The sequence below is a fragment of the Canis lupus genome, chromosome 17 (assembly GCF_011100685.1).
Source record: "Canis lupus familiaris isolate Mischka breed German Shepherd chromosome 17, alternate assembly UU_Cfam_GSD_1.0, whole genome shotgun sequence".
Classification (NCBI taxonomy): Eukaryota; Metazoa; Chordata; class Mammalia; order Carnivora; family Canidae; genus Canis; species Canis lupus.
This window is the reverse complement of record NC_049238.1, coordinates 7,022,801-7,162,471: the sequence shown is the minus strand read 5'-3', so window position 1 is coordinate 7,162,471 and position 139,671 is coordinate 7,022,801. Positions and strand designations below refer to the sequence as shown.

The window sequence follows — 139,671 nt, the reverse complement described above, 5'->3', positions numbered from 1 at the left end:
GCAAGTTCCCAGGAGCTGAGATGCTGCTGCTCCAGGAACCCCACTTTGAGAACCACTGAAGGAGTATTGAGTCAAATGGTCAAAGTCAGAGCCAGAGAGCAGAGGGCCACCCTTCCCTTCCTCCAACCCCGAGTGCCACTGCAGAGCCAGGACAGCAATGACGTAGGACGGGGGGCTGACATTTGTCAAGCCCATGACGTGGCTGGCCCGTGCATCAGCCCACCAAGTCTTCAGGACAAGCCGAGGGCGTGGGCATTACCATCCCCATCTTACAGACAGATCCCAGCTCAGAGAGGTGAAGTGACTTGCGTGGGGTCCCACAGATATGCCCGGGCCACAGCTCCTGCCCTTCCCATTCTCCTGGCGACCCTCCCTCATCGTGACCTGGAACACACACATGGGACAGCCCTGGGCCTCAGAGCATCCATGTCTCCAAGATGCCACTGACCAAAACAAGACAGCAGACAGACCCAGATGCAGGAAAGCCCTTTTCTCCGACCACCTGAGGGTTTCAAACGGCCAGGATTAGAGGAATCTACGGCTGTGTTGTACGGTCCCCTCCCCGAGAACTGTCAAGGCATAGGTAGGAAGGAAAGTGTGTGTCCCCTGCTGCAGCTGTCAGGTCGGGAAACTGGGTCCCACAGACAGAGCCGTGCGCCACAGGTTTCTATGACAACCCGGGCTGCAGTTGTCCATAATTATAATTAACTTCAGAGTTGATCATTCTCCTGGACCCTTCTGGTGGCAAAGGCGGAGGCAGTGCTTGGCAGCAGTGGAAGCAAGGGGAATGATGATCTGAGCCTCTGGGTCACTCCTGGTCCGGGGCCCTTCAGGGAATGGGGCTCAGGGGCACCAAGGGGCTGGGGAAAGATCCCCCCACAGTCTGGCTGCCCGGGGACCTTGGCAGGGGCCCTGCCACCCAGCACGCATTGACCTCCTCAGAGCTCCGCCTCTGAGCAGGAGAGGGGCTGGGGCACAGTCATGGGCACCAGAGTGCTGGGGTCCTTGTCCTGGCCCTGCCTGACTTGGTGGTTCGAAGTGCAACCTCCCTGGGGCCTGAGAACACACAGCATGGGAGGCTGGTGTCCCTGCGCCCCTGTGGAGGGTGGGGGCTGGCCCACGTAAGGAGAGGAGCAGTGGCCAAGGCCCAGCCAGACCCCTGACCCCATCCTGTCTCATAGGGCACAGGAAGTCAGAGTGAGGGCCCATATTCACTAAGCTCAGACAGTGTGCCAGGCCCAGGCCAAGCCCCACAGAGCACCTGATCCCAGGAAAGCTCTCAACTATCACACCCACTTGGCAGATGAGCAACTGAGACACAGAGGGGAAGGGGTAGGGTCTAGGCTGCCTGATTGCAGCCCTGTGCCTGTGAACCCTGCTCTCACTTTGGACTGTTGGAGTTCACTGAGGCTCTGCTTGGGGGGAAGAAAGGACTCTGCTTCCAAAACCAGCTTGGAAACCACGGTTATGGTCCCATGTCCCCACTTTACAGAAGAGGAAACTGATGCTCTGGGGCAGGTGGTGAAATGACCCGTCCTGGATCACACAGCTCTGAGCCAATACATCAAAGGCAATTCAGTCAACACAGTCATTGATCCTAATGACCCACAGCCCTATCGTGACTCACCACAGGTGGAACTTTCTAAAGATTTCGAAGATGTCTGCAGAGCGTAGGCTAACTCTTCTGTAACAACACCCCAGGTACGTTGAACTTGCTCTGGCCAGCTCCCCACTGCTCCAGCTGGAGGAAGCTCTGAGCGAGGGGGGTCGGAGGGGGAAGGCAGCTCAGCACTGCCTGCCCCCAGAAGGTGAGACCCACGGCCAGGGTGGGGTCTGCAGGTGAGGGGGACAGCGGAGGACCGGGACGGGGGCTGAAAAGCAGGAAAGGGGAGACTCAGGGACGTGAAAAATGTGTATTTGCAGGAATTCTTCATCCCCGGATGAAAATATATTCAAGGGTATTTTCAAGACTGTATTTAATATACGTGAGAATCCAGTCCTCTTTACAGACGACCTGAACGGCCTTAACAACCCACGTTTGGGAGAGGAGAGGAGAGGAGGCACGGGGGCAGAGATGAGACAGGACTGGTTATGCATTGATCACTGTGGAAAAGCATGTGGTGCGTTGGGCTCATTATGTTCTATTTGTGTATGTTTTAAATTTCCCATCACACACACAAAAAAGCTTTTTAAAAGCATGTAGTCAATACATTCCAGAATTTTGTACTTAAGAGTTTTTTGAATACGGTTTTCTTTGTAAGAATAGTAGATGAATGAATGAACGCCCTCAGCCTTCCGCACCCCTGTCTCACTCCCTTGGCTCCTCTCTCTCTCTCTCTCTCTGTCTGTCTCTCACGTCTGGACGTCAGCACCAGCCAAGGTTTGCAGCTGCATATTGATTCTCCTCTGTCTCTCCTCCAAAACATTTGTTAAAATACCGGTACAAAGGAAAAATAATTATTAGTCAAATAAAACATCACAGAAACCCTCTAAATCCACCCCCTCCTGCACAATTTGCTATCCATGTTAAAAGTTTGACAATTTGGCCATTTGTCCAGGAGGCCTTCTAGCCCACTCTGGGCACGCTGGCCACTTCCACGCTGGTTCTCATGGTAGAGACAGGGCTAACACGCGGCTCCCCTCCGGAGACCGTGCTTGCCAGATACCCACAAAGGCTACAGGAGCAAAGCTGAGTTGCCATTATTATTATTTGGTAAAGTCTCCTTTCCTGGCTCAGTTTTCCCATCTGTAAAAGAAGTGGGAGGATGAGATGGCGACCAAGCCTCTCTCAGCCCCAGGATGTGAGGCTGCTCAGTGCCAAGCTTCTTGTAGGGATGATGGCGAGACAGGGCTGGGGTCTGTTCTGGGAGACAGACAGGGATTGGGTGTCCTCGTGTAGCCCCCCAGCTCACTGCAGGAGGCCAGAGAGAGAGAGATGGGAGTTGGGGAGGGGGCTGCCTGGAGGCCTCAGCCCCCGAGCCAGGCTGGTGCCACAGGATTAAGCCTTTCAATCTGGTCCTCCTGTCTGGGTCCCTGCATCCCCCCATCTGCTGCCAAGCACAGGAACAGCCGAACATCCCCAGATGGGGGCCTCCCAGATGAGATGAGCAGCTGTCCCAGTGTGCCCAGTCAGCAGTTCCCACAACACTGGACTTTCAGCGCTAAAGCCAGGGTGGTGCCCGGCAACCAGAGCAGGCTGGTCATCTACTCCCAGGCATAAATTCTTAGCAAAGAGGAATATTGGAAGGGAAGCAAGTTTAAGTGTTGTTGTGATTACCCAGTTTGGGGACATGAGGGGAGTAGAGGCTGTTTAGGAACTGCAAGCCCCGTTATTAAAACACCAAAACACCAGGCCTGTGCAGATCAGTGCACAGACCCAACCGCAAGAGCATCTGCAATCCTGGTATCGCCAGGCTTTGCCTCTCTTGACTCAGAAAGGGCAGCAGAGCCAACACGAAGAATCCGGCTTCTGTGAGTCCATCAGCCAGTGAGACAGAGTCATGCTCTGCAGGTGGAACAAGCAAAGTGACTTAACCAGGGAGGGACAGGGGTCGGCCTCGGTGGATGCTGCCTCCACCCCACTAGCCTTCCAGAGGCCATGATCTGAGGCCACATCTGTCCCGCCAGCACCTGCCAGGACCTGCCAGCCTCAGGGTCCGGCCATTGCGGCGTGATAAGGTGGTGGGAACCTCCTAGGTTTGAAAAGAGCCTGTGTTTGATTTCAGGTTGTACTACAAAGCTGTGATCATCAAGACAGTGTGGTACTGGCACAAAAACAGACACAGAGATCAATGGAACAGAATAGAGAATCCAGAAGTGGGCCCTCAACTCTGTGGTCAACTAATATTAGGCAAAGCAGGAAAGACTATCCACTGGAAAAAAGACAGTCTCTTCAATAAATGGTGCTGGGAAAATTGGACATCCACATGCAGAAGAATGAAACTAGACCACTCTCTTACACCATACACAAAGATAAACTCAAAATGGATGAAAGATCTAAATGCGAGACAAGAATCCACCAAAATCCTAGAGGAGAACACAGGCAACACCCTTCTTGAACTTGGCCACAGCAACTTCTTGCAAGATACATCCACAAGGGAAACAAAAGCAAAAATGAACTATTGGGACTTCATCAAGATAAAAAGCTTCGGCACAGCAGAAGAAACAGTCAACGAAACTAAAAGACAGGCTATAGAATGGGAGAAGATATTTTCAAATGACATATCAGATAAAAAGCTAGTATCCAAGATCTATAAAGATCTTATTAAACTCAACACCCAAGAAACAGACAATCCAATCATGAAATGGGCAAAAGACATGAACAGAAATCTCACAGAGGAAGACATAGACATGGCCAACATGCACATGAGAAAATGCTCTGCATCACTTGCCATCAGGGAAATACAAATCAAGACCATAATGAGATACCACCTCACACCTGTGAGAATGGGGAAACTTAACAAGACAGGAAACAACAAATGTTGGAGAGGATGTGGAGAAAGGGGAACCCTCCTGCACTGTTGGTGGGAATGTGACCTGGTGCAGCAACGCTGGAAAAGTGTGTGGAGGTTCCTCAAAGAGTTAAAGATAGAGCTGCCCTACGACCCAGCAATTGCACTGCTGGGGATTTACCCCAAAGATACAGATGCAATGAAACACTGGGACACCTGCACCCCGATGTTTATAGCAGCAATGTCCACAATAGCCAAACTGTGGAAGGAGCCTCGGTGTCCATCAAAAGATGATGGATAAAGAAGATGTGGTCTATGTGTACAGTGGAATATTACTCAGCCATTAGAAATGACAAATACCCACCATTTGCTTCGAGGTGGAGGGACCTGGAGGGTATTATGCTGAGTGAAATAAGTCAATCAGAGAAGGACAAACATTATATGGTCTCATTCATTTGGGGAATATAAAAAATAGTGAAAGGGAATAAAGGGGAAAGGAGAGAAAATGAGTGAAAATATCAGGGATGAGAGACTTCTAACTCTGGGAATCGAGCAAGGGGTAGTGGTAGGGAAGTGGGCAGGGGATGGGGTGACTGGGTGACGGGCACTGAGGGGGGCACTTGATGGGATGAGCACTGGGTGACATGCTATATGTTGGCAAATTGAACTCCAATAAAAAATAATAATAATAAATAATTTCAAGGAGAAAAAAAAAAACAAAAACAAAACAAAGGAAAGAGCCTGCGTTTGAGGGGTTATGTGAAATGCAGCCTTGCCTCGTGAGGTAAGGACCAGGTCATTCAGACACTCCCCTCCACTTGTTCCTCATCACCCCTTCCTCTTCTCTGGAAAACGGGAAGGCCTGGGTGGTGGGCTGCTCGAGCTTCTCCAGTTAGCAACGCCTTATAATGGCTAAAGCATCCACCTTAGGGAGGCTGTATGCGTACCACGGCCCTCACCCCGCTGTGGTCGGGACCTCGGGGTGGCCTCTCACTTGGCCAAGCCTATAGGGGTGGGCCAGGCGCCCAGGAGCTGCCCTGCACCCAGGAGCTGCCCTGCTGGGGCTGGGGAAGACCCAAATCATGAGCCCAAGGGAGGGACAGATGTGAAATGGGTTGTTTGGTGTCCCCTCCCCCAGTCATAACAAGGCCAGCACCGTCGCCCGGCAAGTGCGAATGCAACTCCAGCTTGAGGTCACACTGGACGATAGGGAGCAGCTTGCGAGGAGTGACACCGTCCTGCAGAGCACACCGCGTGGGGTGCAAGTTTGGCGCTGCTCTCTGGGAAATCGGTGGTCTCGGTGCAGAGAGGAGGGACCGGGAGGCCACACGCCCGCGGGGACGGAGGGTGGCCTGGCCACCGAGAGACGGATGTCGTTTTCCAATCGCTGTGTCGCACATGCCTGAAGCAACACAACGTCGTGGTCCGCTCTACTCAAATACAAAAAATTACAATTAAAAAAAGCAACAGAGTCCGATCCATCTGGAGAAGTTACAAAAGAAACAGCAAGCTGCATCCGAAGAAAGGAGAAGGAAGGAGCAAAAATAGGAAGGCGAATCGATGCGCGAAGAAACAAACAGGAGCCACAGAACGGGACGTTGGTTTCTGGCGAAGACGGAGCAAACCGTGAAACTTCTGGAAAATGGGCAGAAGGAAAGTTCCAACAGCTGGGCCTCTCACCAGGGTGCGTCCTGGGGGGACTGAAGCTACCTCTCCAGTCGGCTTCTCCTTCTCAAAATCAGGAAATACAACGTCTGCCCTACGTGTGCTAAGTGTCCGGCAGGTAGTAGCTATTGTCGCGGTGGTGATGGTTGTAAACGTTCCTTCAGAGCCCCAGAGGGCTGCAGGGGCCCGGGGGAGGGAGGACTGGGGGAGGGAGGACTAGCGAAGGGAGGGCTGGGGGAGGGAGGATTAGGGGAGGGAGGACTAGGGGAGGGAGGGCTGGGGGAGGGAGGACTAGGGGAGGGAGGGCCGGGGGGAGGGAGGACTAGGGGAGGGAGGATTGGGGGAGGGAGGATTGGGGGAAGGAGGGCCGGGGGAGGGAGGACTGGGGGAGGGAGGATTGGGGGAGGGAGGACGGGGGGAGGGAGGACTGGGGGAGGGAGGACTACAGGAGGGAGGACTACAAGAGGGAGGATTTGGGGAGGGAGGGCTGGAGGAGGGGAGGTCAGGGAGAGAGTCAGGGGGAGGAAGGGCTGGGGGAGGGGAGGGCCAGGGAGGGAGGACCAATTCCCTCCTGGGAGGAATCAGGGAGGGGCGACTTCCAGGCTAAGCTGAGGAGGATAGGAACTCCCGGGAAGAGCAAGACAACCCAGGCTGGGAGGCTGGTGAGCCTGGAGCCCTGAGGCCCATCCCTTCCCCGTAAACGTGGCTTGAGGGGAGAAGGGGTGACTCCCTTCTAGGCTGGCGCCCAGCAGCGGGCTGACATTTGAGGCCCGCGTGGAGAAACACCGGGGCCTGGCCGCGGGCTCCCGCTCGGGCTCCTGCATTATGCAGCAGGGTGAATAATGGATAACGCGGAATGTTTCCTCAACCATTTGGTTAACGATCTCTGTCCGGGATGTTCAGGGCACCATGGCCTTGCCCAGCCTGCCCCTCTGTAGTTAACAGAATGATTTAATTGCCATCATCTCTCCGGGCTAGCTGAGATATTATTTTCAGCTGGAAGCCAGGGAGCAAGTTTTCAACAGGCCAGGTCAGCTTGTCCCAGAAGAAAGGAGTCCTGTGGGGCTCTGTGCACTTTCCCAAAGGCCAGTCTATCCAACAGGTGATAAACACCTATGTTTTCCCAAGTAAAGAGAACTTGTATCTGGGGCTGGAAGCCTTAGCCTGTAAACCTATGGGGTCCTGCCTCTGGGGAGAAGGGGATTTGACCCAGCATATCTTCTGCCCAAGCCTGCGGGCTCTGCTACCCCACAGGACGGTTTCAGTGGGGACACAATCAGAGAGGGGGCTGATCGGGGTGAGGCGCCTTCCTCCCCTGAGGAAATGTCTCTAGACCTGGTTAGACAGAGGGAGGTTGTAATCCTCCTCAGAGGCCATAATGAAGACTTCAAGGTCACAGAAAGAGTTTGCATTGGAATATGTTCCCTATACCATAACCTACGAACTTGGGCTTCTCTAAAAATAGTCACGAGGCAATTGCCATGGGACCCAGCAGATACTCTCTGGTGTAAATTTATGATCACACAAAAATCTGTACGCCAATGTTCACAGCAGCTGTACTTACAATGGGCAACACCTGGAAGTGACCAAACGTCCTCAAAAGGGTGCGTAGTAAGTTAAGTACGGCGGCGGTCCATGCCAAGGAACGCCTATCAGTAGCAAAGAAGCAAACCATTGATCCACCCAACAACCTGGACTCATCAAGAACTGTGCTGAGTTCAAAGAGCCAATCCCAAAAGGTTTCATACTATTTGAGTCCACTTACATAACACTTTTGCCACAACAATAAGTTTAAAGATGGAAGACAGGCTAGTGGAGCGGGGAGGGGTGTGCGGTCACAGAGAACAGCCAGCGGGACCCAGTATCTGCTGTGCTGGTGGATCACACACTTGCACAGGTGATCAGAGTGCCCAGACACACACAGATGAGTACAAATAAAACTGGGGGAATCTGAGTGAGATGGTATCGTATGGGTGTCCATGTACCGATGGTCTTATTATACTACTATTTGCCAAGATGTTAGGAGAAAACCTGGTAAAAGGTACACTGGCTCTCTCTCTGGCTTATTTCTTACACCTGCATGTGGGTCTATAATTATCTAGAAATAAAAGATACGACTTAAAAAAAAGGTTCTGATATAATGCTCAGTGCGGAAGGCAAACCACAAAACCCAACGTGTATTACGATCAGTAGGACTTTGAGACCTCAGAATGTACACCCATCTACTACAGTGAAACCATGGCCCACCCCATGGCCTCGCAATCCCGCTTCTAAATATATCCCTGGGAGAAATGTGGGCATGTGGCCATCCAGAAGATGTGTACAAGGATAACTGCAGCTTTATTCATAATAGCCAACAGTCAGACACAACCCAGGTGCTCATCGATAGCAGAACAACAGATTGTGTTATGTTCATCCCATGGAATCCTTAATGGGGCAGTTAAAAAGCACAATCTAGTGCCACACATTGATGAGTCTCACCGATAGGATGATGAGCAAAGAGGCCAGACACAATGACAGACTGCATGGTTCATTTATGCGAAGTTCAAAAACAGGGAAAACTATTCCATAGCGACGGGTCAAAATAGCAGTTACCGGAAGGAATGGAGGGATTGCCTTCGAAGGGGGCCACACGGGCCTCCAGGCACTGAATGTTCTGCATCCTGATCAGGGTGGGAATACAACAGGTGTATGTACGTGTGACAAACCACACACTTCAGACCTGCGCACTCTGCCGCGTGTCACACCTCAATATACTTTTTAAACAGAAAAAACATGCATGCCTAGATGCCTAGATAAACAAACAGAACGGGGGGGCACCTGGAGGGACCCCCCCCATCACTCCTCTCCTGGCTCTCTGTGTCTATCTGCAGCAGGACAGTGGATCCTGGGGAGGTGCTCAGAGGACCCCGGGCTGTGGGAAGGGTTGCTCCCTGGGGGGGGGGGGGGGGCTTGTTGGGGGGGGGGGCCGGTGGGGGCTTCAGAGTGGAGAGTGGCAGCCGGGCCCCTCTTGCATCACGCCAGGGCCCGGGGGGTGGGGGAGCATGGTGCCCAGCCTGCTCCCGGAAGGCCTGCAGACCCCAAGGACCCCAAGTGTGGGGTTCTCGGCAGCATTAGCCACTACCATGCGCATCAGGGATGTGGTGGAGGAGAAAAGGGACCTTAGGAAGAGGGAAAAAAGAAAAGAAGGAGTTAAAAGAAGCAGGGAAGAGAGAAGAGAAAGAGAGGCACCTGGTTGGCTCAGTGGTTGAGCATCTATCTGCCTTCGGCTCAGGGCTTTATCCTGGGGTCCTGGGATAGTCCTGCATTGGGCTCCCTGCAGGGAGCCTGCTTCTCCCTCTGCCTGTGTCTCTGCCTCTCTCTGTGTCTCTCATGAATAAATAAATAAAATATTTTTAAAAATAAAAAGAGAGAAAGAAAGAGGACCACAGCCAGGACTTCCAGGGTGTGGCCCCAGACCCACACCGCCAGGTCCCTGGGGGCGGAGGGGCTGTTGCTACCACTGTCCTCTTTTGCAAATGAGGCAACCAAGCCTCCAGACTGAACAGAGCTGCATTTAAATGCAGGCAGCCAGAGTGCTGCTGGGGAGCAGAGGAGGAGTGGGGGAGAAAGCAGAAGGGGATCTCCGGCCAACAGTTGTTTCCTGAGCACCTCCCACCCAAGGGCCCTCCTAAGATCCAGGTGGCTGAATGGGCAGCCACCCTGGCCACGCCCCAGGCCCGATGCTTGGTTCCACTGTCACCATGTGGAAATTCTTAGTGTTGGAATGAGGTCCTGCACAGCTTATTTCACGAAGTACGTCTCCATTCCTGAGTGCAGAAAAGAAGGCAACAGCCCACATCCCTCCCGCCCCACCTTTGCAGGATCATGGTCTGGAGGCTGTGCCCACAGGTCAGGAGAAAGAGGGACAAGGGACCTGAGGGAAGCGGAGGAACCGAGCGTCTGCTGGCATCGCAGGGAAGGTTGGAAAAAGGGCACCGATTGTCCTTTAAAGCTGGAGAGGCATAACTCAATTCTTTTTTACAATTTCATTACTGGGGGAAAAAATCTATCGGCCCCAGGAGCATTCTGCTCACAAAATTGAACTAAAAACAAAAGGGCACTCACTGTGTCTTCCCTGAGCTCTGAGTTGAGCTGGATGCCCATAAATCACTGACAAGTAGAGAGGGAGAGCCTCATTCCGCTCTGCTGTCGCCCACCTGCCCTGGTTCCGCCAGCAGAAGTGACAGGAAGATGGTGCTGACCCAGAGGCACGCGTGTCAGTGCAGAGCGGGCCCTCTCTAGGACAGCGTGAGGGAGGGATCAGCACCCCCATTTAGAGCTGAGATGCTGTAACTTGTCCAGGGTCTCCTGGGGACCGTGACCCCCCACCCCCAGTATATTCATGCAACAGCACACTTTAATCCCCAAAAGGAGCTGTGCTGCCTCTTATTTTTGATCGTGGCTGATGGAGGCTGCTGGACCCCAGTGTCCCCCATCAGGATCTCTTCCCAAGATATTAGACATCGCTGGAGCCGAGCCTTCTCCTAGATCCTTCCAGATTCCAGCCGGGTTAGGTTAGCGCTCTCAGCTTCCTGTGCTCTCCCTCCCCTGACCCCACAAGGCCAGGATCTCTGTTTCCTTTGCCACTAAGACCCTGTGTCCAGACAGTGCCTGACAACACAGCGACACTCAATAATTTTTAATGAGAAAAACCTACTTGAGTGATGTTGGCTCTGGGGAAGTGGCCGTGACTATTCCAGTCTCTGCGGCCTGGTGGCCCTGCAGTGAGCCCCAGGCAAAGACTGCGTGGTGCAGGGAGCTGGGACATCACCTAGAGACCTGACCCCACACCCAGGACAGCTCCTCCATGGCTCCTGAGTCATGCCTTCCCTCAGGCCCTGCCCAGTTCATAGGACACTGTAGCCTTGGGGCCGGCCAGCGCCTCACATCCTGCTTACCCCAGTGCATTTCCCCGACAGGCCGTTCTTCTGAGTAACTGCAGGAACGCCAGGGGGCAAGAGAGGCCAGGGGCTGGACTGGGAGCTGGACACAGGAGGCCTGACAGCTGCGGGGAAACACAGACAAGCTGACACAGCCCGGCTCCTCCACTCAGTCACCCATGCCAGCGGTCCTCTCTCCCTTTGGTGCCCTCTTCCCTATTATTGCATGAAGATCGATAGCGGGTCTTTATTTTTTTTTCCCTCTCTCCAAAGCTCTAGTGTGTATTGTCTCATTCAATCCCTCCAGCAGCCCTGGGGGCAGATGGGACCAGGGTCACCCTTGAGGAAGCTGGGTCAGCTCCAAGAGAGCTGCAGTGGTTGGTGGTCAGTGGCAGGTAGAGCCCTATTGCCGACTCGCTTCCTGGGGTCTGTGCTGACCCCCCGCCCAGGGTCTGTGCCAACCCCCTGCCTGGGGCCTATGCCGACCCCAGTCTGGGGTCTGTGCCAACGCCCCGCGTGGGGTCTGTGCCAATGCCCCGCCCAGGGTTTGTGCCAACCCGCCGCCTGGGGTCTGTGCAGACCTGCTGCCTGAGGTCTGTGCCGACTCCCCGCCTGGGGCCTAGGCCGACCCCAATCTGGGGTCTGTGCCGATGCCCCGCCTGGGGTCTGTGCCTACTTGCCACCTGGGGTCTGTGCAGGCCCCGTACCTGTAAAGAGAGGCTCCACAGGTGTCTGCTCGGGGCAGAGGGTGCTCTAGGTGACCTCTCTTCTGATGAGGCCTGGGCCCCACATCTCAAAGCAGCCTGCAGCCCTGAGGCGCCAGCCCCCAGCCTAACAGGGGCTCTACGGGATGCCGCCTCTCCTGGCCTCTCACTCTGTGCTAGTTTTCTAAAATGGCCTTCTGTCTGGCATCTGATTTCTAATCAAGCGTTCATCGCCTGTGTTTTCAAGGGGCTGTGGCTGGGAGGGAGGGGGGCCCAGGCCTCCTGCCCTCTCTGCTGCTACAAGGCACATGGGAGCCTCACGGCTCCTTCGAGCAGAAAGGCCGGCTTGGAGGGAAGGAGCAGGGAGGGGAGAGAGAGACCCAGGCCTTAAGTGACCCACCTCACAGCCAGAGCCTGTGTCTGCCCCCACTACAGGCCCAAATTGACTGCAGCCACCAAGGGTAGCTGAGCTAATCAGCCAGCCAGACATCATCTCCTTAGCATCATTCTGCCTCTCTCTCTCTCTCTCTTTCTCTCCCTCTGTCTGTCTGTTTCTCTCTCTCTCTCTCTCTCTCACACACACACACACACAAACACACACCTCAGACAGGAAAACAAGACTGACAACTTGGCCTATCCAGCTCCCCCACTTCAGGACCCATGACTTCTACTGAACGTCCTTCCCTGACTCTGGGCTGGGCTGGGCTGGGCTGGGGGGTTGCTGGCTCCCCCACCGCTGAGATCAAAGCCAGGGAAGGGATTATGCAGCAACCTGGCCAAGAGACCCCTTCTCAGGAGGGAAGACATCTGTTTCCATGAAAACCAAGCCAACTCCCCAAGCATGATATATTTATGTTCTATAGCTCCAGCCACCTGCTCAGCCTCAAAAACAAATCCCAGGTTCCAGCCAAGGAGGAAATGCGACAGTTAATTGGGAAAATTGCAAATGGGTCATTCTAGGAGTGGAAAACGTGACAAGGGCTTCTATCAGGTGCAGGAACTCAGGGCTGCGGAGACTGGGGGTTCCTAAGCACTTCTTCGAGCACGGAAGCCTGCAGAGAAAGGCAGTAGCACCCCTTCCTCCGGAGGGTCTGAGCCTGGGCCTCAGGGCGCTCCCTGCCGCTGGCCTTAGGGGTGGAGAAGCCAGGGTGGAGCTCCTTGTGTCCCTGAGTACAAGAGACCCAAGAACACAAGAGAACAGGGTAGGCAGCCTGAAGGGTGGGCTGGGGCTCCTCCCCTGGTCCCTCTCACCTTGGATGAGGGTCACAGAATGGGCCACCCAGTCTCTATAAACTGATGTCAGCCAAGGCCGTGGAGGCTCATGGGCAAGCCATAAATCCCTCCCTGGGGGAGGACGAAGCCGGAGAAGACCAGCTGCGGAAGCAAGCATCATCAGGACTGCCTTAGTTCCCTTTCTGTTCCCCTAAACACTCATTGGTCTTTCCTTAAAAAGAGGGGGGGAGGTTCTCTCTGTCCCGTCTCTTCCCCCTGTTATGTATGTAACCCCTGCCTCTGGGTGTGGAGCCTCTTCCGCTGTGTGCTCCCGGGCACGTGAGCACACCTAGTCTTTCCTCCTGTTATCCCATCTAGTCACAGTTATGTTCGCAGGCTCCAACCACTGGACCCGAATTCGTGGAGGAAGTGGCTTTCCTCCCAACAGTTGGATGTGTTGCCTTGAGATGCAGCTCCAAGACAGCCCTGGAGATAATTCCTCCGGGCAAGCAGACGAGGGCTTATGAAATGCCCAGAGGCAGTGGGCCGCCGTGGCCTTTCCAGGGAAGAGAAGCCAGAAGAGCCATGATCATCTTCAACTTGGAAAATAGGAAAGGGCAGGCCGCAAACACTTGCCATGAGGAGCTCGAGTCGGGAACACACGGTTGGAGCCCACTGCCTGCGGGGCACGGGGGCGCTGGCCCAGACCCCACCGCTCCCGCCTTCCCTCATCCTGGCCAGTCCCTGCCACCCCCCACGTAACTCACAGCCCGGCCTGACCCACTGAGGTCTGGGGACCTGGGAGGACCTGGCTGCAGGACATCCCCCAGGAGGACCAGCCTCACCCTATTAGGCTCCCTGGGCCTCCTACCCAGGCTCTCGGCTTCCGTTTTGTCCCTCCGCCTCATCCTGGCCCAGGACAGAGAGCAGAGGCGGGTAGAGCCAGGAGACAGGAAAGCCAGGGGATCTTCACCACTGCTGTGTCCTTTGCCAGCACCCAGCCAGCTCAGCACAGCCCGACGGTGCAGACCAGCAAGGCAGGACAATGCCTTCGTGCCCCAATGCACCAGATCCCCTAAGGAAGACCCACACAATTCCCTCTAGGGGGTTCCAGACCCTGCCCCTGCCACCAGCTCGTAGGGTGTAGTCAAGGGCACTGTGGGCATTTACAGGTGGGCCTGGGCAGGGAGGAGATGTTTATCAGGCCCCTGCAGCCCAGCCAGCGGGGCCAGAGGCGGGCAGCTATCGCACGAACATTTACTGAGCCCTCATTATGGGGCAGGTGGAGCCAGACCCAGGGAAACCGAGGCAAGCACGGTGCAGTGAGATGGTGCCGTACAGCGGCCCCTGTAACAGGGTTCACAGCAGGGAGGTGCTCCAGGGGAGGGCAGTGCAAGGCCAGAGTGCCGGGAGACGGTGCGTGACCCCGTCTTGAAACCAGCTGTGACCGACAGGTGTCTGTACCCAGGCATCAAACAGAACTCTACATCCGTGCAAAGGCCCCAGCTCCCATTCTTGCTCTTGAGGGATCTGCTGCCATGCCAGCATCAGCCCAGCCAAGTGAGGGGTGTCCCAATTCCTTCCTGGGTAAGAAGCTGTGCCTGCCCCACGCCCCAGCCCCCACAGGGGGTGAAGGCTTCCCCCGGAGGGGCTGTGAGCAAACCAGCACCCCTATAAGCAAGCCAGTTCACATTGTGAGATGCTGGGAGAACCACAGGGTTTGGCAGATGACATGCAAGAGTGGGCATGGCTCCTAGTCCCCTGGGGCTGCTGTAGGGCAGAGCACGCAGGGGTACCCCCAGTACCCCGTGCCTGGAAGCTGGCCTCAGTCTCTAAGGCTGTAAAGTGGGATCACAATCACCCACCTCCTGGGGCATCTTGGAGGATCAGACAAGACCTGGATGCCAGTCACCTCGCCCACTTGCCACAGTGAGCAGCTGCCAAGCCCCTGGCCTGCCCTAACCCCGAGGGAGGCCCTGGTGAGTATAGCCTGACATCAGGGGAGGGCCCACAGCCTGTCAGGATCCTGCCGGCTGACGCAGGTCTGCAGGGTATCCAGAGGGTGGCACAGGGACAGTTGCACCGGGGGTCGGGGTGGAGTAGGGAGAGCAGGGCCCAGGAGACAGGCCATTGCCCTCACGGCAGGGCCCTGACCAGTCCCCGCTGCCTGGCTCCTGCAGCATTTCCCCCTCCTTCCCCCCTGCTCCCCACACCCAGGGCAAGCTGTCCTGACTCTGGGTCTCACTCACCCCCCTCTGCTCTGCAAGGCCTGGTTAATTTAGAGGAGTAATTTTAATCAATTAGATGAAGTGTAAAATAACTGTTCTGCTCTGCTCAGGAAATGGGGCTTGTCATCTTTAAGGCTTTATTGAAAAGGCATTAAGATGGAATTGTGTGTCGCTGGCAGGTGGGCCGCAGAGGGGAGCTGCTGGGGCTGCAGAGAGCTCCCTGAGCAGGGCTCCATCTGCCGTGCCAGCCCCACCACTCAGTGAACCTGGGGTGGAAGGGCCCCCAGACCCCCTGACAACCCAGCGAACCCCTGGCAGCTGCAGACCTGGGCTGCTCACTGCCCTTCCACCTTCCAGCACCGCTGACTTCGGGAAGTATGTGTCTACACAGAGCCCAAGCCACACCTCTGCCACCCCCAGCAATGTGGGCATGAGACGACGTGTGCGTGTGGTATGTGGTGAGCAGTCCACACGGCCTCCAACCACACACTTATTCAAATAAGTCAGATGCAGCTTTTGCACGTCTCTTCCAGGGAAGGATTCTCCTGGTCTGGCCACCTATCCTCACAGGTCATGTTTTCAGCTCCGTCACCACCTTGATCGCCCAGGAGAGGACACCAGTCATAATAACCATGAGCCACAGGGCCACCCATTGGGAGGTCCCACATTTGGTCCCAGCCTGCTCCCAGCCAGAGACGTCATCCCACGGGGTCCCGAGAGGGCCTTGCCAGGAAACGAGCATGACTACCTCCAAAACGACCCCTCTAAAGTGTGGAGATTGAGAGAGCTAACGGGTAAAGTGGACTGTTCTCTGAGTGGGCAGGGCACAAAGCCTTTTATTTGAGGAGCAGCCGAAGGATAATGGAATAAAATGAGGATGCCTCCACTTGTGGCCGGGGCAGCCCGTGGCAACCTGTCCCCATCTGTCTGGCTGAAAGGGCTAAGGCCGGCAGAGGAGCCTCACATCCCACGTGGGCCACCAGGACCAGGGGACCTGGGTCGGCGCATGCAGAACCCGCTCATCTCTGGCCACTCCCACACCTGTCTTCTAAAGTCCCCAAATTTAGAAGCCACCCTGAGTCTCTTCTCCCTGGGAGCGGTTTCCAAAATACGTGATGGTCGACATCGTCCAAGCATAGACCTGGAGGCCCTGGCTGAACCCAAGTTCTGATGCTCTCATTCCAGCCACGTGGGAACACATTTGTCACCTGGCACATGTGGCTTTTATAGCGCGACCCCAAGTGATCCAATAATGATGATGATGATGCAAAGTTTGTCAGGCGCTTACTAAGTGCTAGTTCCTGTTCTAAGTCTATTAAGAAGTATCATCCCCCAACACATGGATGGAGGAGAGATAATCATTACTGGGACAAGGCAACGAGGGATCAGAGGGATTGTCACACAGCCTTGGCGTGCGGTGGAGCCAGGCACCGACATAGACGCAGACTCTGATAACGCTGCGCCTCTCTTTAAGGGTGAAAAAAACCCAACACAGTGGAGTATGCTCCCCGGGCTCCATTCAAAAAACGCCGAAAAAGAGCACATACTCCATTTAGAAACACTTCTGTGCAAACAGTCTCTCTCTCTGGCTAAGGGGAAAATGAACTTACGTGGACCCATGTTTTCGATGCAGAGCAATGACGACAGGCATGTATCACCTCCTGGGGGTCAGACCACACTGGGTACCATAATGTATTAGTTAGGAAACTGTGACCCAGGCTAAGGAGCATCCCTGATGTCACAGAGCTAAGAAGAGGCCGCACTAAGACTTGGACTTCCACCTGACTTGGAAGCCGGATGAAGCGCTTGCATTTGAATTAGAAATTGCCCTCTAGCCCAAGCAGAAGTCAGGGAGGACGGGGAGGCCGTGGTGGTGAGAAGTGGCCAGAGGACCAGGGTCTGCACTTGACCGCTGGGGCTCTCTCTTCAGGCCCGGTGGCACCGTCTGCCCACGGCGCCCACCTGTCGTCCCGGTGATAAACGGGCTCCATCTGCTCATTTTGCACAGCACTCGTTTTGCAGACTTGGGGAAACTGAGACCCGGACTGGGGGTTGGGGAAGGGGGCTCTAAGAGACTCGCCCAAGGTCACACAGCAGGCCCCAGCATCCCGAGGCGGGCGCTCAGGGCTCTCCCCGTCTAGGCCGGGCCTCTGCTCCCTCCCGGTGGAGGCTAAGCCAGCCCCGGGAGGCAGGCCTGGCACATGGGCCTCGTTCTGCTATTTCTTCTCCCAACTCCGTGCCCTTTGGTTCCCCCGGGAACAGGCTGACATTCACCATGATTAGCTCGCTTCCCCCTCTACCCGCAGCCAAGAGCTAATTGTCCTGATTTCCTTCCAAGAACGGTCTCTCTGAATAGCCTTCGCAGGCACAATTAGGCAGGTTCAGCCTGGCTTTCACACTCCAGCTCTGAAAAAAAATCAAATCAGCGAGGAAGCGGAGCCTCTCGGAAGTTCTCTGAGAGCTTCTTTGTGCCGGGAACAAAGCACACACATAATTACCTGCTTAGCTGATGAGCACCGGACCCCAGGGCCCTGCGTGCCGGAGAGCCCGTCCCGCTGGCCGCCCCCACCAAGACCCCACCTCTCGCCCCCGCTGGCGGCTGCTGTGGGGAGCAGCCAGCCGAGCGCACCTGTCTCCGGGGACGCGGAGTGGGGTGGCCTTCTCCGGAGGCCCGCTCCCTGGGCAGGCCTGGCCAGCTGCAACCACGGCCAGAGGCCCGGGTCGAATCAGCGAGGCGGCGGCCCCTGCAGACTAGCAAGTCCGATCCCCTCCTTCCAGAGCTGGAGCCCAGGTCACACAGCAAGTTCAGACAGGACCCCAACTTGAACCCGTCTCCCTGCGGGTGCCCTCGTCTCATGCTGGCCACTTGGCTGGTTTAAGATGCGCAGCCTTTTTTGCCAGAAAAAAAGTCGGCTTCCAGCCAAACAAAGAAAATAGGTTTTCCCTGCTGAAGTGGGGCAGGCATCGAATTGTCGGCGGGCCAAGGAAGCTGTTGCCAGGAGCTTTCCTGGGGACAGAGAGGGGTCCTTTATCTCCACCTGGAGAAATCGAAGCCCAGAAAGTACTGGTCCCACTCACACGACCGATAAATGTCAGAGCTGACACTCATCATACACCCCCCACTTCCTGGGCCAGAGCTCTCGATTGAGATCAGTGACCCCTACCCCCCAAAACACTGTATCTGCAATCCTAACAAGACGGCCTCCTAACTGACTCAGAGCCCAGGACTCGGAAAGGACAGCTCCACACCATTCCACTGAGCAACAACTTGGTAGGGCCTTGCGGCTCGTGAGACATCTCTCCAAGGGAGGGAGCCCCCACTGTAACCTGGCTCCTCTCTGAGCTCCGTGCACCCAGACAAGTCCCCACCCTCTTGGTTTCTCAGTCCCTCATCTGTAAAACAGAGACCATGTTGCCCACCTCCCAGGGCCCAGAAGGTGCAGGTCCAGGCTGCCACGTGGCATACGTGCAGGCAGGTCATGCCCACTTGTGTTTGGGAAATGCCCCCATTCTATACCAAGAAAGTGGTCCATCAAGGCTCTGAGCAGTCCTGCAGGAAGGAAGCCTATTGAATTGTTTCAACCAGTGATTCCTAAACCTCGATCCTCTGGAACTGGGTTTTTTTTTGTTTTTTTTTGGGGGGGGGGGTTTGGTTGCACTATTAAAATCCTGCCCTGGAGGCACCTGGAGGCACCTTGGTGAAGCGTCTGCCTTCAGCTCTGGTCATGATCTCAGGGTCCTGGAATCAAGCCCCGTGTCAGGCTCAGTGGGGCGTCTGCTTCTGCCTCTGCACGCCCCCAACACCCCTCACCCGCAGTGCTCCCTCTCTCTCAAAAAATAATTGAATACTTAAAAATAATAAAATAATAAAATAAAATTCTGCCTTGGAGAACATCACTAGAGCCCTGCCTGTCTAAGGGATCCTCATGGAAAGTCCTGAATCTGAGCTTCACATCTTCAGCAGAGGGAGGCTGGGGCAGTGTGTGGAACTGAGTGGGAGGAGAGGCCTAGGGGTAGGCCCCAGCTCCCGAGGGCTAGACACAGGGGCAGACACTAGGCCAACACTGCCAGCCAAGAACCGGTCCTTGGAGGAAACAAGGATTCCAGCGTGTACCCCCATACTGAAGGGCAGGAATCAATAGGTAGTGCAGTGCTGAAGTGGCCTGCCTGGACCCCTGGGCACCAGAGCATGTGGGAACCACTGGTCACAGCCCTTCAACCACTCAAGCTGAACCAAGCATGTCTCCACTCACTAGAGACCTGGTTCTTGTCCTATTCGGGGTCACAGACCCCTCTGAGAATGTCACCATCCCCAACTCACCTCTCACAATTAGACGTATATAAAAATTAGGGCCAGATTTGGCTCCCATTCAAAACCAACATCTATCCCTCGGCCGAAGAGAGTGACGTGAATGACGAATTCACAGAAGAAGCCAAGAAACCATCCTGTCCAAAGGGCTAATGTCCCCACCAGGTCCCAGGGCACAGCTCCTAATGGTTCACTGTTCTAACTACTAGCTGGTTCTTCAGGGGTGCAGGTGCTGGAAGGAGCTCTCCTGGGCCTGCCCAGGTTGGGCTGGTGTGGCTTCAGCTTGGTCACAGCCGACTGATCAGCTGACTGACCCCAGGCTCCTGGCGGAGGAGGCCACTCCTCGGAAGCACCGAGCCTTCCTCTGCCGGGAGCAGCCAGGACTGGCTCAGAGCAGAGCCTCAGTCCTAACTCCAGAGTCAGACGCTAAGCTGCTTATTATTTGAATTTAAATTAGCATAATGACTTCAAGAGGCCCTATTACTCCAGACACAGAAAATGAAATTAGTGAGCAGAGACCACTGCAATTGTATGCTAATCTCATCCTCTGGCTGAAGAAGGTCAGGGAGGGAGGGCACCAGATCCCCAAGCTGAGTCTAAGCCCATGGCTCTCATCGCAGTCTGGGGTTACTGGCAGGGAAAGGACAGAGCCGGGCTGGGGGATAAGCCCCCACACAGCCCACCCCCCAAAGAGAGGAAGATGTGCTGGGGTTGGAAAGACACAGCTGGGACCCCTTCACTCTCCCACATCCCCACCCCACCCCCCACTGCCCCACAAAGGCAGGCAGTGCAGGTGGTGGGAATTGTGCAGTGCGATGATGCAAGGTTCACAGGTTCAAATCCTGGCCTGGCCCCTTACAAGCTATGTCACCTCAAACCATAAAGATGATGGGCAAAAGTCTATGGAGCCCTTTTCTCTGACAGACTCTGCTGACTGCCTTATGTGCATCACCCACTGAATCTCTTCATAAAATCAAGATAATCATCCCCATTCTCAAAAGATTGTGGCAAGAATTAGATATGCTAATATTTATGAAAATGACTAGCTTGGTATTTGACAGAAGGTGACATGCAATAATGTTCTTTACAAAAATGCATTCATGGGGGGCCTGGGTGGCTCAGTCGGTGAAGCATCCGCCTTCAGCTCGGGTCATGATCCCAGGGTCCTGGGATCCAGCCCCGCATTAGGGTCCCTGCTCCATGAGGAGTCTGCTTCTACCTTTCCCTCCCCCCAGCTTGTGCACTCTCTCCCTCTCACTCACTCTCTCAAATGAAAAAAAAAAATTCACTCATTTATTCCTGCATTAACTTCTGTGCTCTTTTATTTAAAATCAAAAGGCCGGCTATGGCACCTGAGAACCCCACAGCAACACTGTTAGGCCATGACTTTGCAATTCCCTTGAAACAGTGTCACCCGCGTCAAGCTCAGTTCCCACAGGGCAAGGTGGTCTGCAGGGTCGGGAGCAGAGGTGAACCATCAGCCCCCTCTTCCAGAATTATTCATAATTCTCCAAATGAAAACAGCATGAATGGCAGGCCAGAGTCAAATGATTAAATTGTGGCATATTTGTACAACGGAATACTCTCTACAACAGCAGAGAGGACAGGTTGTAGCTGTACGGCAACACGGATGAGTCCCCACACAGGACGCAGAGCCCAAGGAGCCAGATTTCCCAGGATTCCATTTGTTGCCGGTACCGACCCAGGCAAGAGCACCTGGGGGACAGAGCAGGGACATAGCCAGCTCTGGGTGAGGTCTGGAGGGGCAGGAGGGGCTTCCTAGGGCTCCAACGGTTTCCTTCCTGATCTGGGAACTGAGGCCCCAAGTGCATTCACTTTGTGGACAGGCATCACGCTGTGCTCTTAAAGCATGTGCATTTTTGTTTTATGAAATCTGGTTAAAAAAAGTCTACTAGGCATCCCAGGAGGGTGGGGGAAGCATCCTGCAGACAGTGGTCCAGGACACGGTCAGGATGGACAGAGAAGAGGACCTGGCAGAGAAGACAGAGAACCAAGCAGGAACGGAGCAGGCCGGGTGATGCCGGTGGGAACCAGAAGCCACAGAAGCAGATGCTGCCGGGACCAGAGAAGAGGACTGAGGACCCGCCTTTGGGTCTGGCAACACGAAGCTCACTTGGTTAGAGCATTCTGGAGGTGAAGAAGGGACAAAAGCAGACTGTAGCCGGTTGCCAAGAAGGGAAGAGGTGAAGAAAGAGGACAGGACCTGATGAATCCAGCTTTCCAGGCTCAGCTCAATGCTGCCGCCTCCAGGAAGCCTTCCCTATGGCCCTCTTCCTTTTAAAGCCACTTCCCTTTACAGTCACTTAAAGCTGTCCTTGCCCTGTGAACCTGGGCACCTCCCTGAGAGGGGATTGTCCTCTGTTACCCCTGCACCCTGGCACCCTGTGGACACTCCAGAAATCTGAGCTCCTGTCTCATCTCTCAGATCACAGAAGAAAATTCTGAGAGCTCCCGCAAGCTTTGTTCTCCCGCGCAATGAACCATTCCTCCCCAACCAATTACTGTTTGTGTATTGCTGTGAGCAGATTATTAGTATAATGATGAGAGCTAATATTGCATTAATGTGGTTGTTAAATTATTTGTATTGTCATAGTCATTAGCTTGCTGATGACAATTTTGTTTCAATTTCAGCTAGCTCCTTGCGCATTCTGTCAAAACTCCCCAAAACAATGGAATTCAGAACCACATTTCATAGCAGAATGAATGTCAAATTTACAGAATTTATGGAACTCTGGCCTGCAGTGACCACCCTCCACCATGAGAAAAAACACGGCCAACCTCCCCAACTCCCACATGCAGAGCTAGTTCTCTGGCCCCCCACCCCCAACCCTCTCTAGATGCCCAGGGCCTCAGGGCAAGAACTGGGTGGGACTCCTTCTCTGCCCCTCGCAGGGCTCAAGACAATGCCCTGCGCACAGCATGGCTGCACTCAGAGTGGCAGAAAAGCTGCACAGATCTACAGGAAGTAATGACCCAGCCCCTGGCAGGAGTTTTTTTGGTACCCAGGAGGGACAGCTTAGCTAATGCAGAGCTCTCCCCAGCTCATACCATGACCCCCGCCCTAGCCCAGGCTGCAAGGCTAATGAAAAGCCTGGGTTAATGGCATTCATCTGGCTTTTCGTAACTGGGGCTTCGCAATCTTTGTGCTTGAACTAAACACAAACAACTACACTGCTGATGGGTGAAACTGGCTTGTTGTCTGCCAGGAGCCTCCTGAGACAGTGTTTACCCCTCCCCTGACCCAACTCAGAAACCTCACTACTGTGCCAGAACTAGAGCACAGATTGACTTACAGGGAAGACTCACATTAGCCAAGCTCACATGCCTGATGTATAAAACCAGGAGCCATGTTTTCTGGTTTTGTTTTAAAGATTTTATTTATTTATTTGAGAGAGAGAGAGAATAAGCAGGGAGAGTGGCAGAGGGAGAGGGAGAAGCAGACTCCTCGCAGAGCAGGGAGCCTGATGTGAGGCTCAATCCCAGGACCCCAGGATCATGACCTGAGCTGAAGGCAGACGTGTAACCGCCTGAGACTCACCCAGGTGCCCTAGAAGCCATGGTTTTCATGGACAATGAGCAACTGAGCTGTGACAAGGACTGGGCTATTTTCTCCCACCCCCACCCCTGCAGAGATGCAGTCTTGCCTTCCTCCACCACCCTCTCTCTGACAGGATCACAGGGCTTTGGCATCCCGAGGCACCAGGCACTGTACCCTCGCCTCTGAGGCCTCTCGGAGTGGCTCCCCTCGCCTGCTCCCTGCAGTGGTGAGACTGTCCTGGCCCCCAGCTGCTGAAGCTCAGACCCCACCTCCCATCACTGCAGTCAATCCTCTTGACTCCTACTGCAACCCCTCCCGTTGGGGCTTTGGGGAAAAATCCCAACACAGACAACAGATTGAGCTCATAAACTCCCCTCATTTCAATTTTGCTTTTTATGGAATTCTAGAATCCACAGCAGTCCCTTTCTCGTAGTGAGAGCTCCCTGAATCATTACTGGAGGAATGGATGAGTGAGCTGGCCTGGCTCCTGCACCTCCATTCTCTCTTCCTGAAGGTAAGCGCTTCCCTGGGCAGCAAACAGACCCTGGGGGCTTGAGGACTCATGTATGCCTACTCCCAGAGCAAACGCGGCTGGCTCCTGCCACCTTGGACCTTGCTGGACTACCTTTTCCTGGCTCACAGCAGTCACTCCTCTCCCGTTAGGGCTTATAGGCCTGGAAGCTGTTCTCTCTTTAAGAAGACTGTGCAGGTCTCTGTTCCATTATAAACTGACTTGAAATTTAGCTTTGAGAGTAGTTATATTTCCAAAATCTAGAGGGGCTCCTTGGGGTGCCGTCAGGGTCTACCCATAGATCCAGGCAGGCTCTGGCCACAACTGCCAAGTCCTTGGAGAGCAGTGGAGGGGCGGTGGGCTTTGGAGTCAGGTGACTGAGTGTAGGAGATCGCCTGTGTGACTTTGAACAAGTTGAACAACCTCTCTGGGCTCAGCTTCCTTATCTTTAAAGCAGAGCCTATGTTTCAAGAGCCTGGTAACATAATTATACCTCGCTGGGGGCACGATGGTGGTCACATAATCCTGGCTCGGCACCACCACTCCTGCAGCTGGGGGATTCTGGCTCTGGGAGAGCTCTTTGCAGTGTCTTTGGGGAAATCCTATATGCTAGAGAGGATGGGAAAGAAGAGGGCAAGCGTCACCCCAGCCAGGACCAATGGCTCAGGGCTCAGTGGCAGCTACTGGGCCTCACCCTCAGTTTCCAGTAAGGAAACAACAGCCTGGCAGTAAAGGCTGGAGCTGGGGACACACGGTTCAGGTTGAGTCTAGCCTGTGTCCTCTGCACTCCATGGAGTGGGCTGCCCTGCAGGGCTGACCAGCTGGATGGACAGAGGAACCGGTACCTTTTGTCTGCAGACCACAGACACGAGAAATCCTGGCACAGGAGGTCTCACAGGAGGCTGCAATTTAACACATGACACGCAGATACGCAAAATATTTAGCTTATTTATTTCTCTCTAATTTATTTTGCCATTTTCACAAGTCTCCACCCCATCAGAGACTATAAGCTTGACATTTTAAAGAAAGCCCATCGGGGCAGCCTGGGTGGCTCAGCAGTTTAGCGCCATCTTCGGCCCAGGGCGTGATCCTGGAGACCAGGGATGGAGTCCCACATCGGGCTCCCTGCATACAGCCTGCTTCTCTGCCTGTGTCTTTGCCAATCTGTGTGTGTGTGTGTGTGTGTGTGTGTGTGAGATGAATAAATAAATAAAATCTTTAAAAAAAAAAAAAAAGAAAGAAAGCCCATCGGATGGGGCCTTATAGCTTGAACACAGCACAGGAGCTGGAAACTCCCACTTCTCCTTCCTGAAGCCAATGCAAAGACAGCCACATGCAGAAGATAAACCATGACTCTTGCCTCACACTGTACACGAAAATTAACTAAAAAATGGATCATGAACCTAAATGTAAGAGCTAAAACTACAGAGCTTCTAGAAGAAAACATAGGAGAAACCCTCCTGATCTTATAGTTGGGAAGGATCTCCTAGACAGGGCACACAAAAACACGAATTATAAAAGGAAAAAAAAAAAAAAACCAGTACATTGGACTTCACTGAAATGAAAAATCTTTGTTTTTAAGATTTTCCCTGGAGAAAATGAGGAGGAAAGGCATAGACTGGAGAAAACATTTACAAATCATATTTTCAAATCTAACAAAGGACTTGTATCCAGAAAATATAAATAATCCTCACAACCTAATAAGACAAAGTATTTGTTGTGTGTGTTTTTTTTTTAATTTTATTTTTTTTAACTCCTGACCCTGAGATCATGACCTGAGCTGAAATCAAGAGTCGCATGCATGGGTGCCTAGGGGCTCAGTTGGTGAAGTGTCTGCCTTCAGCTCAGGTCATGATCTCAGGGTCCTGGGATCAAGCCCCGAGTTGGGCTCCCTGCTCAGCGGGGAGCCTGCTTCCCCCTCTCCCTCTGCCCCTTCCCCTACTCATGTTCTCTCTCTCGAATGAATACATTTTTTTTCATTAAAAAAAAAAAAAAAAGAGTTGGATACTTCCCCAGCTGAGCCTCCTAGGCGCCCCAAGACAAAGGATTTGAATAGACAGTCAACCAAAGAAGATACACATATGAAAAATAAGCACATGCAAAAAGGCTCAATGTCACCAATCAGTGAAATGTAAATTAAAACTCCAGGACTGGACACCTGCTAGGATGGTTAAAACTTAAAAGACAGGGCACATGAGGATGTGAAGCATCTAGAACTCTCCTGTTGCTCTCATGTGCTCATGAATGTGTAAAATGGACCATCACCTAGAAAATAGTTTGGGAATTTCTTAAAAAGTGAAACAAACAAACAAAAAAAAGTGAAACAGACACACACACACTCTCTCTCTCACCAGCCCCTCTGCTTGTCGGTATTAATCGGAGAGGAATGAAACCCTACGTCCCTAAAAGACTTCCATATGAATGTTCATAGCAGCTTTATTCATAAGAACCAAAAGTGGAAAAACTTGAATGTCCACTAATAGCTGGATGGATAAGTAAACACGGCACATCCACAATATGGAACACTACACAGCAATGAACAGGGACGGACCCTGGTTACACACAACAGGATGGATTTCAAAATAATTCGAAGTGAAAGAAGCCAGACAAAAGAAAAGATATGCTAGAGGACTCCATTTAGATAAAATTCTAGAAAATGCAAACTAATCTATAAGCAGAAAGCAGTTCAGGAGTGGCCTGGGAACAGGGTTAGGGAAAGGAGGAGCCCAAGGGAGAAATCACAAAGGGGTGAGAGCAAACCTGGAGTGATGTAGACGTTCATTAGCTTGATTGTTGTGATGGTTTTATGGGCACATAAAGCTTATTAAACAGCACAGGTTAAACGTGCACAGATTATTGTATGTCATTTATACCATAATAAAACTGGGAAAAAGGAAAAAGAAATCACTCTGGAGTAACAAGGAGAAAATCCCAATAAAATCCAAAAGGCAGCAACGACGTAAAACATTCTATAATTATAATCACGGTGTAATTATATGAAAAAGAAATGACAAAATCTAGGGGGGGACGTCTACCATCTTGAGGCAGAAAAAGTCTTCAACTTACGAGTCGAAGAAATGGCTCAAACCCAAACTTCTGCAGAAGGTCTAGAAATAATCACACCACATGTGAGATTCTACAGGACTCAGCTACACAAATCAGGGAAAATCCAGAGTCTTAAAAACTGACATTAAAATAAACAGAACCCAGGGATGCCTGGGTGGCTCAGCGGTTTAGCACCTGCCTTCGGCTCAGGGTGTGATCCTGGAGTCCCGGATCGAGTCCCACATCGGGCTCCCTGTGCGGAGCCTGCTTCTCCCTCTGCCTGTGTCGCTGCCTCTCTCTCTCTCTCTCTCTCTCTCTCTCCTCTCTGTGTCTCTCATGAATAAATAAATAAGATCTTTAAAAATTAATTAATTAATTAAACAGAACCCCCCAAAAGAGGAAATCACTTATGTTCCAAAGCAGGAAGTCAGAAAAAAGAAAAAAACAACCTAAGAAATGGACAGAACATGCATAAAGGTCAAAGTAAGGGATCTGAAAACCAGCCCCTGGGCATCTCCTCACTCTTCTAGTACACCCCTCCCTCCGCCCAGGCTCAGAGTGGGTGCCCTCCCCACCAGTCCTCCTCCATCCCCTTCTGGGCTCACCAGGTACCCCTCAGGGCCTGCTCCACCCTACTTCACCCCAGCTCTCCTGCCTTCCAAGCCTGGCTCACTTGGGGAGGTGGAGGCCTGGAGGAGGGTGATGAGTACACACCTGGGGGCAGGGTGGGGGGTGTGAGCACACACCTGGGGGCAGGGTGGGGGTGTGAGCACACACCTGGGGGCATGGTGGGGGTGTGAGCACACACCTGGGGGCAGGGATAGGGGGCTGAGCACACACCTAGGGGCAGGGTGCAGGGGGAGGAGCACACACCTTAGGGCAGGGCTGTGGGGATGAGCCTCACATGGAGGTGGGGCGGGGCGGGATGTGCTCAGGGCTGCCAGGTGTAGGCTGTCAGGCCTTCAGAGGAAAGTGCTTCTCATGCACTGGCTGAATGAACAGACCACCCAGAGAAGGCTGGGATGGAAGGCAGACACGAAGGCCACTCCCATCCCTTCCCAGAGCAGTGGTCCCCAGTTAGCGGGATGCTAGGATTGCCAGGGGGCCTCAAACCTGCCAAGGCCCAAGCCCCTCCCCCGGGTACCCAGATTTAATCTGGGAATCTCTCTCAACCTTGGTCAGCTAGTTGCAAGAACCAGGAGCAACGAGGCAGAGGAGCCCAGGATGCAGGAGGGAAAATGTTGTGGAAGCTGGTCTGGAGTTCAAACCCCATCTCTGCCTGTCATCAGCTCTGTGACCTCAGACCAATATCTTGATCCCCCTGAGCCTCCTCAAATATAGTAAGGGTACCTCCTGGAAGGTAAACGGGGATCAGGGATGACGTACGTGGCTCTTCAGCTCAGCACGGCTACCTAGGAGAGTGACAAACGGGCGCTGTCACCACCGCCCACCCCCAAGCCACGCTGATTCCTCCGAGCCAATAGCTCTAGAACCACCTGTCACATCTGGAGGTTCTAGTGTGAGCCAGGCGGGGAGAGGCTGGCCTTGGAGACAGGGCTGCCTGGATCCACAGTCCCAGCTTCCATGAGACTATTCTGGGTCCAATTCAGCATGCCTGGCTCCTGGCTCAATGGGCTTTGTCCCAAAGATGTGATTTCTATTTTGATTCCACGTGACATTTAATGAAATGACTTTCAGACACCACGCAGCATGTCTGAGTTATGAAGGCACAGCTTCTGGATCCCCACCTCGACACAATCACGGGCCCCCCTTGTGGCTTCAGGGGCCGCCCCAAGTCTCCTGAAGGGGGTACACGGAGCCCGCAGATCCAAGGTGCAGCGCATAGCCCTGGGGGCCCAAGGCCTGCCCCGATGGAAGCCCCCCCGCCCCACCCCACCCCCATCTGCCCCAGGCCTGGCACTCCCATCCCACCTGGACAGTGACAGCAGCCTCTGCCCGGGCTTCCTCTCTCCAATCCAGTGCTGCTTTTCCAACTTCAGATCAAAAAACATTCAGGGAGATGGGAAATCAGTGCAGAGGGTTGCAAACAGCATTTTTAGAGAAACAAATGAAACAGAACAGAACAGAAAATGCTGGAATGCACTGCACAGGGTTAGAGGGATTGCGTCCTGGCACTGTACACAGGTCTCTTGCAAAATGAAAGCCTTGACAGGACGCAGCTCTAATCCACTGCCTCTGACCTCTCGGAAATGCACATCCGATCTGTTAGTCCTCCACTAAAACTCACTGAGGGCTCAGGGACAGGGTTCAGATCCCTCAGCGTGACACTGGCAGCCCCCAAGACCTGGTCCCACCAACCCTTACCAACTCCCCCTCCCCAATAGAGAGCAGGGCCAGCCGACTGAGAGGACTGGCCAGCCCAACTGGGTGAGCATGGTGATGTCACTGGGCCGTCTCCTAGGTGATCCCACACCACCTGCTGACCTCCTCTGGGCTGGGATGATTTCCTAGATTCTATAGAAGCAAAGGTATAAATATTTCTGGAAGCCTTCTGTTCCAAAGGAAGTAGAAGCCCCACAATTTCTCAACAACTTGGCTATTAAAAATAGGAATTCCACCTACGCGCTGAACAGTTTGTCGGGGATCACTGGAGGGGCAGAGTCATGAGGTCGCTCACGTGTTTGGGGCCGAGGAAGCTGCCGGGCTCAGAAGCTAAATGCTGCAAGGACGCAGGCAGCCGCATGCAGCTGGAGCCCGAGCTCCAAGGCCCCCCAAATCTCTAGAACCGCAGGGATACCAAATGGTACTCTGCCAGCAGCTCCATAAACCTCATTTCCCGCCACATCATGCAAACATCTGGACAAGCACAGGTCCCAGAGAAACTTGCAAAAGAAATAAATCGTGCATTAGCGAGTAGATGCAAGACCTCGCCTCTGACCTGGGGAGCACCCAATGAGGTGCCTGGGGCGCCGGCTGTCAACTCTGGCTTCTCTGAGTCCTCAGAAGGGAGCACAGCCCGGCCCGAGCCAGGGACAAGTATGCTCCAAGGATTCCACCTTTGGGTCGGGCTCCGGGCCCGGAAGGCCTGAGCATCTGGAGTACGGGACTGTCTCCAGAAGGCCCTGTGAGGGGGTGGCAGCGGCAGGACAGACAGAATGGTCAGTTAGCACCGCGGCCACTCGCAGGTTAGCCAGATGGACAGGGGAGAGGATGAGGAGCTGGCGGTGAGCCCCACGTACCAACTATCCCCTCAGGGGCCAGAGGCTCCAAAGCATCATTTCGCTCTCTGGTTTTGTTTTGTTTTGTTTTTTAAGATTTTATGTATTTGAGAGAGAGAGAGAGAGAGAGAGAGAGAGAGAGAGAAAAGGAGCGCACAAGCGGGAGGAGGGGCAGAGGGAGAGGGACAAGCAGACTTCCGCTGAGCACAGAGCCTGACGTGGGGCTCGATCCCAGGACCCCCAGGATCATGACCTGAGCCAAAGGCAGATGCTCCACTGACCGGGCCACCCAGGCACCCACATTACCTCTTTCAGTCCCCACTGCTGTGACCCTCCTGCTGCCGTGGCGGGGACAGCAGCCTCCCCCAGGTCAGTTACCCACTGGCTCCCACATTCACTCATTCACTCAGTAAACATTTATTTGAGAGAATCCAGAGTGCTGTGCCCGTGTCGGAGGCTGTCTGAAGATACTGTGGGGACAGTAGACCCCGTCCCTGGCCTCGGGGGACTCACAACCTGCAGGGTGGGAGGAGGGTCAGCAAAGTGGCAGACAGGTGCATTCTACACAGCAGACTCTCAGGGCAGGTACACCGCGGGCCATGGGGGCACATCTGGGGAGGTGCCCAGGCTGAGCCCAGATGGCACAGAACTTGGACAGGTAGCCAGGTCCAGGCAGGGGGCGGGAGTCGCAGAAGCAGTGTATCTGGGGCCCCGAGGCTCAGGGAGGGTCCGGGCACGGCTGGCAAGGTGAAGCCAGCGAGGCACCTGGGCTAGTGCAGGATGAGGCCTTCACCTTGAGGAGCAGGGGCGCCCTGAGGGCTTTAGCACCCAATATGCTCTCTGCAAGATCATTCTAGGCGCTGTGTGGATAACAGACCAGGGGAAGACAGAGCGGGAGCAGGCAGCCTGACTGCCTGACTGGAGTGTGGCCGTACCCCAGGCGAGGTGGCCTTGGGGATCTCCAGTGCTCCAGTCGTTGCACTAGAGGGCAACTGGGAGTGGATCAGCAGGTGGTACTGGGCGGGGGAGGGGGGGTGCAGAAGGGAGGGTGCGAGGCTCCCCCTCCTGACCATACAGGAAATAGCACAGCCCACACCTGGATCTGCTCCCCAGCTCCTAGGGGCCAGAGTGCCATTTGCCAGACAGACGGCCAGCATATTTGGGGTGCATTTGGGGCAGTGTCGGCAGGGCGCCCAAGCGGAGATGTCGGTTGAATGTTCGGTCTGGAACTCAAAACCCACGTTGAGCTCCACAGACGGGTGAAGAGGCCCCAGGAGAAAACCCTGCAGGTGCAGAGGAGGGCGGAGTACGTACAGCAGAAGGCGAAGACTGAAAAGGGGCCATTGGAGGGGTAGGTACAGGATCATGGGGACGGGGCGGGGGGTGGGGGGGGGGGGCGGGGAGCTGCAGGGTGGCCACGGCCACAAGGGGGCGGCACGATGGACATAAAGGTTCAGAGCGACTCTGGAACCAGCCTGCCCTGCTGCCAGGCTCAAGTACCAGTTCCTCCCCTTAACTGGCTGTGTGACCCTGAGCAAGCACTCAGCCTCTCTGTGCCTTTGGTCCCTCAATCGTGAACGGACTTTGTGAGGAGTGAATGAGTCAGTATATGAAAAGGCCTTAGAAGAGCCCACGACAGTGCCTCATAGCAAAGGTCTCAGCCTCTCGGGACCAGAACGCAGGGTAGTGGTGAGACGGGGAGGAAGCAGAGCTAAAGCATGAGGGGACGTGGGTAGGTGGTAGTAGCTGCAGAGACGGAACAGGATGGGAAAGGGTGTCCGTCCCCTCCAAGGATGTATCACAGGAGGGATAGAGAAGCCCAGATGTGGGGTCCAAGCGCCCAGCACCTGTGCCCTGCACCCCTGCCTGGTTGTGGCAGTACTGGCTGACTGGTGTGAATGCCGACCCTACCCGCCCATCGCCTGCGTCCTCTCCTCCAGATAAAACCGCTTGGCCCCAAACTGAGTTCACCCTTCCAGGACCCTGGAGCCTCTGACTCCTGTTACACGCAGGCAACCCCTGATCTGATCCCTCTGGCTGTCTTTCCAACCCAGAACTCGGCCTGCCTGCCACCTCCACTACCGCCCCTCACCACCCCTGCAAGTCTCCAGCACCTCTGACCTGGACAGCTGCGACAGGCTCGGAGCAAGGCTCCTGCTTCCCCTGGGGCACGCCCACTGACACTCGACCTATGGAAACAAGAGTGTGCTTTGAAAAGGTTAAGACTGATCCCAAACCTCCCACGCTTCTCATTCCACTCAGAATGAAATCCAAACTCTTTACCGAGGCCTACAAGGCCCCACCAGACCCACTGTACACACACACACTGCCACCCCCACCCCCATCTCTGCTCTGGCCACACAAAAAACAAAAGCATCCCTGCCGCAGGGCTTTTGCACTAGCAATGCCAATGCCAAAAAACAAGCTTTCCTCTGCTAACCATGCGGTTTGTCCCCCACTTCCTCCTCCAGTTCCTCGGAGCTCTTCCTCCACTACCCACATGAAAGAGCATGACCCCTTTGCCTGTCGCCGCCTCCTCCCTACTTCCATTTCCTTCCCCCGACTTACCGCACATCAGTTAGTTGGCTGGTTTCCTAGGTCCCCGGGGCTGCACAATCTCCACAAGGGCCTGCGCTTCACCTGCTTTGTGTTTCGTTGTCTCCCTGGCATCTGAGCAGAGCAGACACATAGTAGGGCTCTCAGTCAACACAGGTGAGTTAACGGCCTCTCCACCCCATGCCTCACCCCTCCTCCCAATTGTTTTGTGTCTTGTGTGCGCTACTTTCTGGCCCTGGAACAGCAGTCCTCTCACCCACCCCTCCCCTCTTTCCTTCCCAACAAGAACAGGTCGGGACCTGCTCTCAACCCCCTCCCTCCTCCCTAGACCCAATTCCACCCTTCTCTTCACCCAATCTCTGGGACCTTGGGACATAGGACCCTTCATCGCCTGCTCTCTCGACTCCAAGACCAGGCCTCGGACACCAGGCTCCCAGACACAAGCAGCCACCACCTATGCTGAGAGCTGAGGCCTCTGTGGCGGGAACCAGGATGCAAAAGGAGGAGATGGTCCTGCCCCCGGGTTGACAGCCTCCCCGGGGCGGCCACCTCAACAGAAGGGACGTCATCCCAGCACAGCCTAACTCTCCACCGGAGGTCCTGGCTCTGCCACCCGCAGACTTCAGCCCTGGGCCCTTGAGAAAGTCTCCTGAGCAGCAGGGCGGGGACGTAGCTGGGTGCGCTGGGCTCCAGGGCCCAAGGCTTTCTGACTTGAAGGGGGGGCTTCAGAGCTGGCCCCCCGAGAACTGGCTCCGGGTTCCCTGAGCTCCAACCAGAGGCAACCGCAGAGAAGTGGGCGCACGCGTGAGTCACCAGCAGGCCCTGCGAGTGGCCATGACGTCTGCGTGATTCAGCCCGCACACTGCAGGGCACTTCCAGTGACAGCTCCGGGGCGGGCCCAGCCCTCCAGGCTCTGGGGTGGTGGTGGGGGGCGGGCACCAGCCATCTGCCTGGGGACGTACCGCCTTAGTTGCCACAACCGCTCTTCAATATTTATTACAGGAAAATTAAAACAGGAAAACAGAACAGAGAGAAAAACTGCTGTCACTCCCACCTCCCTGTTTTCCTTTCTCCATTTGCGATACCTCCTGTCTTTACCCGTATGTACCCAGATTTTTATGCCATCGTAACCACGGTACACGTATAATTTATGTGCTGCTATTTTCATCCACCCCTCTTCTGTGAGCTGCTCTCCGTGTGGCTGCATGGCCTTCATTTATTTACCGCCCATAGTGACCGGTTTCGCACTCCCCGGTAGAGATACTCCCTAACTCGTTCACCTGTTCTCCTTCTGCTCAGCATTCAGATTATTTCCAGCTCGAACTCTAACTGGAGACGAAAGCCGAGTCCCCTTTTAAAGATTTCAAAATGAATGGGAGGATGCAGCCATTCAGCGAGCATCACCGGTGGAGAGCCTTCCACCTGCAGAGGGCACAGAGAGAGCAAGTCACGGGGCCTTGCTTGCACACTCTGTGCACAGGCACAAATGCAAACCCACTGACAGCTACTAGTCTACTCCTCACCTGTCCCTCCCCGCTGCGCCCAGCTCCTAGCCTTTCAGTGGCTCCCCAAGGTCCTGCTCAAGCACCCATCACCAGTGTCTTGGATTCCCATCAGGGGACTCCTGCTCTACTGGGACCATAGGCCGCCATCCCCAGATACAGGGTGCTCTCTCTTGCCTCAGGGCTTTGCAAACCCAGGTCACCCCTCCTCCCCCTCCATGGTACCCCTTGGCATCCTCTCGTCTATGAAAACCTTCCTGCCTCCCCAAAGCCTGGATCCTCCTCTGTACTGCATGGCACCCAGGCTGACCACCTCAGCCCTTAGGGCCCCGCAGCAGTGCTGTGTAGTAAATGTTTCACCGCCAGCTCTCCAGAAAGGGATCCTGAATTGTAGCATTTACTAATTCCCATGGTGTAAACACTCACACCAAAGCCAATTCTGGGCTACCAAATGCTCAGCAATACACCGTTATACAGTTATTTCTATGGTAGAGACGCAACAGGTGCAAGACAGCCTCAGGAGCACAGATGACAGTAACAAGTGGTAAGACAGGGTTTGAGTATTTCCGCTATTTTTCCTTTAATATAATTTATCTAACTTTGAGCTTGCATAACTTACTTTCTAATGACTGTATCTAACAACTAGCTCAGTGTTACAAGCTGAATTGTGTCTCCCTAAGAGTCATGTGCTAAAGTCCCAACCCCCAATGCCTCAGTGTGACTGGTTTTGGAGATAAGGTGTTTAAAAGGGGTAATTAAATTAAAGTTAAATAAAATCATAAGGGTGGGTCCTGATCCAGTCTGACTAGTGTCCTTGTAGGATGAGATTAGTATGGAAAGATGGAGGAGCGACCGTGTGAGGACACAGAGGATACGGCCCGTCTGCGAGCCAAGGAGTGAGGCCTCAGGGAGAAACCAACCCTGCCGACAACTTGGTCTTGGATTTCCAGCCTCCAAAAGTGTAAAGAAATAAATTTCTGTTGTTCAAGCCGCCCAGTCCATATTTCCTTATGGCAGTCCCAGCAAGCTAACACACTCACAAAATTCCTAAAAATTTAGTAATTTGCCCTACTGCTCGTGCTCCCCGGTTTTATCACTGACCATCTCCCACTTTCCCTTTTCCCAACTTGACTGTGGACCCTCAAGAGCAAGGTCACGTCCCACTGAGAAGTCACCAAATGCCTTCTGGAAAGGTCCAAACAAAAAATATTTTAGCTCTACCTAAATATGGCCGGTCCACTCTGCCGTGGCAGCGTGAAAGCAGCTAGTGGACGGTACACACGTGAGTGTGCCTCTGCCCCTGGGGAGCCATCCGTGAGTGCTGAAATGTGGACTGTGTCATTTAAGAATACAAAGTATTCTTTTGACAAACCTTATAAATTCTTAGCTCAGAATCTGTACAAAAACAGGCAGTGGACCAGATTGGGCCCTGGGCCTAGTTTTGGGGGCCCCACCCTTTGGTCTGTCCCCCCCCTCCAAGTCCCTACCCCCCCACCCCCACCACAGCACAGAGCCAGGCACAGAGGGAGGAAAGACGCTATGTTAACGTTTGATGATCCAGGGATGAAGAAACGAAGCTCAACCAGCCGGCTCACAGGCTCTCCAGCTCTGCTGCCACAGACCACTTCCAGGCAATGTCATGAGTCTTTTTTTAATGCAAATTTTTTGTCTAATATGCAAGAGAAAAGAAGAGCTTTCTGAAACATTAATCAAGTCTCTCCCTGCAAAGTAGACACATCACCTCTTTGTTGGCTCTAACATTCTAAATCATCTCTCAGAAATAAAATCCAGCACCTCTTCCATTCGTAACTTGCATTTATTGAGCATTTCAGAAACATGCCAAATCAAACCTACGGAGACAGATCTTCTGGGCAGGGGTTTGCCAGGGGCTGGGAGGGGAAGGGGGAGTGGGGAGGGGCTGCCAATGGGTGCAGGGTCTCTTTCCGAAGATAGGAAAATGTTCTAAAGTCAACTGTGATGGTGGTTACACAACTCTGAATATATAAAAGCCAGTGAAATTTGCACTTTGAATGGGTGAATTGGATGGCCTGTAATTATATCTCAACAAAGCTGCTTGAAAATATTTGCTAGGGGATCCCTGGGTGGCGCAGCGGTTTAGCGCCTCCCTTTGGCCCAGGGCGTGATCCTGGAGACCCGGGATCGAATCCCACGTCAGGCTCCCGGTGCATGGAGCCTGCTTCTCCCTCTGCCTATGTCTCTGCCTCTCTCTCTCTCTCTCTCTCTATGACTCATAAATAAAAAAAAAAAAAAGAAAAGAAAATATTTGCTAGGCATTAGTCACCTGACTCTCACAATGTAATTTTTTTTTTAAGATTTTATTTTTTAAAGGAATCTACACCCAACGTGGGGCTCAAACCCACAACCCTGAGATCATGAGTCACAGGCTCTATCAACTAAGTCAGCCAGCGCCCCTCAGAGTGACAATTTCTAAAGCCAGGCTTTTTTGCTGCTGTCCTTGCACCAACAAACAGGCCCCCTGTAGCGTGAAGCTAGCTCAGCAACTGAAACTCAGATGGGCCCAAGGGAGGCCGGGGCAGCCCCAGGCAGGCACCTGTTTGCACACCTTCCACGGCAAACGTTGATGGTGCCCGTCCTTGGCCTCTGCAGGAGAGGCTGCCCCCCCAGGTGGAGGAGAGGCACATTGCAAGCCACACACAGGTAGCTAGTTCCCAAGCCTTCTGGAAACAGCTGGAACCTTCCTGTTTTCCACCTTCAAGTTCAGTTACTGAGCCGGAGGTTCCAATTAGCTGTGTGATGTGTCACCCTCCACAGGCAGCCTTCGTAGGGCATTGCAGACTCTACAGGCGCACGACCTCGTTTGGGAGTCTCGAGCAGAGGTTGGGAGTGGCTCTCTGGGTCCAAAGCCTGTGCCTGTGATGACAGGCAAAACTCCCGCCCAGATAGGCCCCCTGGACCCCGTGACACTGGTTGAGGCAGCGCAGAACAAGGGGAGCGAGGACACGGTCCTTGCTGAGTAGAAGCCACTTCCTCAGGTCCGGAGTGGAGGCCTAGGGCTGGGGGCAGGACACCCAAGTTCCAGTCCTGGTTGGCTGCCATGTTTCTACCTGTGGTCCTCAGCAAGGCCCATGACCTCCCTGAGCCTCCTGAACACGGTTGTAAAATGGGCCTTGTCATCCATGTCCCCCTCTCCACCCCACCCCCCCACACCCACGAGGGGTGGTTGTGGATCCCATGAATTCAGAGCTGTGGCTTCTGTTTGGGTAGAACTTGGCTGCATGCGGCACAAACATCCTGATTCTATCAGGACTTTATTGGCTTACTTAAGTGAAAAGTCCGGGGAGTGGAATTCAGGCATGGCTGGATTCAGAAAATGAGCAAGGTCACGAAGACCTCGTCTTCTCTGAAGATCCGCAGACCAGCTCCCCTTTCCTGAGTATGGTTTCCTCTCTCAACAGGCCTGCCTTTCTGGCTGCCAGGTGGCCACAGCAGCCCCATCCCCTCAGCACCCAAAATGCCAAAGCCAAGGGTAAAAACAGTCTCCCTCTCCTCCCCAAACTTAACGCAAGTCCTAAGCCTCTGGTGGGTAAGAACAGAGCCCTCATCACATGGAGTCTGGAACAGCAGGGGCTATGGCCAGGGAGCTCTTGATCCTGGGCAGGTCAGTCAGTGGCCTGAGGGAAAAACCAGACTTTCCAAGGCCCTACTCAGTCCGAAAGCATCTAGCCAACACCAGGAGACACAACAGCTCTCCTCCCACCACCTCCACCCGATTCAGAGTGAGGAATGAAAGGCCTTCTGGGGTGCCTGGGTGGTTCATCGGTCCAACTCTTGGTTTCAGCTCAAGTCATGATCTCAGGGTCGTGAGACTGAGCCCTGGGCTCAGCAGGGTGTGTACTTGAAGATTCTCTCCTGCCCCTCTTCTCACTCACACACTCTTGCTCTAAAATAAATCTAAAAACAACAACAACAACAACAAAGGCCTTCTTTGGGTCACATGCAACCTTGGCCCTGATCCTATAAACATTCAGGTCAGGCTACACCCCACAAGGCTCAGCCCACCCAAACTGGGAGGGCCTGATGCACCCTCTCTGCAAGCCATGCCACCCACCACTATCCAGGCCCCAACTCCTTGCCCTATGTTACTGTTGCCCAAATGGTATCGGTTGCACCGTTCATGAACAGCCAGTAGGTTACATCTGCCCAACCCACACTGGGCCCCAGAACCCCACCCCGGTGCTCCTGCCCAGACACAGGACTAGGCACCTTCTCATGTCTGGAAGGAATGCAAAGGAAGACAGTCTGTAAAGGCTGGACTCCAGGTCTGAACTTCCAACCAACTGCATCTAAACTCAGAGGACTCTCTAAAATTGGCATAAAAGCAAACACAGGGACAATGCAACTAGAGAAGTTAAAAAAAAAAGTTACTAAAGAGGATTAGATTTGGGACACCTGGGTGGCTCAGCAGCAGTTGAGTGTCTGCCTTGGGCTCAGGGCATGACCCCGGGGTCCTGGGATGGAGTCCCCGCATCAGACTTTCTCCAGTAAGCCTTTCTGCCTTAAAGTCCTTTTTTTCTTATGACACAGGGTAGCCCAGGGCTTTCCCTCATCCTTCCCACCCCTTTGCATTACGTAACGTTCAGAAACAGCTTCTAGCTAGAGTTCTTTTCATCAAATCTTGAGTTTCTGTGATTTTAACTGGTCTACTCACATGAATTGGTCTTATTGATCTACCAAGCTTTCCATTGACTTCTCTTGCCTTTTTTTTTTCTATTAGACCGATCACCTTTTCACTCTGCCACCGCTTTGAAAGTGACACGCTCTGGTGTGTTCTTGTAAGAACTGTAGACTCGGGGATCCCTGGGTGGCACAGCGGTTTGGCGCCTGCCTTTGGCCCAGGGCGCGATCCTGGAGACCCGGGATCGAATCCCACATCAGGCTCCTGGTGCATGGAGCCTGCTTCTCCCTCTGCCTATGTCTCTGCGCCCCTCTCTCTCTCTCTCTCTCTGTGACTATCATAAATAAATAAAAAAAATAAAATTCTTTAAAAAAAAAAAAAAAGAACTGTAGACTTCACGTTATCTGGTGTTGAGCCTGCTGGCCTGCTCTTTTTTTTTTTTTTTTAATTTTTTATTTATTTATGATAGTCACAGAGAGAGAGAGAGAGGCAGAGACACAGGCAGAGGGAGAAGCAGGCTCCATGCACCGGGAGCCCGACGTGGGATTCAATCCCGGGTCTCCAGGATCGTGCCCCGGGCCAAAGGCAGGCACCAAACCGCTGCGCCACCCAGGGATCCCTGGCCTGCTCTTATTTACAGCACAGGGACCTGCTATATCGTCTAGTGTTCTGGGTCCACTTGATTTTATCAGTACTTAGATTCACTACCCGCTGACCTTTCTTCACTCACTGCCATCCTTTCTTTTGGTTCAATTTTCTCTGTAAAGTGTATTCTTTAGTCATTCTTTTGAAGAAGGGGTATGAATGAACTTTGTCTGAAGTCTCTCTTACTTTCAAATAAGTTTATTTTCTCAGCACTTAAAGATTTGGTCCCATAACCTTTTGGCTTCAACTGCAGTGCTGTTGAAAATTTTGCTTAATAATTACTCCTTTATAGATCTACCATTCCTGTAAACTTTAATGACATTTGTCCATATACTCTGCAGATTCACTATAAATGGGCCTAGATATGGATATTTTTAAGACTTTATTTATTCATGAGAGACACAGAGGGGCAGAGACACAGGCAGAGGGAGAAGCAGGTTCTTTTTTTTTTGGGGGAGAAGCAGGTTCCACGCAGGGAACCCGACATGGGACTCGATGATCCTGGGTCTCCAGGATCACACCTGAAGGCAGCGCTAAACCGCTGAGCCACCCAGGCTGCCCTGGATTTATTTTCATTGGGATTCCTTGCACTTTTTGATTGAGTCACTTCTAGAAAATCATCAGTCATCATCTCTTTAAATATTAGCTATCCAGTCCCTCAGGAACACTTTGTTTAAAAATAACATGCGCCCCCCCCTTCCATCATCCACATCTCCCTCCCATCTACTTCTCAGTAATCCCTCAGGTCCCTTCCCATCAATACACCCTCAGCTGTGTCTCCTCTTACTAAGCATCTTTCTTTTTTTAAACTCCAAGACCTTTAATTCCAGTAATTTTGCTATATTCCAAAAACTGTAGCAAGTTTTTAAAAAATCATCCCATTTCTTTAGAATATTGTTCTTTGGGTTTTCATTTTTCCCCCCTGAACCCATTATATCATCATGTATCATCTTAATTTTAAGTTTCTGGATTTTTAAAAATATTTATTTTTAGAAAGAGGGTGTGGGTAGGAGGGCCAGAGGGAGAGACTCTCAAGCACTCTCCATTGAGCACAGAGCCCAACCAGGGGCTCGCTCTCAGGACCCCGGAGATCATGACCTGAGCCAAAATCAGGAGTTGGACCCTTAACCAACTGAGCCACCCAGGTGCCAGTTTCTGGATTTTCATACCTGTGGTTCCTACAATCATGTGGTTTCCTCCTGTGTTTTAAAATTGGCAAGGATGAACACCATCTGTGAGAATCACATGCACCCAGGTTGGGCTGACATATGTTTCTAGACCACAAACTTGTGAGTGGTACAGGCCTGGGGTTGTGACTTTGGAGTCCAGGAAAACGAATACGTTTATCCCCCCTACCCCTACCCCATGGGATTATCTCCTAGCCCCACTTCACTAGGGGTCCTGGCTTGATAGCAGGTTCTGGCTCTAGCTCCTCCACTAATAGAGGTCAATCTCTCCCCTCCAGATCCAATAGGTGTTTGGTCCCTCACCCCCCAATTTCTCTAAGGGAGGAAGAACTACCCTCCCAGAGCTGCAATGAGCCTGTTTTCCCAGTCCCGGTCTGTTCCCGGCATCAGAAAATTGCCCTTTCTTAGGAAATCATTACCCACTTAACTTTTATGATGACTGGCCAAGTTTTTAAAACTGGGGGTGGGTGTCCAGGTCACCTCAGTTTGCTCTCTTGCTGGAACCACCAGTACTTAGAGGCAGGCCAAGGGGTCTGTGGTCCCTGAACCTTACATCCACAGTGGGTTTAGCCACTCATCAGAAAACATCCTGATGTGAGGATCCCCTGCAGGGAACAAGGGCCATCACGGATCACACTCTCAAGTGCCCAGAGTACACCAGGGAGGTAGCCTCCTCTACAGAAGCAGAGTCGGGGGGAGAGAGATGATGGGGTGTGGGGTATGCTATCAGCCTTCTCTGGGTCCAACAGGCCAAGCCATACAATCCTACTCTCTCAAAAGCCAAAGCAGTTCCCCGGGGAGCTGCAACCATATTGCTATGCAGAATTAAACCACTATTAGGATCTCCAGGCCAATGGTGGCAGAGCTCTTCATCCTCAATGGCACACATAAACAGCCAGTCAGCAACCTAGCCAGATGGCCTTAATACCCATCCAGTTCCAGCTCCACAAGAAGCCGGTCATCAGCTCAGATCACAGGCCACGGCGAGCAGACAATTCTGACTCCGTGGCCTAACCACTTAACTGATGCAGGTCCTCTAGGTGAAGTATGAGAAGTGTGTTCTAGAGTGGGCAGCTGGCACAGGTGGCCCACAGGGAAGCTGTTTTAAGTTGATCCTGAGAGCATGGCTGCCCAGAACACCCCATTGGGCCTGCCACCACCCTGATCTTACACATCCAATGACATTAGAGTGCCCTTGGGGTATGAAGGCAACAATCTCAGGTTCGTCCAAGACACAGAACACACCTGCTCCCAAGACCTCACCCACCCCAAAATACTCAGCTCAAATTAATTTCTCATTCACCAGGGCCCAATCCTAGGAGCCTTTATGCTAAGACACAGGTAAGGACCTGAATGTGCCTTCTACAGGAGCCTTGGCAGGAAGACCAGGAAGAGAATCTGGAGGACCAGTCCCCACCTCCCTCCTCCTCCTCCACAGAGAAACAAGATCACCCCCCAACACAAGCTTCTCCTAATGCTCCCATCCACCTCAAGTTCTCGGCTATGCCTTCCCTGCCCTGGCTCATGGTCTAACCGAGTCACTCACACCTCAGCTTCCTCCTTGGGAACCTAAGCTGCAGAGGGCTGGCTAGGTTCCCTGCCACCTCTCCTATGCTTCAGAACAGTGCCTGATGGGGCAGCTGTGGTCACACACATACCTGCAGATTTCAAGTGGCAGGATAGACAAGGTCATGAGTTCAGAAAGGCTTTAGGAAGGTAGGCCAGGAAAAGCCATTCATAGACAGAGGGACTAATCCCAGCCCACCAAGAAGTCCACGCAGCTCAATTTGGTGAGGAAGAGCAAAGCGAGGAAGACCCACCCACATCATGTAACAAGATAGGAAAACTGAGGCCGAGCAGCAGCTCACCCACGGATGTTGGGAATTTAAGCCCCCTCTATCCTGACTTACAGACTCCGTGGGCAGCATAGGGAATGCTTTTGACCATCACCTCTCAGGCACCCCTTCTCCTATAGACCTTATGCCAGAACAGGGATCAGAAGTCCCCTCCTCAAAATGGATGAAAAGCAAATAAACTCAAATCTTCAGGAAAAGTATTTTTCTTCCTAAACTGAAATGCGAATTAATTTATCAAGGAACGGACATAAGAACAGCTCATTTAATCCCAGTGCAGTATTCAATTTTGAGACTTTGAAACGCTTGACTAAAACCTGCTTCCCTCTAAACGGCTTAGGAAACGGAATCGGAGTTGGCAAAAATTAATCCTCACGTTACGCACCAAAGGGAGGCAGGATCTGAAAATCTGCTTCCGACTTCCGTCTGCACCCGACACGCGAGGCAAAAACGTTTATTCACCTTTGTGTTGCACAAGGGTAAGAACCACATTATCTAGATTCACTTCAGGTAACAATAATTTAAAAGACAGCCACCGTTACAGAAATTTTTAAATTGACTATTTGACAATTTATACAATAAATGAAGAAAACTGACAAAAAAACAGGTCAGTGATCACCCAACACAAAAAGACAGGTTAACAAATGTGGCCAAAGGATCAGTGCGTATCATCCACCACCTTCTCGTAACCTCCTGGCTGGGTTTTTTGTTTTTTTTTCTTTTTTTTTTTTTTTGATGGGGAGGGAGAAAGCAGGGGTAACACAAAGACAGGTTGATTCAAACTAATCCTATTAAGTATATTATTTTATACTTCTTTCTAAAATTACTGTGTGAACAGAACCTGTATTAATATAGCTCATGCAACTCTAGTTTTCTACTGCAGGTCAGGAATCCAACAAGGTAATGCTCAGATTGAGGCAAAAGCTGGAAGTAAGTGCCCTGAAGACTATCTGCTCCAATCATGAACTGCACTAACTGAGCAATTATTTCAAAATATGAACCAGATATAAAAGAACAAAAAAACAGAAGAAATATCTAATTGAAAAAACATGTAGTAGACACAAATGGATTAGGTCAACATTACCTACTTACAAATTAGACCAAATCAGAGAAAATGCTCAACTTTCCGGGGAGCCAATTTCAGTTCTGGTTGTGCCACTTAATTGGAGCAAGATCCTAAGCGGGTCAATTCGTGCAAGGATTGATTTCAAAATCAATTTACAATATTATCTCAGACCCTACAGCTAAGGATCTAAGGATCTTCTTTCTATAAGAACTCAAGGTGGGGGAAAATGTGGTTTGAGAAATAAAAGGATGCTGATCCTCGCACACCCCCAGGCGACCAGCAGTCAGCCTACATCACACTTCAAGCTCTAATGATTTAATTGGAACCTCCTTTCCCCTCTTATCCACAATACTTGACCTGGCCTCCAAAATATAAAACACAACCTGCGTTTCTTCATGGCACCAAGTGGCTAATACCTAGGTATATGAAGGATTGACTTTAAAGTTGATTAAAGAGAACATCAATTCATTATAGAAAATAAACAGAAATAACATGCTTGATTCACACAGGTTTGATGGACTTTTTGGTTACCTAGTAAATTGCAAACTGGCTCCCATTAGTGGTCAATAGAATGCTCTGCATTTGGGCTAGAAACCAGATTAAGTTAAATCAAGCCTTTATTTCAACAGTACAAACTATGTTTATTTGTGTGTAAAGTGCCAGTTTTATATAAAAATCGGTACGTAAACTTAAAAATCTGCTTTGAAGCACAGAGGCTGACACCGCCCGAGGGCCTTAGACTAACTAATTAATCGTGCTAGATCAGACTCACTTGAGTCCCCACACTTTTGAGACCTGACTGCCACCAAGAGCCACTGTGAAGTCAGTGGACAGCCAGCCTGCCCGCAAAAGCCAAACACGGCCAATATCTTTCATTAAGAATCCGAGTAGCTTTTTGTCTATGCTTCTTTCTGGGTGAGACGACTAGCATTAACTGATCAACAGGCTTGCTTATGAGGTAGCTACACAGTTTTAACAATACTATTAATGAACGTTATGGATGATTCATGGTGTAGCTGGTTTGATACACTTCAAGTAGCTGATTTTTTTTTTTTTTGATGAGAAAGGGAAAAAAAAAAATCAGCAAAGAGCACATCTTCATTCACTTAGAAGTCAGCATCCAAGGTAAACGAATTCTCTGTTGGACTTGACATCACTCCCATCCTCTGATACTCGCCTACTCTCTTCTCAAAGAAGTTAGTCTTCCCTTCCAGTGAAATATTCTCCATAAAGTCAAATGGATTTTCTACTCTGAAAACCTGAAAAGGTTCACAGGAAAATTTAAATACAGAACAGCAGTTTCAGGAGAACCAGAAGGCTATAAACAATACTGTACCTTGCTAAAACCGAGCTCCAGCATAAGTCGGTCTGCCACGAATTCAATATACTGCTTCATTAACGTGCAATTCATCCCAATGAGCTTCACTGGCAAAGCCTCCGTGAGGAACTCCTAGGGATCGAAACGCAGCTTCTCAATAGAACAGAAGCATAAAGACCTCTTCTGGTGAGCACAAGAGACCCTCCTGTATCACCCACCTGTTCTATCCTAACGGCATTGATAATTATTTCCTTCACCCTCTGCTCTGAAGGTTTGTGGACCAGGTGTTTGAACATCAGGCAGGCAAAGTCACAGTGTAAACCCTAGAAGAAAAGGTTTAAGATCACTATAAAACCAGACGTCTATCGTTAACGTGAAACAGGAAATGGCTTTACCCTTTTCTGCATTCTCCTCATATGTCTCATGCGAACATACTAAAAGCACTTAAAACTGTCAAAGGGAAAAGGATTTCAACTGCCATCTGCTCTGTGTAGGTCACGGCAGGTTCAGCCTTATCCCAAGGCCCTCAACACTGCTACCCAGGGCAATGACAGCAGGCCAAGTCTGTTCCCTGCTGCCCCATACAGGAGCACAGGACAGGGTAGGACTTCAGCTCAAAGCATTTTTTTCTACATCCGTGAGCTCTCATTTTGCCACTATTCCCAGCAGTGACTAGGCTGCTTTGAGATTGACTTGGCTGGTTTTGAGATTTACAACCTAATGGTCAGGAAATCAGTGATGCAACTGCCAGTGAATGGAGTCTACAAGTCTTAGTGCCAAGTAACCCTGATGTTCCTAGATCAGAAGGAAGAACTTACAAAGCAAGATCAACTTATTGGTCACTGGGCTCCAAGCATGACAGGGTCTGTGGCTCTGGCTTTGCCAACTAGAATCAAATGAGAGCATCTAGACATCTTCGCCTTTCCCTCCAGCTTAATCCAAGTGCAGTCAAAGACAGGACACTGGACCAGAAGGATTCTCACTTCCTTTAGGATGCTTATCGACCAACTTTGGAGCACAGTAGGCTCATACAGGAGACTGGACGAGTATTGAGAATACAAGTACTTTCAATATATTTCATGTTCTACCAAGCCCAGATATGGCTGAATTCATGTTCAATGTGGACATGAGGCAACATTTTATCGAGTTCCCTTCAGTGAACCAAAGAGTTGTAGATGTTTGGGGTGCACATTAGCCTGAATTAGACTCACCTCATCTCTGCTAATAAGTTCATTGGAAAACGTGAGGCCAGGCATCAGGCCCCGTTTCTTGAGCCAGAATATTGACGCAAAAGAACCCGAAAAGAAGATTCCTTCCACGGCAGCAAAGGCCACAACCCGTTCTCCTGTGAAGAGTTAACACCGACATGGTTCCGGTGAGCAACCGTACATGTGCACAGGAAGGGCCAACAAACCATGATGTCACTTAGAGGATGAAACTCAGGCATCCGTGGGGCCAAGTGGCCTTACCATAGGTAGCTTCTTTGTCCCCAATCCAACGCAAGGCCCAATCTGCCTTCTTCTTTACACAAGGCATCGTCTCAATGGCGTTGAAGAGAAATTCCCTAGGAGACACCCAGAATATCAGCAATTACAGCAAAGACTTCCTACCACAAACATGTAGAGAACACTGGGACCAAGGCGAAATTGAGACTCAAAACTGAAATGTTTTCTCATTACCTTTTTTGCTTCCCACCCCCCACCAAGTGTTCTTTTTAAAATCCCAACATTCATTTGGCTCCTGTTAATACCAAAATAGGTATTCTTTACTTCACAAGGAGCCCTGAGATCTACTAACCTTAAAAGTCTTAGTCCATTACACCAAGAACATTTATCGGCTTTTATTATATCAAGTCCAGGTCATGACAAAGTTCACAGGCCCTATCTTTAAACTTGAGAAGCCATAAAATCTTAACTGCTAAGACTATTTAAGCTACGCTGACCATTATCTTCCTAGGTAGCACCATCTTCACTAATCATATCGGGCTAATTATATAGGCCCCAAATGCCATATGGATATAATAAAATAATTAAAGCCAATAAACCGAATAATCTGAGCTTGCTTCCTACTTATAAGTCTATACTTACACTGATGATCCCAGATCAGGAAAGTAAATCAACTGTCCCCCCGACTTGCCTAGTTCTTCCTTATTATCCTCTTCCGCCTTCTGTGCCCAGCTTGGGAGTCTAGATTCCCCAGCCTGTCCCTTTATCAGGTGACCTTGTCTTCTGAACCCAAGGTCATTAGAGCAACCACATTGCTCTCTTCATTCTCTTTCCATGTCGACATCCTGAGACCAGGGTCTGCCTCTCCCTAGCTTTTGAACCACCAGACCCTCCTGATCCTACTGCCCATTCTGTTTATTTATCTCAGTCAGGCCTACGTTTATCCTTCCTCATTTCGGTCTATAAACTTGTCTCCCGAAGCCTGCCAGCCCTTCCAAGCCACCACTCATTTTTCCCCTTCACATTATTCCAGATAAGCCACAAGAGCCTACTTTACAGCTCTATCACTTCTGTACCACGCAGGACTCTCATCCTGAAGTTGACCTTGGTATCTAGACCACTCACACGGCCATTTCTAACTTTCTCCTCCTCTCCAATCTGGAAAATGTAAAACTGGCCTCAAGCTACCTTGATTTCTCCTCTGTGATCCCATAATGCAAACCCATCTCCTCACACAGTCCTGTGCCTAAACTCATCTATCAGTAAACTGCTGCCTTTGCTTCACTCTAGAATCTCTCTCTTAAACTTATTTTCTGTACCACATTACAAGGTCTTTAAGAGGAAAAGTAACGTTCTATTTGGATGTGTCCTCTATTCCCCTCCACTTTGCCCCAGCTTCTCGTTTGAGGTTAACAGATTTGCACATGAGTAAAAACTGTCAGACCTAGGATTTCCTTCATCGTACAGCCTCTATGGATGTGTTTTGTTTTGGAAGAAAGACACTGGATTCAATGACCAACAGTATACTCCCATCTCTAAAAATGGAGTAACCTCATGACTTTTTTTTTTTAAGATTTTATTAAAAAAAAAAAAAAAGATTTTATTTATTTATTCATGGGAGACACAGAGAGAGATGCAGCAGAACACAGGCAGAGGGAGAAACAGGCTCCATGCAGGGAGCCCAATACAGGACCCGATCCCGGAAACCTCAGATCATGTCCTGAGCTGATGGCAGACGCTCAACAACTGACCCATCCAGGTGTCCCTCATGACTTGTTTTTAAGTGACTGGCTAATAAAGTGAGTTTAGGCCTCTTCCTCAGAGCACACAGGACGAGGGGCAGTAGAAACTGCCTTGTCTGCCTGCCTAGTCACTTGGAATCCTTCTACCCCTATGTAACCGCGAAAAGTTGAAATATTTTAACAATTAGTGAATCCTGAACACGTTGGCAGACCACCCAAATACTCACCTTTCTTTGGAATCTTTAATATAAGTGTCAATGAGGAGACTATACATCTCAGAGTGGATGTTTTCCATGGCAATTTGGAAGCCATAGAAACAGCGGGCTTCCGTAATCTGAACTTCTTGGCTAAACCGCTCCACCTAGTGGTAAAACACATCACAATTCAGCTCCAGGAACATCCACTCAGGATCCTGGATACATCACACTCCCTTTGCAGTATTATAAGGTTTGTTTCTATTTTTAGAAACAATACGTTTTCACTATTCTGGGGTAAAGCTGGACATTTTATGCCAAAATTTTACCTCAATTTACAGATCAGGAAACAGATAAGGTCTATTTTATAGGGATTATGCAAACATTCTTCATTTCTTCCTAGTCCACTGCAGGAAGGAACCACTCACAATAAGACATATATGGAATCAAATTTTTTTAAAAAAGCAAAGCCACAAAAAAGAAACAATGTCATAGTCATAAGGAGTAAACCTATTCCTACCACTTGACATTGTCTTTAAGCTTCTTGAGCCCGGAGGGGGGACAATGACTAACCCTAAAGAAGAAACAACTGCAAAGTAGATTATAAAACAGGAAACACCATGTAATAGAACTACCAGCTTACAAATACAGAACTTAAAAAGATGAGGAAAGAGGATTAGTTTTTTTCTGGAATGACTTGGCCCGTTTCTTTAATCTGGAAGCGAACGAAAGCAGATGTTTTTTTGGAAACTCACCAAGTTTTCATTTACTATGCCATCGCTCGCTGCAAAGAAAGCCAGAACATGGGATATAAAATATCTCTCCTCAGGCTTCAGGGATTCCCAGTGCTGAATGTCCTTGGAAAGATCCACCTGAGGTTTAAGAGGTTCACAAGGGACGGTAAGCATGTGGGGCCGTACACACACATACCTAACCCTTAGACCTTCTTCTGTTAAGTGTCCTGACACCACTTGATCGGGAACATCCCTCCCATGCTCAGCTCCCTTTGCCACTTAGAACGTCTCACATCCTCAGTGGGCAACCATCCCCAAGAGGGGCAAGAGGAAGAGTTAAGTATATTTCAAGCAAGTTGCATCCACTCCTGCAGGGGGCTTCCTCTGGGGGCAACGCTTACTACACTTAACCTTGTAGGGCCCCAGCTCCTGCCTCGGGTTACCTCTTCGGCTGTCCAAAAGGAAGCCTCCGCTTTCTTATACATCTGCCAAATATCATGGTACTCGATAGGGAAGATGACAAAGCGACGGGGGTTTTCTCTCAGCAGTGGTTCCTCCTCCGCGCTGGGGGCAAGTACCTTAGTTTTCTGTGGGGGTGAGAAAGTAATGAAATGTCTCTGGTAGGGCGAACCACATGAAATCGCCACTTTTTGCGGCCCAGCGCGTTCAGTTACCGGCAATCCCGTGTGGTTCGGCGTGTCAAGTGTCGGCTGTCACACACGGCATGGTACAGAGAACACAACCGGGGTGCAAGAGGGGAAAGGGGGGAGTGTGCGCAAGTGTGAGGAAGGGCAGACAGGAGCGGGAGGGAATGCCTTGGCGGGAAAGGAGCGCGGGCCGGGGAGTGGCTGGGTTAGAAACGCAGGGGAGACAATGAGGCTTTGGCGCCAACAGGCGGCGGGCGCCCCCTGCCGGCAGCGCCCCGCCCGCACAGGCCGCTTCCCCGCCGGCCGCCCCGCCACTCACCGGCTCGGCGGGCTCCTGGAAGATCCTCCGGGCGGTCTTGCTGGCCAGCACGCGGGTGCCGCTGAGGGCCGGGGGCTGCGGGGAGACGCGCGGTGAGGGGCAGCCCCAGCCCTCAGGTCCCCGCCCCCGGGCCCGCGCGCGCGCTCACCGTGTTCTCCTTGTCCGCCAGGCTGAGCCCCTTGAGGGGCGAGAGCTGGAGCTGCTGCTGCTGCTGCTGGGGGTCCGCGATGGTGGCGAGCGGGACGCGGACGGAGAGCATGGCGGCGGCAGGCGGGCTCGGCGGCGGCGGCGGCGCAGGTCCGGGGAGCCCCCGCGCCGCCGGGCCGGCCTTTAAAAGCCCACCGCCGAGGGGCGCGCGCGGTGGGCGTGGCCAGGCGCCGCCTTCCCATTGGATGCGCCGCCGGACGTCCGCGATTCGAGAGCCGCGCGGGAGCCCCCGCCGCCGGCCGCCCCGGACCCTGCGCGACCCCTCGGGGACCCCCGGGACCCCCGGGACCCCCGGGCCCGCCCACCGCGCGAGGGGCGCCGCCGCCCGGCCCCTGCGGGCCCCCGCCCGGGCGAAGGGTGCAGCCCCCGCGCGATTCGGTGGCCGTGGCGCGCGCGGGACTCGCCTACCCGGGAACCGCTCGGGATTGAATGAAGCAACGCGATTGGAGGCCGCCCGGGAGCGGGCGGGAGACCATTCCCCCACCCCTGAACCGTTTTCGCGGGTTGAGGCGAGTGGTTTTGCAAATGAGGTTGGTGCAAATGCCTGGAAACGCCCCTGGCTGCGAGAGACGAGCGCGGGGTTGCGACCGTTTAGGTACGTGTCTCTGGGTGGGGGGTTAGGGGTCCTCGAGTTCCGGCTGACCTGGCGGCCGGAGGGTCGGCGACAACCGTGCTGCCTAACGGTTAGGGTCGCTGGCCACGGAGTCCCGCAGTGCAGTTGCTGTGTCCCTCACCTGGTTGTAAAACATTCCTTGCCCTCCTTGGTAAAATGGGACTTGTCGCCCGACCTAACCTGTGGGATCATTAATAAAATGAGATCAGTGCGATAATTCTGGTAAAAATGCACAGTCCTTTGTAAAGCCGAGTTAACTAAATGCCAGAGAGGGCCTTTGGTACAGTTTGCCCCTGAACTTGTGCCTGGTGTCAGACCACCTTCCCCTGTGTCAGCATTTTTAAAAATCAGAAGCTGAGCAAAAACATCTTGAAAGCTTGAAGAACTGGGAATTCATCTACTGCTTATTGGGCATCAAGTAGTCTGAAGAGATTGAAAACCTGCATTGTCATGAGGCAGACACGAATTCATTAACAGTTTTTGTTTTACTTTGTATTTGGTTTTTCAGATTTGCCAGACATTTGCCGTGCAAGTGGCAAAATGCCAGAAGTGAAGAGAAAGAAATGTTAATAACCAAGAAATAAATGATTCCCCTGTGAAAAGTTCCAAAATCTGCAAACACTCTTAGGGCTGTCACTAAGAGAAACACTGGACTTTTTACAGGGTCTTTTCTAGATATTATAAAGAGGTCAGAGGTAGGGAAGATCCCCCTCCTCACTTGGGTCTGTTTCTTCCATTTCTTAGTACCACGTACATACTGTGTTTAATGTATTCTCAAGCCTCAGAGAAAGATCAGTGACGATCCTAGCCCTTAGACAAAGCAGTAACTAAAACTTTGGTCTAGCATCCTTAGTTTTAAAGCAACTCGCAGGCATTGTCAATGCCACCTTCCTTCAGCATCCAGCTCCAGAAAAATGGGTATTGTTAGAGATGATTTTATGGCTGATAAAGCCATTATCACATCTAATAAATGTATCAAGGATGCCCTGGTATCCTCCACTACCCAACTCACATTCCGATTTCGCATCATCCATAACCGAAGTGCTCCTTTCGGTTGCTGTCTCGGGCACCATGTGCTTTTTGCTTAGCTCCTGTTATATACTCTGTATGTACAGGAACCCATGAAAGTATCACTCTGTGAGCCAGCCAGAATTTGACTTCGTTCTTAGCTTCACTTTTTCCTGACTCCCCAAACAACACGGGTGCACTGTAGAAAACTGGGAAAGACCAGAAGTAGGTAGCACGAGGCAGAAAGAAAGGTCGCCGCCATTCTCCCCTTCAGCCCTCCCGACGGTGAGTCACGGGGGCACGTCCCGTGCTCCCTCCTCCGCGCTCCGGCTGCTCGGACTTTCCAAGAGGAAGCGGGCGCCGAAAGCTACGTGGCCCCGCTCGGAGGTGGGCTTCGGGCCCCCGGTGCCTCCTCTCTGCCCTGCGGCCCGGAGAGAGACGGGGGCGCACGGCCAGACCGGGGGACCCGGGCGCCGCGACGGGATGCGCGCCGCGGCCGCCACGCGCCAGCACCAGGCACCGCGCGTCTGCGGTTCCTTTTCGTTTCCTCTGGGCGCCCGTTTTGACATCTGCTCCACGATTGGCCGGCGGGAGGGAGAGGCTCCGCCCCCAGCCTCCAGAGGGCGGGGCCTCGGCGCCCAGCCCCGCCCCCCCCCACTTCCGGGCCCGCGCTCCCGCCGCCCCGCCCCTCGCGGTTGCGCCTTTACCCATCCTCCTCCCTCCAGCGGGCAGGGCGAGGTGGCCCCTAAGGGGTCACTTCCCCATCCACCCCCCACAGGCAGAGGCCCGGGCCGGGAGCTCAAGCGGCTTTCTCAAAGCCACTGCTCACTCCCCCAGACACCTGCCAGGGACCGCCTGTTAACCCTCCTGGCGACAGCCACCCCGCAGCCCCTGGGCACCTGAGCCAGGTGCTTCGGGCTTGTAACCCAGACAACCGTGTGGGGGGCTTTCAGGCCTTTTCAGGTGAAGAAAGGAAGGCCAAGGAGGCAAGGAGACTGCCCAAGGTCACACAGCTCCAACCGCACAGCTAGAATTTTTCTGCCCCAACTTCTTATTTCATTTTAGAGGTAGGATTGAGTGTTCATCAGTTGCACAGAACACCCAGCACTCACTCCTGCCCTCCTGAAAGCCCATCACCCCTAACCCCGTCCTCCTACTCACCTCCACCCCAGCCACTCTGTTTATTTCCTGGAGTTAAGAGTCTCTTATGGTTTACCTCCCTCTCAATTATCCTCTTACTTTTTCCTTCCCTTCCCCTATGTTCATCTGTTTTGTTTCTGAAATACCACATATGAGTGAAATCATGGTATTTGCCTTTTTCTAACTGACCAGTATTGCTTGGCATGATACCCTCTAGCTCCATCCACATCACTGTGAATGGCAACGTTTCATTCTTTTTCATGGCTGAGTAATATTCCATCGTAGGTATATACCACCACATCTTTTTCTTTTTTAAGATTTTTATTTATTCATTTGAGAGAGCAAGAGCACTAGCAGATGTGTGTGTATGGGGGAGGGGGTTAGAGGGAGAGAGAGAAGCAGACTCCCCTCCCCCACGCAGGGTGCCTGACCTGGGGCTCAATCCCAGGACCCCAGATCAGGACCTGAGCCGTAGGCAGACACTTAACTGACTGAGCCATGCAGGTGCCCCTACCACATCTTCTCTATCCATTCACATGTCAATGGACATCTGGGCTCTTTCCATAGATTGGCTATTGTGGACATTGCTCTAAACATTGGGGTGAATGTACCACTTTTAGTCACTTATCTTTTGGATGAATACCTGGTAGTGCAATTGCTGGGTCATAGGATAATTCTATTTTTAACTTTTTGAGGAACTTCCATACTGTTTTCCAGAGTGGCTGCATGAGTTTGCACTCCTACTAACAGTGTAAGAGGGCTCCCCTTCCTCCACATCTTCACCAACATCAGTTATTTCCGGAGTTGTTCATTTTAGCCATTCTCTCCCTCAACTTTTTATTAGGAATATTTCAACAGACACAAAAATGGAAAGAATTCTCCAGCGTTCACCCACCACCAGTGTAGGATTCAACAATCATTTCCCCTTTGCCATATTTGCTTTCTCCCCTTCACTGGGTATGTGAGGCTTTTGTTTTTTTCTAGATCATTTGAAAGTGAGGTGCAGATGCCATGCCATGTCACCCCCAGACTTTTCAATATATCTCGGCAGGTATCTCCTGAAACTAAAGACATTCTCTAAACATAACCACAGTAACATGTTCACACCTAAGAAAACTAACATTAATTCCTTAATACTATCTAATATCTAGCCCATAATCAAGTGTTCCCAGGTATTTCAAATATGTTTTTTCAGTTTGTCCATTTTAAGTGCACACAGTACATTTGGTTATTGTGTCTTTTTGTTCTCTTTTATTCAGAACAACTCTCCTATTTTTTTTTTCCCCGTGACATTGACTTTTTAAAGTTCAGGCCAGTTTTCTTGTAGATTGTCCCACATTCTACACTGGCCTCATTGGGTCTCCATAGTGTCATTTAACTTGTTTTGCTAACCCCTGTATTTGTGTGTGTGTGTGTGTGTATGTGTGTGTATATATATATTTTTTTAATATTTTTAATATAAAAAATAAATATATTTATATATATAATGGGAGTTCTATCTAAAGGCTTTATTAGATTTAGCTTTTTTTTATTGTAGTAAAATATACATAAGCTATGATTTACCATTTGAGCCATTTTCAAGGAGCAAATCAATGCCATGAAATTCACTACACTATTGTGCAACCTTCAATCACCACCCTGCATCTCTAGAACCTCTTCGTCCCAAACCGAAACTCTGTCCCCATTAAACACTAGCTGTCCATCCCCCCCGCCCACCAGGCTATCATAACCAGCATCCGTCTTTGCCTTCCTGAACTTGACTAAGTGCCTTAGGTAAGCGGAATCTTAAAATATTTCTCCTTTTGTGACTGGCTTATTTCACTCAGCATAACATCCTCCAGGTTCATCCATGTTGTGACCTGGGTCAGGATATCGTTCATTTTTAAGGCTGAATAAGATTCATATTTAAGAAGAATAATAAGAATAATGATAAAAATAAGATTTAATAAGAATAAGATTCATATTTAAGGCTGAATAAGATCATAAGATATGCCGAATTCTGTTTATGAAATTTCCTTCCTACAACCCACCTGTCCCTTCTGTCCGGGGAGTTCTTTTGTTTCCCAACCACGAGGCAGCAAAGTCAGCCATTCTCAAAAACTGTGAACTGCTCCCTGTGTGGCTCCAGAGCAGCCCCTTCCTCCCTCTGAACTTGACATTCGCCTTTCACATCTTCAGGATGCTCAGAATCCTGTTGAGGAAACTGCCTTGGAGGGAAGCTGGAAAACAGAATACTCCATCCCAAGTGTGACTTGCTAGCTGTGGGACTGCAAGAGTGGGGCGGTGAGCCAAGAGTAGAGTTGGGTCAGCCTTTTTCTGCCCTCCGGTCCTCCTCCGTCAACCACAGAAAACCCAACTGGGGACCTCCCCTTCCACTCATCTCTCATGAAAATGCTACCCTCCTGCTCCCTGCAGTTTGCCCCAGGGCCCTCTTTCCCTCCCTCTTTCTGGGCCTGATCACCAGGGCTTTCCCTACCAATCCTCAAACTCACTACTCTCACCTTCCTGCCAGGCCAAGCCCCTCTCCAGGCTATGTCTGAAAGAGGATTCCAAGGTTGACTTGAAAAAAGAAAGAAAAATAAAGGGCGCCTGGCTGGCTCAGTCCGTGAAGCATCTGCCTTTGGCTCAGGTCATCATGATCTCAGGTTCTGGGATAGAACCCCTGCATCTGGGCTCCCTGCTTAGCAGAAAGCCTGCTTCTCCCTCTGTCTCTGCCCCCCAACCCCCATCTCTCATGAATAAATAACTAAAATTTCAAAAAGAAAGAAAAAAATAAGGATGGAAGGGCACAATGTTGTAGGCCCAGGATAAGTTTATTTCCTCACAATCAAGATCAGCTTCCTGTTGGCTTATTACTGATAATTTTTTCTTAATCGCCTCCTTCCCTGGATAAGGGGCCACAATAGTGAGTTCTTTCTAGGTACTGTGGTCACATACATGTATGTTTGGGCGGAGAGGGGACAGCAGCTGTAAATGTCATTCTGAACTGGTAGACTTAGAGCAACCTATGCAAACGGGTTTGCAAGTAGGAACAAATCCCCATGGGGTGGGGGGGAGGGCTGGGAGGGGAGGGAAGGGAGGGTGAAGTCCTCAGAGAAGAACCCAGGAGGCCATACTCACCACTCATGCATTTGAGCTAAATGATAACTTCAGAAGGAGGAGAAGCAAAGCCCAGGCAAATCAATCCTCCAAAGCCCTGAAGACAAACTTCCTAGAAGTTCAGCTGCTTCCAGACTCAGTCAGTGTGATGGAATGACGGGGACCAGCCCTGGAATCAAGTCTGAATTCCAGGCTCGCTTCTTATTTATTAGATGACCTGGGACAAACCTCTTGATATTTCCGAGTTGGTTGCTTTACTGATAAAATGGGCATGATAATTCCTACTACATGGGGTTCTCCTGAGGATTAAAGGGAGCAGGATATTTAAAGCGCCTTAAAGGTGTTTATGAAAGTCCAGTCCTCCCCATTTAGCAAGCCTTGCTGACCTCTCCTAGTCTCCTGAAAGACAAAACTGAAGCTATTCCAATGTGTCTTTCCTACTTCATTTGCAGGTCCCCAGTGACCCACAGCCCTGGTCATTATTTCAGCCCCTCTGTCCCATCTTTCTTCTGTCTCCTCCCCCCCACCAGCACAGTAGTCTCTAGGCAGGCAAGCAAAGCAGAAGTGGGGGCTCCCACTCAAACCAGAGGTCCATGCTGCACCTCTGGCCATCACAATGGGGGGCCAGCCTTCCCCCAAGGAAATGAAGGAGTGAGTCATGAGCAAGAGGGGCCAGCCCTGCGTGTCTCCATCCACAAAGCCCCACACATCCCCCCTCTGGCCTGATTCCTACTCCCGTGAAGCATCAGGCCCCCTGACAGACACGTGAGGCTGATCTGAGGACACCCCCCGCCCCCAGGTTTGGTAACATCCATGCTCAAGTGTGTGCCTGGCCTGGGCTGCCACCTTGACTGCTTTCTCCACACCGTGTGCCAACAGTGTGCTGCAGAGCTGCCTCGTTTTCCTCCCTGGCACTGTGCACCCTGTTTGGATCGGCCCCCTAAGCAGACAGGTAGGGCACGGTGGAGGGGAGGAAAGAGGCAGCCCCGGTGAGCAGACATTGGTTGGATTACATGAATAGGGAAGACGAGGCATCGTGGAAGAGAAGTCGTGAACCTGGATGGAGAATCCCAACTTCACCAGTTAGCGGCTCCTGAGAATTTCCAACACATTGTCCTTGCCACCCTGGGTCAAACATGGCCTTGCACCAGACTGCGGCACACATAGCCTCCGCCCAGAACACGGCAGAGATGTAGAACCCTGGAGAGCAGCTTGGGGCAAAAGCCCAGACTCTCGCTTATTTAGTGAGCAGGAGAAATTTTTTCATTGCTCTAAGGGTACTAGCATTTGAGAAAAAGAGCGTCTCTTCTTAGATTCAATGTTAGCTCTTTGAACTCTGTTTTGGGGACACCTGGGTGGCTCAGTCGCTTAAGTGTCTGCCTTGGGTTCAGGTCATAATCCCAGCATCCTGGGATCAAGTCCTGTATCGGGCTCCCTGCTCAGTGGGGTGTCTGCTTCTTTCTCTGCTCCTCCCTCCTGCTCATGATCTCTCTCTCTCTCTCTCTCTCTCTCTCTCTCTCTCTCTCTCGTTCTCTCTCCCAAATAAATAAAAAATAAACAAACACACTCTGTTTTGGTATTGGGAGCTGTTACAAAGGAAAACACAGGCCCCCAAATGGATCCACTCCTATTAAGATCCCCTGGTCAGCAAACCAAGATTTAATACCTAACTGCAGTTGCAACATCCCCCCCCCCCCCAACACCGGAATGTAACCTTTAATCAGGACACCTGGAACCCTGACACTAGTAAGCACTTGGAAAGTTACAGAAGTTACAGACAGAATCTTTCAGTAAGTTACCAGTAGGAGGACACCTCACCTGAAACTTAGGATTCTTTGCTACTAATTTTCTTTTCCTCAAGTCCTTCCTTTAAAAACACTTCCTTTTCTGCAGCTCCATGATACTCCCCTCTGCTTGCTAGATGGGATGCCGCCTGATTTCATGAATCAATTAATAAGGCCAATCTGGGGCTCCGGAGTGGCGCAGTCGATTAAATGAGGGACTCTTGATTTCAGCTCTGGTTGTGATCTCAGGGTGGTGGGATCAAGCCCCGCAAGTAGCTCCATGCTTAATGAGCAGTCTGCTTGAGATTCTCTCTCTAACCTCTCCCTCTGCCTCTTACTGTCGCTTGTATGCACGCACTCTTTCCCTAAATAATTTAATTAAAAAATTTTCCAAGATTTTATTTATTTATGCATGAGAGACACATAGAGAAAGGCAGAGCCATAGGCAGAGGGAGAAGCAGGCTCCCTACAGGGAGCCCATATGGGACTCCATCCCAGGACCCCGGGATCATGACCTGAGCCCCTAATTAAATATTTAAAAATAAACAAATAAAGCTGGGGCACCTGGGTGGCCCAGTCGGTTAAGCGGTTAAGCATCTGCCTTCGACTCAGGTCATGATCCCAGCATCCTGGGATCAAGCCCCTCATTGGGCTCCCTGCTCAGCAAGGACTCTGCTTCTCCCTTTCCCTCTGCTTCTCCCAACCCTGCTTGTGCACTCTCTAGCTCCATCAAATGAATAAAATCTTTTTTAAAAACTAAAAAAAAAGTCCGATTAGATCTTTGAAATTTGCTCAGCTAAATTTTGGTCTTTAACACAAAAAAATGAACTATTACTTCACTCAGACATAAATCAGGGCCATGTGCATGGTAGCCTCTTAAGCCCAGGGAGCAGCTCCCTGCTTTGCTCCAGTCTCTTTAGGTTAAAACTTTGTAGTTAGTTTCCACGCAGCTCACTCAGTCCTGGGCAGGAAATGGTTAAGCAGGAAGCTCTCCCATTCCCTGGCCCATGCCCCCAAATGGGTGAAGCTTTTGGATGTGGGTGTTAGCCACAAAGTGACCCTATTTTTGTTTCTCCCAAAGAGGGGCAGATGCATTTTTAAGCTTGGATTCCAATCAAGAAATTGCTTTCTAGCCAGAGTGTAGACAGTTCTTGCCTCACAGCCTTAGCAGAGCTCTAAACCCAGGATGTGCACACTCAGAGCTTGGGCCTTCAAGAGGCCAGAATCAGGCAGCCAGCACAACGCAGGGCTGGGGTCGGTGTCTGCTTTTTACTTCAGTAACCCCTAAAACGGTATAGAAAAGTGATGTGCCTCTTTGCATACACTGAATTGACATTTGAATTTTTTCATCCTACATTTAAATAGTTGCAGGGGGTCAGCCCTGGTGGCTCAGCGGTTTGGCACCACCTTCAGCCCAGGGTGTGACCCTGGAGACCCGGGATCAAGTCCCATGTCGGGTTCCCTGCATGGAGCCTTGCTTCTCCCTCTGCCTGTATCTCTGCCTCTCTCTCTCTCTCTCTCTCATGAATAAATAAATAAATAAATAAATAAATAAATAATTGCAGGGGATGTAATTCCCACCACGTTGCAAATACTAGCATTTTTAAAGCTTGACTGGCATGACTTTTAGAACCTCACATCCACAGACTTTATTTATTTATTTGGAAAGGGAAATACTTTTATTTTTTTAAATAGAAAGCACCAATTTTAACAGCACTAATAGATTTACATAGTTACTTTGTAAAGTCATATGTAAAATCTAAGCTCATATTTAAAACATAATAATAATAATTAAATAATAAATTAATAAATAATTCCTTACCCAAAAAAGAAAAAAAGAAATGACAACTGGATTTATCTCAAAAGGCTTTAAGATAAAAGAAGTTCTTATGAGATTAAGTTTCTTTTTTTTTTTTAGAATTTTTAAAAATTTACTTAAATTCAATTAATTAACATATCGTGTATTATTAGTTTCAGAGCACAAGTCAGTGATTCATCATCTTATATAACACCCAGTGCTCATCACGTCACATGTCCTCCTTAATGCCAGTCACCCAATTACCCTGTCCCCCCCAAACCCTCCCCTCCAGCGACCCTCAGTTTGTTTCCCAGAGTTAAGAGTCTCTTTATGTTATGTTTATTCTAAATTCTTGGTGTGTCCCTTCTAATCTCCAGTTTTTGATGGTATTTGGAATCCAGTTTGTTGTTTTTCTTTTGAAGTAGTTTTACTTTGGCCTGTGATCTCCTGTTCCCTGGGGCGGTGTCAGCTGCTCAGGGAGAAGCCAGCCCTGAAGAGGCCTGGAGAGGGTGGCCCACCACCTACCAGGAGTCAGTACCTACTATAGCTCCAGGACATTCTTCTACCTTTACCTTCTGGGGCAGGACCTCAGCCAGAGGGAGACACTCCCATAGCAACGGGGATGGGGAGTGGAGCAAGTGCCCGCAGCTGTTAAATTCCTATCAGGTGTCTCTCTCTCCCTCTCTCCCTCTCTCCTCTCTCTCCTCTCCTCTCTCTCCTCTCTCTCCTCCTCTCTCTCCTTGCTCCTCTCTCTCTTATATGTTTGGGGTCTGTTACCTTTAAATATCCTTATAATCTCTCCAATCATAAAAGTGATACATTTTGTATTGTAAGAATTCAAATAGTATAAAAATGTATAAACAAAAGAGTAAATGTTTCCCATAATAGCTAGCCCCAAAGATAAAGTCAGAAGTTTCTTTATATAAACACACTGTTGTCTGGGATCCTGTTATACATACTGATTTTCTCACTCTAATAACACCTGCACATCCGTCCACATTAGCACTTGGAAATGTGGTATTTGGCTAAGGGTACAGTTTCTGGACCCAGGCTGCCTGGATGCGAATCCCAGCTTTCCCACTTGATAATGAATATGTTTCCCCAGTTGTGAAATGAGCCTAACAGGACCTAGAACCTATTTCATAGGATTATTATGAGGATTAATTGAGTCGACACATGTAAAGCACTTAAGAAAGTGCCTGGAACATCAAAAGCCCCAAATAAATATCCATGGCGTTTATTCTATTTTGTCTAACCAACTGCCTGTAACGAACATGTCAGTCATCTCTAATTTTCCACTATTAAAAACAGTGCTGCAGTGTAGGTCTTTGTATTTCTTGGGTGTAGAATTATTTGGTCAAATGCTGTAAACATTTAGCATTTGAGTTGGTGCCATCAAGCTGCTTGCTAGAATGTTGGCCAGTGGGCACGTGGGTGGCTCTATGGTTGAGCATCTGCCTTCTGCTCAGGTCGTGATCCTGGGGGTCCTGGGATCGAGTCCATATCAGGCTTCCCAGGGGAGCCTGCTTCTCCCTCTGCCTATGTTCCTGCCTTTCTGTGTCTCTCATGAATAAATAAATACAATCTTAAAAAAAAAAAAAAAAAGAATGTTGGCCAGTTTATGCCTACCAACAGTAAGTGGGATGCCCCTTGTCTATAGCCTGGCCAGTCTTGTATAGATGGAAACTAATATTTGCTTATTGTCTTTTTTTTTCTTTTCTTTTCTTTTCTTTTCTTTTCTTTTCTTTTCTTTTCTTTTCTTTTCTTTTTTAAAGGTTTTATTTATTTACCTGACAGAGCGCACAGGTAGGCACAAGCAGGGGGAGTGGCAGGCAGAGGGAGAGGGAGAAGCAGGCTCCCCACTGAGCAGAGAGCGGCAATGAGAGGCTTCATCCCAGGACCCTGAGATCATGATCTGAGCCAAAGCAAACACTTACCACTGAGCCACCCAGGCGCCTTTGTCTTCCCCCCCCCCCCGCCCCCGAGATTTTATTTATTTATTAGAGAGAGAGAGAGAGAGAGAGCAGGGTGAGGGGCAGAGGGAGAAGGAGACTCCCCACTGAGCAGGGAGCCCAACATGGGACTTGATCCCCGGGCCCCAGGATCATGACCTGAGTGGAAGGCAGAATGCTTAACCCACTGAGCTACCCAGGCACCCCTGATTGATTATTAATGAGATTGAATATGGACACATGGATATTTGCCTAATGTCCATTTATGTTTCTCCTCAGAATTACCTGATACCTGTCACTACATTGATTGGGTTATTCACCATTTTCTTATTGATTTATAGGATCTCTATTTATTTTGGATGGTACCTCTTTTTCCATTACATATACAGCAGTTATATTTTACTAATTTTTTGTGTATGTCTTTTTAAAAAGGATAACTTTCTAATTTCGAAATAGTTTAAGACACCTAAGAAGTTGCAAAAGCAGTACAGAGTCCTGGCATGCCCTTCACGCTGACTCCCTCAAAATCTTACATAACCGCAGTGAATTGTCAAAATCAGGAAATTGCCATTGGCGCAACTCCATTAAGCACATTTTGAAGATTTTTTTAAAAAGATTTTATTTATTTATTCATGAGAGACACACACACACACAGAGGCAGAGACACAGGCAGAGGGAGAAGCAGGCTCCATGCAGGGAACCTGATGTGGGACTTGATCCCGGGTCTCTAGGATCACGCCCTGGGCCGAAGGCAGGCACTTAACCGATTAGCCACCCAGGGATTCCCACATTTTGAAGATTATTTGGATTTCAGCAGTTTCTACATGCGTTTCTGAGAGTGTTTGTGTGTAGATGGTTCTTGGAAATTGGTCACGTGTGTAGATTTGAGTAACCATCACCAAATCAGGATGCAGAACTGTCCATCACCACAAAGAAAGTCCCTGTGTTACTCCTTAATAGTCCAGATCACCCCCCTCTTCAACTGCTGGCAATCAGCAGTCTGTCTCCATCACCATAATTTGTCACTTAGAGAATATTATATACATGGAACCATGCAATGTGCAGGGCTTTTTGCACTCAGCATAAGGAGCTTGAGGTGGATCCATGTTGCTCAGTGCATGAGTAGTCTGTTCCTTTTCATTTCTGAGTTGGTATCCCATGGTACGGATGTGCCACCGTGTGTATAACCGCTCCCCTGGTGGAGGACATCTGGATTTTTCCCCCAGGTATTGGCTATTACAAATAAAGCTGTTGTGAATACTCATGTATAGATTTTTATGTGAATATAAGCTTTCATTTCTTTAGGATAAACATTCAGGGGTATAATTGCTGGCTCAGATACTAAGTGTCTGTTTAACTTTACAAGAAGCTGCCAAGCTGTTTTGTGGAGTGGTTGTACCATTTACCTGTTCACTAGTGATGAACGCTAGTTCCAGTCACTTCACATCCTCACAAGCACTTGATATTGCCGGTAGTTTCTATGTGACCATTCTAGCAAGTGAATAGTGATGTGTCGATGGAGCTTTAGGGATTTCCTTCCTCGTTCATGGTAATGAACTTTTCCAGTGCACTTACTTTGAATTCACACATCCTCTCCATCGAAGTGTCTGTTTGGGTCTTTTACTCATTTTCTACTTCAGTAGTTCTCAGCTGGGCGTGATTTTGAGCCCCCAGGGACATTTGGCAATGTCCGGTGACATTTTTGGTTGTTTGCTTACTGTTGAGTTTAGAGAATTCTTTATTATATTTTGGACACAAGTCCTTTGTCAGGCAGGTGGTTTGCAAACATTTCCTCCTGGTCTGTGGCTTTTTCATTTATCTTTTAATATCACTTATGGTGTCTTTTACCATTCAGAAGTTCATAAGTGTTCATGCGGTTAAGCTGTTAAATTTTTCCTCTTCTGGTTTCTGGTTTTGCTGTCCTGCTAAAACACCACACAAAAATACATTCTCGTGCAGACATTGATGACTTACTTTGTACCCTTGACTCTCTGGTCTGCTGAATAAGGTTGAGGTCTACTCTACTTTTTAATAGCTGAGCTCTACTTTTCTTTTTAATATTTTATTTTTAAGTAAACCTGACACCCAGTGTGGGGCTTGCACACACCACCTGAGATCCAGAGCCTTGTGCTCCACCAAATGAGCCAGCCAGGTGGCCCTGAGTTCTACTTTTTAAAATCAATTGGTTATTGTTCCAATATCCATATTGTGTAATCTACTTATCCTTTCTTTTTTTTTTTTTTTTTTTTTTAATTTTTATTTATTTATGATAGTCACACAGAGAGAAAGAGAGAGAGGCAGAGACACAGGCAGAGGGAGAAGCAGGCTCCACGCACCAGGAGCCCGATGTGGGATTCGATCCCGGGTCTCCAGGATCGCGCCCTGGGCCAAAGGCAGGCGCCAAACCGCTGCGCCACCCAGGGATCCCTACTTATCCTTTCTATACTAATTTTAGTTGATAGGTATTTTATGTTTGTTTTGTTTTGTTTTGTTTTTTAAGTAAGTTATACTTAGCTCAAAGTAGAGCTTGAACTCAACACCTGGAGACCAAGAGATGCATGCTCTACCAACTGAGCCAGCCGGCCGCCCCTTTTTCTATACTAATGTTAAATGTATCTCTATCCTATAAAATACAGTACTAAATTTCCATATGTATGATTTCTGAATGCCCAATTATGTGTCATTGATCAATTACCATATTCTTTTAATTTTTGTAGTTATGTAATTTACTTTTTATGTCTGCTGGGGCGTGACTCTCTCATTCTCCTCCTCCTCTTCCTCCTCCTCCTTCTTCTTCTTTTTTAGGCTCCACACCCAACATGGGGCTTGAATTCAAGACCCTGAGATCTAGAGCCACATGATCTGTGGCCTGAGCCAGCCAGATGCCTCTATTAGTCTTTTATTCAAGTATTTCTGGACTATTCTTACACAGTTACTTGTCAGATGAATCTTAACAACCCATTTGTCAAGTTCCAAATTAAAACAGACTAGAAACAACAACTAGAATTTTTAAATTATAATCACACTGAGTGTGTAGATCGTTTGGGGGAAAATATTATCTTAAGCAATGTGTCCACCCATTCATGAACCTGATATACTTCTTCAGTAAGGTTTTGTTTAACAACTACCAGTGAATCTTATCATATTTTTCTTGTAGGTTCTGCACATTTCTCCTTGGATTTAATTCTCAGTAGTGCTTGTTAGCTTTATAGCTTAGTGCTTGTTACTTCTTTGTGTTTGGTGGCCATTCCAAGTTGAGCCCACACAGAGCCCTCAGGGTAGCTGTTCTCAGGGTCTGAGATGCCCTTTCTCCTGGTCTCTTTCACAGCCCACTCATCTCATTCTGGTCTCAGCATACTGTCACTGGCTTGGTCACTCTGGCACACACCCCCCCCCCCCCCCCCCCCGATTGTAATGTTATGCATAGCACTTGTTAATCACTTGAATTTTTTCTTGTTTAGAAAATAACCTTATGAGAGTAGGACCCAAAAAAACTGTTTTTCTTCTGCATTTCCTGCTTGGGATCCCAGTATGCAGTATGTTCTTTTTTTTTTTTTTAATTTTTATTTATTTATGATAGTCACACAGAGAGAGAGAGAGAGAGAGAGAGAGAGGTAGAGACACAGGTAGAGGGAGAAGCAGGCTCCATGAACCGGGAGCCCAACGTGGGACTCGATCCCGGGTCTCCAGGATCACGCCCTGGGCCAAAGGCAGGCGCTAAACCACTGCGCCACCCAGGGATCCCTTTTTTTTTTTTTTTTTTAAGATTTTATTTATTTATTCATGAGAGACACAGAGAAAGAGAGAGGCAGAGACACAGGCAGAGGGAGAAGCAGTCTCCATTCAGGGAGCCTGACGTGGGACTCGATCCCCGGTCTCCAGGATCACACCCTGGGCTGAAGGCAGCGCTAAGCCGCTGAGCCACATGGGCTGCCCCCCAGTATGTTCTTGATAAATATTCATTGAATGAATGAATAACGAGAAAGACAATCTATGATCTGGCTTCACTTCATCTTCTTTATCCAGAAGCATCTGTTGTCAATGTTTGATACATATTCTTTATTACATTCAATAAGTGTCACAGTACTCCTAGATCACAGAGAGCTTTTATGAGAAGTGTTGAATTTAATCAAAAACTCTTTTGGCATCTACCAAGAAAACTGTGTGATTCTTCTCCTTAAGTCTGTTTAAATGTAATTTGCTACATTGCATCCTGGAATGATGTTAATAATAACAGCCAACTAATATGCAGAATTTACTATATACTGGGGTTGTCCTAAGCACTTTTTGTATTTACTTCTTTTAACTCCTGACAACTGCATGAGATAGGTGTATAGTAGTGTACATATTTAAAAAATGAGACAGAGGAGTTAGGTATCTTACCCAAAATCAAACAGGTGAAACTAGATTTGAGCCTTACAGTCTTGTTCTTGAATCTGTGCTATTAACCACAAAGTTAGTCTTTGTCTGTCATGGTCTTCTATTCTTTTACTACTCTCCTGGAACCGATAGGATTATTGAGATTTTGCATCAGTCACAAAAAAGAAATGCTAATATTTAAATTATGTTCTTTAGCCTCATGTAGTTTGGAATACAAGTAGTTTCATTAGAATAAAATTCAGAATCTTTACACATTTTTCTTTGCTCTAATATAGTTTAAATGATCTCTCTCTTGTAAATTTGATAGAATTTGCCTGTAAAAACTATCAAGGATTGGCACCTTTTTCTGTGCAGAAGGAAGTAAATTTTTGATAAACTTTTTCACTTCCTTCTACAGAGTATACATATTCAGTATTTCTATCTGCATTTCAGTTAAGGGTCATTTGAGAATAGCAGAAACTTCTATAGCCAATTTAAGCATAAAAGGGTTGACTAGGGGGAGTTAATGCTCACAAAATTATAGAAAGTGCTAGAGGGGTGGGCTCTGGATGGAGCTTTCAGGAGCAATTCCCAGATGCTGTAGAACTGCCCACCTCAAGGGAGCTGCTATCATGACCAGAGGACTGGCATCAAGAGGCCAAAGCCAGCCCCAGTGCAGGGTTCAGGTCCACACTGCTTAGCCAGGAGCCTTGCCACCAATTGGATGCTCTGTGCCTTTCCTCTTGACACCCATGTAGCTACAAGCTGCTTTGAACTTTTTCTTTTTTTTTTTTTTGAACTTTTTCTTTTGAAATAATTTTAGATTTACAGAAAAATTGCAAAGATGTTATAGAAAGTTCCCATGTACCCTTCATTTAGCCTCCCCGAATAATGACATCTAACATTTGTTAAAAGTGAAAAAAAAACTAACAATGATGCAAAATTATTAACCACAGATTTTATTCTGATTCTACCAGATTTCTCGTTGTCTCTGTTCTAGCATCCAATCCGGGATCCCACGTTGTGTTTAACAACTTTTTGTTTTGTATGAAATCATTAATGCCCTTATATGTTCTTTTGAATATATTTTGGCTAAATTCCACAGGTTTTAGTGGGTTTGGTCTCATTTTTACATTCTTTTCCTAAGTAGTCTGAATTTTTTATTTTGATTTCCACCCTGATCAGAGTGGCTCAGAAAGTAAAAAATGTTAATTATCCATACAACTCAATTTCAATTTTAAACATCTTTTCATTTCCACTCTCTTTTTATTGCATTCTGGTCAGAAAAGCAGGCATGTACTTTTTCCTTTCTTCCACATTTTTTAAAAATTAAAAAAATACAAAGAATAATGTAATTTTAAATTTTTTGAGGGACTGCCATGGTGTTTTCCATAGCGACTACATCACCTTACATCCCACCAAGAGTGTATAAGGGTTCCCTTTTCTCCACATCCTCACCAACACTTGTGATTTTATGGTTTTTTAAAACAATAACCATTGTGGTTTGGGTTTACATTTCCAGCATTAACTTTTATAGGAGCATTTTTTTTAAGATTTTATTTATTTATTTGACAGAGAAAGAGAGAGAGAACACAAGCAGAGGGAGTGGCAGGCAGTGGGAGGGAGAGAAGCAGGCTCCTCATTGAGCAGGGAACCCAACATGGGACTTATCCCAGGACCAGGATCATGACCTGAACCAAAGGCAGATGTTTAACTGGCTGATCCACTCAGGTGCCCCTATAGGATTATTTTAATAGGTTGACAGTATAGAATTTGGAACAAAATTGATTCTGTTATCTGTTGCCCATCACATAACCCTATATGGTGAAAAGGTTGACATTGTTTGACAAGAGACCAGCGATCCATTTGAGGTGGGATGTGAAAATACAGGAGCCGTAACTTCAGCACCTGGGCTTTGAGTCACACAGACCTAGTCTCCTGCCACATCCTGGCTGTGTAACCGAGCAAGCTACCTCTTCATCGAGCCTTACCTCCCTCATCTATAAAACGGGGACATTGATATTTCAGTAGGTTGCGAGAGGCTTCAGTGAAAGAATTTATGGCATCTAGTGCAGTACCTGGCATTTGGTAATCCTCAGTAAATGGTAGCTATTATGAGGATTAGGAGTTTTGTTCTAGGGTGTTCCAGGTCTTCCCCCTCTCCATCCAAAAGCCCCACTGCATTGCCTGATGAGACCCAGGAGAGGTGTCACTATTCTTTCTCTGCTGGTGCCTGATGGGCAGGCCCAGGGAAGCTTATCTGGGCTTGGCCCATGGCTGAGGACAGCAGTGTGGGGAGATTACAGAGGTTAGAGACTGGTACTGCTAGATGGGCAGGTTCAAAACCTGCAGAATCACACTTTGGGTGGGTTAACATAACCCAAAGTGTCAAGAAAGTGTTCCAGGAAGTAGAGGGCCAAGATGCCTGCATTGCACACCCAGCATGGGCCCGATCACTCTGACTTCACTGGTCTCATCTTGGGCAAGTAGACATCCAAGTCCTTGCAAGGCCCTCAAAGCCCATGGGTCAGCTCCCCACTTGTCTTTCTGGTCTCCAAAGGTATAGGGGGGAAGACATGACCCTGGCAATTTCTTGGCTCTCAACCCATTAGGCATGGGCAACCAACTCAAGCCCTGGGCCAAAGAAGCCCAATTTCAGGCCATTTGCTGGCCATGGGTGGAAAGAGAAGCTCTGATGTCATGCTGCGTTTGGAGCTTAGGAGAATTAAGTCTGAGATTCAGAAGCACAGAATGGAAAGTGGACTCAGTGCAGAGCCGAGCAGAGTGAAATGAGAAGGGGACATAGAACTCTACTGGTTCCAAGTGATAAGACACTTGGAGCAAAAAGGGTGTTTATTGATTTAGGGGCCTGAAAAGCCCAGAGTAGCTGTCCCACCCTGCCTGTCCCAACCCCCAGCACCCAGCGGTGCTGTCAGTGTGGCTGGTCACCCTCTACCTCCACCCCATCTCTGGTACCATCATTTGGCCGTGCTCATGCACTCACCCCCTGTTAATTCCCAAGCATCTTCTTACATGCAGCCCCCCTTTCCTGCCCTCCTGCCCCTTCTAAGACCAGAGGGTGTGTGTGTGTGAGACCCTCCAGTTCTGTGTTAACAATTCAAGGAGAGCTAAAGAAACGGTGCAGAAAAGGTCTAAACATTACTTACTGTTACTTAATTAAAAAAAAAAAATCCTCCCGATATTTAGTTCTTTAAAATCTGAACTTTTTACTTACTTCCTCATAGAGACTGGCAATTACTTTAGGCCCTAACAACAAAAGACATGTCTGGAATTTAGACAATATTCCCTTGAAGACATGTACACACACACACACACACACACTCCTACCCTTTCTGGAGCACCCAGCTCAGGCATCATGTCTAGGAAACCGTCTCTTGTCCTCCTGTCCCCCTGCACTGGGCTCTGTCCAGCTTGGTTCTTGGACGTGGCCAGGACTGATTTTCAGAAGCACCAAGGACAGCGGCTGTCCCAGCAGGCTGCACAGAGACCCCCCCCCTCCCCCAAAGCCATGGGGCTCTGTTTCCTCCTCTGAAAACTTATCCCTAAGACATACTCCTTGACAAAGGTTCTGGGAAATGGTGCCTCCTCATCTCCTCCCCGGAGGCCACATCAGCGGATTGAAGACCCAAGACAGTCCGGGAAGAGGGGCACCGCGGACGGTCGGCAGGGGGCGCGCTCGGCGCCGCGTCGGTCACCGGCTCTGGGCGTCTAGGCTGGCCACAAAACCCCTGGAGACCTCTGGGGCTGCCCAGGAGCTGGGAGGCAAGCCTGCCTGGGAGCTGGGAGGCAAGACCATGTAAAACAAACAAGGGTCGTGGAAGGGGAGGTGGGTGTGGGGGTGGTAACTGGGTGCCTGGCACTGAGGAGGGCACTTGATGGGATGAGCACTGGGTGTTATACTCTATATGTTGGCAAATTGAATTTAAATTTTAAAAATGTAAAAAAAATAAAAATGATTATCTTAAAAAAATGACATAAAGGAGACGCTGCAGGAGGGAGCTCAGGCTTCACGTTCGCCTGAGAGCAATGACACAGTGTTTGTTATATAGGAGACGCTGGGACACATTTTTATTGCAAAGGAGACATTTTTATTCCAACCATTGGTGATCGATACAGTCCTGCTGAACTCAAACGGAGCGGGATTTTGGACAGGAGCAGCTGTGTGACTCTTGGCAAGTTATTTATATCCTCTCCAGGCCTCAGCTTGCCTATTAGGAGAGATGGCATTTAAGTGTCCTTTGAGCTGCTGACAACTGATTTCTACCCCACCTGATGGTTCCAGAGCCAGAAGGTCCCTGAGAAGTCAGTCCTACCTGTCACGGGGACAGTGGCCGGCATGTGGCTGGTCCTCCAGAAATGTCCACTGAACTGGTACCAGGTTGGAGCCGGTTATATGTTCTCAGTTCTGTTACCAAATTTTCTCAGGAGCTCTAGGGAATAATTAATTTTTTTCATTAATTTTCTGGGGAAAAATGCATTTCGAATTGTCAACAGTCACCTTTTACAAATGCATTTTTAGCTCACATTCTTTCGAGTGCTTCTTATGTGCTAGACATTATTGTGTGCCAATGGCTTGAGATGCATGACCACCCTTAATTGCATTCACTTCTCACAACAACACGACCGTGCAGGAATTATGAATCCCCATGTGATGGATGAGGAATCTGAAGTGCAGTGAGATTAACTAATCTATCTGGAGCTACACAGATGGTGGAGACCAAACTCATACCTGAGAGTCTTCGTTTGCAAGCATTACTGGCATTTGAGAACAGACCCCATTTCTGTTTTGACATTGGCTGGGCAGCATGCATGTAGCCAGACATATTTCTGCTCTAGGAGAACAAAAACCTATGAAAGAATAGTTCTGTGCTCCTCTTTGTCTCTGGAGAGGAAAAGGCCATCCTATATCCTTCTGGCCCACTAATCATTGACTCAACAAGTGGTCACTGACGTCCAGGTACTATTCTAGGTGCTGGGAGCAAATGGTAGGGAATAATACAGAAAAAATTCCTGCCCCCAGGAGTTTACATTCTAGCAGGAGGAAAACAGAAGCCAACAATAAACTAATAAGTATATTAAATTGTATATTAGAAGGAGAAAGAGCTATGGAGAGAAAATAGAGCAAAATAAAGAGGGTCTGAAATGTAGGGTGGAGGGTTGATTTAAAATAGGCCTCCCTACAATGATGAAATGGAAGAAAGAGGGATCCGTCCATGTGGATGGATGTGAGTGGTGCAGCTTTCTGAATGAGTGACACCGATATAGTCAGTGCAAAGGCCCTGGGGTGGGCATGTGTCTGGCATGATTGGGGATGGGCAAGGACAGCAGGGAGGCTGGCAGAGGAATGAGAGGGGGTCATGGAGGTGGTCAGAAATGGCCAGATTCTGGATCTGTAACTGGAAGGCCGAACCAAGGGAACTGCTGATGTTTGAAGGTGTGTTGTGACAAAGAGGAGGAGTCAGGGATGACCCAAAGGTTTTTGGCCTGAGTAACCCGAACAGTAAAGAATCTAGGTAAAGGCTGTAGTGTTAAGAAGAGGCCAGCTGCTCTTCGCTCTGTTTCCCCGCAGCTTCCTGGCCTGAGTGACATGTTTGTGTCACCCTATGGGAGACAAAGAATCAAGGCAGTCTGGCGAAATTAGTTTATGAGGTCCCAGGATTGGAAAGGAAGTATCTCCTTTTATGCTAATGAAGAAAAACACACGGTGTTTAAACATTTTATTTTGAAATAATTTTAGACCTATGGGAGGCTTGCCTAGATAGTACAGTGTTTGCATGGGGCACCCGGCTTCCCTTAGCGTCAACGTGTGGCATGACCACTGTAGGATTGCGAAACCAAGACCCTGACTGTGGACGATACTATCAACGGTCCTGCAGACTTGATTCCATGCCCTGAATATTCCCTTACCGTCATTTTTTGTGACACAGGATCCCTGCCACCTCTCCTCACTGTCTAACCTGAGACAGTTTCTCCGTCTTCTTGTTAACCGCCTGGCACCTCTCTTCTTTCCTGTTGGGCACCAGGTCTGGGCACCGGTCTGGGGCGAGTGGCACCTGGAGCTCCGGCCACGGGCCCAGGCAGCCAGCACCACAAGGGGAGCAGCCAACACAGGACTCTTTCCCTGGCCTGGCCCACCGCCCTGGTCCCCGGCTCGCTGCAGCTCTTGGCCTTGGGGACTGCCAATCCTTGGACACCCTGGCCACATCTGATCAACACAGCTCGGGGGGCACCTGGCTGGCTCAGTTGGTGGAGGGGGTGTATGGCTCTTGATCTTGGAGTTGTGAGTTCGGGGCGCATGTTGGGTATAGAGATTGCTTTAAAAAAAAAAAAAAAACACACCAAACAACAACAAATCAAAATCAGAGCTGGGTCTAGAAGGCAGCAAAAAGCCCCCTTGTGATGCCAGATTCCCCAACAAACACAGATGGCTAAAGAAAAGCTCTGCTGGACTCCACCAAGATCAAAGTGTTCCTGAGGCTGGAGAACACGCAGCTAGTAGAGAGAGACTCCCCTACCCCGCCCCACCTCACCCCCGCGGGGCACCCCCACCCAGAGTTCTGCAACCAGAGGCACCCGGCTGACTCACCCCAGCGCTGGGTTGTAGAGATAAGACCAGGGCGCAGTTGCTGGCACTATTTAAGTCAGGAAGCATCTGATGGCCCAGTTACCACAGCAACCAAAGTTTGCTTTGAGAATAGCTGGTGCTCTGATCTTATCTGGACAGTGAAGAGACGCAGAGATGCATGTCGCCAGGACGGTCAAGGCTCCAGACACATTCAGATAACTCTCTTCTGCAGTTGGCCACCAGAGCTGGGCACGTGAGGGCCTGGTGATGCACACTGAAGATGGACTGGGATCTTTCTAAGGGGTGGAAGATGCTGGTACGGCCTCAGTCTGCAAGAGAGGCTCCTCAGAGGACAGGGGCACGTGCCACGTAAGTGCCACCAAAGCCAGTTGTGCTACTGTCGGCTGGTCTGCTAGTTGGGGTGGCTCACTGGTGGTGGAGGGCACAGCCAGGGGCCAGGACACGTGGGTGTTAGGGGAGCATGGGCTCTGCAGTGGGACCGCCCAAGGCTCTGGCACTGATGAGCTGTGTGACTGTGGGCAAGTGTCCTGGGCTCTCTGAGGGCATTTGGAAGGAGGTGCCAGCTCTCATCTCTCTGCCCTCACACCAAGCTTCCCAACATCCCATGCCTTCAGAACTCTGCTTTCCAAGATGCAACTTCTGCTCCTCTTTTAAAACCCAGCTTTGGTGTTTTCCTTGTGATGCCTTCTCGACCACTCTTAGCGTTATTAACTCATGTTAATCCTCCTTCCTCTATATTTTGTATTTGTTATTTCCCAGGTCTCCCTTTATTTTAATTTTTTAACACTATTGTCTCTCCCACTGGTCTCCCAATTCCCTGAGGGTTGAGATTATGGATCATTTGTTTGTTTATCCCCCAGATTTATCATTTTATGTAGAATTACTCGAATATATGTGGGGTATATACTCATTCAAACAGATTGAGTTTCTTTTCTGATGGTTTCATTTTGGTATAAGTTTGCTTTTAGTTTAAGGAATCAAAGCGTAATTGGATATGTATTCAAATAACTTGAAATGGATTCAAATAACTCTTAATACATCCCTAGTGTTGATGCTTACAAAAACTGGAAATAGATTTTCCCCTTTGTGTGTGAATAAGAGAAAAAAATGAGGGGAATGGAATTGCTTTCAACATTTCACCTGTAAGAAAAAAACCGTAGAAGTAGAAATATAAGGATGGCTTGCAGATCTAGTTTCTGGCTCATACAAAAGAAGGAATTTAAAAATTGAGAAGGCTGGGGTGCCTGAGTGGCTCAGTAGGTTGAGTGTCTGCCTTTGGTTCAGGTCATGATCCCAGGTCCCGGGATCAAGCCCCAGGTTGGGGGTCCCTGCTCAGCGGGGAGTCTGCTTCTCCCTCTCCCTCTCTCACTCCCCCGCTTGTGCTCTCTCACTCTCTGTCAAGTAAATAAATAACCTCTTTTTTTAAATAGTTGAGAAGGGTGATTTGTCTACAAGAATCTTTTACTTTGTATTTCATAGTTCAACAAGCTCACCCAAGGCCTTGGGTGAGAATGTGCTGTAAGGTACAAAGGCAGAAATAAGTCACTAAAAATCTTAGGTGGTTAATATTAACTTCCTTTGCTCGCAGGAATAAGCTATATCATCTGGAACGACTGGGTGAAACTCAGAGGCCTTTCAACTAACCTGGGAATTGGCACAATTTCTGGGAAGGGCCAGATGGTAAATATTTTAGGCTTTGCAGGACAAAGGGCCTCTGAGGCAACTACTCAACCTTCAGAATGATGTAAAACCAGAGGAGGGCTGCACATGAACAAATGAGGGCATGGCTGTGTCCAATAAAATTTTATTTACAAAAACAGGTGGACGCTGTTTTGGGCTTGCTGGCTGTAGGTTGCCGATCCCTGAACAAAATAGCCCATCATCAGGTCTACCTGTCTCTTCTCTTAAACACATCAAGCACAGATGAGCAGAAGCCATGTCGACCAAGGTGTAAGGTTATTATGGGGTGCAGTTGTTTTTTTAAGATTTTATTTATTTATTCATGAGAGACACAGAGAGAGGCAGAGGGAGAAGCAGGTTCCCTGTGGGGAGCCCGATGGAAGACTTGATCCCAGGATCCCGGGATCATAACCTGAGCCAAAGGCAGATGCTCAACCCCTGAGCCACCCAGGTGCAGTTTTAATACAGAGAATCCAGTAAGTGAAAACAACTAAACCTCTCAAGTCTGAATGGTGGTTACTGATCCAGAAGGATGGCTGGCCTCTTGTCCTGGGTAGAGCCCCGCTCCTGCTCTCACGGACCCTTTCCTTACCATCTGCCCCACTGTCTTCAAGATCCGAGGTCTGCTGAGCCCAGAAGGGAGGCTGCTGGCCGTGCTGATCTATGGCAGTGTTGGGACAGCACCGAACTATGCAGAGAAAGCCCCGTGCTGCCCCAACCAGAAGTGCTAACTTTTGATCAATGTAGGGAAATAAAATTTGCTTTCTTTATTTCTCAGGGATTTTACGAGGCTTGGTGTATTAGCCAGGGTTCTATAGAGAGCAGAACCAGTAGGATATGCAGAATGCGGTATATGTAAGAGGAGGCTTACTATGGGGACTGGCTCACACGGTCATAGGGGCTCAGAAGTCCCACAATCTTCCATCTGCAAACTGGAGCCCCCGGAAAGCTGGTTGCATAACTCACTCTGCGCCCGAAGGCCTCAGAACGAGGAGCACCGATGTCCAAGGGCGGGAGAACATGGGGGTCCCAATGCTAATGTCTTCTGGAAACACTCTCCCAGACGCTCCCAGAAATACTGTTCTACCAGCTATCTGTGTGTCCCCTAGCTCAGTGAAGTTGACGCCTAAAATTGACCATCACAAGTACTATTAAAGTAACTTTTATCAGAAGAAGATTATGGTCAAAGTTTAAAGAACTTCGTTTCGAAGAATGTATTTAAGACAAACCCTCTTACAAAACCTATTTATGCTTAACAATCTCAATGAGATAGACTAGGGTGGTCTTCGGAAACTACCAATCCTACTCTACTCCTCTCCAGAGGCCTATGCACAGCTCACAGAGTCAATGTCCATTTTTTCACCATGGGGTGCTGTGGGGCTAGGTTATGCCACGGCAAGAAGCAACCCCCAGCAGAACAGGCTTTTGGCAGCAAATATTTATATTTATTTATATATTTTTTAAGATTTTATTTATTTATTCATGAGAGACACACAGAGAGAGGCAGAGGGAGAAGCAGGCTACATGCAGGGAGCCCAATGTGGGGATGCGGGCCGATGCAGAGGGGAGAGCATGGCTGAATTGTAGCCTCTACTTGCTCCTTGGTCAGGCACTTTTGTTCAGTAAATCACCTGTAGAACCCTACATGTGGGGCAACGGACTCATTGGGTGAAAGTCCCACAACCCAAGAATACCCTCAGTCCTGAACAAAGAGAAATGGTCAGTCACCTTACCTACATGGGTAGCCCTGGGTACTAGGTTGGTAGCTCCTTAGAGCTCAGTTGTGCAATATTTGGGTATAGCTAGCATAATGAAAAGACCATGAGGACCAGACAGGCTTGGGTTTGAGTCCCACCTTTGCTACTTACTGGCTTCTGCTGCTCCTCTGAGCCTCAGCTTTGCCATCCATAAAATGGTATCTACCTTATGAGGTTGCTGAAGGGCTCCTTTAAGGAGCCAACGTCTCTAAAGGGACCAGAAAGTGCCAGGTGTCCTCCCTGGGTGGTGGTTGATTGCATTCCACAGGCCAGGTGGTCCTTCCCGGCAGGAGGACCTGTACAAACAATTCCCAGGCATCCATCCGAATGAGCAGGCTGAGACTCAAGGCCGCTAAACAAATTAAAACACTATGAACGAAAGGGCCAACAAACTTAATATTTAACCTGACCTTTAATAGGAGTCCTCTGTTCCTTTAGCTGATCAATTCACTGGGGAATTCTCAGGTCTTCCAGAAGAAGTTGGAATGTAGTAAGCATCTCCCCAGCTCTCTGGGACCATGCACTGGTTCTGTGCAAAAGCTACCAGAACAGGGTGGTCTCACGTTGCAGTTGCCCTTCACGGTGGGGTTGTTCGGGCTTAAAGTTGGATGTTTCGTGTTTGATGCATGGTCTTTTTTTTTTTTAATATTTTGTTTATTTATTCATGAGAGACAGAGAGAGAGAGACAGAGAGAGCGAGAGAGGTAGAAATGCAGACCGAGAGAAACAGGCTCCCTACTGGGAGCCCAATGTGGGACTTGATCCCAAGACCCCGGGATCACAACCTGAGCCCAAGGCAGACGCTCAACCACTGAGCCCCTCAGGAGCCATGATGCATGCTCTTTGGCCAGTGGTATCGCAAAGGTTAACTTCCATAATCAAAACGTGTTAAGGCCATGTTCGCCCTGGCTTCATTGCCCCCTCCTGCCACTGCCCTCTCCCTCCTCCCTTCTCCCCTCCTGCTACACAACTTTCACAGGATGAAACAGAACTCTCACAAAGCCTAGAGTCTAAGTAAGCTTTGAGCAGCCTCTAGGTCTCCAACTCCAAGTTGTGTGTGTGGGACAGTGAGTCAGGCTCTGGCTGTCTGTGCAATGGACCTACAAGGGAGAAGGGAACAGGTCCCCTGAGACCAGCAAGCACGGATGCTGTACTGGACAGTCGTGCTGCTCGCCCTGTCCACAGCCCCAGCCACACAGGCTACGGCACCATAGCTCACTGGGCCCGGTGTGGGCGCCTGAACCTAGCATAGCCCAACTCCAGATGGCCTGCTTCCTGCCCCTTGTGAACACCCCACAACCAGAGCTCCCCACTCCAGGTAAAACCTCACCAGGAAGTGTCTTTTTTGCACAGCAGCAGAGCTCTGCACCAGTGACCCCATCCTTTTTCCTTACCCGTGAGCTGGGTGAGGTAAAGGATGATGCACTGTCAGTATGAAGACCTTCCATCAATCTTCTGGTTTGTACCCCTACTTCTTGCTCCCACTTTCATTCATACGTGCTGCCCAAGTCCCCGAGCCTCACTGTTGGAAGACTGACTCCTATCTCCTCTTCAGCCTCTGACATCACGGGCTGCAATTTCTCTTCCTGTTTCATCTGGACACCCTCTTCTCATGATGAAAATGTGCCAACTCTGAGGATTTAAAGATTTCTTATTTCCAACTAAATACTGCAAAAGAGTTCTGTAATTCATTGGTTATCCTTAATGAATAGCATCAACTCTTCCTTACACTTCTCTCCACCCGCTCAGCGGTGAAGCCATGAAACCAAATGCAAAAGCGTGGACACTCTGCAAGAAGACAATAGTAATTCTATGACATCGCTGCCATCCAAAGGTATCAGCAATAATTGATAGCATCGTGGCTCTCTCAAGTTACTGATTCAGCATTAAAAATAGAAACATGGCTTGCCTGTGTTTCAAATGCTGTTTCATTTTTCACCTGAATATAAATATGATCTTTCTGTATATTCATAATAACCAGAACCTGCACAGTGTATCTCGCCTCACACAATCCCTGGCGATGTCAGGAATGGTGGATGATTATAGAGGTCCTGAGCAGAGATAGTAGATCTGTAGAGTCCCTGAAGTAGGGCACTCGAGTAGGGCTTAAAAAGGGGGGTGGAAAAAAAGGGGGGGTGGTCCTTGGGTTGTGGTAAGTAGAGTACCTGCTTCATCTCCAGATGTCAGGCTAGTCCTGTTGCCAAGGAAAACATCACTCAGGACACATGTCCTGCTGAAAGTATCAACAACTACAATTCTCTCCCAAAGTTTAATTTGCTCACTGCAAGGAAGTTATTACTTTCCAGGAGTTAAGCAGACGGCTCCCCAGCTGGATCTCATCCTCCATCCCCCTCACAGCTACCACCAGGGTCACTGCATAAAGAAGTCCTTTCGCTGGAGAGGTAAGGTTGCCAAGATGCCTCCGTAAGAGGGATTAGGCCTCATTTCCTATGTCCCAATATTCCTGGGATTTTGTTAACCCCTTGGGACAGAGAGAGTCTTGTTTATTTCTAGAGATGATCTTAGGAGGCATTAGTCATGTAGGAAAACTTAGGTTGTTTGCTTACTATGGGAAACTACTAATAAAATCAATCTGGGTTTTTAGCATATTTGTTGGAAGCCAGGTCTCCAAAGCTGGATTCTTAAACGGATTCTCAGAGTGGCAAGAACAGTCTTTGGCTTTACTGTCATTGGAGCCAAGCAAGCTAGACAAGTCTGGGGAAAAAGATTGGGATCTAGAGTGGTCAGAAACATCAATTGCCCTGGGAGGTGAACACAGGGAGTTCTGAATATAGTTAAACTGAGTCACATGACTAGACTCTACTTGGGCAGAAGTAAAACATGTTTTCCTTTAAATGATTAAACTTAGTTGAACTTAGTTCAAGAAAAATGTCTTTCCCCACTGAATGTTTCTCTTTCCAGGCTTAAAGAGTTTCAAGATGAGATTTGTTTTTTTAAACAGAAAACTTCTATCAATAGCTTCCAAATTAGACACATCTGTAGACTTACAGCACCCAGATGACTTCAGATAATGTATTTGGCCCATCTCCTACATCTGGATGGTTGAGGCTGTATGTCAAAAAAAGAAGAAAAAAGGTGTGTGTGGGGGGAATGTTAGAAAGATTTCCTTGGTCTGTTGATAATAACATAAATAAAAATGAACTTGAGTCCCATGTTTATTCCATCTTCTCTGGCATAAAGCTTTTAATCCCTACTCGTGGAGCGATAAAACAGTAACATTTCAAGTCCATGGTTGGAAAAGGCTAGCCAACATTTCACCTCACCAACTGTTCTGCAACTCGGTCAAGATTCTGCTTGACGCCAAGTCGAGATGGGTGAGTGAGACTCACGATGTTGGCATTTGTCTTACTTTGGAACCAGAGTTGGGTTTTTAAGTAAGTGGAAAAGAGGAAGAAATCAAGTCTAAACAATACAGGCAAGACCAACAATAACATCGCTGGGGTTGAAGCAGACTGTTTCTAGGAGCCTTCTGCCCTTATTTTGGGGTTAGTTCATTTAAAATAATAACCATTTTTCTTTTCTTTACTAGCCAATGACCAAAATCTAGAATTATGATTAGTATCTACCGGTCTTTCCTTTGCTTTTTTTCCTGGGTGGGGGGATGCATTCTCTATTCCCTCTTTTATAATTTTTCTTTCCTAACAGTGGTTGCTTTTTACTATGAGGGTTTTGGAGAAGGCTCAGGGCTGGGGCGCTGGTCTCGGATGGGGCAGGAGCATGGACCCAACGAGAGGGCCACCGTGCCTGCTGCTCGCCAGCCAGCCCATAGACTGGAGGGACTGTCCCCTGGGAGGGTGGCCCCTTCCCTCCTCCAGCGGAGGGAGAGGGTGGCAATTTGAGGCCTAGAGGCCACTAGGGTAGAAATCCCACGCATTATCAATCCTCAGGCGCTGGCTCCATCTGAGGAATAGGAGGCTTGGAATAGGAGGCTTGGCGAGGCGACGGTGCCCACCACCCACCCAGGTCTGGTGGGGCAAGGCTGTGATGTCACCTCTCTACTCTCATCACGTCCTCATGCTGTGTTTTCCATAAATGAACCAAAAGCCCTGCGGAGTTTGTCCCAAGGCCTGTCGGGCCCCGGGCTTCCAGTCCCAGGCAGGGGGGACCTGGCTGACCTGAGGGTCATGGAGCCAGAGCCTTGCAGGTGGACCTGCGAGGGGGTTCCCACCCTAGGCGGGGAGGAGGAGAGCGGGAAGGAGACTGAGGAGGAGGGGGCACTCCACCCTGGTATCCCCGACCCCCCACCCCAGTGCCCCGCACCGGGCTCCAGCTCCCAGCACAACCGCGCACAGGCCTGGGTGTGCCCTGCCTCCCGGCCTCCCCTGGCCCTGGCCCTCGCCCCGGGGTCTGGATCCCTCACCCCCGAGCCGGATCCAAGCCATCCCTCCAAGCCCGGGTCTGCACCCCATTTCCCGGGCGGCCCCTCTCTCCTGTGCCCTCGCTCTCTGCGCCCTACACTACCCCTCCAGGGTCTGCACCCAAAACCCCGGCTGCGCCCCCTTCCGTGTCTCCGCCCCCAGATCCCATCCCTGCTCTACCCCTTACCCTCCAGGCCCGGAGCCGCACCCCTGCATCTCATTAGCGCTCCCCCCCCAAACCCAGATCTGCATCCCCATCCCCTGGTCGCCCGCCCATCCCTCTAGCGCCTTCACTCCCACGCCCCCAGGCCCCGACTCGTACCCCAACCCCTTGCGGTGCCCTCTCCCGCGTCCCCGCCCCCAGATCGAGTCCCCCCTACTCTTCCCCCGCCCCGGCCGCACCCCCACCCCGGCCGCGCCCCCGACCGCGTCCCCGCCCCCAGATCCCGTCCCCCCCATCCCGTCGCCCCCCGCCCCCATCCTCGGCAGGACCGCACCCCCTCCCGCCTCCTCGTGCCCCCCCGCCCCCCATCCCCGCCCCGGCCGCGCCCCCGGCCGCGTCCCCGCCCTCACCGAGCTCCCGCCCCCGGATCCCGTCCCCCCATCCCCGGCCAGGACCGCGCCCCCGACCGCGTCCCCGCCCCCAGATCCGTCCCCCCCCGCCCCCCATCCCCGGCCAGGACCGCGTCCCCGCCCCCAGATCCCGTCCCCCCATCCCGTCCCCCCATCCCCGCCCCGGCCGCGCCCCCTCCCGCGTCCCCGCCCCGGCCGCGCTCCCGCCCCGGGGCCGCGCTCGGGCGGCGAGACCCGCTGCTGGGCGGGCGGCGGGGGCGCCATGGGCAGCGGCAGCAGCCGGAGCGGCCGGGCCCTGAGGCGGCTGCGCGGCCCCGACAGTCGGCGGGCGGGACCCGGCGGGGCGGCCCCGGAGGGCGGGACGCGGCCTCTGGCCTCGGCGACGGCGGCGGCCGCCCGGGAGGAGGCCGGGGAGGCGGAGGCGGCTGAGCGCGCGGCCCACCCCGGCCCCGGCCCCGGCCCCGGCCCCGGCCCCCGCCCCGGCCCCGCCGCGCCCCCCGACGGCGGGGACGAGACCCTGCGCCTGCTGGACCAGCTGCTGGCCGAGTCGGCGGCCTGGGGCCCGGGGGAGCTGGCCCCGCGGGGCCCGGAGCCGCCCCGACCCGCAGCCGGCGCCGGGAGCCCGGTGAGTGTGGGAGCCGCGGCGCTGTTGGGGCCGCGCCTGCCCCCGCCCCAGCCCCTGCCCCAGGTCCCAGCCCCCAGCCCCTGCTCCCTGACCCCAGCCCCAGGTCCCAGGTCCCAGGCCCCAGCCCCAGCCCCAGCCCCAGCCTTGCGCTCCCTCCCTCCCTCCTCCCCCCTCCCCCCTCCCCCGCCCCCAGGCTCCCCTCTGTCCCCAGTGTCACCCACCGCCTCTGTGCCTCCGAATGCCTCCGAGCTCTGCGGCCCGCGCGGCCTCTCCTCCCCCCCCCCCCCCCCGGGCTGCGGCTTCTGGGTGCGGGTCTCCCTGCGTCCAGTGTGGGGTGCGGGTGCTGGGAGCAGCCTGCAAGAGCAGGGACGCGCATCCCTTGGCAGAAACGCGTCCCCCGGGCTGCCTTCTGGCCAGAGCTCCGCCTCCCCTTCCCCTTAGAACCGGCGGCTCTGGAAGCACAGGCCGGCCCGGCCCCTCCAGCCGCGGGGCGCTGTCGGGGTGCTGGCCGTCCTCTCCAGCGAGGCTGCTAAGTGGTGGCACCGGTAGCCACGCAGCGGTTCACAAATGCCCTGCGTGTCAGACACATCCAGAGCCTTGCCTGGCTAGTCAGGCCATTCACATGCTACCGGCTATTTTTAAGATGCTGTGGAATCTGTTTTTGGCTTCGGGATCCTCTCTTCCAGAACACTTGTAATAACAGCCCCGTTGTTCTACAAAAACAATAAAAACAAGCCCTCGGCTTTGGCAACAGTCTTCACTCAGCGGAGCAGCAGGAACAAGATCTTTACCCTCGGCTCCTGGGCTTCAGGACGGTGCCAAAGGCGGCACCTCTTTCCCTGCAGCCCCGCAGGCTTTGCTTAACTGCCCGGACCGGGAAGCGGGAAGCGGGAAGCGTCTTCTGGGGCAGCCACGGAGCAGAGAATCCTGCAGAGCCACTATCCCCTCCCGGGATAGGCCCCCCCCTCCTGTCCCCCCCTACCCTCCCGAACTGAGCGGCAGCAAGCAGGGCTAAATTCGTTCGCAGGATTCCTTCGAGACTACGTCACCATTCGGTTATATAACACTAGAAATGGATAAACAGTAGAGAAATTTGGGGGAAATTCTGAGCTTGGAAGCGATCGTCTAGTGTCCAAGTTTCAAACGCCTTGGAAACTTTAGAAGTGAAAACGAGAAGAAAAGAAAAAAATGGATTTGCCCCTGATATACTGAGCATCAGTGGCTCCCCGGGTGCAGGGCTGCCGGACTCACTCTTTCCGCTATGTCTGTGTGCCCGGCACCCCTCTAGGCGCTAAAGCGAGCACAGATGGCCCCCGATCCTTGCCCAGAAGAAAGCCACAGTCTCTTGGGTGGGGGGTGGGGAGACCCACAGACAAAAGGCAGAGCACAGCGCGGTGAGAGGTGCACCTGAGTAGCGAGTCCAAGGGGGAGTGACAGATCCCCTGGAGAAGTCAGGGTGGACTCCTGAAGGACAGCACTTGACCAAATCTGGAAGGATCTGTGGCCTTAGGCAGGCAAACGAGCAGAGATGAGCATTTGTGCAGAGATAATCCTGGGTGCCTGTGCGTGTGCATGTGTGTGTCAAAGGCGATGGGGTGGGGCCTGCAGTGCACAGGCTGTGGGTGGGGGGTGAAGAGGCCCTGGAGGGCACGCGTCATGCCACCCTAGGTCGTGCAAGGGGTTCCCCACATTGAGGAGTTTGGACCTCCCCATAAGAGCTGTGGCTATCCCTGAAGGGCTAGGGGGAGCGGTGCTTTGTGTTCTAGGAAGCTGACACCCGGGGCTGTGGGGGGATGGACGGGGCCAAGCCTGAGGCCAGCGTGGCCAGCTGGGGGCTGCCCCGGTGGTCTGGGTGAGCAGGCCCCGGGAGAAGCAGGACAGTCGGAGGGCCGAGGAGATGGAGATAGGAGGGAAAATCGGCCAGCCGTGGCTGATCGTACGGATGTGGATTGTATGTATCCTCTGGGCCATAAATGTTTCTTGAGTGAATCCTAGCATCTTAGATTATTAGGTCTGTAAAAAAGCTCCTGGAGTCCAATTTTTTCCGGGTGTGGGGAGACAAAGCGAGAAGGTCAGGGCTCCTAATTTCTTGATTGTAAAGGTCGCGGAAGGTTAACTGCCTGTATATTCAAGCGTGAGATGTAGGCTTTTTGCTAGATTCCGTCCTTTGATAGATTGTCTCGGCAATTGTACCTCTTACAAGACTGAGTTAACAAGACGTCATTGAGCTAGGGAAAACTTGGTATGCACATGGATCAATATTGATCCAACATTTAATGTGCACTTGGGTCTCAAACATGCATTAACTCTTTTCATCTTTAATATTATTATCGCCCATTTTGACAGATGGGAAGGACAGAACACAGAGAGGTTAAGGCACAGAGAGGTCAAGAACTTCGCTAGAGCCACACAGTATGGCGGAGCAGAGGTCAGCCTCTGGATGGCCAGGCTGCTATACCCTTCTTACCAAAGTGGCCCTGACAGCTGAGACACTTGCTACTGGCTCTCTGCCTCGGTCCACGGTCTTACCACTGTCGCGTTTTAACCATTGTCAGTCTACAATGCAGCCAAGCAAGCTTCTCTGAGTCCCCCGGCCTCGTGGACGCCTCTCCGAGCTGCCCTCGGAGGGTAGACTCACATAACCATGCCCGCTAACTCTGTGTTTAAAGGAAGAGCAGGGCCCTCCGAGGGCGGGCCTGGGAGATGCTCTTTCCTGGCCCGAAGAATCATCTCTTCAGCCAATGGGCTTTGTGGCAATTATTTTAGTTGATCGAGTGCTCGTTTTTTGTCTTATTTCTTAATGATTGGTTGTTTTCCTGACACAGTTAAGGGTGCTGGATCAGAGTGAGGTATTGCCGTATCCTAAAACTGGAATTTTGCAAATTAAGTCTTAAGAAGTATTTTTATTTATTTATTTATTTATTTATTTATTTATTTATTTATTTATTAAGACAGGGAGAGCTGGAGGGGGTGGGTGGGAAGGGGCAGAGAGAGAGAAACTTAAACTCGCTCCACGCCCAGAGCCTGACGCGGGGCTCTATCTCATGACCCTGAGATCATGACCTGAGCGGAAACCAAGAGTCAGACACTTAACTGACTGAGCTACCCAGGCACCCCTTTTAAGAGGTGTTTAAAGCAATCATATACATCTCTATATATGATCGATCGATCGACCTATCTAGGTGTATGTGAGAAATGTATATCTACATGTATGTAGGGGCTACTTCAGTGGCCCTAGTGACATTGTGTTGTTATCACTGAAATTATAATATTGTGTTTTGAATTTTTATACTTAAACTATCTCATAAATGGCTTTTTATATTGCTGCATGATATTCATAATTATTTTAATAAGTGCAAAATATCCATCAAATTCATGTACTTCAGTTCTCTAAACCGTGTCCTCTTGCTGTCCTGGATTAATTCCCAACCCTGTGCCTGTGCGGTGTGAGGTGTGAGGAGAAGAATTCCTTTTCTAAAGTCAGTGGACCTTGAAAGTCAAAAGCATTTTAGTGGGATATTGAAACCGAAAACTATTTAGGATGGGAAAATCATGTGAGAAAAGCTAATGGTTTGGGTTTGGGTTTTATTGAGTTATTTAATCAAATTATAGTTTTTTAAAAAAATGTAGCAGTACCTCTGCCACTTAGTGCTCTATTAATTGAGAAAATGTACTGTCTATTGATCCATGCATTCAGCGTATATTTTAAAATATATTTTTTAAGACTTTATTTATTTGAGAGAGAGAGAGAGAGCATGAGTGGGGTGAAGGGCAGAATAAGAAGCAGGCTCCCCGCTGAGCAGAGAGCTCGATGCAGGACTCATCCCAGGACCCCAGGATCATGACCTGAGCCAAAGGCAGGAGCTTAACCTACTGAGCCACCCAGGTGCCTCCTTTCAGTTATGGAGCGTCCGCACGCGTCAGGTACAGTTCTTGGTGCTGGTTATACATCAGTGAACCAGGTAGACAAAACCTCTGCTACCATTCTGATTGTATAAAGTCCAACAAACTAAAGTATAAAGATCAATAAAGCAGGGCCACCTGGATGGTTACGTGTCCGACTCTTGATTTCCAGTCAGATCATGATCTCAGGGTCGTAAGACCAAGCCCCTTATCGGGCTCCCCGCTCAGCTTGGAGTCTGCTCAGGATTGTCTCCCTCCGTCTCCCACTGGCCCTCCCTCACCACTCTCTCTCTCTCTCTCAAATAAAAAAATACCTTAAAAAAATAAGTCAGCAGGGGCTGGGGAGAATAGGAGTGCATCTAGATTGTCATTTTTAATAGAGAAAGTGTCACTGAGGAGGTGGCACTTGGCGAAGCCGTGAAGGAAGCGAGGGCCGTGGTGCTTCTGTGGGAACCGGTGTCGCAAGCCGAGGGGTCGTCCAGTCAGCAGTCCTGGGGGGGGGGGAGGACCTGGAGGGTCTGCTCAAAGAGCAGCGGGTCGGGCAGGGTGGCTGGAGTGGAGAGGGCGCGGTCAGGGTAGTGGGAGACAGGGTGGTGGCCCGGATGGTGGCCGGCGTTTGAGCAGAGCACAGTGGTCCTCTGGCCACCGTTAGGCCTTTGCCTTTTATTTTGAAGGAGGTGGGAAGCACTGGAGGGTTTTGATCAGAGGACACCCGATTTGTGCTGAGGCTCACCCTCGGGGCCGCGTGCTGGCGACACAGCGGGGGGCGGCAGGGCCACAGCCGGGATCCCTGAGCCGGAGGCGGTGTGAGCCGCGGGACCAGGGGCTGGCCTGTGGACGCAGACCAGGGACACGGGCAACCAGGTCTCCAGGGGATTGGCTGGGGGCGGGGGATTGTGAGAGGGAAAGGGCTCAAGGACGACCCCAGAGTTTTCGGCTTGGGCAGCTGGGAGGATGTCCTTGCTATTGATTAGCTGATGTGGAGACGTGCAATGCGGTTTTGAGTGTGTCTGTTAGACACCGACACAGAGAGGCAAGCGAAGGGGTCTTTGCAGGAGGCTGGCGCTCAGGGGAGAAGTGGGTTTGGGGCTGCGAGTGCGGGACGGGGAGGCCCGGGCAGAGCCCCGCCAACAGCCACACCCGCCGACGCCCCGAGCGCCCGGCGCTGGCCTGGGGCCGTGGGTGTGCGCCCAGACAGGAACCGAGGAGCCGGGCCTCGGTGGGCCCGCGGGGACCCCAGTAAAGGAGGGAGAAAACCAAGGGATGGCATGTCTGGAAGCCAAGGGAGGACGGCGTCTCCAGCTCGCAGCCAGCAAGGCCCTCCTGCCCAAGGCCGCAGGTTCAGGCCCCGGCTCCCCTCTGGTCCCGGGGCCCGCGGCCCGGTGGCCTCCAGGCGTGAGTCCGAAGGCGCCCGAGGCCCGGGGACGCGCACGTCTCCTTTCCCGGAGGCTCTGGGGCTCGACCCGGGTCACCCCCTCGGTGCCGGGGCTCAGGGCGCGGCTGGGGCGACCCAGGGCGTCGGGCCAAGTCCCCAGTGCTCGTCACCGCGCCGGGGCATGCGGACGTGCGTTACGGGGCGCGACAGCCCGGCACAAACGCGGTTCATCGTCCCGTCCCCGAATCCCACCCCTCGGCTCCTCCAGGTCGGCCCGGCCGTCTGTCCCTTTGGCAGCGCTTGGCTCAAGGCAATGGCCTCGTAGCGGAGCTGGGTGCTCTCAGAGCCACGGGCTTCTTTTGGGAAAAGTCCGGTTGTCATTATACGAACGGGGATGGCGGTCCCCGCGGAGCCCGCCTGGCCCCCGGGGCGGTGCAGTGGGCGTGTGCGGGCGGGCGCGCCCCCTGGCGGCGGGAGGCGGGAGGAGGGAGCTGGGTGCGGGCGGGCGCGCCCCCTGGCGGCGGGAGGCGGGAGGAGAGAGCTGGGTGAGGGCGGGCGCGCCCCCTGGCGGCGGGAGGGGGGAGGAGGGAGCTGGGTGCGGGCGGGCGCGCCCCCTGGCGGCGGGAGGCGGGAGCTGGGTGTGGGCGGGCACGCCCCCTGGCGGCAGGAGGGGGGCTGGGTGCGGGCGGGCGCGCCCCCTGGCGGCGGGAGGCGGGAGCTGGGTGTGGGCGGGCACGCCCCCTGGCGGCAGGAGGGGGGCTGGGTGCGGGCGGGCACGCCCCCTGGCGGCGGGAGGCGGCAGGAGGGGGGCTGGGTGCGGGCGGGAGGGGGGCTGGGTGCGGGCGGGCGTGCCCCCTGGCGGCCGGAGCGGGGCTGGGTGCGGGCGGGCCGGAACGCTGGGCATCGCTGAGGCTGAGGGGCCAGGTACCAGGCGTCCCGGCCCTGCTCTCACTGTAGGGGTTCAAATGTCCATAATGAAACACAGAAACGCCCAACCAACCGAACCAACCTGGGCTTCAAAGAAGGATAATTCTTTGACAGTGAAGAAGGGGAAATCTTCCAAGGCTGTGGAATAAGGACCCAGCGATAAAAGGGAGTAAACTACCGGGATGCCTGGCGGACTCAGTCGGTGGAGTGTCCAACTCTTGATCTTGGGATCCTGAGTTCGAGTCTCACATTGGGCACAGTAAACTATTTTTTAAAAGGTTTTATTTATTTATTTCATGAGAAACACAGAGAGAGAGAGAGGCCGAGACATAGGCAGAGGGAGACGCGGGCTCCCCACGGGAGCCAGATGCAGGACTCGGTCCCAGGACCCCGGGATCACGACCTGAGCCCAAGGCAGATGCTCAGCCACTGAGCCACCCAGATGCCCCGGACACAGTGAACTATTGATGCACAGTGTGGGCAGATCTCAGAATCGTTACACTGAGTGAAAGAAGCCCGGGAAGGGGTACACACTGTAGGATTCGCGCGTCGTGGCTTCCAGAGGGGAGAGTGCACGCAAACCTGCAGTGACCCCAGGCAGATCCATGGTTGCCTGGAGTCGGGAGGGCGGCGAGGGAAGGAGGAAGGACCACGGCGCTGAGGGACGTGTTCGGTGTGCTGGCCACGGTGATGGTTTCACAGGTGCACACATACGTGCTCGCCCAGCGAACCGAGTATTTACACATCTGTGGCTTGTTCTGGGTCAGTTCTCTGCATCATCCGTGTGTACGTGTCTATAAAACTGGTCAACGTGAACAGTTAAAGGGGAGGAAGGCTCTCTAGACAGAAGAAGCAGGACATACACCTTTTGGCAAATAAAAAATGCAGTGGATTTTCTAGAAATTAACCATTGATACTCACTTTTTCCCAAAAAACCCCAGTTGTAAGAGCGTGAGGAGACCGTAAAGATTGTCTGATTCACTTCCTCCCCCTTCCTGCTTCCCCTTCAGCTCTGGTGTGTTCCTCAAAGCCCGCGTGGGCTCCGGTGACACCTGCCGCGCCGCCCAACACGCTCACGCGCTCCCCGAGCTCGCCGGTTCCCACGCCGGCCCCCCCCCCCCCCCCCCGCGCCGCGGCCCCAGTGTCCCCTGTCTGTGTGGCGCACAGGTGGCAGGCCGCCAGCAGGCGGGTGGCGGGGAGTTGTGTCTGCCCTGGGCCTGGAGCCGCGGCAGGGGCTGCTGTGCTTCTGGGAGGGCCTCTAGCACATTCCACAGCTGAGAAAGTCAAGGTAAAGGCGGAGCCGAGTTGACAAGGAGAGGACTCCGGGGTTCAAACCTGGGGCACAGACAGAAACATCAGGGGGACGGGAGCAGATGTGACAAGGCTGAGCCATCAGGGAAACTGCAGAAGCAAGAGTCCAGTGCTCCTTCCGAACCCCAACTGTAGGGTGTGCGGTTCACCCGGGTGACGTGGGCCCGGCTGCCCCACCGGGTGCCCCGTAGGTGGGGGTGGAAGCAGCGGGAAGCGGAGACAGGCTGATCCCGCGAAGGTTTGACTCTCGGTTGCCCTCCCGATGGGAGAAACTGCATTTGTAACAACCTTCACGGAGCCTGGTGATGAGGGGCAAACCAAAGTAGGTGACAGCAAAAGCCGGTTCCAGCTGACAAGCGGGCACAAGGGTGCAAATAGGATGACGTCATAAAAAGCAGCTCAAAGACAACGGGGTGAAAGTACGACCCTTCTTCTCTGGCGCCCCTGGGAGCGTAAGCAGGCGCAGTGAACGAAAGCTGGAGGGAGGCAGTCTGGTGGCAGTGCAAGGGAGGACTGTCATGTGTACCCAAGGGAACTGAAAGCAGGGCCTCAGAGAGATCTCTGGACACCCATGTTCACAAGAGTGCTATTCACAACAGCCAAAAGGTGCAAGCAACCTGACAGACTAATGGGGAAACAAAATGCGGTGCACACTCATGACAGGATATCATTCAAAGGGGAGGAAATTCTGGCATCTGCTCCAACGTGGATGAACCCCACGACATGCCAACTGAAACCAGCCAGACACTTGGCTTGGGCTGAGGGGTGCAGCCCCTCAGTTGGGGATGGGAAGTTGATTAATGGGGACATCGTTTCTGTTTTGCAAGATGGAAAGAGCTCTTGAGATTGGTTGCACAACAATATGAATGTAGGTGATACTAAAATATACACTTCAAAATGGTTAAGATTGCAAATTTTAGGCTATGTGTATTTTGTCACAGAATTTTGTTTTTAATGAAAAAGAACATTCACAGGCACGTGGGTGGCTCAGTCAGTTAAGCATCTGACTCTTGATCTCAGCTCAGTTCTCAGTCTTAGGATCGTGAGATCAAGCCCCACACTGGGTTCCACACCCAGCATGGAGCCTACTTAGGAAAAAAACAACATTCAGATGGTCTGAGCTACTCTGAGGTGGGATGGGGGGCTTCAAGAGGCAGTGGAAGTGTGTGTGGGGGGGAGGTTTACTTCCCGTCCTCTTTCTTTGCTCCATCCCACTCTCTGTCCTTCTCCCTCTGTAAATTCTTTGGTAACTCCAGGAGTCGTCTCCTCTTCATCCTTACACTCCCCAAAGGCAAAAATGAGCGTCCAAAGAAATGTGCCATGATACTGATGCCCCCAAAGCAAGATCAGCAGCCACAGTCGACTCTTCAGGGCACCCCCAGAACAAGAGTGCACCTTTGCTCTGGGGCCGGCCTCCACTTGCAGTGTTGCACCAGCAAGAACAACTTTTTAGGGCAGTGCGTTGAGGCTGGCTGGCCTTCCACTGCCCATCCCCTGGCCTTACATCAGAGGCCATACCCAGTGTGTGCTTGCTTCCACTTGCCACTGCTAACGTTTTCAAAGAAACACATAAGAACTAATTTATCAGGGAGGAACATGTATGGGAACCTCTCCTTATACCTTGAAGACCAAGATGTTCCCTGGGCTCACCTCATCACACGCTCTAGTTATCTTCCAGTGGGGCTTTATCAGAGGTTACTCTAGATTACACATTGGTTCAGATACTTCAAATGATGTTTAGTGGTCATCTAGAGGATAGGTGTTACACTAAGGATGAGCTGGATGGATAATCTCTCATCTCACAGTAGCCCTGAGGGGTAAGTCCCCATTATGCAGTTGGGTAAACTGATGCTCAGAGGGCCTCACAATTCCCCCAAAGACATATCATTATTGAATGGCAAAACTGGGATTCGAACCCTTTTTTGAATTATGCTATTTTGACTCTACTATGCCAACTGCTATATAGACCTTAAACTCAAGATTATAACAACCCAGCAATTTGACATTCAACTTAATTTGGGAAAGACTTCATGTTTATCCTGTGCCCAGCTTGGAGAGCTGTAAATTTGGGAGAAGTGGTACTCTTGCTGGGAAGCGCTGACTAACGCTAATGGGTTAATAGCTAGAGAACGGCATGGTATAGAGCATTGATCTGTATAATAATAATATAATAATAGAAATAATAACAGCTAATGTTTACTGAGAACTTACTAAGTGCCAGGCACTTTGGAATGCTTTAAAGTATCCCACAGTAAGCTTGCTTTACACATCAGGAAACCACTGCTTAGAAAGGTCAGGAAAACTGCCCAGAACTACATGGCTGGTAGGGCAGGGTTTGGTCTGTGTCTCTTTCAAAACCCAGGCTCTTAACTGCTCACGATCTCCAGTTGCACATTTTATAGCAACACCACCTCCCTCTCAACTCTGTGCTCTTACACATCTGGCTATGTGTTTAAGACTTACTTCTCTGGTGACATTGCCAGCGCCTCAAGAGTGTAGAGCCCGCTGGGCGTGCTGGGTAAATGGCTGGCGAATGATTGATCCATGTGGTTACATCTCTGAGTCAGAGGACAGAGGGGAGCTTTACAAGAGAATTTGGAGAGAACGTAAGCAGCTTCCTGTGGGGGCAAAAGCCCAGTTCCCTCTCTTGGCAGTGTAGGATCACGGAATGAGGGAACACAATTGCACCACTATTAAAAGGAAAAAATGAAACCTTCAAAACTCCCCAATGTCTGCAGAATAAGTAAGGTCACGATGCCTGGCCTGAATGCGTAGATTTAATTTCAAATGGATCCAGACTGGAAATGCTCATGAAGTATCTGGCAAAAAGCCATCTTCCTCTTAGGCCTCAGAGAAACTCATAAGAAGTTTCCAAGGATAAAGAGCAGCAAATAATAAAAAATAATCAAGTGGGGATCCCTGGGTGGCTCAGCGGTTTAGCGCCTGCCTTAGGCCCAGGGCCTGATTCTGGAGTACTGGGATCGAGTCCCACATCAGGCTCCCTGCATGGAGCCTGCTTCTCTCTCCTCCTGTGTCTCTGCCTCTCTCTCTCTCTCTGTGTCTATCATAAATAAAAAAAAAAATAAACAAATAAACAAATAAATAAAATAAAATAAAATAAAATAAAATAAAATAAAATAATGATGTTGGGGTGCCTGGGTGGCTCAGTAGGTTAAGTGTCTGCCTTTGCCCCAGGTCATGATCCCAGGGTCCTGGGATGGAGCCCTGCATGTGCTTCCCTGCTCAGTGGGGAGTCTGCTTTTCCCTCTGCTTTGGCCTCTGCCCCCTTTCCACTGCTTGCATGCTCTCTCTCAAATAAATCTGTTTTTAAAAAAGACATTAAAGAGACCCCTGTGTGGTTCAGTCAGTTAAGTGTCTCGCTTCAGCTCAGGTCATGATCTCCAGGTCCTGGGATCAAGCCCTGCATCAGGCTCCCTGCTCAGCAGGGAGCCTGCTTCTCCCTCTGCCTACTGCTCTCCCTGCTAGTTCTCTCTCTCTCGAATAAATAAATAATATCTTTAAAAAAACACATTAAAGTAGCCATGAATGAATGGAGAAACAGGCCCTGTTTATAAATCAAAAGGCAGATTATTATAAAAATATCAATTCTCCCCAAATGATCTAAGGTTTAGTCCAACCCCAACAAAACCCCCCAGATTGTTTTTTTTCCCATAGAAGAGGCCAAGCCAATTCCAATACATATATGGGGAAATGCAGAGTAGTCAAGACTTTTTTTTTTTTTAATTTTTATTTATTTATGATAGTCACACAGAGAGAGAGAGAGATGCAGAGACATAGGCAGAGGGAGAAGCAGGCTCCATGCACCGGGAGCCCGACGTGGGATTCGATCCCAGGTCTCCAGGATCGCGCCCTGGGCCAAAGGCAGGCGCCAAACCACTGCGCCACCCAGGGATCCCAAGACTTTTTTTGAAAAAAGTGGGAGGACGTGCATGAGGATGTCTAGGCTCATTCTGAAGCTGTGGTCACTGGGACGGGCTGGTGCGGGCATAGGGCCAGGCTTGACTACAGACGTGCGCTCCATCTAAACAACCCTGTCTCAGGACAGAGAAAGCTTGGCAGGGCCCAGGGGAAGGCGGATGTGACCCCTGGAGGTGAGAGATGGGGGTGCAGCTGGCCAGCTGGCCACAAGGCAGGGAGTTCCTCGTGTGAGCTTTGTAAAGTCACCCCTGCCCCAGCCTCAGCCTTCCCACTGGTGAAGAAAGCAGGTGGAACTAGGAAGCCAACGGGGACCTTCCCAGCTCTGCTTTATCCAGTCTTGTGTGTGTCGGACGTGGTGGCCATCATCTGCGGCAGAAAGCCAGAGCAGACGATGCTGCACCACTGACAACCTTTTGATGCTTTTTTCCTTTTGTCCTCCTCCAGGTGCCCTCAAAACAGAGCGCCGGCGAGCACCCAGAGGGCAGCAGCGTCTCCAGGTAGGTGCCAGGATGGGGCAAGCGCGTTTCCTCTGCCAGAAGCCACAGCTTCTTGTGTTGGCTCCAGCTGCCCACGGAGCCCTTGTGGCTCGCGAATCCCAGCTCCTCCACCAGATGCAGCTGCCTCCTGAGAGGGAAGGTCCCAGCCATGGGAGTGTGCAGAAGCTCCATGGCCTCACAGCCACCTTGATCTTCCTCCTGAGAGAGGCCCCGATGCAGATCATCCGGGGCGTGCCCAGTCCTCGCTGCTTCACTCAGAAATCATGTGCAGTAGCACGTCTGTGGATGAGGCTGCACGAGTTTGCAGCTACAGGGAGGGCAGGTGGTCCCCTGTAATCCCATTACAATTTTATCAGTAACATGCTTTTAAAACCCCTGGGAAGTGGGGGATCCCTGGGTGGCTCAGCAGTTGAGCACCTGCCTTCAGCCCAGGGTGTGATCCTGGAGAGCCAGGATCAAGTCCCACCTCCGGCTCCCTGCATGGAGCCTGCTTCTCCCTCTGTCTGTGTCTCTGCCTCTCTCTCTCTCTCTCTCTCTCTCTCTCTCTCTATGTCACTCATTCGTGAATAAATAAAATCTTTAAAAAAATAAATAAAATAATAAATAAAATAAAATAAAATAAAATAAAATAAAATAAAATAAAATAAAATAAAATAAAATAAAATAACCCCCCTGGGAAGTGTTAGTGAAGGAACCCAGGCCCAGAGCCCAGGCCTTCGGTGTCTGCTCCAGGCCTTCCGCATGGCTCCGGGCCGCCTGAGGATTTCAGGGCAAGAGAGGCCCAGCACGAGGCTGGGCTGGGATGGCCTTGGGCCCCTGGCCACTCTGCCCCACCCTACCCATCTGGTTGCCTTACCTCTAAAGGGATGACAGTGACCTGCCCCCCTCACTGGGTTATGGGTGACTCTGGTCCTTAAGACCGTGGATGTGAACAGGTGTAACACTGAAGGCTCACGGAGGAGCTGGTAATGATTAAACTGGCCTGAAGGCCAGGTGGGAGTTCACCCAGGAGACAGGAGGAAGAATCACCAGGGGCATCGGGAAGGGGAGGTCGGAGCTGGCATCTGCAGGCAGGTGGCGGTTAGCACAGGGCCCCGCGGGGCCTGGATGGCGGGAAGTTCCCCGAGGGACAGAGTGCCTAGGTGCCAAGCTGCAGCCACTGGCCCCCACTTTCAAGTGGGAACATCCTGGGACCCCTCGGAGGCGTAGAGGTGAAGCAGTGGGAACCCTTACCTGCCCCCCACCCCCAGCCCTGGCATCCCAGGCCCAGAGCCTCCGCCAGCATCGGGGAGAGCCCCGGTGCTCCCTCAGACCCTCCTCCTTGGGTCGTCTGGATCGCCGCTAGCCGTGCCCGCCCCAGGGTGGTCTCGGGTGCCGGGACAGGGCGGAGTCCCACTGCAGCAGCCACCCCAAGGGCCCAGGCCACTGCACTGGGCTGAGCCAGATGCCTGCACCCAGAGCTGTGCTGGGGACCCAGGGACACGCCTGCCTGAGGCCCCGCAGGACCACTCAGCTGCCACTGATTCTAAAGAGCAGGAGCGGTGACTTTCTTCAGCTTTCATCAACCTGAGGAATTCAGAAGGGTTAAATTCTACCTGGAATGAATTAGCTCTTTCTTCTGCCTTTTAAATGAAGAGGCCCCTGCAGCTGCGCACTCCAGGAGGTGCTTCAGGCCTCCTCACCACCCTCACCAGGACTCCCCCTTCCCCCCTTCCCTCCCTCGCTCACCTGCTTTCCTGGGAGGCTCCCTCAGCCCCCCTGCCCTCCTCCCGCCACCCCCACTGCAGACCTCGGTGGCTTCGGGCCCCCATTCCTTCCCGGCCTCCTCCCCTCCCCCGGCTCTGCTGTCAGAACCCAGCTGAACGGCATTTCTGGGAGAAATGTCCTAACATCTGCAGGTTACTTTGAAATACCTCCAGAAATCAGATGAAGTTAGATGTCTGATAAAGTAAATACAGGGAAAAATGTGTATTGAGTTAATCATTGAATCTACAATTTCAACCTCTCTGTATGCTTCGAAGTCTTTGTAATAAAATGTTGGAGAGAAAAATCCTTCAAAGCCCAGTTAAAATATCTTCCCCCAAACTCTTGCCCTGCCCTCCATCCTGGTCAAGCTGGTGTCGCTCCCTCCTTTGTCAGCGCCCAGCCTCCACACTTGTGACCTGTGAGGCAGCAGGTACACACGGCCTGTCTGGCTCCTATCCTCGCTCAGCCTCACGAAGGCAGCACGGGCATCTGACTCATCCCTGGTCCCTCACCACACCGGGCACATGGTAGGTGGCTCATGGATGCTGGTTGAAAGGACCGTTTGATGTGAAACTGGGCCATGAGGGCCTTGACCCCTGAGTCCTGATCATCCTTGATGACATCTGTGTCCTTCTCCTGAGGGGCCAGGTCGGAGAGACATGGAAGCAGCAGGGCTGAGCCGGTCAGGCTGGCTTGAGGACAGGGCTGGCCTGACCTGAGGTCCCAGGACTGGGTGACAGAAAGTGAGGGCCCATGGAGGGGAAGCCTTTCTGCACCTGCTGCTGAGGATCACCTGGCCCAGCTGCCTGGGTTCACAGGTGGGGAAAGAGGCCACCTGTTTGACTGGCAGAGGAGCATGGGCTCCTTCTCTAGCACGGCAGCAAGCCTCCGGCTGGCAGGTGGGAGGCCACTGTCCCACACCTGGCGGCGGGCAGCTCTGGGCTGCAGACCTCGCATCCCCTTCAGAAGCAGCCTGACCCCACGCCCACACCCTCCCACCTATCAAAGGTTCTGGGGAGGCCAAGGCCAGTGCCAGGAGAGCAGCCTGAAAGAAAGGAAACTTTGGGGTACAGCGACCACCACCCAAAAGTCCCTGTGATGTCCAGAAAGTCAGAGAGTGGGGTTGGGCCACCAGGTGTGGGCTGGGGAGAAGCACTTTGTGGAGCCCGGGCAGCAGGAACAGGGGTCTGACTCTGGTCGCTTCTCCCATGCCCGCGCCCGTCCTGCTGTAGGAGCTCCTGTCTGACCCCACAAGGGTGCAGGCGCAGGGAGTCAATCAGGAAGCGGATATCTCACAATGCAGCTCACATTTGCTAAGGGCTGAGCAGCGTACAAGATTCGGTGTCATGTGGTGCATTAGCTTTTTTTTTTTTTTTTTAAGATTTTATTTATTTATTCATGAGAGAGAGACAGAGACACAGGCAGAGGGAGAAGCAGCCTCCCTGCAGGGAGCCCGATGGGGGACTCGATCCAGGGACCCCGGGATCACTCTCTGAACCAGAGGCAGATGCTCAACCACTGAGCCACCCAGGTGCCCCTCTGCATCATCTTATTTATGTCCCAGAGTGAACGCCGTGCATACAGTTCTGTTTTAGAGGAAAAAACAAAACAAAACAAAAAAAACACTGATGCTCAGAGATGCAAATACCTTGTCCAAGGTCACAAAGCTAGTAAGTAGCAGAGCTGGGATTCAAACTCCGGCCTTTCCACCCTGAGGGCCCGACCCTCAAACGCCCCGGGCGCTGGCTTCCTCGCAGGGAAGGTCCCATCTGGGCGACACCGTCCTAGGCCACGAGCCAGAGGAACAGGCTCGTGTGAAAGATGGAGAAGGTATCCCCGGGGCAAAGGCTTTCGGTTTTGGTTTCAGGACGGATCAGAAGTCCCTGAGGGGCCCTCATAGAGATGACGCGTTTAAAGGTGACATCTTGTCTCCTGACCCCCCTGTCCATGTTTCTGGCCCACAGAGCCCCGGGCGGCAGCCCCAGGAGGCCCGAGAGGCAGCCGGGCACCTCGGTCATCTCGTACGACTACTCGGAAGAGGAGCTGATGGCCAGCATCGAGCAGGAGTACTGTCGCTGAGGGCGGGGACAGCCCTCCTCCGCCACCCGCCCCCGCCGGACTGGGGACTGGGCCTGTGCACCCCCGCCTGCCCCTGCCCTGCCCAGGCTGTGGCTGGAGCTGAGCCCCCTTAGACACGCGGTTACGCCGAGCTCCTTCGAAACATGCGGCTTCCTGCTTGCAGCGAGGGGGTCAGCTGTGCAGCTCGGCCCGAAGGCGGCACGGGGCTGCCCCAGGGGTGCGGGCCGGGTGATCCCTCCCACACCCCTCCCTGGGTCTCTGGGGAGGGCTCGGCCACGAGGTTGTCCCGCAGCCTGCAATGCTTCCCCTCCCTGCTGGCCCTCTGCCCCGCCCGGGACAGCTCAGACTGGCTCCCAAGGCACTTCCTGGCACGGGCAGCAGGCTTGCTGAGCTGGCGGGAGCCCCCCTGGTTCTGCACTAGAACCACCTGGTCCGGGCCTGAGAGTCTGCATTTCTAACCAGCTCCCGGTGACACCCAAGCTCCTGGACAGCCGCCTCACTCGGGGGAGGAAGGATTGAGTCCAAGCTCTAGACCTTATGTGACTCTTCCTTCCTAGCGCTGGGGCTGCTCAGAGCCACAACCCCCCTGGCTCTCTGAAGACAGGCCTGTTCCCCTCCTCGGCAGGTGTGGCGGGCGGAGAGTGCACGGCTGGGAGCTGGAGCCCTCAGTTCTGATCCTGCAACCACTTCCACCCTGTGGGCCTCAGTTTCTCTCTCTAGAAATGGGGTCCTGACAATCTGGGGTTAGGCAATTCCAGGCTTCCCCTTGCCTGATCTCTGCTCCCTGCCTCCCCCCCACCCCCCACCCAAGGGCGCAGAACTGCCTCTGTTGCTGCAGGGGAGCACCCCCGCCCACCTGAAGGAGGTCTTGAGGAACACCTGCTATCACCACACCACCGACTGCCCGGTGGGACCAGTTTACTCTCCTCCCACTGGGTAGAAGGTCAAAAGTCACGGCCATGAGGCCAGGAAAGCCCCAGAACATTCCCATCTGACAGATGAGAAAGCCGATTTGCCAGAGATGCCTGTGAGTCCCAGGCAGGCCCAGGAGAGCCACAGCCAGACTGGAAGATGGGACTCCTGCAGGGGCCCAGGCGGGGCCGGCCTGGGAAGAAGGCTCTGGTGGCAGGCGGTTCGGGGAGCAGCGGGGAGGGTGTCGGAACAAAGGGGCATGTGGGCGCGACGTCAGCTTTGGCCAAAACCAGAATGGGTCTCAGCTTGTCACATTTACCACCAACTCAGCAGCCTCCCTGGCATCGTCTGCAAGATGCAAGAGCTTTCCGGATGCAGACGCAGGGCCCCTTGGCACTGTCCCCAGACCCACAGGCCTGTTGCCGTCACAGGCAAACGGGTGTTTCCATGAACTTTTATTACTTGGCAAGACAGTCTTTGATCAGATGTTCCACGGCTGGAAGATTCTTACTGCCGAGCCAGAGGGTGGCGCGCAGAGCCTTCCAACTACTGCCCCTCGGGGAGCGGCTCCAGACCCACCCCCCCACGCCCCCCCCCCCCCGAAGCGAGAGCTACTCCCCACCCAAGCCCAAATCATTTCTTTTGACCAAAGATGAAAGCCATTACCATTTTAATAATATAAATATTTCTTTGAAAAAGACAATAAAATTTTATTTCTCACCACCAGACCAGGTCTTCAATTTAATGATGCAAAATGTTTACAGTTTTACATCGTTATTCTGTTAAAACGGAACATGTTCAGCCAGTTTCCTGAATTTTCCAGTGGAAACCTCATACAACTCTTAATGAGGTAAAAGTGATAAGAAAAAGAATAAATTTCTCCTGTGGTTACTATGGTCTGTGTCCATGTCAAGGTGAATGCGCACAATCGAAGCAAAGCAGTTGTTCTCAGGCCTTTTTTTTTTTTTTTAACTTCCCTGAATTTGGGCAAGTGTCTTCTGAACAGTGGCCAGCCAAATAAAACCGTGGGTTCCAGCTGCGAGGTGGAGGGTGGCCAAGTGGCCTCGGGAGAGGTGCTAGCCCAGGGGGGTGCAGGTCCAGGGGGTGCCGGCCCAGAGGGAGTGCCAGTCTGGAGGGGTGCTAGCCCATGGGCAAGGGGGGGTCCAGGGACGCTGGCCAGGGGGGTGCCGGCCCAGGGGGCGGCAGGGAAGGCCTGGGAGTGCTCTTGCGCGCACTGCTTCAGCCCTTCCCGGGGCAGCTCGGTGTGCCTCCCGCGCCCAGCCTTCGGCTCTGGAGCTGAGTGCAGGACCTGCTCATGGGCGGGGAGGAATGTGGCTGAAGCAGAGGCAGGAAGAATAAGGCCTCAGAGTCTGAAGTGACAAGGACACACATTGGTGCCTGGGACAGTCTAAGCAGTGCACGTGCATCTCCTGGTTTCCGTGGTGGACACAGTCCTGTGAGAGCCTGCAGAGTGCCAGGAATTCAGAAAACACACCTGATTCCTGGCTCTGAGAAACGTCGTGGCCACTCTCTTGGGGGAGGAGCACCATCGCCGGCACCTCCCTCTGCCGTTGTCCGTGTGTTCCCAAGCCACTCCTCTCGGGCACCCTCCTCCTCACTGTGAGATGAGCTTTCCTGAGACACGCCCCTTTGATGGTCCAAAATCTTTTTTTAAAAAAATATTTTATTTATTTGAGACAAAGAGCACGTGAGCGAGGGGAAGGGAGAGGATCTCTAGCAGACTCCCCATGGAGCGTGGAGCCTGATGTGGGGCTCAATCTCACGACCCTGAGGTCAAGACCGAGCCGAAATCAAGAGTTGGATGCTCAACAGGCTGAACCCCCCGGTGCCCCTGGATGGTCCAACTCAGAGCCACTCCCATGGGCCGCCCATCATGCACCAAGCCAGGCCCGGTGAGGCCCCGGAGGCTTCCCTCTGTGCCCCCGACGGCCCCGTCTCCTGAGCCCCTGCTGCCGGGAGCCTGGTCCTCTGCCGGATGCCCAGGTGGCGCCTGAGCAGGAGCTGGTCTCCGCCCCCGAGGCCATGCCGTCTCCGGGGTGGGCACACCTGTAAACGTACTTGCTGCGAGGGGACGGGCTCGGAGGAGCGCGGCCGATGCCCCAGTGGAGGCCCAACCTATGTGCTGGAGGCTCTCCCGCTCTGGCCATGATTAGGAGAAAAGCCTTCTGGGGGGCCGTGGAGAGGACAAACCACATCTGAGGCTCTGAAGGTCGGTGCCCTCCTCTAGGAAGGAGGCCACCCCAAATCAGCCCTTTGGTGTGGTGTCATTGGGACCCCCTGGGGACAGATCTGACCTTCACAGGTAGACAGGGCTGTTTTCTGTGATGCAAGCATCCGTTTCCAGAGCTGGGGAGGCAAAGCTGCTTTTTCTGTGAGGTGTGGACCCTGGGAAGGGAAGGTGACAGGAAGTGAGCATCCCAGTGGCAGCGCAGGTCAGGACTGCCTGGCTCTGTCCCTGGGGAGCTGCCGCTGGAAACTTCGGGTGAGCTCAGCCCCAAGAGGTTTAGGACAGTTTGTAGGAAAGGGGAGGAACTGCAGAGGGAAGGGCCGAGTTTCCTACTAATCCGACAGGAGAGAATCTGAGTGGAAAATAAAAACAGGGACGCCTGGGTGACCCAGAGGTTAAGCACCTGTCCCTGGCTCAGGGCGTGATCCGCGGTCTCAGGATCGAGTCCCACGTCGGGCTCCCTGCACGGAGCCTGCTTCTCCCTCTGCCTGGGTCTCTGCCTCTCTCTCTCTCTCTCTGTGTCTTTCATGAATAAATAAAATCTTAAAAAAAAAAGAAAAAAAGAAAAACAACACGACCTTGGTAGCACCTATCGTGAGGTTACAGACATTGTGTGTGTGAGAGAGAGTGTGAGTGTGTTCACAGTCTGTACAAGTGCCTGAAGACGAGACGAGTACTGTGCAAGCCCAGGGGAGGGACCGGGAGCCGCTGCGGCCTGGCTCCTGCGGCCCCCGCTGCTCCCTCGCCCTTGGAAAGGGGGGTCGGAAGTAGCCGGGCTCCCTGAGGAGGCTCCCTGAAGAGGCCGATCTGCTTCTCTCTGCATCGAGAGCCGGGAGGGGGTGAGCCAGGAGAGGCCTGCGTGGAGGAGGAGGCCCGGACCCCACGCTCGGCCCCACTTTCCAGCAAGTGACCCGGGGACCGTAGCTCGCTCATCTTGTCCCCGGCAGAGGGCCCCGTCCTTCCTAGTGCCCACAGTTCCTGGGAGGCCCGCACGACAAACGGCTGGGAGCTGTCACTGCCCAGCCCGTGCGGGTAAGAGGTGGCGGCCTGGTCGCGACGGGGGCTGTGGGTGGAGGAGCTGGCCTGTGCTCCACAGGAGGCCGGCTGGGCCTGGGGCTCGGCGTTTGGTCTGCCCGGAGGCACAGCTCTTCCTCAGGGACACCCGGAGGTTACGAGCAAGGACCCACGGCTTCGAGCCCCTCCTCCACTTGCCAGCAGGAGTTGGGCCTTTTCCAGGTGTTCCCTCTCTTAATGTTGCAGAGGTCCCCCCCGCCGTGGTCTCACTGGGCTGGGAGCCCGTGCTCGAGGGGCCCCTCGAGGCCAACCGCAGGCCTCTGGGCCCTGGGAGTAAATGCAGCCACTGCAGAGCTATCTCAGGGTGGTTTGGGCAAGGGCATGTCCCCTCTGTGATGCTTCGGGAGGGGTGTCCCACAGCTGAACTGCCTGGGCACCCATGTCACAGCTCCCTGGGTTCGCACAGTGCATCCCTGGGTTTGAACGTTGAGCCAGGTGGGCATGGGGTTGGGGCCTCGGGCTCCGTGGGCACAGTTGCCTTGGGTTTCAGGCTGTTGCCACGGGTTGCTCAGGGCCACCCTGGGTCGGTCTCCAGACTTCTCTGCATCACCCCCTCTTCCTCGGCACTCTGTCCTTCCACCACTCACCACCCTAGAATCCTTGGGCCCTCGGTGTCAATCTCCTCAACTTGGGGACTCCTCTGGGTCCTGCCTGCTTTCCCCTCCCTCCAGGGCACCCTGGAAACGTCCTCAAGGCAGCAAACTGGGGGCGATCGCAGGGTTCACCCCACTTGTTTCCTCTCAGGGGTGACTGGCTTTCATGGCCTATGGTCCAGTTCCTTGAAAACACTAGGATGGCGATTTTATCTGGGTGGGTTTTCTCTTACTCGCTCTTTCATTCTTCTTTCCTTTTCTTTCTTCCCTCCTTCCTTCCTTTCTTCTTTCTTTCTCTTAAGAGTTATTTATTTACTTGAGAGAGGGGAGAGAAAAAGACCGAGCACGAGTGGGGTGAGCGGGGGAGGGAGAGAGAATCTCAACCAGACTCTCTACTGAGCAGAGCCAGATGCCAGGCTCGATCTCAGGACCCCAAGATCACCACCTGAGCCCAAACCAAGAGTCAGATGCTCAACGACCTGGACCACCCAGGCATCCCCTCCCTTACTCTTTCCGCTGAGAGGGTGTATTCGGTTCTTGTTACTCCATCTTGGGCAGAAGCAGAATTTGTATTTCTATTATTTTAATGTTCACATGGTTCACAAGTTGGCCTGTGCAGTCCCTTGGAATGACTCCTTTGCTGTATAGCACGGTCCCTGACACTCTTGAAGGCAGCTGGCAACACGAGAATACTCTAAGCTTGTTCTGACGTTTCTGTGCCCCTTCAGGGAGCCCTGGCTCTTTTGGGTAGGAAACAACGAAGCTTTTTTTTTTGTTTAAGTAGGCAACAAACCCAGCATGGAGCCCCATGGGGGACTTGAACTCTCCACCCTGAGATCAAGACCTGAGCTGAGGTCATGAGTCAGATGCCTAACCCGAGGAGCCCCCAGGCGCCCCACCTAAGGCTTTCTGCCACATGCAAAATAAAAGCACCAGACCCTGAGATAGATGCGTGGCCTCTTCAGCTTAGGCCTCATTTCATATGTATGGAAATTAAAGTTTAGAAAAGTAGAGTATCTTTCAGCAACAAAGGAGTCGGCCTGCAGCAGGCCAAGTCGACACTACCTACCAAAGCAGCCTGCAGGGAATCCGGGGCCTGTCAGACCCCTTCACGGGAAAGAAGGCCTCTCGGGGCACCTGGGGGTGGGGGGTTCTGGTGGGAGAGGACTCAGTCTGTTAAGTGACCGACTCTTGATTCTGGCTCAGGTCACCATCTCGGAGTCCCAGGATTAAGCCTCGTGTTGGGCTCCACGCCTATGGGCTCCATGCCAAGCGGAGAGTCGGCTTCAGGATTTTTGTCTCCTTACATCCACACGCCCTACAAATAAATAAATCTTTAAAAAAAAAAAAAAAAAAAAAAACAAGGAAAGCAAAGAAGGCCGTTCTCTCCCATGCCACCTCTGCCCTGGGCCATCCACTGGTCTGCACGCACGCCCTTGGACTGGACACTGGTAGACAGGACTGGCTACCTCCTGGCTTTCCCCATCAAGACCCCACAGCCTTTGCTGCTCAAAGCCGATCTATTTCTTAGCATTTTTCTTCTCTCTGCAGGTCTGGAACCTCCTGACTGAACTCCTGCCCCAGCCTCATCACTCCAGCTCCTCAACCAGTGCAGCCTGACTCGAGCTGGAACTTCTCTCCATTTAGCACACGCTGAGGGAGTCACCTGCCCCTCGAAGGAGGCTAGGTCTTAGGGACAAAGACCAGCCACGAGGAAGGGCTGCCCGCCCTGTCTTCGGGGAAGCCACAGTCTACAGAAGGGGACAAACAGGTAAACAACAGGTGTGAGTACAGTGACAGGTGCCATGAAAGATTGGGGACAGTTAATTACTCAGGAGAGGCGGTAGAGTGTTGGCATGAAAGGAGGTTCGGGAAAGGGGGAGGAGGGGCAAAGACCCACACCTTCCCCAGATCCCTCATGGGAACCCAGGTGAGTCTGCAGCAGATGTGGGCTGCTTCCCTACTCCCACCTGCCCTGGGGAACCCTCAGCGATGCCTGCCTGGCCCTTAGGGAAGGCATGAGGCTGCCGCCCCGGCAGTGGCCCCTCCACTTACACCAGGGCCCTCACACTCCACCCTCTGGCACCTAGAGCCTTGGGGCTGAGGGGGTTGGACATTGGCATCTTTGTCCTGCGCTAGCTGCTGTTCTGGTCCAGGGCCTGGAAGCTGGAAGACCTTCCCTTCACCTTTACTTCCCATGTTCCTCCAGGAGACCTTCCAGTGGTACAGGCAATCAGCCACTCACTGCACAGTGCTCCCTGACCCTTGATCCTCTTTTATTCTGTGAAATGTTCATATGTTTTCACATCTTACCCGCAGGATGAGCTCTTTGGGGGCAGAAACTAAAACGACTCATCTCTGGGTTTCTGCTCCAACAGGACAGTTCATTGAAAGTTGTTGGATGGTGGATAAATGGATGGGTGGACAGGGAGTAGATGGGTGGATGGATGGGTGGGTAGGTGGATGTGATAGGATCCCCGTCATATGGGAGTCTGTATTTCAGTGAGTTTATTAGGTTTGCAATAAAACTCCAAAAAATACAAGTTTTAGACTTCAAGACAGAACCTGTAGGGATCCCTGAGTGGCGCAGCAGTTTAGCGCCTGCCTTTGGCCCAGGGCGCGATCCTGGAGATCCAGGATCGAATCCCACGTCGGGCTCCCGGTGCATGGAGCCTGCTTCTCCCTCTGCCTATGTCTCTGCCTCTCTCTCTCTCTGTGTGACTATCATAAATTAAAAAAAAAAAAAAAAAAAAAAAAAAGAACCTGTAGGCTCCAGAGTCCAGAAAAGGGGTGCCTGGGAAGGCTCCCTGGCTGCCATCAGAACTGCATACTGAGAGCTGAGGAGGACATGTGAGCACTGTCACTATATATGACTGTCATTGCATCGTACATGTGTTACCTCCTCAGTACTCAGCTTGTGGCATCTTGTTTCCCCTTTATCATCTTGCTTGTTGGCCAATTTGTCCTCTGAGCTCAGCAAGACACGCTGGGAAGAAGCCACAGAGCCAGCTCAGGACAATCCTGGAACCCACTGGGACCCAAGCTTCTTAGGGACTGATAAGAGGCCTTTGGGAATGAGCCTTCCTTCAAGGGGACTGTGTCTCACCCCTCTAGGGTGGGGAGTCCCGGTACCTGGGCTTTCTCCCAGGACAGGGCCTGGCTTTCAGGAAAATGTCTCAAGTTCCTCTCCATAGAAGTCCCTAAACAAAAAGGCAAGTGGAAAGCACAGGAACAGTGGATGTTAAGCAAGGAAGCAGAACCTTGGTGACAACAGAGGAAGAACAGCAAGTACAAATTCATGAAGCTTGAAGGTACCACACTTGTGGCTGTTCCCCAGAAACAAAGATGTTTGGAGTTGGAAAGACTTTTCCAGGGGGACTGCTGAATGCAAAGCCACCCCGTCCCTGCCACATGCACACACGACCAGGAGCAGTGTGGCCTTGGGAATCACACCCCAGGGTGGCCAGCTTTGGAAGGCAGGGAGTCCACAGGACTGCGACAGACTGAGCGTCAAGTGAGGGAGGAGTCCAGGTGATGCCAAGGTTTTACACCTAAACACTGGATGGACTCACTGTTCTTTTTAAAGACAGTGGGATTGACTGTGAGGAAAGTGAGCATGGGAGAGAAGATGAGCTTGGTGAAGTTTGCGATGCTGAGAGGACACTCATCAAGTAGACAGCTGGGTATGGTACTCGGTGCTCACGGGAGACGCGCAAAGGGCAGATACACAGGGGTCTCCACGGTCGAGAGGGTCTTTCTATCTAAGGCCCAAGACTAGAAAAGACCACCATGGTTGTGAGGTGAGTAGGAAAAGAGTCAGGGAGAAGGGGGGCGACCAGCAAAGGAGCGGACAGTGCAGCACGAGGAAAGCAAGAGAGTGTGGCCTGTAGGGGGCGATCAGCTCTGTCCAAAGCTGCTGGCGGACAAGGCCTGAGCTGGAAGTCTCCGCTTCTTGAGTGAGCAGTGGATGCAAAGTCCCAGCTGGAGCAGGCTCAAGAGAGAACATGCCTCCAAAAGGGAGTGAAGACCACGGTTCTCTGACACCTGTAGAGCCTGGGCCGGGGGTGGGGCATGGGGGGTGGGGAGTGGGAGGAGAGACTCCCTCCCACGCCAGCTCTTGTCACAGGTTACCCAGCACACTCAGTCCCATCCTGTGACAACTGGACCGGTGTGAGAGGGGTCACACAGAGGCAGCCTCCTTGCACATATCTTTCATATAGAACCCTCCAAGGAATCTAAAGGGAGCCCCAGGAAACAGAGAGGAGGGTTAAGGAGGGCCCAACTCTTTTCTGAGAAGAGACTGGGTACATTCCGGTGCAGCTGAATAACATAGGACACGAGTCCGGTTTGCAAATCAAAAAAGGTTTATGGGATTCAAAGAAAAAAATTACATCACACATATTTAAATAATAAGTCAAAGTCTGTTACATAAAACGTAATTCCAAAACGTCTTAAATTTTATTACTGAAACTAACTAAAAAGGCTCAAAGTCAAAAAAGATCAGGCAATAAAGTGCACCGGGGGAGGCTGCCGCACGCGCCCTGCTCCTGACCCCCAGAGCCGCCGGCGGAGGGCCTCCGTGCTGAGATCACACCAGGCTTCTGGTGCCCAGGACAGTATTTTTCAGATGGAAACTCTCCCAATTTACGGTCTTTCAATCAACAAACGGGAGTCGTTTACAGAAGGTATTTCTATATCTAATCAGGAAATGGAAGTGTAAATCAAAACCATTTTTAACACATCTATTCTTTAGAAACACCACGCTCAGAGAATGAAGTTTAATGTGACAAGTAATCCAGTATTCAAAGACCTTGTATTATCCACCAGAACATTAGTCGGACCTCCAATATTTTGCATAATTAAGAAAAATATCCAAATTTAATGCCATTCAACAGCATATACATAGTCAGAAATGCTTACACTGATTTCAGGTATAAGTGGGAGAAAAGACTGGGCGGTGGAGAATGTGAGCTATATACATTTAATCACTGTTCTCTTGCAACTGTATCATCCCATGGCCTGCAGGGGAAACTCAACTACGAAGTGTCCAAAAATATTAAAGCCATCTAAACATAGAGCCAGCACTCAGACACGTATGTCGATTAGGAGCTGGTGCAACTTACTGGATATCAGGCGACACAGTGACTGACCAGGTGATGGTTACCATAAAACCTAATTGTATTTATTCCATATTTCAACCTCACCATTATTTTAATAAAAATAAACGTCAACAACTAAGACACAAAGACAAAATCTAAATACATATACAATAAAAACCCGTTCCCAGGCTCACAAAGCAGTGCAACATTCCTACGTTCCTTGCATGAGCTGTGCTGCCTGGATTCCCAAAGCCGCCCAACGCAAGCAATCTCAGTGGCTTCCTGGACCCTGGGGCTGCGGTCTCTGTAGAATTAAGACCAGAGATCACACGATTCAAAGTGGTACCATGGGTCTATTTTCTAAGCAGACTGCAAAACACCTCATTCCGAGTAATTTTGTTTAATCAATTTCCTTCAAATAAAATGAATGAAAGAAAAGCTGAGTAGTATTACTGCCTTTAGCGTTACTTACATTTCCTATAGTCCTTAACACTTAACAAATAAATGACATCCGAATATTGGAGCTGGACTCTCTGCATGTACACTTCACCTCAGACAAACTGTATTTTTAGTGGAAAGTTCCTCCAACCAATAAGGACATTTTCTTCTCTAAGATACTCTACCCACAAAACACTGTTAAGGCCACAGCAAAAGAAGTCAACAGACAATTAACAAAGTGGCTGGATTTGAGTGCTTACATTATCTTTTTTTTTTTTTGGTGTTTGAGGTACAAACAGGAAACTGAGTAGGTTGCTCTCAGCAGAGCAATGGCCCCCAAAGACACAGACACTCAGATCCTACGGCTCACTGTTCACCAGGTATTTCTCAGGTACTCTGAATGACCCTCTGGGGCACATTCTTCACAAGTCACACCATGGACATAGGTAAATGACTAGTTCTACTTAACCAAAATTTTAATTCCTCGGGCTACAGCCTTAAAGGAATTGTTGCTTGGAATTTCTTGAAAATGCTATGAAAAAGCTAAATGCAAATTCTTCCCCTCCCCCTCCCCCATTTAAGTAGCCCCTATTCAAACCAGTTCTGGTTCTAAAAAATTCTTAGATCTGAACAGCCTGATTACAGACTTGTGGGTTGTTGTTTTTTTTTTTTTATTTTTTTGGTGGCTGAAAAACATGTCAAATTTACTAAAAGTAGAGTTATTACGAAAACCATCTGAAAAGAAGACCATAAGATCACCTATCTAGGTGATTTGAATACCAACAATATAAATACTTTAATAAAAAACAGTATAAAAATTTGTACCCTGTCTCAGTTTTACAAAACATGAATAGAAAGGCTGTAAAAATCCAGATTTTGTAAACTTTATTGCCGAAACGTCGGTTTGAATGCTGGTGATTCAGATGATCAAATTTTCTTCCATTTCCTCAAAAAAACTTCTGAAACTACAAAAGATACTGAACAGGGTCCCAACCAAAAAGGAAAAGCTAACATACTTTCATCAGAACCAGCTCCCCACTTTCTCCTACCCCCTAATTTTTTTTTTTTTTTTTTTTTTTTTGAGAGAAAACCATCAGTTCCATTCCTGAAAAAATGCTTTGAAACTCCCATTGGCAATTCCCTGGCTGACCTTTCACACAGAGGCTGGCGTGCTTACTGGGGGGCTCCCAGGTTTCTCTGCTGAGGCAATTCTGTTCAGCTTGCCAACCTCTGCCTGCCAGCCCGGGATCTTCTTGGTAGTCATGTGGCGCCGGGCATGTTTTGTCAAGTGGTCACTGCGCATGAAACGCCGATCACACACCGGACACACAAACTTCTTCTCCCCAGTGTGAGTTCTTCGGTGGCGAGAGAGTTCGTCGGAACGAGCAAATTTTTTATCACAGCCATCCCAGTTGCAATTAAAAGGCTTCTCTCCTAAAAGGGAAGAAAACAGACACTAAAGAAAACGTAAATGCTCAGCACCTTATTGGAGGGGTTAACCCACGTCAGTTTTAAATTCCGTTCTTCAGGCCGACCTCCTAGTGGAACAGTAGCACGTCTTGACTCTAAATTCTGTTCTTCAAAATCTAAGAAAGCAATGTCCTGTTAACCTGGTATTGAGGTGTTCAAAAGTCAAGAAATCCTCTCCATTTCTTTTTGCCACACCTAAGATACATGTCAGGGCCCAAACCTGTCAAACGAATCTCACATTTCAAAAGTTTTTTGTTTTTTTTTAAGACCCATTTGAGAAAGGCAGCGAAAGCATGTGCACGGGAGAGGGGTAGAGAGTCTCAAGCAGACTCTGCTGGGCATGGAGCCTGATGCAGGGTTCAATTCCATGACCCTGAGATTGTGACCCAAGAGCTGGACACCCAACCGACTACACCACCCAGGTGCCCCTCAAAACATATTTTTAAATAAAAATAAATCTCTCATTGTTATAAGTTTGGGGCAGGGGGAAGATTCGTAAAAGGAATAATTCCTTCCCTCAAAAATAGAGCCCTTTATGGGCACCCATTGCTCTGATGCAGCCGTGACTGTCACACCTAAATACTAGACTCTGCTTCATCTGGTGAGTGGGAGCTGCCACGATTAGAGCGATCACGTGCTAACTAGAAACCATCAACCTGAAATGTATTTTTTTTTAAAGATTTCATTTATTTATTCACGAGACACACAGAGAGAAAGGCACAGGCAGAGAGAGGAGAAGCAGGCTCCCTGCAGGGAGCCCAATGCAGGACTCCATCCCAGGACTCTAGGATCATGCCCTGGGCCAAAGGCAGACTCTCAACCACTGAGCCACGAGGCGTCCCAACCTGAAATGTATTTTGGAAGACGACAGGAACTCCCTGCAGTCCAGCCCTTCCTACGCTGTATTCTACAACCCACTGTCACCCTCCTTTCCCTACAGTTACTCATGTTTACAGAATGTGAAGTGCACATTTTCTAAGATGCAAAAAGCCTGAGAAGTCTACTGCAACGTAAAGAGAAAATAACACGAGCATCACCCTAAAAATGTATCAAAGGACCACGAGCTTAGAACTACACTACATTTAACATACTGGGATGAGCACACGGCACATTCTAGAAAAAAGTGATGGGTGTACTAATGTGAACCCCAATCCCTACAAGACTATGAAGGCTTTTCAGAGCCAAAGAAAAACAGCCAGCTCTCCACCTTTTCCAGTGGTTCTTGTGTTTCCCTCCCACTCAAGGAAGGCTCAGGGTGCATTTCTTAAACACAGGATCTGGTGTCCCGATGCCCTACCTGCCGTGTACTCACCTGTGTGGGTGCGAAGATGGGCCTTGAGGTGGGAACTTTTGAAGTAGGTTTTCCGGCAGCCTGGGAAGTTGCAAATGTAATTTCTCCGTCGGGAAAAGTCTACCTGAGGGGCACAGTTTTGACCAGAGGCGATGAACACTGGAGCAGGGGCAAGGGGCAAGAACCTGGGACTCCCCACAGCCACTACACTGGATGAAGAGGTGGCAGGCTGGGGGAGGGCCACCTGGGGCAGAACCAGCATCACAGCTCCCTGAGGCACAGGGGGTCCCACGAACACAGGCGAGGGCACTGGAGCAGCATGGGGCAGGATGGGTTTGACGGTCCCTGCAGACACCTGGGGAGGAGGCTTCAAAAAAGCCGGTAACATGCCACTCTGTCCAGTCACAGGGATCATTTGGCAGAAGACAGGGGAACCGGAGACAGGGACAGAAATCAGAGGGGTGGCTTTCCTTGGCAAGTCACTTTCATAATTCTTTGGTGAGCAGGTTTGAATTGCGACAGGCCATCCTGCCTGCTGGCCTCTGTCAGCGAGCAGCAGGCCACCAGACTTGTGCAAGCAAGGCTGACACGACACCGGGTTAGTGTTCAGCAGATTGTCTGTGAGTTGTGTGTCCAGCAGAGCTGTGGTATGTCCCAACAACTGTGCTTCTCCTTCTGGGTCGACAGAAAGTTGGCATTCTTGAATGTGGGCAGCAGGAATGTGGCCAAGAGCAGGACTCCCTCCAGTATGGCGGATGACACTCGTCACCATGGGCCTGCAGGAAGGGCCAGGGGCTGGTTCCTGTGGCCCTGGCTTCAAACCAGGAAGGCCCCTCTCCACTTTCCTGCTTGGCACTTGGCCTGCCTCAGCGGAGGCTGGGGGGACGGCCGTGACCAAGCATGCTTTGGAATCAGTTACTTGGGCAGGAACAAGTGTCCCTGTCAATGGCTCCACAAGATCAGGGCTCTGAGGAGGAGTCATGCACTTAAAAAAACAAACAAAAACAAAACTGTGTGAAAAGGTTGTTTTGGTTAAATTTTAAAAAGGACTTACTTTGATCACAATGCCCCCAATGCCTTTAAAAACTATCTAGAAAAGACTCCTCTCAGCCTGCTCACAACAGCACCCCGTGGATTTCAAGTCTATGTGAGATACTTTACATTCCAGGCTTTTCCCCATTTCCTGATCTCTCCCAAACCAATCCACTTGCTTAGTTTTAAGAATGTCAGTGCCACCCCTGGGCTTGCACAGTTACCAAACTGAGCAATTAAGTATTAGGACCACAAATGAGAAAGCAAATTTATATTCAAAATAAGAGCTTTTCACAATATTTTTTGATTCTCATTTTTTTTTTAATTTTAAATCCCAGTGCTAATCATTCAACACACACATATCCAGTCCCTACTAGTATCCCTACCAGACACTAGTAAGAATGGGGCACCTGGGTGGTTCAGTGGTTGAACATCTGCCTTCGGCTCAGGTCATGAGCCCAGGGTCCTGGGATTCCTGCAGGGAGCCTGCTTCTCTCTCTGCCTATGTCTCTGTCTCTTTCTCTCATGAATAAATAAAATCTTAAAAAAAAAAAAAAAAAAAAAAAAACCAAACCTATCAGAATAATCCCCCAAAGGTCATGCTCTCACCAGTGGCTCTGCCTGAACCAAGCGTCTCCTGCAGCACCCAACAACTCCCACTTATTGTCAGCCTCCCTGTAGAAGAGCTGAAGCCATATACCTCCGCGAGGTGCTTGTACAATTCTCTCCACTGCCCACAAGTCCCTTCTCATCCCTCTTCCCACATCTGCTTTCCACATTCTCCTTCCAGTGCAAGCCTCTAGCCTAAGACAATCAGATTCTAATTTTCACTTCTGTTAGCCCATTCTCAACTTCTCCAAGCTGAGAAGCCATCTCTACCAGCCCTTGTGTAGCTCTAGCAAGTTAGGAAAACAAAAACCATGCTTGACTGGACCCAGCTCACACAAGTAGAAGTGGGTTGCTCCAGGGAAGCAGGGGCCAGTATTTCAACCCAGCTAATAAAGGCTGGTGCCAAAGCACAGGCTGTTTCTAGCTGCCACCCACGTATCCTGATCCCAGAATGGGTCATCTGGGGGGAAGCTAAGCCCCCTCTTTGCAATTCCCCAGAGAAGCAAGTACATTTTACCATCTCACATCAATCTGTAGGAGTCTTGTGAACATTTTAACCCTGTGGCTGCAAGCTATGATCTATTAATGGAAAGAACATATTTTCAGTAAGTAAGAGAAATTTTCGCCCTTAGGACCCACCTAGAGGAGGTTATACACTTGCCTACCAGCAGCCCGATGAACCCACCCATAAGTTCTTCAGCACATTTATTTAATATACTTCAGTCACTACACAAAATGTTCTCCTCCCCACTTCTTACCAGAGTTGATAATGAGTCGAAGTCCTTTGGTAGCTCAGGCGAGGCTGAGTCCACATGCACAGTGGTGGTGACATCCCCAGGGTCAGAAACAGGTGTGAGGGGTCTTATCTTTAATAGGTCACCTTTCTGGGATCTTTGACCCCAGGAGCTCATGCAAACAAGAGCCTCAACTGCTTCAATGTCATTCTGCTCCAAGATGCTGCATGTAGACCTTTCGCTATCATGCCTCTTCCTCTCCAGGATTGACTCACAGATGTCCATGATGTCCACCTGAAGGCGACACAACACAACGGCTTCTCAGTTCAGGGGAAAAGAGAGGGTAACCCCAATGGGAAAAACGGGTACACACACCAGGCGCCTGCACTATGCACTTTAACACACACACGATACTCCACGCACAACACAATCTGTATTCCAGGAAAACATGCCAACAGAACATTGATGACGATTTCACTTTTAAACCAATGTTCTGAAAAGTGAAGATGACTGGACTTGAATGGCAAGCATGGAAAACCCTGATATTGAAGAAAAGGTAAGTTTGTGTGTTTTCCTTTGGTAAATGATCAGTAAGACTTGAATCCCCCAGGTGTAAGCCAAAGTGGCCAGTGTGACACTGTCCAGCCAAGAGGAGAAACTGACACCAACTCTTCAGTTGGCTAAGAGGACACATGGTTCTTTAGAATTGGCAAAGCCACCAGAAGAGTGTCCCTACAGATGCATTTTTGCCAACTCTCTGAAGCACTCAGCACGGCCTTCTCAAGTCAGGGCATCACCATACACAGAAGTTTCCAGTGGCTCAACTCCATGGGTGCCAGGAAGTGGGGAGCTCATGCTGGTTGAGCCTTGTTCCTCAGACTGTGAGGAACACTCAGTAACTCCTTACTGCCACAAGGCTAGATAAGATAGAGAAGATAAGAATTTAAAAAATTTTAAAAAACCAGCACAGCCCAGGAAACAGATGTCCTTCCTGTGGGTCACACAGGTCCTTTTAGCAGGGGGAGGGATGAAGGGGAAGAAAAGCAACTGGAAGCAACGGATCTCTTCCCAAAGACCCTTTACATCTATGAGGATACACGTTTCCACTTGGCTCGCCCAAGCGCCAGGTCTCCCCCACTTCACGCCCGGAACGTAGCAGCCTTTGCAAGTGCAGCTCTGACCCAGCTTCTGTCTGCACCCCAGGCCTCGGAAGCCTGAGGTCACAGACATGGGGCTGCCGTCTGCCTGCTCGCTGGACCACCAGGGGCGCGAGGTCTGTTCTGGAGGCGCACAGGGCTCCCACACCTCTCTCAGGCCCTCAGGGTGCTCGAGTCTCCATGACCAAGGTCCTGGGTCTAGGCCGCCAACTCCCTGCAGCCCTCAGGCCCGACACCCGGCGGCCTGGGTGAGAAGAGAGCCCCACCTCAGCGCACTCAGCCCCCTCCTTGAGGGTGCCATCCCGCCAACCTGGCTAGCCTCGCCCCGTCCCGGTCCCTGAATACCCTCTGCATTCCAGCTTCGCCCGCCCCAACACCTTTCCAGTTTGGCTCCTCCCCCTGCGCAGGCCATCTCAGCCCCGCCCCTGCCCCGCCCCCCGCGTGCCACCTTCCCGCCAGCTTCGCCCCGCCCCTGCCCGGCCCCCTCGCCGCCCCCTGCCCCCCGGCGCGCCACCTTCCCGCCCGCTCCGCCCCGGCCCGGCCCCCACCCCTTCCCACCGCCCGCTCGCCACCCGCCGCGCGCCACCTTCCCGCCCGCTCCGCCCCGCCCCTGCCCAGCCCCTCCCCCGCGTGCCACCTTCCCGCCAGCTTCGGCCCCTGCACAGGCCATCTCAGCTCCGCCCCGCCCCTGCCCGGCCCCCTCTCCCTGCCCACCTTCCCGCCCGCCCCGCCCCTGCCCCGCCCCCTACCCCTTCCCACCGCCCGCTCGCCGCCCCCGGCCCCCGCGTGCCACCTTCCCGCCCGCTCGCCGCACCCCCGCCGCCCGCGTGTCGCTCTCCCGCCAGCCGCGCCCCGCCCAACGGCCGCCTCCTCGCACGGCCCGGTGACGTCATGGCTGGAAATAGCCCCGCGCCGGGAGCCGGCGGCCGCTGCGGAAACGCCAGACAAAGCTACGCGCAGGGCGGCGCGGGGCACACGCCCCCGGGCAGCCGGCGCGTCCCCGCGCGGCCGCTGCCCTTCCCGGCTCCGGAGCCCGCAAGGGCCCCCACCGGTGCGGACGCGGGTGCGGATGCGGCCGGGCCCCGCGCCCCCGCGCCCAGGCCCCGCACGGGCGGCACGTCCCCGCCTCGCCCCTCGTTCAGATGGGCGCTCACTCACCGCACGCGCGTCGCCCGCGCCCCCGGAGCCCGCGGTGTGCATGGTGCCGGCGGCCCGGAGGCAACAAAGCAGCCTCGGGGCGGGAGCTCGGCGCGCGGCTGCAGCCGCACGTGCCCCACGGGCGGCGGCCACCCGGAGCTGCTGCGGCCGGCGCGAGCCTCCGCCCGCCCGCGCCGCTCTGCCCCGGCGCGGCCCTCGCGGTGCGGGAGGGGCGGGGCGGCCGCGGAGGGAGCGGCCGCGGGGGCGTGGCGCGAAGGGAACCAAAATACACCGCGCCCCGCGGGGGCGGGGCCGGGCGCCCGCCAGCCAATCCGCGCGCGGCCTTTGCGCCGCCGGCCAATGGGCGCCGCGGGGCGCCGCGTGATCGGAGCCTGGCCGCGGCGTGATCTGGCAGGGCGGGATGCGGCACGTGTTTTGGTCGGAGTCGGGGGCGGGGCCTGAGGCCCTGGAAAGTAGGGGAAAGGTCCCGGCCGCCGCGGCGGCGGCAGCGCTGGCGGGAGCCCGGCTGGACGGCGGGGCGGCGCCCAGGGCCGGGGGAAGTCCCGGGGCCGGCAGGCTGGCGGGGCGCGGGGCGTGCTTAAGGGGGTCCCGCCCGCGGCCGGCCTGGTGCGGGCCCCGGACGTGGATCGCTCCCGCGCGGAGATCTCACCAGGTTTTGCTTGGTGGTTTGCGTTCCTTTATCTCTGGTTGGCTCCTAGGAGCGTATCCCTGATGGGGAGGAGTTTCGAAAGCGGGCTTGGCTCCAGGTGACGTTCCCGCATCCCCGGCTCCTTTCTGCGGGCGCCCAGAGCCCAGTCTGCCTTTGACGCTCCTTCCCAGGCAGCTCTGGGCTCGTTTCCACTCTCTTAGGCAGGGAGAGGGTGAACCAAGACCTGAAAGGTGCCTGGCGACACCCTCCCATTCTTCCCAGACACCGTGTCAGCATCGCCCCCTCCAAGAAGTCCTCTGACTTGAATGAGAGAGAGACCCACTGGCATCTTTCTCCCTCCCTGTACTTGAGTTGCCCTTGCCTGGGTGTGGCTTACCCACTTCTGCAGCTCTAAGTTCTTGCAGGCTGTGTTTACTTGTACCCCTACAACCTGCAGCCCCACCCCCACCCCCGTGGGACAACACTTCATCCACCCACAGGGCGCACAGTTGCTGAGCTGAGATACGGGGTTGGTGCAGCGGAGGGGCAAAGGCCACGGGGAGGAGTCCTCAGCCCTAAAAGCAAATGACTGGGAAAGCGGAGGATCCCATCCCTGCACTGTGGAGACTGTGCTCTGAGCTCTAGAAGCCCAGGGCCCAAGGGACAGGCCACAAGAGCATGCAGGGCTTCCCCTTTCTGCTAGTAAAGCAGTGGGTGAGGCCCAGGGGTCTATGCACTGCCCCTCCCCGCAGGCCTGCTCTGGTGGGGTAGGGTGGGGGGTAAAATAACTCCTCTCCGCTTCTCTTTCCGCCCCTTCCCGGCACCTTTCATGATCTGTCGCTTTTCAATTTTAGTTATTTGTTAATAAGCTCCCCGCCAGAAGGAACTCTCCCTAGGCTAGGGAGTTTATCTGAGCCACTCTGAAGCCCTGGTGCCTGGCCCAGTGCAGGCACACAGTTGCCATTGGTTGAATGAGCGAATAAAGGCAAACACGGCTCCCTCCCAACCCCCGCCCACGCCCCACCCAGTCAACTTGGACATCCTGCAGACACCTCTAATTCCATGTCCTTGACACTGAACTCACAGTCTATCTAGATCTGGACTTCTCCCCTCTGGAAAGGGCATCACCAGATACCCAGAAACTTTACCCAGAGATCAGAGTCACCTGGACTCTTCCCTTTCCTGCACTTGCTTCCCTTTGACAATTCCTTCATGTCCTTCTCCTTCCTAAATATCTTTCACGTTACTAGCGCCTTCTATCACCCACTCATGCCCCAGCCCAGGCCACCATCCTCTCTCACTTGAGTTGTTGCCAACTGCCTCCCAGCACATCTCCCTGCCTCCGGCCTCACTGCTGACCATCCGCCACCCTTCATCTCACTGCTAGAATGATCTTCTCAACGTAGAGATGGTACCAGAATGGTATGAAAACTCACAGCTGGAAGCGAAGTAGTTCCAAGACTGAACCTCACTTCTTAGGCAAGAGTCCATGACTCTGCATAACTGCCCCAGGCCAGAGCTTTCTGCATCATGCTGACTAGTTCCCCAAATCCCTTTTCATGCCTCCGTTGCTCCAGTACAGAACTCTGTGCCTACAGTCCCCAGCCCCACGTTGGGTCAAGTCACCCTCTTCTGCTTTGCACATGGTGTGCCTTATGCACAGCACATGGCAACCCTTCTCTCCTTTGACTGTGAGACTGTGACTCCTCAGTGAAGCCCTCCCTAACTTCCCTACAGCAGGAAGACAACTCAGCAGAATGCCAAGTGCAGGGCCTGGAAGTCAGACCTGGATCCAAACCCCAGCCGTGCCAGTGTGGCCAAGTCATGCGGCTGGAGTGTCTCCGTAGAATAAGAGATGGCAGCTGCTCGCTGTGAGCCTGGAACATGAGCTTCTCTACATCAGGCTCTGCGCTTGCTCCCCAGACAGCAGGAATATCTGGAAACTTGGGCAGCAGGCAGGCCCAGGGCTCTTCAAGCAGAAGGCTCTATCCTTCCCTTGTCTAGCCCATGTGACCAACAGACAGACAGACAGGTCTTTGCTCATGCCAGTCCCTCCTTATTCCTCTCTCACCTCTACCCAGATACTGCTTCTCCACGAAGCCTTTCTTCACACACATACATGCACGCGAGGCTGTGGTGACACCAAGCCCTGGATGCTGGTCCCACGTGGCATCAGAGGGATAGTGGCATGTTTGTAAACCTAAGACAGCTACAAGTCATTCATTCACTGGGAGACATCACTGAGGCCATCATCGGCACCAGCCCCTACAGGCTCAGATGGGTGTGGACAGACTGGATGTGGGCACACACAATGGCCACTGACCAGACTGCCACCATAGTCCATTGTGACCTTCCAGAATCTGTGCATGTGCAAACATGCCCTTGCACGACAGTCTTCGTGCTTCTTCTGAACCCTGTTTGGTCATTTCCAAGAAATAAATCTCATGACTTGTAAGGGTTGAATAATGTTCCATTATATGAATGTATCCTAACTTACTTAAGCACCCCTGGTTAAATCAGCAGGGTGTTCAGGTTAATTCCAGCTGCCAGGACGTGATGTCCGAGCATAGCTGGCCCATGTACAAGGACATCTACAGGATCGCCTCCTACAATTGGAATGGCTGGGTCAATTGTCCCAGCATTTCTTCTCTGCCCTTTTTCCTTTAGATAAACTCCAGTGAAATACAGTACAGATCCAAGAAAATGTGGAAATGAAAGGGTACAACTCACTGAATTTGCACAAGGCACACACTTGATGTCACTGGCACCTGGATCAAGAAACAGAATATCCTAGAAGCCCCACCCTGACCCCAGCTAAGACAATCCCTATCATGGCTTCTAACACCAGAAACTTTTGCATATTTTGAAACTTGTACAGAGAGAATGCTTTGGTTCTCTTTTGAGTCTGGTATGTAGTTGTGTGTAGTTGGAATTATTGTATTCTTGTTGCAGAATGTGCCATGATGCATTGGCCCATTCTTCTGTGGACTTCAGGATTGTTTCCAACCTGGGGCTGCTGGGAATACGGCTGCTGTAACCCTTTGGATACATGAGTACGTGCATTTTAAATTTAGAAAGATGGTCATGTTTTCCTGTAAACGTGAACTCGTGCCAATTTATCCCACCAACAATGGACTGCAAAGCCAGTCCCTTATTTCTTCACTAATCCTGGGCCTTCTCAAATTTTCTGACCTTTACTGAGCTAAGTGGAAAAAATGAGAGCTCATACTATCATATTGCATTTCTCTGATGGGAGTTTCCTTCTGAGTTTTTCATATGTTTAGAAGCCATCTTGATTTCTTTTTCCGTGGACTTTGGAAGGAATTTTAAATGACAGTACAGAAACTTGAGCATGTTTATATGCTGAAGACAAGGGGCCAGTGGAGAAAAGTGAATGATGCAAGACAGACAGGGGTTGGGAGGACGGGGGGAGGGGGTGAGGGAAGTGTGTTGGGGAGGGCCAGGGGGACACGCGACAGGAAAGTTGGCCCTGAGCAGGATGAAGGGCTTGCCTTGTGGGAGAACATGGGAAAGGAGAGGAAATGGCTGGAGATCCAGGATGATTCTGGGATGGAGAAGATAGAAGGCCCAGCCAAGGTGTTTATGTGTGACCCGCCTTCCTGGTGATGTGGGAGCTGTCCCTGGGGAGCAGGCCCTGGTGGGATGAGAAAGATTTGGAACAGACTCAGACAGTGACAGTGATTGCCCGCCACCCTGAAGTCCCAGTCATAATGGTGGAGTGACCCTGGACCAAGAATTAGGCTCTTGTCCTAGCTCCAGGGATTAAAGTGCTGGGTCACCTGGGGTGGGCCTCTTCCTCATCTTTGAGCTCAGTTATCTGACTCAGCTCTGTGATTCTAATCAGTCCCAAACTATGATCCAGTTCATTGCCATGGTTTTGTTGCATTTTTTTCCTCACCTAGCAAAGTACAATTTAAGGACTATCGTTTATTACAGAGATTATATCCTCTTAATTTTTTTCTTGTTAGAATGTCCTGAGTCTTAGGAAGAGGTAGTGAAAGCAGATGGTACAGAATGCCTTAACCTGTGAAAGCAAAACATTGGCAGCTCCCCAGATTTTTTCTGAAGTTTTATGGTCAGTGAAATGCCCAAATGTGGGAATCTGTAGGCTAGATGTTTCCAGAGGCCCATTCCATCTCTGACAGCCAGGATTCTACAAGAGCTGGCTGGACTCCTTTCCATGTTGAACCAGGAGGAGCTGATTTCAAAGCGAGATCAGAAACAGGTGGTTGGAGGGGCGCCCGGGTGGCTCAGTCGGTTAAGCATTTGCCTTCAGCTCAGGTCATGATAGCAGGGTGCTGGGATTGAGCCCCGAATCCGGCTCCCTGCTCAGTAGGGAGCCTGCCTCTCCCTCTCCCTCTGCAGCTCCCCCTGCCTCTGCTCTCTCTGTCAAATAAGTGGATACAATCTTGAAAAGAAAGGAAGAAATGAACAAACAGGTGGTTGGAGCTGACTCCACTGCACTCTGGCCCCTGCCTGGGTGCAGCCGAGATGCAAAGACCCACGGCCAGCAGACCCATTCCTCCTCCTGACCCTCAGCACCTCTCCCATGGGGCACTGACTGGCAGTCCCAGGCCTTGCCAGCTTTTGAGGGTTTCAGCTTTGGCCAGAGCCCAGCTGTGCAACTCAGAGCAGCAAAGCAAAGCAGGCAGGGGGCAGGGTGGAGGTGCAGGTGGAGCTGACGTGAGGGGGAGACCTGGCTCCCGTGGGCCCGGGTCCGATCCTCCTCTCTTCCTCCTGGGTTGGGCTCACTGGCTGGAAGCCACACAAGGACCAGAATGTGCTGCAGACCGACTAGCTGGTTGACTGTGGTCTGGTTTACTAAGCGACTTACCTCATTGCTGACTGATGAGAAGATGGATTAATGAATCACCAACCCATACAATCTCCCATCTGTTGGGTAATCGATCCACCAACCTGGCAGTGGGTGTCTGTCACCCCTAATGCCTTAGGGCCCCTGTCCCTCTAGCCCTGCCAGGGTGCTGGCACTGGGGCAGCAGAGGGGCTCGTAGGGGCAGCTGAGGCACACATCATCCTAAGCAACCCCTTCATTTTACAGATGGGGAAATTGAGGCCATTTTACAGATGGGGAAATCGAGGTATAGTCTATGTGGAACCACTTTGCTCAGAAGAGAAATAATAATGATGTCTGATGCACTTGAGTTATAAAAAAGGTTCAGCTCAACAGATGTTAATTAGGTACCAAATATGAGTCAAGAATTGTGCAAGGTGCCAGCTCTTCCTCCCTTTTAATCCTCTGGTTTGGCCCCATTTTACAGTGAAGAAACCAAGAGCTACAGAGGTGGAGCCACCTGCCTGTCTGGTGCTGCTGGTGCCATTTGTGCCACGGCCCATCTCCTGGACTTGAGTCCAGGGCTTCTTTTTATGGACTCTCTGGCAAACAGGCAGTAAGAAGACAGGGGAGTCCCTGTAAGTGGGCCCAGGTGACAGGAGGCGCTGCTGCAGCTCCCACCAAACACAAGGGGATGGCTGGATCTCGCCCCTCCAAGGGAGCGGGTGAGGAAGTAGGTGGTGCCTGGTCATGTCCTCCTGTGACTGTGTGTCTCCAGGCTGGAGCACAGCCTATATATTATGCCTTCAAACCTTCCAAGAGGGAGAACCAGTTTGTACCTATGGGTCAGGTCCCCAGGCTCCAGAAGCAAAGCCATGTGGGCCTCAGGCTGCAGCTTTTGCCAAAGGAAAGCCTCAGGATGGGTCCCCTGGAGGCTTCTTTGCAGGGGGGCCTTGAGAGCCCAGGCGCGATATAGTCTCTTGTTTTGGGAAGGAGACCCCTACTGTGTGCTGGGTGCTCCAGGACCACAGAGGAAGACCAACTCTTGCCCTTGAGGCTCCACTTGGCGAGAGAAACCGATCCACAAACAAGGGAATGTACTATCCACCAGGCGCCTGCTGGAGGCATGAGTGCAGGCGGAGCAGAGGAGTCCTGGCTCCCTCCGCCTGCAGAGCTGGGGAGAGTAGTCCGGCACGATTTCCCCCAGGAGCTGTCATCGGAACTAAGGAGCCAGTGGGTGGTAGACATCTGAGGAACGGAGGGGACGTTTTAGTGTTGATGACACACCGTGTCCACATTGCACACACAATGGGTGCCCGAGAGAGTGAAAAGGCCTTGGGAAGAGACCTTTGAGAGTATCCACGCCAGCTGTCCTCACACGAAGCAGCACCAGAGTTCCCTGGAGGGAGTGTTGTTAGAACACAGACTGCTGGGCTCAGGAGGTCTCGGATGGGGTCTGAGAATTTGTGTTTCTAACAAGTTCCCAGATGTTGTTGACACCACTCTTCTAGGGCCCCTGCTGTAAGAACCACTGATACAGTCCAACCGCCTCATTTGGGGAAGAGAAACAGACCCAGAAAACAGAGGCATCTTGTCCAAAGTGTACACAGAGAAGCTACTAGAACCCACACCTCCAGACTGACTTACCAGCTCGGTGCCCTCCACCAGGTGGTAAGGCCCCCTAGATGGATGCTCCAAGGCTGCTGTCCTGGGGAAAGCCCAACAGAAAGCCTTTGGCGGCCGATGTGGCCCTGGACAACAGCACAAACTACCCGCTGGCCTGGGAGGGCGACGATCCAAGTATCCCCGTGGCCACCCAGCCCGCCTGCCTGGCCACCTGCCTGGAGCTGGGTAGGCTGCCAGCACGGCTTCTGCAATCACCCAGGGCAGGCCTGGCCGCAGCCTGGACAGGCAGCGGGGCCAGCGGGGCGGCGGGAGAGGAGCATCTCCCGGGGAACTCGTCCCGCCTTCCTGCCCAGGGCCTCCCAGAGCTCTCCATGGCCAGCAGCACCAGCAGAGGTGGCACTCGGCCCCCTGAGGCCCCCCTGGCAGGAGGCAGAGGGAAAGGCAGTGAAGCGGCTCCCAAACCTGGAGCCCTGAGCGCTTGCTGCTCCCAGCTCTGCTGACGCCCTGATGACGGAGTGGAGGCCCAGAGAGGGACCCAGGCAAGGTGCCCAGGCAAGGTGCCCGGGACAAGTCGGGGCGCGAGGGTCTGTCCCACTTCCCGCTCCTGCCCTCCGGGGAGCACCAGGCTGAGCCTCTGGCCGGCTGCCCTGTTCCTGTGGCCCTGCTGGCCTGGCCCTGACCTGCCGTAGGGTTGGATTATAACTCTTTGCGGAAGATGCCCCGGCCCAGGGCTGAGAGTGGCAGAAGCAGGAGCCGGCTGGCTGGCCCCACTGCCAGCTGCTTGCCCGGCCACCAAGAGACTGGTGGTGGGGGCCCCAGCTAGCTGTGCTACCCCCTCCACCCAGGCTGCCATCCGTCCCCCTCTTCGGTGTCCCCATGGGGCGTCTCTTCACTCACATTTACCATCATCACCATCTTCTACTTGTCTCTACCCTGAACTGGAAGCTCCAGCCACTCTGACTGGAGAGCAGGAGGGTGTTGACCGGGCTCACTCTTCACCAAGAAGTTAGCGACCCGCCTAGCCGAGATGAGCTTAGGAAATGCCTCACGCCCTGATTTGTCCTGGGCACCTTGCCTGGGTCCCTCTCTGGGCCGGTCCGCTCTGGCATCAGGGCATCAGCAGAGCTGGGAGCAGCAAGCACTCAGGGCTCTAGGTTTGGGAGCCGCTTCACTGCCTTTTCCTCTGCCTCCTGCCAGGGGGGCTTCCGGGGGCAGGAGTGACACCTCTGCTGATACTGCTGGCCACGGAGGGCGCTGGGAAGCCCTGGGCAGGAAGGCAGGAGGGACTTGATGGAGGCAGTTATCAAGACAATGGCCTGGGGGTTTGCTGTGTTGCAGAGCAGGCATGTTCCTGAGGAAGCCTGGTGCTCTGCTAGCCACTGGGGAGGGATGCGTGTGACACAGTTCCTGCCCCCATGGAGTTCAGTCACCACCTGGGTGATCTTGAGCAGGTTGCTTAACTTCTCTGAGCCTTTTTCCTTATCGGTCAAAGAGGGATAGTAAAAATATCTACTTAGAGGAATGTCATGGGACGCCTGGGTGGCTCAGTGGTTGAGTGTCTGCCTTTGGCTCAGGGTGTGACCCCGAGGTCCTGGGATCGAGTTTCACATTGGGCTCCCCGCAGGGAGCCTGCTTCTCTCTCTGCCTATGTCTCTGCCTCTCTCTCTATGTGTCTCTCATGAATAAATAAATAAAATCTTTAAAAATAAAATAAAAGCAAAAAATAGAAGAATGTCATGAGGATTAAATGAGGTGATGTTCCTATAAATTCTTGGCAGAGATGCCTACCACATCCCAATTACTCAATAAGTAATGACCCCAAAACTGTCCTGTGATCAGAGGCTCACAAGGAAAGTAATAGTAACGATGTGGTCTGATAGGTGCAACAGGAGAGGAACGTATGGTGGGCAGTGCTGTTTAGCTACTCAGCTCTAAGGTTCTCCAAAGAGGAGATAACTCAAATGCATCGCAATTAAGCAAACAGGAGGGAAGGGACAGTTGTCTGGTACAGAAGAATCCCAGTAATACGTAGAGAGAACCCCCTCCAGGGAGTGGAGCTTCAGTCTTCTCCCCAGAGTGAGGGCTGGACTTGGTGCTTCTAACACAATTTAGAAAGGGAAACCTGGGTTTCTCAGTGGTTGAGAGTCTGCCTTTGGCTTGGGTCATGATCCTGGGGTCCTGGGATTGAGTCCCACATCGGGCTTCCATGAGGAGCCTGCTTCTCCCTCTGCCTGTGCTCTGCCTCCCTCTCTGTGTCTCTCATGAATAAATCTTTAAAAAAAAGGGGGTGGGGGACAGGTAACTTCCCTAGAGGCGAGAGCTGATAGACATGACCAAGCCCAGGGGGCAGGGGCTACCCTCACCGGGGCTCAGGTGTGTTGATGTTATAAACCCCTGAGGACACTTCGACCCTGTGTGATTCCTCCTGAATTCCACAACCCTGGTCGAATCATGAGCATTGTCGGACAAACCCAAATCAAAGGACACTCTACAGAATGCCCTGACTCTTCAAAGGGGTCAAGGACAGACCGAGCAACCAACCTAGATGGGAGGAGACTAGAGAGCATGAGGATGACTGTGTTGTGGTCCCTTGACAAGATCCGGAAATCGTGAGAGGGCACTGGTGGGAGAACTAGTGAGAACTCCGAATAAGGTCTGTGGTGTGGTCTGTAGTGTTGTCCCAGTGTTGATTTCTGGGTTCTGACCCTGGCATGTAAGATGCTAGCACTAGGTTGGGGGGAGGGTGTGCCAGGACTCTCTGTACTATCTTGGCAACTCTTCAGTAAATCTAAAATCATCACCAAAAATGTGGTTAAGTAATGCACTGTGAAAAATGCCTTGGAGCAGGTTTTCCAGGCAGGGTGTGTGTGTGCGCACACGTGTGCATGTGCAGGTTGGGGAGTGGTACTTGTGTGCAGAGTGGCCATGGAGACTCAGGGGAGCCATGAGCGTGGCTGGGTCTGTGTGCGAGGGGGTCCTGGGAGGCAGGCAGGGTAGCTAGGGGCGCAGGCTCCGGGAAGCCACAGTGAGGAGTTTGGATTTCCAGGGAAGGGATGTGTTGTGCCAGCCAGAGCTGACAGCCCAGCTCTCGGGGGAACTGAACGGATGCTTGAGGTGCTCCATCAGCAGCCATCAAGTCCCTCGGCCACTGAGCCCTCCTGCTCCTGAGACGTAAGGGAATAGCTTCAAGTGCTCAAGTACAACCCTTGTCCTGGTTGGAAACCCACATCCTTCTCAGCACCATCAGGGACCTCCAGGGCCACATCCCTCCCTGCTCGTGCAGATTCTTCCTTCTTTCCTCATCGCCTGGGCCTAGAGTCCTCTTGGACCAGCCTGATCCTTCACAGCCAAGCACATGGACACATGTCACAAAGGTCACAAAGAGGAGGGGGTACAAGTGAAGGCTTAACACAAAGCAGAATGATCCTGTCATAAAAGCCCGAGTCCTTGGGGCACCTGGGTGGCTCAGTCGGTTAAGCGTCTGACTTTGATTTGGGCCCAGGTGCTGAACTCAGGGTCCTGGGATCGAGCTCTGCATCAGGTCCCTGCTCAGGGAAGAGGCTGCTTGAGATTCTCTCTCCGTCTCCCTCTGCCCCTCCCCCAGCTTGTGCGTACACACACTCTCTTTCAAGTAAATAATCTTTTTTTCTTGTTTTTTATGATTTTATTTATTTATTCACAGAGAGAGGCAGAGACTCAGATATAGGGAGAAGCAGATTCCCTGCGGGGAGCCCGATGTGGGACTCGATCCCAGGACCCCGGGATCATGACCCGAGCAAAAGGCAGACGCTCAACTGTTGAGCCCCCCAGGTGTCCCTCAAAGAAAGAAAAGCCTGAGTCCTCCATCCTCCAGGAGCTGCTCTCCATAGGCAGTGCCCCCATGTCTCTCCTCCCCGCTTCCCAAACCCCGACCCTCTCCAACCCCACAGGGCTCAGGCCCCGGGGCCCTCTCTACAACCAGTGACCCACAGACCTAGGCAGGTCTCTCCTCCAGGAATGGTTCAGCGGCCAGCTCCCGGACAGACGGCCTTTCCTCCCGCTACACGTGAATGGGGAAGGAGGACGACAGACCTCCCCCCCAGACGGCCCCCGAGGGGCGAGCTCCCCGGCAGGAGGCCTACCTGAGCCAGGCCGGGCAGGCGCGCACCAGGCCTGAGAAGATTGCTGCCTTGTGGGGTGGGCTGGCTGCCTCGTGGGGTGGGCTGGCTGCCTCGTGGGGTGGGCTGGCTGCCCCATGGGGTGGGCTGGCTGCCCCGTGGGGTGGGCTGGCCGCTGAGGCCCCGAGCCTTGGGCAGTTCTTGCCAGAACAGGGGAGCGCCAGCAGCCGGCCTCCCTGCCCCTGGCAGCCCCCCGCCCAACGGGTCCCTTCCTCTGGCCTGAGCTCCCTCTGCGTCTGCCACGGCCGCGCACCGGGTCCTAGCTGGGTCCCTCCATCCCGGCGTCTGCGCCAACCAGCGAGCAGGGCCCAGCGGTCATTCGGACGCTCAGGGCCCCCCACCCCGTGCCCGCCGAGATGGCAGCCCCGAGGGCTGGCCAAGGTCCAGGGAGGAGGCCCAGGGCCCTTGTCAGTAGCTAAGGGCCCTGGGGCTCCCCTGGCCGGATCGGTCAGCGTGCATAGGTCCCCGCCTCCCTGGCGTTGGGAAGCCACCTCAAGGCCCAGCAGGAAACACTAACTTGCCGGCAGCCTCCCGGGCCCTTCCCCCTCTCCTGCTCCCGGGCAGCGGCAGCACGTCGGGCCTCCCTTACCGGGGCTTCCTGAGGCCTCCGGCCCTGCTGGCGCCTGGAGAGCCTGGTGCCTGGGCCCAGGAGGAGGCCCGACGTGCCGGGTGACGCAGCCGGGTGACACAGCCTCCTCGCCCCCGTGGGAGGACAGCTTCCCAGAGGCCGGAGTCCCTGACCTGAGCGGTCCCCGCGGGAAGCCTGACTTTGTCCAGGTGGGAACCCCTGACCTCTGCTTTGTCCGATCCCCAGGCCTGACCCCAGGGCTCAGGCAGGAGTTAGGGGCTGTGCACGCTCGGGCTGTAATGGTGTCCCTCACGCACAGATTTACAAAGCACTTCTCCTTCATCACCCCCTCCTGGTCACAGGTGGGGACATCTCCACGGCGAGCGAAGGAAGGAGGCTGAGAGAGGCCAGGCGGTTCAGCCTGGGAGGGGCTCTCGTGTGTCCCAAGTGTCCAATTCCGTGGTGCTCTCCATGTAGGGTTGCTGGGAGAACCTTGCAGCTGGGCACACTTGTCTTCACCAGGCCTTTAGGGTCAGGGGCTAGGATGGCGTGCCCCTCAGGGTGGGCCACCAATGCGCCTGGCCAGCCATTCAGAACAGTGGCCGGGGGATGAGTCGTGGAGGAGCACCCAGCAGGGCTGGGCACAGGCTGTGCAGAAGAGGACACGGGCGGGGGATTTAGAGCCCGAGGCAGATGGCTCTAGACAGTGGCAGGCTGCTCCTGTGTCACCAGCACCACCTGGTAGAAACAGCCTCCAAGGCATGTGGGCTGGTCCCCCGATGCCAGGCTGACTCTCAGGGAGTGCATGGGGGTCCCCCAGAGGGTTAGTAGGGCAAGATTGCTGAGTGGCCAGGGGGTGTCTGTCCTTCCTCAAGATGGACCAGTGATGCCACCTGCACGGATGCAAAGGTGACCGGCTATGACTCGTGCGTACTTCCCACATGTGAATCCAGACCACCTCTGTTCCCTCTGCCACGAGGACGGGGCACCCTCAGAGGCAACACCAGCTACTTGCTCCTTGAAACACCGAGCAGATCTTCTCCATCAGTGCCAGGTGGGACGCGGCCTCAAGGTAATGCAGACAAACGTCCCTCCGGAACCTTTAGCATAACACGTGTGGACACTGATAAAGCTTCAGACTCCGACGTTGTCACTCCTACTGTGAGGAGTAGGAACGATACGAATACTAATAGACAGTAAACAAAAAGTTAATCATATTCCCCACTATTTGTCACACGAGGTGCACCTGTCACTGTCGGCACACTTAAAAAAAATTATTTAAGAGAGAGAGTGAACGAGAGAGGGAGAGCGATCACAAGCAGGGAGGAACAGAGGGAGAGGGGGAAGCAGGTCCTTGTTGTGCAGGCAGCCGGAGGCAGGGCTCGATCCTGGGACTCCAGGATCATGACCTGAGCCGAAGGCAGACGCTTCACCCACTGAGCCCCACAGGTGCCACAGGGCACGTGCTGACTTTGCCTCATAGGTGCAAATGACCCCCATCTTACAGAGGACGAGGAAGTTGGGGAAATTGCCCCAAAATCATGCAGCAGGTTGGGGGTGGTGCAAGCCCTGCCTTTTGCCTCCCACCCCGGCCCCCCGTTTCCTCCAGGCCCACACTGAGCGTGCCCACCAAGCCATCATGCACTGTGGCCTGGGAATTCCTGGGTTAGACCCTTAAATGGTGTCTGGTTGTGGCTGGTCCAATTGAAGATTTGTTTTAGTAATTTATGTAATAATTCAAATAAATGCGAATATCATTATTGCAAAAGCAATCGTCCTCATTATACAAAAGAGAAAGACACAGAAATGCACATAAAAAAATACAATTTCTCTTCTCCCTCCCCCTCTCTGCCTTTCCTCAGTTTCTCTCTCCCTGCGCTCACGCTGTGGACAAACAGCACAAGTCTTCCCCGCTTTCCAGCAACCTCCCTGGGACCCTAATCAGTGCCAGGCTTTTTTCTATATGTAAACACACACATGTGCACACGTGCATGCACACACACGTATGCACAAGCCCGCGTGCACCCCCTACCCCCACGTTTTCATTGGGTTGGGTTTGGCTTTCTGCAGTCACACACGTCTCCAGGGTGGTAGGTGTCACACCGCGGTTCTCTTTCCCTCCTGAGCATCTTCTGTCCAGGCCAACACTGACCGCCCTCGCCCTTTTGTTTTCTGGACCCTTAGGGGCCCACTTGACAGCCCAAATCCTGTCCCTCCAACTTGAAGATGGGAGTCATCATACTTCCCTCCGCATAATACCCTCTAGCTCCAACCACACCATTGCAAATGGTTCAATCAGAGGAAGACAATTGTCTTATGATTTCATGCATGTGGAATATAAGAAACCTGGTCAAACAGAGGAGCATAGGGGAAGGGAGGGAAAAATAAATGAGACAAAATCAGAGAGGGAGGCAAACCGCAAGAGACTCTGAACCCTAGGAAATGAATAGAGTGCTGGAGGGGGATGGGGCCACTGGGTGATGGGCATGAAGGACCCCACGTGAGGTGATGAACAACGAGTGTTCCACGCAGTTGACGACGCATCACCGAACTCTACCTCTGAAACTGATAATCCAGTAAATGTTAATTAATTGCTTTTAAATTTTAAAAAATGTAAAAAAAATGAATACTTCCCTAGCTGAGTTGTTTTAAGAACTAGAGGTTTTGTTCCACAAAACAAGGCACCTATAGCAATCCAGTTGTGCCCACCCGGAGCAGGTTATCTTTTTGGTTTCCTTGGGCCCAGCCTTCCCCTCATGTCAGGACTGGCTTGTGCATGATGTTGGGTGGAGGGAGCTCTTTATTTTCTGCAGAGGGCAGAAGGCGACAGCTAGCAATCTCACTCTGGGGGGCTGCATCGACTGTCCTGAGTGTGGGACCCCAAGAAACCCTGGTGGGGGCAGAGCAATCCCACAGGCAGGGGGGGCACCTCTGGAGCTCGAGGGCAGAAAACGAGCTCCCTGAGTTTGCACGCCCAGGCTGGCAGGCCGGCCCCGGCTGGGTGGTCCCCGGGTGCTCTCAGGGAGCACGCTGTCCTGCAGCCGGGCCTTGGTGCATCTTTGGACACAGTCTCACTCTGTGCTGCTCGGGTGCTGCAGCCCAGGGCTTGGAGATCTTTCAAGTTCCCAACCCTCCGGCTCCCTGGCTCCAGTTCACAAAGCTCTGGGTGGGGAAGGGAGGAAGGGGACGAGGGTGTCACAGGCCCAGGGCATTCTTCTGGGTGGAGGCAGGTCGGAAGGTGTGCTGGAAGCTCCCTGTCCCACAGTGTCCCACAGAGGGCTTTGTCTAGTAGTCAGGGAGCAGGAAACTCCCCACCCTGGGGAAACTCCTCCCCACACATGGGGGGGGTGCCCAGCCACCACTTCCTCTGCAGAGGGGTACACCCAGGCTGAGTGCCTCAGCAGCCAGCGGGGAGTGGTCCCAGGGAGGCTGGCCAGTCTCTGTCCCTGACTCAGTTTCCCCTTCCAGCTGTGAGAGGACACTGTCAGTATGGTGGCAAAGGGCCAGCAGAAACTCAGCTTAAATAGTCCACGGAAGCTTCCAGCCTCTCAGGATTCCAGCAAATGTCTGGGCTCCATATGCCCTGGCATCCGTATCGACTTTGCTCCCAAGATCGCCCCATTCGTGCACGCCTCCCACCCCTCATCTAGAGGGCGTGGACGGGTTAAATGACCCCTGCCCCCAGGGATGGGCATGCTATCCATTAATATGCTCCCCCGTGAATATCCATGCTATTCACTTCAGCAGACCTCTGAGGTAGCAAGCTTCTGCTGTCTTCCCAGGGTACACACACAGTCTGGGGGAGTGTGGGGGGACATGCAGGTGACCAGGGGTTGGGGGTGGGGCCAGAGGAATTGTGTGAGGCATGGGAGCCGGCGGCAGACGGTGCTCATCCCAGGGTCAGAAGGCTGCCTCCTGGCCATGTCTGAGCCGAGCTTCGAAGAGGAAGGGGAAAGAGGAAGAGGAAAGGGGTGTGTGTGTGTGTGTGTGTGCGTGTGTGTGTTGGGGTGCGGGGCACAGAGAGCCAGAGGAAAGTGAGGAGATCACAAACATCTGAACATGAGAAGTTGGGGGATTGGTCTCCCCCCCACCACGGATAGGTGGGAGTTGGTGAAAAGGCCCATTTATAAGATTAGGTTATCGGGGGCCTTACAGGCCCTATAGAGGATTTGCATTTTATTCTGACGACCAAAAACAGTCATGATGGATCTCCACCAGGGGAAAAGGTGATCATGTTTGCACTTTGGAACCATGCTTCTGACCACAGCGTGGAGAGTGGGTTGGGCTGGAGACTGGGGCCAACCGCTCTGCAGGCAGCTGCAGGAATTCTCTGCCGCAGGGACAAGACAGGGGTGTTTTAGCTCTCTACGCTGTGTGACAAATTACCACAAACGTAGGTGCTTAAAACTATATGCATTTATGGGATGCCTGGGTGGTTGAGCATCTGCCTTCAGTCTAGGGCCCGATCCTGGAGTCCTAGGATCGAGTCTCATGTCAGGCTCCCTGCATGGAGCCTGCTTCTCCCTCTGCCTGTGTCTCTGCCTCTCTCTCTCTGTCTCTCATGAATAAATAAATAAAATCTTTAAAAAACCCACAAAAGCAATATGCATTTATTGTCTCAGTTTCCATGAGTTACTAAAAGAGCAATCTGGATGTGGCTTAGCTGGGTCTTCAGCCTAGGGCTTCAGTAATCTACACTCAAGGTGGCATTTGGGCCGAATCTCCATCTGGAGGCTCGCCCGGGGGAGACTCTGCTTCTGTGCCCCCTCAGGCTGTGGGCACAACTCTTCCACTTGTGGCCGCGTGGCTGAGGGCCAGGCTTCCTGCCGGTGGCCGCCCTAGGTCCTCAAGGCCGTCCGCAGCTCCTGGCCGCAGGTCCTCTCTCTAGTCCTCTCCCACAAGTGAGTGGGGGGCAGCCTGTCCTTGTATCTGGCTCCCAGCTCCCTCTCTCTCCCTCTCTTCCTTCTGCCTCCCCGTCACCATTCACCCCTCTTCCCAGCTCCGGGTTCCAAAAGCCTAAGCTCACCCTAGAGGGAATAAAAAGGATTCAGGGCACCCCGTGTTCATGGAGATAAGGCTTTTCCACAGCAGCATCTGCCGCACAGTCCTGGACGTACCCACCTACCTCAACCCTAGAGCAGGAAAAGAAGCCCCTGCCTCGGCCGAGGGCCTGGAACTAGGGCTCTTTGCTACCGAGATCCACACTCACGACACAAGGGTTCTGGGCAGCCCCAGCGTATCAGGGTTTCCACCGGAGAAACAGAAGCAGCGTGTTCGTGTGTATGTAGATACACGTAGATACCCTCATATGTGGGTGTGTAATGCAGAAGCCAATTCCTTGCAATACATTGTTTTAGGTAAGTCTATAGATGAGATTTACATATTCAATACAGTATTAATATGGAGAGAGAGAGTGAGAGAGAGAGAGCGAGAGAGAGAGCACAAGGAACTGATGGGCACTGCTGGGAGGAGTCCACGAGGTCAGCAGCAGGCTGGACCCTCTTGGGCGGGACTGTTGCCACAGTCCACAGGGGGAGTTTCTTCTTCTTTCTTCTTTCTTCTTTCTTCTTTCTTCTTTCTTCTTTCTTTTTTCTTCTTTCTTCTTTCTTCTTTCTTCTTCTTTCTTCTTCTTCGAAACTTTGTTTGTGCCACCCAGGCCTTCGCAGGGTGGGTGAGGCCTGCTTACACTCCCTCAGCTGGCAGTGACCACCTGGACGACGTCCCTTCCCAGCAGTCTCTAGCTTCCTGCTGCTTGAATAACGGGATGTGTGTGCATGTGTGTGTGTGTGCATGCACGTGCTAGAGTCTGGCCATGTTGGCACGTGAAAGTGGCCACACTCCCCGGGGCAGAGAGCTGCTGGAAGACAGGTCGGGAAAGACAAGCACCAGAGCCTCAGCCTTGGGGACCATGACTTTCGGGGGCCGCCAGCCTCACCCAGGCCATGGCCTGGTTCTGCCCTCCTGCTCTGGCCTTCATCCTCCAGCTTCTCAGGGCTGCTGTGCGTGGGTGTAGGGGAGGTCCGGGGTCACAGAGCAGGCTGCCCCGTCCCCAGGGCTTCATGGAGATGTGCGCAGGTTCCCCCACAGCTCAGGGCTCGGGTGAAGAGCTTCCCGTTGGCCCGGGGCTGAGCTCAGCATCGCTTCTCAGGCCCTCTCTCCGCTGAGCAGCCATTGCCCACAGGCCCAGAGGTGGGGAAGAAGCTCCCATCCCCAAGCCCCGGGCCCTGCCTCTGCAGCTCGAAAGGAAGAGGAGACCCCAGAGTGCTTTGCACCCTGACCCCCAAGATAAGGCCCAGCCCGGAACTCTGCGTCCTGAGGAGAAAAGTGTTTCTACCTCATACAGGTCGCCTGCCTGGAGCTCCGCTACCCCCTCCGAGCTGCTGATCCCGGCTCTGCAGGTGGTCACCTGCTGGAGCAGCTCGCACCTGCCACTGCCCGCATTTCCTCAATTCCAGGTTCAGTGATCCCAGCCTGAAATCAGCCCCGATGGGAATGTTGGCAGACATCGGCGGCCGCTGCAAACAGCTCCCTGTCCCGCAGTTTAGAAAGTCCCTGGGCTGCCCCCGCGCACAACCTGCCCGTCCTTCAGTTGGTCACCAAGCAGTTAAGCCTGGTACCCGTTGCTCCGCGGCTGGAGCTGGAGCCCAGTGGTCCCCTCAAGCTCAGAGGGTGGCTCCCGTGTGACTCCTCACCGGTGCGCCTGCAAACACCCTCAGCCGTCCCCAGGACGGCCCAGGCTTGGCCCCTCTGGCCGGGATGCTGACCGTCCCCCCGCCCCCCCCGGCCGAGAGGCCTAGGAGGGCAGGTCCCACCAGTGTGGTCCCTGCTGCACCCTGTTCCCATGGCCCCGGGCCTGGGACGTTTGCATGAACAGCTGTTGAGCAAGGGAGCTGAGCAGCACACTCGTGTGCACAAACACACAGGCGATTCTCGCAGCCTGTGGACGGGCCCAGTCTGCTCCGGGTCTCAGGGATGTGCAGTGCCCGGGGTGGGGGGCGGCTAGGAATCCCGGGGTGAGGGCGCTGGCACCCCAGCTCCTGGGCCCTGGCCCCTTCCCTCTGCTCAGCGGCGGGGGGGAGGTGGGCCCTGTCCCCGGCCTTCCCTCCCAGAGCCAGGCCCCGGGGCCCCGGGCAGTCGGAGGTAAGGGAAAGGCCGCGGGGCTGCTGTGTGGCTCTTCCAGGAAAAGGGGGCCGCCCTCCCAGAAGCCACCTGGCCTCGCTCTGGGGAAGGGGGCGCCCTGCGGCGGGCGATCCCGGGGCGCGGGGCAGCGCGAGGTGGGCCCAAGCCCCCTGCCTCCCCTCCTCCAGAGGGGCCGGTCGGCCAGGGCTGAGCGGCCTCTCCCTCCGCGGCTAAACGGCCTCCAGCCTGGGTCCGGGCCCCACTGCACCTCTGCTCGCAGGGCTCCCCCTGCTGCCCCCTCCTGCCCCTCCTGCCCCCCCACCCCATCCGGGACTGGGTCTCTACCGTGGCCTTCCCAGTCTTCTCCTACCCCATCTCCTGCCTGCCTCGTCCAGTGAAGCCAGAGTCCTCAGGTCTAGAATCTTCTTGCTCAAGGCCCCTCAGCGGCGGCCCCCTCCTCCCTGGGAGGGAACTATTCGGGGCCCAGACCCAGCTCTGCACCCACAGCTGCTTCCTGGCTGAGGCATGCAGGTGTCCAGGGAGGGCCTGGGGAGGGTGCCCGGGTCAGCCGGCAGAGGCAGTGGGAGGGCAGCCTGGCACTGAGGGGCTCAGCTTGTGCCCACCCTTCTGGGGAAGGAGATCCCTGGAGCCCCTTGAAGGAGCCCCGAGTGCCCGCACTTGGTCCCCGCATCATATCTGGGCCCACCCTTCCCAGGAGGCTCCTGCCAGCCTTCCTGAGCAGCAGCACTGTCACCTCCTCCATGAAGGCTTCCCAGATTGTGGCTGGGCCCCCAGCCCTCCCTGTGTAGCCCCTAAAGCTCTAGACGCTGCCCAGCTCTCCAGGATTTCTGAGACACTGGGGACATGTGCACACGTGCCCCCTGCCCTTCTTATCTCTGGGGGAACCCTGGTCAGGAAGTCTTACGGGGGCAGGCTTGTCTCTTTCTGCAGAAGCACGGGGCCAATCCTCCCCACCCCACCGGTGACTGCAGCCGAGCCTCCACACCTGGAGGGGGGCCCAGGGGGCCGGGTGGGAGCCCTGCATCCACCTGTGACAGGGTGGGGGGAGGACATGTCCTGGGCAGCCATGGGCCTGCTTCTGGGACACGGCCTTGGCCATGGCTCCTGCCATGGCTCCTGCCCATTTTCTCACTCTGGTTCCTCAGCTTTCCGCCTTCAAGAGTTTTCTTTCGTCTGAAAGCAGGAGCCATGCAAAGCCAGGAGAACCCCCCAAACCCGGCAAGGCCCAGCTTCGAGCCCAGGAAAAGGTAGCCTCATCCCTTCCTCTCCTCCCTCAGAAGGCCGCACCCCGTCTCCAGGCCCACGGCCCCTCCTGATGGCAGACTTCCCTGGGGCAGAAGTAGAACAGGCGACAGCGTCCCAGGAAGCAGGCCGACCCTGTATGACTTCCCAGGGATTCCGGGGTGGCCTCAGGCAGTCCCCGTGCCCCACTCTTCCTGAAAGCTGTGGCCAGGGCCCTGGCAAATCTGCCCAGCTGACCCAGCCACCACCACACACACACACACACACGCACACGCACACGCATTCGCGCACACATGCACACGCATACATGCACGGATGCACACGATGCTCATGCACCTGTCGCCACCGCTCCTCCTCTGCGGGAGGCCTTGGCTGCCACGTGAGGTCCCACGGACCCCGAGCCGTGCCTCTCGCAGCACCGCCGTCGAAGGGGGCTCCTTTGCTGAGCACCCCGTTTCAGGATCACCTTCAGCTGGGTTCTCTAACCATGCTGGAGCCAAACCCGCTTCCCTCCCCGCTGCCCCATCCCCTCTGCCCCTCGGGGTCAAACACTGCGCCCCCCGCCCCCTGTTCCTATGAGGCCCCCACCGCAGCCCCCACAGCTCTGCCCAGGCCCGCCCGCAGCTCTCAGGCCAGCGTCTGTGGGAGGTGCTCCCCGCGAATCCCCCTCCAGAGCCCTGGCTTCGTCTACACTGGCAGGCCTCTACTACCACTGGTGAGGTACTACCACTGGTGAGTACCCCAACCGGAGAGATCCCCGAGTGGATGTCAGACCATATTTGACGAAGCTATCAGGCCAGAGAAGTCTCCGGAACCTTCCTGAGAGGGAGGAAGCCCGGCCTGCGCCCCCAGGGGGCTCCTCGAAGCTAGAATCGGGGGTGACGTCTGGGGCAGGAACATCTCGGGCTGGGTGCGTGTCGTTCTGCGTGCGAGCAGCTCAGAGCCGAGAGTGGCTTCTCCCATCACGATCATGTTGGCTCCGATCGCTTGGCTAAGGTCACGTCTGCCCGGTTCTCCGCTGTACAGACACTTTGAGTCTGTGATTAAGAAATATTCTGAGGGGTGGTACTTGAGGGTGTGTAAATAGCTGATTCTTTTTTTTTTCTTTTTATATTTTATTTATTTATTCATGAGAGACACAGAGATACAGGAGAGGGAGAAGCAGGCTCCCTATGGGGAGCCCAATGTGGGACTTGATCCTGGGACCCCGGGGTCACACCCTGAGCCAAAGGCGGATGCTCAACCGCTGAGGCCCCCAGGCTGCCCTAAATACCTGATTCTTAATAAAATTCTGATGTGTTCCTGTGTTAGTCTATAGTCGTGTGGGGTCGTGATATTGTTTTGTTCTGTGACGGTCACTTATTCTGAAGCTCCAGTCATTCTAGATTCGCCCAGTGGAACCCCTTCCAGGTGGCACTTGGGCCCCTTTGCCATGTCCCCAGGCTCCTTTGAGCATGTTCTTGCTTTTTCTGCCCAACAAAGTGCTCTGGGCTCATCTCATGCGCTCCCCCCGCCTCATCCCTGGGATTGGCCGCTTCCCCCGGGGGCCCTGGCTCCTTTTGGTGGGAACGACTCTGAGAAGCCCAGGTTCGGGCCCCAAGTGTACACGCTGTTATCAGGGCGCACAGCTCCCAGGCCCTCTCACCGAGCCTCGGAGAAGAGCAGCACGCACACACACTCACACATATGCATGCACACATACACACTCCTGTAAGCCTCCACACACACACATGCATATATGCCTATAGTCACATACACACATATACAGTGCACGCACACACATACACACATACACACATGTAAGCCTGCATGCACACGTACATACACATATATATGCCTATACTCACACACATAAACAATGCACACACATGCACATACACGCATGTAAGCCTGCATGCACACATACACACATGCATATATGCCTATACTCACACACATATACAATGCATGCACACATATATGCATGTACATACATACATACATATATGCATGTAAGCCTGCCTGCACGCACATGCATGCACATGCATGCACACATATACACACATGCCTGTACTCACATGCATGCACACATACCTACATACGCCTATACTCACATACACACATGCACGCATACATACACATATGCCTGCACTCATGCATGCATGCATACACATATGCACACATACACATGCATGTCAGCCTGTACTCACACACATGCACACATACCCACATATGCCTGCACTCGCATGCAGGCATCCACGCATGGTTTGCCTGCACTCACATACATGCATGCCTGACCTCATACACACACACACACACACACACACACACACGCCTATCAACATTTATTCCTCTATCTGTAAATACTGAGAACTTGGAGTTCCCACAGGGAGCTTCTCCAGTTCCAACCAACAAGGTAGGTCCGCTCCAATTTCCTCTGCTCCCATGCTTGTAACCCTGCTCCCAAGGGGGAAAGCCGGCTTCCTTCCATTATGTATCCCCCTCACCGGCCGGCCCTCCCCGGATCCACCCACCCATGTGCCCTCCTCTCAGCTGGCACGGCCCACAGTGCTGCCCCCGGGCCAGGGCCCCTCGCCCGATCGGGGCTCTGACAGCTCTCATCAGCCCCCCACCATGGGGACCCACTGCGCACCCTCCACCCTGATGCTGCCCTCACCCCGCTCGGGAGCTGCACCCACCCTGGGCAGCACCTCCTCCTCTGCTGGGACCTGGCACCACGCCGTCCCACCTCACTGCTCAGTCTCCGACCCCGGACCAGGCCGTCTCCCCTCCCTCCCACGGACCTGTCAGGCTGGAGGTGCCCCCCTTACCCCGCTGTGTGCCCACACCCGCTCTCACCACAGTGTCCCCCAACCAGACAGACACCTCCCTTGCACCCCCCTAAGGACTTGAACCCAGTTAGGCTTAGGGTTAGGGAAGGAAGTGAAGGGGATGCTGGCAGGGGAGGGGAAGAGTTGCTGTTTTGTTCTTTGTTGTTTGTTTGAAGTAGGCGCCGTGCCTAGCTCAGAGCCCAGTGTGGGGCTCGAACTCACGACCCTGAGCTGAGATCAAGACTTAGATGCTTAACTGACCGAGCCCCCCAGGCTCCCCTGGTTTTTCTGTTTTTGTTTTGCTTTTTGAGCTGCTATTTCTTGAGAGAAAGTGGAGGGTGGAGCCTGTGTGCCACGAGCTCTGGTACCCCTGCCGTCCCGGCTCACACGCGGCAGCCACACGGGGCTCAGCCCCTGACACGCACCGTCTCGGTCCTCACACGAGGCGACGAGCTGGCTTTATCACGGCTCGGTTCTCAAACTGCAAGCCCGGAAGCTCGGGGAAGGCCCGCGAGCATCCCGCCCCGCGGCAGCCAGGCGCCGGCCCCCCGGGATGTTTCTGGGTGCCCGCGACACATCTAGAAATACAACTGGGTTCCCGTCTCCCTGTCCCAGGCTCCCGAGCTCTGCGCCCTCCTCACTGGGAACGACATCCTCTCAGGCTCTAGAGAAGGGCTGCAGCCACCCACACCCCGCAGCCTGTGAGCTCCCGGGAGCGGGCCCCTGGGGGACAGGAAGGCAGGGAGCAGCCCCCCGGGAGCTGGACGGGTGCAGGGGGACCGGCGCTTGCAGGGCTGGGAGCTGGCGGAGACTGGCCTGGGGAGGGCGCAGACCCAGGGGACCTCCGTGGGTGGCAAGGGGACCCCACCTCCTGGTTTGCTTGCTAAGGCCCACTACTCAGAGCACTGGCTTGACTCCGGGGCCTCCATCCTGCAACCCCCAAGAGGCTGGGGACGCTTCTGTTGCCAGGCCTGACAAGACAGCAGGCTGGGGGCTCCTTCAGGGAGTGGGGGTGGGGGGCGCCTCTGATGTCTGCAGGCTTCCATCTAATGGGGTTCCCTGGGAAGCTGGGGCGAGAGGCGTGACCCAGGGAGGGTAGCTCCAACCAAGATGATAGAGGCAGGATCGGGGCCTGGCCCTGTGCCCTCTGGGAAGAGGCTGGGAGCCCCTGACTCCATGCAGCCCAGCATCCCCCACCCAGATGTTTGTTCCAGGGTCCAGGCAGGGCTTGGGGTTGGGGCTGGGGGTCTCCAGGGCTCAGTTTGGCCCCCGTTTACCTCTGTGCCTTAGTTTCTCCATCCTCAGTCTCACTCCTGGAGTGGGAAGACCCACAGTCCTACCTGGGCCCTGCTGCCCCCACCGTGGCTCTTTGGGAAAGCCCCCACCCCAGCCTGTGTTGTCACTGTCTGTCTTGAGGATGGTGTCTGGGGAGTGAGGGATCGGGAGCCTCGTGGGGCAGTGACACGGCCAGGAGCACCAGCAGCTGGGTCTGTGGTGCCCAAGGCCGGGGGAATTAGAAGCAGCCAACAGAGTCTGGGGACACAGGGAGGGTCCCATGATGACTGGCCCATGCTGTTGGCAGCTGAGACAGCGGGTCAGGACCAGTGCCCACCAGGGACATTTGGGGCTTGGACAGGTGCCTGATGATGGACAGGGCAGGCACCATGCTGATCTGGAGCCGGTGCTGGGGGTCCTGGAGCACAGAGGGTGGCCCATCATCCTGCCCCCGCCCGGGCCCCAGCCTCACAGGCCTGCGATGGGCCTCCTCGGGGGCCAGAGTTCTCTCCCCTCCTTGCTCGTGATCCTCCGGCCCAAGCAAGTAAAGGGGAGGCAGGGAATGGCCTGGGAGGCCCTGTGCCAGCGAC

At 52.6% G+C, this 139,671-nt stretch overlaps 3 protein-coding genes, 4 long non-coding RNA genes and 1 other non-coding gene across 22 annotated transcripts; 4 read left to right on the top strand and 4 right to left on the bottom strand.

Annotated features, from left to right (window-relative positions):
• Window positions 1-3,558: 3,558 nt before the first annotated feature.
• On the bottom strand, window positions 3,559-3,703 carry MIR8846 (microRNA mir-8846). Its single transcript, NR_128793.1, has one exon. It is a non-coding gene; the product is annotated as a microRNA mir-8846 (primary transcript).
• A 26,477-nt stretch (window positions 3,704-30,180) lies between these two features.
• Window positions 30,181-49,957, bottom strand: RRM2 (ribonucleotide reductase regulatory subunit M2). Of its 4 annotated transcripts, XR_005372067.1 has the most exons (14): window positions 49,799-49,957; window positions 49,651-49,725; window positions 49,128-49,271; window positions 48,706-48,822; window positions 47,984-48,117; window positions 46,039-46,133; window positions 45,781-45,914; window positions 44,788-44,892; window positions 44,588-44,701; window positions 33,622-33,763; window positions 32,354-32,455; window positions 31,907-31,974; window positions 30,882-31,068; window positions 30,181-30,301 (listed from the first exon to the last, which is right to left on the bottom strand). XR_005372067.1 is itself a non-coding variant. In XM_038560765.1 (10 exons), the coding sequence occupies exons 1-10, from the start codon at window positions 49,907-49,909 to the stop codon at window positions 44,358-44,360; spliced, it is 1,182 nt and encodes a 393-aa protein (XP_038416693.1). In that variant the 5' UTR covers window positions 49,910-49,957; the 3' UTR covers window positions 42,606-44,357. The 4 variants fall into 4 exon arrangements, 1 of the variants encoding a protein (XP_038416693.1); XR_005372068.1 differs by having other exon boundaries at window positions 30,187-31,114; XR_005372066.1 differs by having other exon boundaries at window positions 30,187-31,068.
• Window positions 49,958-50,184: 227 nt separating this feature from the next.
• LOC111090483 lies at window positions 50,185-51,192 on the top strand. The gene is made up of 2 exons (XR_005372059.1): window positions 50,185-50,452; window positions 50,979-51,192. It is a non-coding gene; the product is annotated as an uncharacterized LOC111090483 (long non-coding RNA).
• Window positions 51,193-52,185: 993 nt separating this feature from the next.
• LOC111090484 lies at window positions 52,186-55,285 on the top strand. 2 transcript variants are annotated; one of them, XR_005372064.1, is made up of 4 exons: window positions 52,186-52,545; window positions 54,338-54,391; window positions 54,797-54,901; window positions 55,131-55,285. It is a non-coding gene; the product is annotated as an uncharacterized LOC111090484 (long non-coding RNA). The 2 variants fall into 2 exon arrangements; XR_005372065.1 differs by lacking the exon at window positions 54,338-54,391.
• A 14,417-nt stretch (window positions 55,286-69,702) lies between these two features.
• LOC102153706 lies at window positions 69,703-82,155 on the bottom strand. 4 transcript variants are annotated; one of them, XR_005372062.1, is made up of 6 exons: window positions 81,452-82,155; window positions 75,766-78,722; window positions 72,218-72,347; window positions 71,539-71,945; window positions 69,945-70,061; window positions 69,703-69,839 (listed from the first exon to the last, which is right to left on the bottom strand). It is a non-coding gene; the product is annotated as an uncharacterized LOC102153706 (long non-coding RNA). The 4 variants fall into 4 exon arrangements; XR_005372063.1 differs by having other exon boundaries at window positions 78,663-78,722; XR_005372060.1 differs by lacking the exon at window positions 81,452-82,155 and having other exon boundaries at window positions 75,766-79,977.
• On the top strand, window positions 72,237-78,826 carry LOC111090482. Its single transcript, XR_005372058.1, has 3 exons — window positions 72,237-72,565; window positions 77,960-78,055; window positions 78,576-78,826. It is a non-coding gene; the product is annotated as an uncharacterized LOC111090482 (long non-coding RNA).
• Window positions 80,868-98,813, top strand: CYS1 (cystin 1). The gene is made up of 3 exons (XM_038560764.1): window positions 80,868-81,230; window positions 93,130-93,182; window positions 96,893-98,813. Exons 1-3 carry the CDS (start codon window positions 80,868-80,870, stop codon window positions 97,005-97,007), a joined length of 531 nt encoding a protein of 176 aa, XP_038416692.1. The 3' UTR covers window positions 97,008-98,813.
• A 7,367-nt stretch (window positions 98,814-106,180) lies between these two features.
• KLF11 (Kruppel like factor 11) lies at window positions 106,181-117,676 on the bottom strand. Of its 8 annotated transcripts, none has more exons than XM_038560763.1 (4): window positions 117,522-117,676; window positions 112,532-112,801; window positions 110,154-111,117; window positions 106,181-108,805 (listed from the first exon to the last, which is right to left on the bottom strand). In XM_038560763.1, the coding sequence occupies exons 2-4, from the start codon at window positions 112,790-112,792 to the stop codon at window positions 108,525-108,527; spliced, it is 1,506 nt and encodes a 501-aa protein (XP_038416691.1). In that variant the 5' UTR covers window positions 112,793-112,801; window positions 117,522-117,676; the 3' UTR covers window positions 106,181-108,524. The 8 variants fall into 8 exon arrangements, with proteins under 8 accessions (XP_038416691.1, XP_038416685.1, XP_038416689.1 ...); XM_038560757.1 differs by lacking the exon at window positions 117,522-117,676 and adding an exon at window positions 115,848-116,321; XM_038560761.1 differs by lacking the exon at window positions 117,522-117,676 and adding an exon at window positions 115,472-115,760.
• Window positions 117,677-139,671: the final 21,995 nt, after the last annotated feature.

Excerpts from the sequence above, each read along its gene's own strand:
- KLF11 (XM_038560756.1), bottom strand. The coding sequence starts at position 113,737 with ATGTCTGTGACCTCAGGCTTCCGAGGCCTGGGGTGCAGACAGAAGCTG. Across the intron at positions 111,118-112,531 it reads TCGACTCATTATCAACTCTG|TGCATGACTCCTCCTCAGAG; the intron begins GTAAGAAGTGGG and ends TGTTTTTTTAAG. Across the intron at positions 108,806-110,153 it reads CCATCTTCGCACCCACACAG|GAGAGAAGCCTTTTAATTGC; the intron begins GTGAGTACACGG and ends CTTCCCTTTTAG.
- CYS1 (XM_038560764.1), top strand. The coding sequence starts at position 80,868 with ATGGGCAGCGGCAGCAGCCGGAGCGGCCGGGCCCTGAGGCGGCTGCGC. Across the intron at positions 81,231-93,129 it reads CAGCCGGCGCCGGGAGCCCG|GTGCCCTCAAAACAGAGCGC; the intron begins GTGAGTGTGGGA and ends GTCCTCCTCCAG. Across the intron at positions 93,183-96,892 it reads GAGGGCAGCAGCGTCTCCAG|AGCCCCGGGCGGCAGCCCCA; the intron begins GTAGGTGCCAGG and ends TCTGGCCCACAG.
- RRM2 (XM_038560765.1), bottom strand. The coding sequence starts at position 49,909 with ATGCTCTCCGTCCGCGTCCCGCTCGCCACCATCGCGGACCCCCAGCAG. Across the intron at positions 49,272-49,650 it reads TCCAGGAGCCCGCCGAGCCG|AAAACTAAGGTACTTGCCCC; the intron begins GTGAGTGGCGGG and ends TCACCCCCACAG. Across the intron at positions 46,134-47,983 it reads ATTAAAGATTCCAAAGAAAG|GGAATTTCTCTTCAACGCCA; the intron begins GTGAGTATTTGG and ends GGTGTCTCCTAG.